The sequence below is a fragment of the Adiantum capillus-veneris genome, chromosome 3 (assembly GCF_014529385.1).
Source record: "Adiantum capillus-veneris isolate H3 chromosome 3, ASM1452938v2, whole genome shotgun sequence".
NCBI classification, from domain to species: Eukaryota; Viridiplantae; Streptophyta; class Polypodiopsida; order Polypodiales; family Pteridaceae; genus Adiantum; species Adiantum capillus-veneris.
In genome coordinates, this window is record NC_140933.1 from 2,185,678 (window position 1) to 2,329,856 (window position 144,179).

At 42.1% G+C, this 144,179-nt stretch overlaps 2 protein-coding genes across 4 annotated transcripts; both read left to right on the plus strand.

Annotated features, from left to right (window-relative positions):
• The first annotated feature begins 20,073 nt into the window (after nt 1-20,073).
• On the plus strand, nt 20,074-113,251 carry LOC147460422 (taxadien-5-alpha-ol O-acetyltransferase-like). Of its 3 annotated transcripts, none has more exons than XM_086507530.1 (2): nt 20,074-20,941; nt 21,020-21,139. In XM_086507530.1, exons 1-2 carry the CDS (start codon nt 20,357-20,359, stop codon nt 21,083-21,085), a joined length of 651 nt encoding a protein of 216 aa, XP_086363656.1. In that variant the 5' UTR covers nt 20,074-20,356; the 3' UTR covers nt 21,086-21,139. The 3 variants fall into 3 exon arrangements, with proteins under 3 accessions (XP_086363656.1, XP_086363663.1, XP_086363647.1); XM_086507537.1 differs by lacking the exon at nt 21,020-21,139 and adding an exon at nt 113,023-113,251 and having other exon boundaries at nt 20,075-20,941; XM_086507521.1 differs by having other exon boundaries at nt 20,079-20,941; nt 21,086-21,222.
• LOC147460423 (rosmarinate synthase-like) lies at nt 21,277-22,137 on the plus strand. The gene has a single exon (XM_086507550.1). The coding sequence runs from the start codon at nt 21,277-21,279 to the stop codon at nt 21,880-21,882; it is 606 nt and encodes a 201-aa protein (XP_086363676.1). The 3' UTR covers nt 21,883-22,137.
• Nucleotides 113,252-144,179: the final 30,928 nt, after the last annotated feature.

Genomic DNA, 144,179 nt, shown 5'->3' on the forward strand with positions numbered 1-144,179 from the left:
TGTAAGAAGAGCTCAGTACATTGTATTCTTCAAGAAGTAGATGTCTCCTGACACTCGACTGTCATCCTCTGTAACAGTGTTTGTCACATTTATTTCTTGAATCTTCACTGAGGACTTGTTCTTCTCATCATGGTCTTCTGCTTTCTCTTTGCCTTTTTCTGCTTTCCATTCTCTGCAGTCTCTTTTCATGTGACCCTTCTTGCCACAATGGTAGCATTCTATGTCACTCTTGCCTTAAGCACTGCGGGACTTGCTACGAGACTGATTCCTCTTTCCACCTTTGTACTTTTCTTTGGTCCTTCCCCTGACAACTAAGGCTGTTCCTTTGCCTTTGTCCATTGTCTTTCTGTTGGTTTCTTCAGTAAGAAAACGGCCTTCAACACCTGCTATGGTCAAACCATCTGGAGGTGCAGAATTTCTCAAAGCTGTGCGAAAAGTGTCCCAACTTTCCGGAAATGTGATCAACAGGAACATAGCTCTAACAGGTTCATCAAACTTGACACCTTGAGCTGACAACTGACTGTAGATGGTGTTGAATTCATTCAGATGATTGGACATAGGTGTCCCTTCTTGCATCTTCAAGTCAACAAGCTTCTTAAGCCAGTATACCTGTGAAGCTGCACTCTGCTTCTAATAAAGATCACTCAGCTTTAACCATGCTTGAAAAGCCGACATCTCGTCTGCTACATTGAAGTAAACGCTTTCTGCCAAAGTCAGCATAATGGTAGAAAGTGCCAATTCATCCATTTCGCTCCATTCATCTTCGTCCATATCTTCTGGTTTTATGCCCTTGAGCTTTATAGGTTTTATCTTCTTTTGTACCAACACGTGCCAAATCTGCTTCTTCCACAATGGGAAATTGGTTCCATTAGCTTCTTGATATTGTAAAGAGCAGTGTCCTGTGATCCAGCCATAGCTACGCTTCACAGTAGTTTACTTTCCTGGGAAACATTCGGCAGAGTTTTCCCTGTAAACTGACCTCTGAACCAATATCAACCTGTCAAATGAACCAAGAAAGCTTCAGATTCTGCAAAAATTTTGGCAGAGTCTCCTTTGTAAAATGGCTCTGGTGTACTCAAAAACAGACCAAAAACAGCTCAAAAAACCATTGTCTCTCTAACACTGTAAGCTGTGGGTAAACCTGTCCTGCACCTGTACTGTCTCTAACTGTCATGTCACTGTCCTGTAAGCATAGACTGCGACAATGCCTCAACGGCAGTAAACCAAAGATGCAATCCCAATTGTCTAACTCACAGTCAATACATCCTAGCTGCCTATCTAAGGGTGCTCGAGGGATCGCTCCAAGACCTGTATCACCGAAAGGATCTCAACATTCGAGAATCCCCCACCTCAATAATGGTCACTCGAACCTCAACAAAGGCTGCAGTAAATCTGACAGTACATAGACTTCCCACAAAGTCATACATCCACAAATTTCCCACTGTATGCTGTAACCGCTGCGGCGGTTGTTTGCTGCGTGACTCACAGCCAGCAAACCCTCAACAGACATACATCATCTCTGACAATACATCCCATGTGGAAGTACCTGCAATGTCAGGATGAAATCTGGAATATCAAGCAGCAAACACAAGCTACCTGATGAACTAGTGGATGTCGCCTACAATCTGTGTGTAGGTGCGCCCGTGTCGTATGTGACACGCCTCCAAGAACTGTGAGCCGTCCTTCGATGTGTAGGCAGCCACAAATCAACACTCTGGGAGTGCCGATATCCTCAGCACCTGCAGTCGTAGGCCGAAACCCCAAATTTGCAGAGTCAGATCTGCACCCGCCGAGACCACGTAGTCGAAAATGGCTTGCGCAAAACTTTGTCGAAGCCGAACGGTGGCCGAGATGACCTCAGAATGAAATTCAAGATTTGGGGCCGTGTCTTCGCCTGTGGAATCTCACTCCAATCTGAGCAGGTGACTCTGGCTACCTGTAAATGCTGTCCCAAGCCTTGATCTGAGCTCTGATACCAGTTGAAGGAGTACGAGCGGAAGTGCGACGCGAGAGAGAGTGCGAGAAGAAGAGCACGACGATATGGTGAACTCGCTCTGTTGTAATGTACAGAGCATAGTGAGTTCTTATTAGGTTTTTACAAAAGAATATGTGTACATATCTGGCGGCCCGCCCACTTACCTGGGCGACCACATTGGGCTTTATACCCCAACAATATCATCTCGTGCTCTAGGAATTTTTGTTTTCTGGCAATCGTCACATCGTTTCAAAAACTCTTCAGCGTCCATGAATAGTGTAGGCCACCATATGCCTGCAATAAGAATTGCTTTGGCCGTTTTGTTAGCTGAGAAATGTCCACCAGCTTGTCCGCCGTGTGCTTGCTCTAAGATAGGAATGTATTCCTCTTCGGTTGTGCACATTCTCAATTGATTGTCTTTTCCCTCTTGTAAAGAGTGTCCTCAATCAGTACATAGTTTTCTGCCTCTTTCATGATCGTTTTGATATGTGATTTACTCATCCCTTCAGGCAGTATCCTGGTGGTGAGGTATTCAACAATGTAGTTACTCCATCGGGGTGCTACAGATAATCTGAATAGAGTCGCGTGCTCTATTGGCTTTTGAAGCGTGCATCTAACGCAAGATTTGACATGCATATGAACACTATGTTGCATTTTAGGCCAATACACACCCATTCTCATTAATCTTTGATACATCTATGCATGCCCATTGTGAATCCCCATTGTTTGTACATGAGCTTGGTTTAGGTACAATTCCCGTTCACTCGATTCAACACAAAGCCTAAGGATTTGATCCGATCGCTGTTTGTATAGCCTGCCCGCCAACATTACTAATGATCTGGATGCTGCAGTGGTAGATGGTTGTCTTGTCACATTCAATGACCCGATAGTCAGCAAAGGAATTACATCCTCGCTCCATCTTGGAACCATTTCTATGTTGAAAAGATATGCATCTGGAAAATCATCATCAATTCCTACAGGGTTTTCTCCATGCATCATTCTAGATAAATGATCCGCTCTTTGGTGTGTAGTTCCTTTCTTGACTACTACCGTGAAGTCAAACTCAAGCAGTATGATGAACCATCGAACAATTATCCCCGTACTGCAAGGTTTGTTTACTAAGTACAACAGTGCTTGGTGATCAACGAAGAATAAAAATTTATTGGAAAGTAAGTAGTGTCTAAAATTTTTCACCGCATAGACCATACCCAATCCCTCCCTCTCAGTTGTTGCGTAATTCTTCTCTGCATTGTTCAGTTGTCTACTGGAGTAACTTATTGGAAAATCCATGTTGTTCTCTCCAGGTTGTGCAAGTATGCATCCTATTGCATACGCTGATGCATCTACGTGGATGTGAAATATCTTCTCCCAATCCGGAGCCTTCAAAATTGGAGCGGAAATTAATCTCTACTTCAAAATTTGAAAAGCTTTCTCGCACTCATCCGTCCACTCAAATTTAGTTATCATCGCGTAAAGTGGTTTTGCAATTATAGCGTATGAGTAGATAAATCTGCGATAATATCCACAATGGCCCATAAATTCCTGTACCTCGTTCACCTTGACTGGTCATTGTAGATCAACAATGACGCTGATCTTCTCCATGTCTGTCGAAATATCGTTTTTGGACACTATATGTCCCAATATTTTGCCCTGTCTTACCATGAAGACACATTTCTCTGGATTCAGGCAAATCCGATACAGTCTGCATTTTTCGAACACCTTGGTCAAGTGCTCTATGTGTTCCAATCTTACAAGAGAGTGAATGCACAGGTCATCCATGTAAATTTCTAAGAACTGTCTTAGATATTCTTTAAAAGCATGACCCATCAGCCTTTGAAATGTGGTTGGTGCATTTGTTAAGCCAAAAGCCATTACCCGAAATGCAAAGATACCCCATTCAGTTGCGAAATCCGTTTTGTGCTAATCCTCTGGCTTTTTTGTGAGTTGGTTGTAACCCGAAAAGCCATCTAAGAAACTATATGCCTCTTTTCCTGCCACCCTTTCTATTACATGATTAGTAATGGGTAGGGGATAGTTGTCCCAAATTGTAGCAGCGTTTACTTTCTTGAGATTGACGCACACTCTTAACTTTCCATTTTTCTTCGGGACCACTACAATCGGTGAAACCCAATCGGTGTACTCAATTTCGTAAATAAACTTTGTCTCCTTAAGTTTATCTATCTCCTCCTTGATCTTTTTTGCAAACGTTTCATTGTAAGTATAGGGACGTTGTCTGCTGGGTTTGGTGTCATTCTTAAGGGGTATTGTGTGTTGACAGATACTTGGATCCACCCCCTTAAGATCTTTGTATGACCATGCAAACACATCTCTATATTGTTTCAGAGTAGCTACCAAAAGCTTTTCCTATTCTTCAGTAAGATCCGTGGCAATATATGCAGGTTTTGGATCTTCTCCTGGCTCTGCTAGATCTATTCGTTTGGCTTTTTTAGGACCGTCGTACGATGTACCCGGTTCCTTCAATTCCCTCATAGGTTGTTGCACTATTATTTTCCTATCTTGTATGGTATACTTCTTATAATGTGACGGTGCATCCATCTTGTCAGAACTCGTGTCCTCATTTGTTTCAAAGTCAGTCGTCCATATGTCTCTGAGGGTTTGCTTGAGCTTATTGTACTCTGTTTTCCTCTCTGTTTTGGTCATTCCAGACCCTGTTTCCCCCCCTTTTTGCGACTTGGTTGTTTGCTTTTCGTGTCTGTTCTTCTTGTTGTTTTTCCATGGTTTAGTTTTGATAAACCGGCCAATGACCTCGTCTTTGACACAATCATCAGCTTTGACAAGCTTTAGATATCCCGTTCTGTCATTGACAAGAGGCATTGGATTATGCTTATTCGCCCTTGATTTTCTTGTTCTCTTGGATTTATACTGCTCCTGTCAACTAGGTTTTTGGTTAGGAAACTCGTAAAACCTGTCCTGCCTCGACCTATATTTCCTATTTGTCTGTGATGCACTTGATCGTTCATCATCAGCCTCTATCAGTTGGATTTCATCGTCAGTGATGGAAGGTCACCGCTTAGTGAATCCGTGAATTCCTCCTCCGTTCGATTCCTATTGTTCACTACAGATATCTCATCAATTATTCTTTTACACTCGGTCTCACGTGGTGGTTCTTCTTGTTCCTCGCTCTCCGATCCTGACTCAAGGATGACGCTAGTCATTTGCAACGTTACTAGGTCATATCTTTCTTCGTCACAAAATTTTGTAGGTGTGCATTTGTTAACACATACGTCCAAGGTTGAAAATATTTGAGTCTACCCGAATGGCTCAAATAAATGTTTCGGGAAAGGTTCTGGGAAATAAGCCTCGTCTTCCACGGATCTTTCCAAAACGCTGTTGGAAAACAAGCAAACTGAAACACCTCTATAGCAATGTCACCCAAGAGCGTTGAAAGAGAACTAAAAGACAACAAAAGCTTTGCAAAATACTTTTGAAACACCACAAGTCCAATAGGAGTAGTCCCCTTGGGAATTTACTAGCCGTTGCCCACCCAAGAGACTATGTCACATAGGAGCAAAACCCTGTCAAAGCACGGATTTACAGCACACGCCGACCAATGCATATGAAGACAAGAGCCTCTCCTTCCACAATCAAACATCACAAACCCACAACTTCAACATCAATTCCACAATTCATAGATACATGCCCTCCGAATCTTTCTACACACAATTTGCCACTAGGCTGCCATAGCCATAACCCTGCAGAGAACTAGTCGTAACCTGAAGAGCACAACTCCAATTGGGGCACTTTAAAGCTTGAGATAAAGCTTGAAAAATGACTGACGAGAAAGCTGAAGATGACCAAAATTGATTCCATACGCCGCCATGAGAAAAATTGACGCGAACAGAAAGCTGTCCCAGCACGACTACACATAGAGAAGGCTAGTCGGGGCCAAAAACTGCATCCAAAAGCACCAAGAAGCCACAACGACCCAAAACCTGAAAATTTCTGAACTTTGGATGAACTTTTTTAAGTTTGTACATGAGTTTTAGTTATATACAAGGCTCACTTCAAAAAACTCACTCACGGGCACTTACAGTAGCCCGACAGCTGTCACTAGACTAGCGACTTGCAGTGCATGCACATGTTCTTGCTAAATCAAGCTAAAAACCCCACAAAAAGAAAGCCCACACGCCCTTTTGACATCGGGCTTCATGTTCGTATGTACAAATTTACAAAAAAACGGGGTGTCAGAAATGCGCCCAACATAGTTTGCCAACCCCCCAGTCTGCTAGAGCATTCATGCTCAGCAGTAGCATAAGCATATTGTCCACCCGGATCAAAGAGCCATACAACATAAGCACAAAATGCATGAAGAAACACAAACCATATCAATTGCGTCACTCCCAATATCAAAGCATAAACCATATGTAGAATCAAAATCTTGTTTAGGCATAAAGTACTCTCAACAAATACAACAGAGAAAGACCCTTTCATTATTATAGCATGCAAATAAGCCTTTAACATCTCATCCAAAATTCCTTCAATATTCATCTCAGCCATTTGCATATCCTTATGCATATCCATCTCATTCTCCCCACACTCCATTAAGCTTCTATTCGATTCAACCATACCATGCTTGATAGGTAGGACATCTTCTACACATAGCTTCCTATCCTTAACATAAGGATCAAGCAAGGAAGCATCAACCATTTCATCATTAGGCATCCATATTACATTTTTATGGCTTTCCACATGCTCAAAAACCTCCAAATTCTCGTTCTTGATCAAGGCATGGCTACATACATCATCATAGATGCAAACACGAGAGTCCTCATGGAAAATCTCCTCATGAGAAAGGTCCACAACATGCTCAACAACATCATCATTTAGTGGAAAAGACTCAACAATAGCATGCATTTGAGAGATCTCTTCATTCACTTCTACATAAGTATCTTCATTGACTTGCAAATCATTCTCAACTACTTCACATAAAGGAGAGGGATACCTGACATCCACTTTCACATCACCCACATGCTCATCTTTCACATTGGACACATCAAAAATGTCATCTACAACTTGATTCTCATCATGATCATTCTTTAAGACTTCACTCATTGCATCCTTTTCCTTCTCATTAACTTTCACATTGGTAGAAACATCACCTTTGGCATGTAAAGCACCATTAAGTGGCCTAAAGAACAAGGATGGCATAATGAGAGCATTCTTCTTAGCCTCTTTCTCCTTAGTACATGCTTGATTCTTTTTCTGAAGAGAACCATCATGATATAATACGTCACTAGAGGCACTCTTTTTACCTACATCAATGCATAGAGAAACATTTGGCTCCACATCAGCTTGCAATCCAAGCTCTTGCATTCTCTCTAACTTCCATTCATTACGCTTTGCAATCTGTACTGCATCCTCAAATGTAAGTGGCCTTTTAAGCTCAACCTTTAACTTCAAATCAGCCCTCAAACTTTGCATAAACATACACTTCTTAAGCATAAGAGGAGGAAGATCACTTCCCAAAGTAACACACCATCTCTTCCACAAGGCATTGAACTCCTTGACAAAGGCGTCTACACTTTGACCATCACATTGCACAAGTCCTTCAATGGAGTGCCATACATCCGTTGGGTCCCCTACCTTCTTGAACTTCTCAAGAAAATCCTTCTTTAATGCATCATAAGTCATCACCAATGGAGGTTCAGATGATTTCAGCCAAAACTCATACTCATCATACCATATTCTTGCATCCTCTTTCAACAAGCAAAAGAACAAAATCTTGAGCATGATCATTGGATCTTCCTTATTTGCGATCAAACAAGCAAACTCAATTTCTCAATGAAGTCCTTAATATCTTCATCTACATGACCATAAAAATTTGGAAAATCTGCCATCACGCCAATCAAACCTGTAAATTGAAGGTCACTTGAAGCGATTCCTCGGTAGGGGGCACCAAACACTGTTGGGAAACAAGCAAACTGAAACACCTCTATAGCGATGTCACCCAAGAGCTTTGAAAGAGAACTAAAAGACAACAAAAGCTTTGCAAAATACTTTTGAAACGCCACAAGTCCAATAGGAGTAGTCCCCTTGGGAATTTACTAGCCGTCGCCCACCCAAGAGACTATGTCACATAGGAGCAAAACCTTGTCAAAGCACGGATTTACAGCACACGTCGACCAATGCATATGAAGACAAGAGCCTCTCCTTACACAATCAAACATCACAAACCCACAACTTCAACATCAATTCCACAATTCATAGATACATGCCCTCCGAATCTGTCTACACACAATTTGCCACTAGGCTGCCATGGCCATAACCCTGCAGAGAACTAGTCGTAACCTGAAGAGCACAACTCCAATTGGGGCACTTTAAATCTTGAGATAAAGCTTGAAACATGACTGACGAGAAAGCTGAAGATGACCAAAATTGATTCCATACGCCGCCATGAGCAAAATTGACGTGAACGGAAAGCTGTCCCAGCACGACTACACGTAGAGAAGGCTAGTCGGGGCAAAAAACTGCATCCAAAAGCACCAAGAAGCCACAACGATCCAAAACCTGCAAATTTCTGAACTTTGGCTGAACGTTTTTTAATTTGTACATGAGCTTTAGTTATATACAAGGCTCACTTCAAAAAACTCACTCACGGGCACTTACAGTAGCCCGACAACTGTCACTAGACTAGCGACTTGCAGTGCATGTACATGTTCTTGCTAAAGCAAACTAAAAACCCCACAAAAAGAAAGCCCACACGCCCTTTTGACATCGGGCTTCATGTCTGTATGTACAAATTTACAAAAAAACGGGGTGTCAGAAATGCGCCCAACAACGTGTTCCTCTTTGATTATGTCTCCACAATCAGATGCTCCACACATCTAGACATGCGCTTTTGTTTGCATCCATGCAGGTATTTCTTTTTCATTTACAGTGGTTGAATTAAATTCTTGCACTGATGTTTTTGCAACGTCTCTATAGCTGTGATCCTTCGTGTTGACTTTCGTTATTAGCTCTTCGTGCCTTAGGTAGATTTGGTCGTACCCCCAATGTTGTATCATTTTGAATTGACGCATAAATGGTCGTCCCAAAATAATGTCGAAGTTGTTCGTTTTTCCCAAATCCACCACAGCAAAGGTGTGCTCATAGTTAATTCCACACGAAGTTACAACTATTTGGTCCAGGATTCCCCATGGTCTCTCTACATACCCATCTGTGAGTTGCAGTTTCATTTTTGTTTTCCTGAGAGCTGGACGGCCCCATTTCTCCCAGATTTGTTGGGGTATATGTGCCTGTGCCTTGCCCTTCCGCCCAGAGTCTGGGCGCCCACTGACTTGTATACCTTATACATAGCATAAGTGTATAGGGGGCTGCTCACTCTTTTGAGTCTCCCCTCCCACATCGTGTGTGTGTCTCCTTCTCTCTCTCTCACTCTCCGTCTGTGGTGCTCCCCGATCCCCTTCAATTGGTATTAGAGCTATGGTGACCGCAGAGAGCACACGGCTTTGAGAGCTTCGAGGCGATGGCTCGCTCGCTCTCGACGGTAGAGAGATTAAGAAAGCTTGGAAGCTTTGTGAGAATGCAATGGGAGCTTGTGAGCTCAGTTGAGAGTGATGTATGCTCTTGTGGAAGCTCAGAAAGGAGTGTGGAAGATCGTGTGTAAGTGAAGGTGCTGCCCTAAAAATTGTGTGCGCAGCAGCACTGTTTTCAGATTCGTTTTTCTCCTTGTAGAATTCAGATCTGAGAATTCTGTCCTTCGAGCCCATCAGTTTCGACGTGGTCTACAACTTTGCAGAAGAAACTTTTTGCAAATTCCTCACCGTTTTGCTGATATTCAGCTCAGAATGACTGTATACAGAAATTCCAGATTTTCTTTTGTCTCATTGTGTGCGAGTTTGATGCACTTTTGGAAGCACCGGAGATGCTTGAAGTTGAGTGCATAAATTCTGAGCTGAAGATGCAATTGCAGCTTGTGTTAAGCTTGTGGTTTGAGGGTTTTTTGGTAGACTTGGGCAACGAAGTACGGAGGCGTTAACACACCACCGAAGCGGTCTCTTGAGAGACAGTTTTTTGGAGCACACAGGTGGAGCTTCTTTCACAGGCTTTCACAGGATACTTTGGCAATGATTTTGTGCTTGGATTCATGGTCTTTGCGGATGGTTTGTATATGGTTATGGCGCATGGTTAATGCCCATTATACATGCATTTTGGCGAGCACTTTCAAGTGCCGGTGAGCTCTCTTGAGAGCATTGTTTATCAAGTTTCCGGATTGCAAATCTTTTGGCGCTTACTTATGCGCGGTCACTCCGTTGATGTACATTGAGTGCGGATTGCCATTGTATGTGAAAATGTGGAGCCATTTTGGCATTTCTACTCATTGGCATTGGGTTAAAAGAATGCTTTGGTGGTACAAAAAGGACTGTCCTTGACAGCACCTTTGACAAATCTTCAAGCTACAATTTCTACATGTCACATGAAAAAATACCTATCATACTATATATCAATGGATAGATCCTCAAAAGGAGAATCTAAAAACACAAGGTCCGAAAAGTTTTGACCTAAACTACAAAAATTTTACCAGTCTCATTGGTAGAAGTAAAATAGGTCCTTTTTTTGTACCACCAAACCACGCTTTCACCCATTGAGTAGTGTTATGGTTTATGGTAGAGATTGTACTTGAGTGTTTTGCTCAGTTTTCAGGGGAAATTCTGTCGGATTTTTCCCATATTCTCGCCATAGTTTGTGATCGAGTGTTTACTCTCACTTTGACAGGTTTTGTCAGTTTGGACACAGTTTTGTGTTTTTTGTATCGACTCTCGCAAGAGTGAGGAGTTGTGTATCTTTCTTTGCTTGAGACAGTGGTTTGCTCTCGGGTGGGAGAGTCTTGTGATCTCGAGCATTGTTTGCCATAGTTTTGCAGAGCTTATGCATGTATGTTGAGTGTAGTTTGATGCGCATTGATTGCTCATTGTATTGAGCTTGCAGAACAATGGTTATTTTGTGTTGATAGCCATTGTGCGTTGAAACTCTGGCGAAATTTTCCCAGGAGTTTTATGCGTATCATTTATGCGATCTAGGTAGAGATTGCAGGTTGCACTCAGCATTTGCGTGCGGTGTTCTCTGCAGGTGGGAGATTTGTGCATGTGTATGCATCGATACCGCACAGTGTGGGCTTGGTGATTAGCTCACAGATTGCAATGTCATACTAGAGCATTGGAGGCTTGTATTGACATTACGGGAGCTCTATTTTGGAGTGTGTCTCACAGGTTTTATATTGTGTTTCTGGCCATATTTGTAGACAATTTCCAGGTTTTGTTGGTGAGGTGGTTTTGCTTTCTAGTTTGCTACATTGTGCTCATGGCAGAGACAGGTGGTCGCTCATATTATGATCTCTCCCAAATGTGCATGTTTGATGGGTCAGACTTTGCAGCATGGAGAAAGTGTATGCTTGATGCATTGACACAGCGAGGGTTGCATCAACCATTGAGTGGTGATGCAGGTAGACCTTCAAACATGTCTGACGATCAGTGGCAGGAGCTAGAGGAGATGGCACTATCTACGCTCTCTTTGCACCTTGTGGAATCTATATATGCTCTTGTTATGTATGAGACTACTTCGAGAGCACTTTGGCGCAGATTACATGATATGTATGATAAATCTGAGTCATCAAGGACTCGTGTGAGACATGTACATTCACGAGTACACCGATAGGTGATATGTTGGTATTGTGGTCATTCTGGACACGTTAGACGGCGCTGTTTTCGTCGTATGCGACATCGTAAGAGACATGGCAGTCTCAGAGATGTATGTAGTGATGACATGGACTCAGTTGCTTTGACAGTTGAGGCAGATGTAGTGTCGGAGTATACTAGTGATGGGGATGTCACTTTTACCTCGAGCTATGCACGAGATGTTATACATGTGGATAGTGCACTCCCTTCGTAGTGGTTGCTAGACGCAGATGCTATGTTTCATGTCACGCCCCATCGTGAATGGTTTTGTAGCTATTCTAGCGGGATGCTTGGCAGTGTATGTTTGACCGATGGATCGGTGCATGCGATAGCAGGTGCAGGAGATGTGAGACTGTCATTACCGAGTGGTGCATCTTACTTGTTACGACATGTGCACTATGTACCAGATTTGACAGTGAGTTTGATCTCGATTGGTCAGCTTAGAGATTGTGGATGTCAGATTTTGCTGCGAGAGCGAGATTTTGTGATGCATTTGGGTTCGCTAGTGATTGCGAGAGGTGCCAGGAGTGGTACAGGTTACCCATTGCATGTGGATCACGGGAGAGACGGTGTTGTCTCTGTGATCATGCAGCCAGGTAGAGAGTGAGAGAGCAGGCGAGTCTCTTTTGCTTGTGGGTTGCAGGATGATTTGCATGGAGTGAAAAGCAGTGACCTTGTTGTGCAGGTTGCGTCTACGGATGCACAGGTAGAGCGGGACAGCTCTAGTGAGTCACAACAGGATGAGTCATCAGAGGTGATGACAGAGATGACTCACATGGATGCTGAGATGTCGGCTATTGTGGAGTCATTTCTTGATATGCTTATGCCAGAGCTTGATGCAGATTCAGGACAGATGGATACTCTTGGTACACATGTGATCTGTGGTGGGCACGAGGAGTCACTCCAGAGCTCGGAGTCAGAGTGCCATGGTCTCTATGATAGGGGACAAGATTGCCATGAGTTGAGTTCTGAGTTGGAGGTGGTAGAGGTTGCCAAGGTTGCATCAACGTTCGGTGTCTTCATGTACGAGATGCTAATGTCGAGGCCCGACATAGCAGCTACAGTGGGAGCATTTGCAGCAGGGTTGATTAGTTGTTCGATGGCTGATCTCGGCATAGAGCATAGGGGAGATTTGCAGGTATTGGACCGATACTTGCAGGAGTGCATGAGCTCTTGTAGACTCTTTGCAGAGCTTGGAGCTAGCTCTGTGTGGCTTTTGCAGCGGGATGTTTCTCTATCAGTAGAGCCGGATGCACTAGCTCATCAAGAGTCAGTGGACATAGGTTGAGAGAATATCTCACCTTCTATTAGTTGTACACTAGTAGATCTTGCTTAAAGGCACATTGGCCTTTAAGTGGGAGGTTGTTGGGGTATAGGCGCCTGTGCCTTGCCCTTCTGCCCAGAGTCTCGGCGCCCACCGACTTGTAGACCTTATACATAGCATAAGTGTATAGGGGGCTGCTCACTCTTTTGAGTCTCCCCACCCACATCGTGTGTGTGTCTCCTTCTCTCTCTCTCACTCTCCGTCTGTGGTGCTCCCCGATCCCCTTCAAGATTTGCTTTGTAGCAATCGCCACTCTCGCTCCACTGTCTAGAATAGCTATCGTTTTTATATCCTGATATTCAACAGGTAAGGTTGTATTACCCTCCTCGCCTTCACAATAATCTCCGACATTGTTTATTGGCACTGGTTGGGCTTTGGGTTGACTTTCTCGTTTGTTTTCTTCTCCCATAGGGTTTGTTGGAAGAGGAATCTTTACTCCTTTGTGCTCTAAATGTTTCCCCATGTCTTCCCATAAGTGTGGTCTGACTCTCAAGAGTTTGGACAGTGTGATTGTGCATGTTATAGGTGTCGACAGCATCTCTTGAAGACTTTTTGAGTCAACCATATGTGGAATAGTTCTCATCTAGGATGGAACTAACTTTATCTCCGATTGTGCCTCATGTTCACCTATAAATGAAGGCAGGGTTTTCAAGGATTGGGCTTTGCTTTCCACCGAAACCTCCGTTATCGCATCCCCATACGGCGATTGTATATCGGCGGCTCGATAAAATCCGTTATCCAGGTTAATCTCAGGAATTGGAGCAGATTGTAACGTTGCGCTTCCGTTCTTTCTGTTTTTAATGGTTTCCCATAAGTGTTGTGGCCATTGTTCTTCAACTTCTGGAATTGGCATTATCGTGATTGACTTAGCGTCATCAGCCGTGCTCGGCACCACCCGATGATCCAATGACAAAATCGTTTCAGCCATGGGTCCGTTTACTAGTTTTGGTTCATCGATTTTTAGTTTTTCTCGCTCTTTGTGAATCAACACTTCTTGTTCTGGGGTTCTAACCTCCTTAGGTTCCATCAATGCCTGGGTTGTTTCAATGAGGTGTTTACACATTTCCAAACGCTTCGTTTCCACTTCTGGTTGAGGATAAGTTAACCATCTCTGCTCTAAAGTTTGGTTTGTTTTTAGCCTTGCTTTGTACGCTTGTAATAGAGCATCTAACGGCTCTAGCAATTTCTCAACCAATACTGATCCCCCTGAGGACGCTTTCCTCGGCTTGTTGTTAACCTCAGCAGTTTTACTCTCTCTCTCTCTCTCTCTCTCTTGTTTGAGTTGCTCCTTCGTTTCATGCAATTCGTTTTGCATGGCAATTTGGGTGTTCAATCTTCTTGTTTTAATCCTGTCTCGTTTCGCCTTCCAGGATTTTCGCTGAGTTCTCACGGATAAACTCTCATTTTCTGTGGGTATTGGCAACTCGACCTTTTCCTCCAAGGGCTCGTTTTTCCTTAAGTCCTTGGCTTGGGCTCTGGTTATCACATTGATTTGGATCATGGGATCGGTTTCTGATCCGCTGCTTGCACTTGGTATCACGCCCACAATATTCATAGTTGCTTTTCCCTCGTTGTCCGGATTCTTTGGGCAATCTGGAAATATGTGACTCACACCATATCCGTCACAAAACCCAAAAATTTTCACTATTTCACCTTTGAAAGGGCAGTTACGCTCTCAATGATCCGTACTGCCACAGCTATAGCACTGTCCAATTGGTGGTTGATTTTGAGGAGGTGGTCCCATAGGTTGTCCTGCTCTATTAGGATATCCTCTTGGTTTGTAATTCTGGTTTGCAATGAACATTAACGTTCTTTAGTCTACCAAATATTGATCTCTCAAAGATTGTGCTACATATGTTGGTGGTGCCATACCCTCGCTATTTCCCCACGGTTGATAGGCTTCGTCTGCGTACATTTGTGATTCAAGTTCTGTTGCGTAAGGCTCATTTGGTTCCTCATAATAAGAAACTTGAAGTGTACTATTTGTTCCTGGTGATGCTTCACAAGGTTGAGCATACCTAATCATGGCCCTATTTTCCTGTGGTAATGGAGGTTATTGACCCAACACAGGTTGAGGTTTGTCTGCTCTTGCTACCAAATTCATATTTGGTCCAACTTGATATCTTGGAGGAGACAGTTGGGATGGTCCTGCTGGAGGTCCATACGGTCTTTCCCTCACATACCGCAGCATTGTGAGCAAGTTGTGTTCATACACGACCCACTATGGATAGAAAATGATGAGAATGATCTGTCTAAACCCTGCTAGATCTATGTTGTTCAAGTTGCTCCAGGTAGCAAGCAAGTGTGTGAAGGATTGGATGTTGAGCTCAAAGAGGTGATTCATGAACAAAGCGCAGGACCGACTCCAACTTTAAGCTTGGATTTTGAGGTGGATGTCAGCATTGAGTGATTGTCTGAACCTAGAGATGAGGTGTCAAATAGTGAAGCTGATACGGAGAGCGACGAAGAAGTAGAGTTCGATGACGAAGATGCAAAAGTACAGACTAAGATAGACATCTTTAGTGCATTAGATCTCATAGAGGATGAGAGATTAACTAATGAGTTTTGCTAGGAGACCTTTTGTAAAGCTCTTTTTATTAGTCTACAATACACTTCAAATGTTGTCATTTGTATAGCAGTTTAGTTGATTTGTTATTTGTATTGATTAAGCATTTCTTACGTAAACTAATGTATTTTGTGGGTTTTGTTTGTGTATGATTAGCCATGGCCGATGACAATGAGCCATACTCTCTTAGTTTTAGTTTTCCTGTCACTCCGGCCGGCATGTCACCCGAGCAGATGGGCTCATTTTTGTCTCAGTTCACACCAGAGCAGATCGCTATGGCATAGCACCTTTGGGGTGCAAGTCCCTCTAGACCTACTATGGCCGACCCTACTCCCGGGACTATTGTGGTCCCTACATCAAGCGGCCCCACAGCTCAGTCTAGTGTGCCCCCTACACCTAGGACTCGTGTACCCCCTACACCGACGAGTGGTTCATCCTCGAGATGACGTAGCGGTCGTTTTGGAGGCGGTAGTTGCTGTGGTAGCGGTTCTACCAATGCGTCCACACCAAGAGAGCATCCACCATTTTCTTCAGTAGGTAGTTCACCGATGGGCACACCACATACACCTTGGGGATCACACGAGCATGATCCTAGCAAGGTGTACAAGAGCAGGGATGGGGCTGTTGTGGCAGATAGGGTTGAAAAGGAAATGTGATAGAGGATTCGACAGCTCTGTATGATTCAGTTTGGTCACTTTGTGATGGAGATTTGTGAAAATATCGATGCTGAGAGAAAGAATTACATCATCCATGCGATTCAAAGAGAGTAAAGGCCGGAAAAGGGGTACGATCAAGTCTCGAACTCCTGGATTTTGAGCGTGATGAGGTCCACAATGTCATACCGTTGGTCAGAGGCGAGAGACATGTACAATGACGGCAGTCCCAAGCCGGCATGGTTGGACGCAGAGGAGTGGACGGGGATTGCACGAGAGACGCAAGACAATCCCGATATATTTCAGCAGCAGCAGAGAGATATAGCTAGAGCACGTTTGGAGTCTGCTGGAGCCTCACATCTTGGGAGTGGAGGCTACAATACACTTTGACATGAGTTTGTAAGTATTATACGTATGCTTTAAATTATTGATAATATATATGTTATTTGAAGATTTATCTAATGATTAAATCATAATTTTGTAGGAAGTTGCCGTGAAGTGCCTTCCAACACGCCAAGAGGAGAACTATGGGTACAACATGAACTTGTGGCCCTTTTGACCCAACTGCTGCAGGAGGAGGGAGAGGATGTCGATTGGGAGGCATTACCATGAGGGTCTTCTCACTCAGTGATTGCTTGCATATGTACAATTCTGTAGTGCTTATGTTTATGGTTTATGGTTATGTTTATGGTATGGCACAGATGTTATGGTTAAGGTTTGATAGTCAACTTAAGATTATGGTTTTGCTATGATGGTATGACAATCATCTGATGGTTATGGTATGGTTATGGTTGTGCAATGATGGTATGGCAATCAGGTGATGGTTATGGTTTTGCTATGATGGTTTAGCAATCGTGTGATGGTTATGGTTACGGTTATGGTTGTGCAATGATGGTATGGCTGTTATGGTTATGGTATGACAAGCAAGTTATGGTAATGGTTATGGTATGGAAAACAGGTTATGTTTTTGGTTTTACAGTTTTCGACTCATGTTTTAATTATGTTAACAAGTTATGTTATTCTTACAATTTTGCTAATTGCCATACACTCGCTCTTTAGCGTCAGCTTGTAGGTGGAGTGCGGTTGCTTGTGCACTCTGCCTTTGGGTAGAGAGGGTTGTTTTCTTTTGCTGCAGTACATGCAGCATTAGTTCCCAGCCCTCTCTGCCCAAAAAAAAATTGCAAGTTTTGGTCGTCGGTACAGGTGACGATATCAGCGTCAGTAGGGGCAACGGAATGAGCGTCGGAATTTAGTATATAAATATCGATGCTTATTACGTTGCATATTCCGACGCCTATTTGAAGATGTATTTCAACGGCCGCTATACCGATGGTCATACAGACGCTACGATACCGGCGTCTCTTACGAGGCTTGTTTCAACGCTTTTTAGTTTTCGCCGGTACTTGGGCCGACTTCTGTGCGACGTCTTGTAGTGAATTGAAACAAATGATACTTGACTTTATTCAAGAAGGAATTGAAGAGGTCACTATTTGCAATGCAGTAATCATGATTTTGTTGTATGCGGACAATGTAGTGCTTCTAGCACACACACTTTAGAGAATACACAAAAGCTTGTGGTTGTCCTCGAGAACTTTTTCTTGCATAGTGGGATGATTGTGAATGAATCCAAAGCAAAGGTTATGCTTGTGAAAACCAACCATATCTAGGAGAGGCCATGCATTGTGTAAAACAATGAAGCACTTGAAGTTGTTGAGAGCTTTCGGTACCTTGGCCTTGAGGTTCTAGCGAATCACAAGTGACATGAATGTGCTATGTGTTGTTTGGAAGCTGGAATGAGAGCGTACTATGCATTTGAGAACATGTGTAATGTGGGAAACATCAAGTGTTGGGTTCTAAAGAAGTACCTTTTTAACACATTGATGACACCGGTTCTTATTTATGGAGTTGAAGTGTAGGTGGGAGCATCTCAAGGTCAACTTGGAAAGAGTTTGAGAATGTCCAAAAGCATTTTCTTACAAACTTTCTGCAAGTTAAGACACAAACACCGGATATGCTCCTACTTCTTGACTCGGGATCTCTTCCTATTGAGATTACGGCCATGGAAAGTGTTGTGGAGCACATGAGAAAGATGCGTCAAAACCCCTCACATAGACTTCCTACAATTGCATTGTAAGCAAACAAAAAAGTTCAAAAGACGCATAAACGAAAGATCTTGAGCATGGGATGGATGCAAGACATAAAGAAGTGGTTTGCGCGATGGGATGCCATACATGTTGGGTGCAGCGGCTAGGGTGGATGCCACCTGCAATTAGGAGAAGCCATGACAAAGGCGTGCACACACACACACACACACAGAGAGAGAGAGAGAGAGAGAGAGAGAGAGAGAGAGAGAGAGAGAGAGAGAGCTTCAACACCATGAAAAAAAGCACGCTATTGTGTTTCTTGTATTAACTCAAAAGCCTTTTACACACACACATATATATATATGAAACCTTCCATGCACACTGAGTGTGTTAATTGCATGCTTCATAAGAGGATGTTTCCACAGGCTGACACCACTAACTGAACCTGGCTTGAATGCCCAACAATGCACTTTCTACATGATGCCTCAATTGATGCCCAAGTGAATGAAGCTTTTCTACAACATCAATGTATTACGGCTTGGGAGGAATCGAGTGGGTCATGCTTCATACATTACACCACATATATTGCCCCCAACTACAAAACCATGTTCTTCATTGAAAGAGGTAACCATACACACCCTTACATGCTTGAGCCAATCCCCTTGTCAGCGATACACACTATCACAACCATTCAGCTTAGCTTCCCACCCCCTTTGATGTAAGACACGGCATTGGGGCAATGGAGAAGAGTCAAATCAATTGTGCACATTTTGCTCACTGCAAGTTCGAGATTCTGAGTACCACACACTACTAGAGTGCTCAGATTTTGGTCACATCCGAACTTGCTTCCCTCACATTTTTATCCATGACTTAGACCTACACACTTTCCTCTGCCAGCCATAGTCTCTCCATTGCAACTGTCATCACCAAAATTTCGGAGCATCGAGAGTCACTCATCAGCACACACCTATAAATCACATGTAACTTTGGTCCCATAGGTCATATTTGACCTCCAAGGATGATAATAAAATCTCTCTCTCTCTCTCTCTCTCTCTCTCTCTCTCTCTCTCTCTGTGCTTCGTAGGCCATCCTTGCTTGCTAGCCATCCTTCTTGAATCCCCATAATACGGTATACCACAAGCAGTTGCAGCTCGAGGGGTCACTATATGTAAAACCTATATATCGCGTTCATTCAAGAATTATTTCTAAACCCCTTAGTTGTGAATTTCTCACCAATAGAAGAAACCCTTTTCCTACTCAATCTCGGAGATATTTTTCAAGGTCATTCTTTGAACACCCTTCTATATATAAAAATGTGAAACAATATAGAATAAAATAATCCCTACATGATAGACAACTTTTTATTGTAGTGACCCCCTTTAGAGTTGCAGAGGGACCTTGTAGTGGTTCCTATATATCATGAGTACTTTAACCTTAGTAATTCGTTGTCCCTCTCTTTGTAATGCCATTTCCCTCTTGAATAACAGGTCTTGAGTTCCACTCCTTGTCAACTAGATCTATAAGGTCTCTTGGGATAGTTTACTACGACGTTAAAACTCTCTTCTTCTTCTTCTCTCTTCTCTCTCTCTCTCTCTCTCTCTCACCCACCCACCCACACACACACACACAAGTTTCAATGTCAACACCTCTCTCTCTCTCTCTCTCTCTCTCTCTCTCTCTCTTTGTATGCTTGATTGGAAGCCACTAATTAGGATGCATTTCTATCTTCTAGGTAGCCTTTGCTTGTTAGACTAATTCCTTTCTTCATGTTGTTTTCACAGAAAACCTTGTCCTTCCTTTATGTTGTTACAAAAAGATATTGTCCTTCACAATCATGGCATACGTTTACGTGACTCAAGTAATAAGGGTGTTGCACCCAAGAAGCGTGGCTCAATTGGTGATACATTTGTGATGTAACTTCAAGGTTGAGGCATTTGTCTCTCTCTCTCTCTCTCTCTCTCTCTCTCTCTCTCTCTGCGTTTGGCTCTAAGGCTGACCGAGCCATTAAATATATTTAGGAGGTGTTTCTGCCTCGTTGCAGCTGCGCCTATATTATATCATGAGTACAGCTAACCCCATCTTCAGCAAGGACTTGCTTTCATGGGAGCCTGTCAAGGTGCTTACCGCCAAGAAACAGCTGTGTCAATGCAACGTCGGCCCCACAGCTAGTATATTAAGTAGTCGTCATGTCGATGATCTGCATATTGCCACTCTAGAGCTCTCCATGGTAGACATACTCCACGACTACCACAACTCAGTTCTTCTCTTCTATGAAATGCCGCCTGCAATACAGGATACAGATGCCTCAGTGGAGCCCTCTAGGCGGTTGCAACAGGCTTTGGAGGAAATGCTTACTCATTATCCATGTGCAGCAGGTTTGCTGGTTTACAATGAGACGGCTGATTGCCCGGAGGTGAGATATCCTGTGTGTGGCCACACCCACTCAGCTTGCAGCTGCGATAAATCCCAGATTCCTGCACATTATGGAGTGCACTTCTATGTTGCTCATGCCAGTGTCACCCTCTCTGAGCTTGGTGACGTGTCGAACCCGCAGCCGCCCTTGGATCTTCTGTACCCTAGCAAGCCCATCCAGCACCTCGATGACAAAGGGCATCCCTTCCCTCGCTTCGTCATGGCATTTCAGGTAGCCTGCTCTCCTGCTTCCATTTTTTTTTCTTAAGCTTTTGTCGTGTGGAAAACAGATATTTTGTAATGGTATCAGAATGAGATCAGATGCAGATACATCGCTGCAAAGCGACTGACTGCGGTGATTATGCTCCACATATAGGTAACTACCTTTGTCTGTGGTGGCTTTACTCTCGGACATACTTGTAGCCATGCCTACGCAGATGGCTACACGGGCGCCGCATTCCTACAGAATCTGTGCGCCATCGCCCATACATTCTAGCTCGAAAGCCAACAGAGCCCCTGGGAGCAAGGCACCTTCATTATGGGACCGCAACTCGATTTAGGTTCTCCATGGACTCTCTTGAGGCTTTGAGGGCATGTATTTCCACACCGAGCCAATTGAAGGTCTGCTCACGCAACCAAGCGTTAGCTGCCCTTCTCTGTATGGCTTTTGCAAGAGTAAGCCTCAATGTGCATGGGCTGCCAGGGAGCCAGAAGTTTGATTTTCGCATGCCCGTGAATATGAGGAGGAGAGGATCACTCTCTATGGGATACATGGGGAATGGGTTGTGTCAATTGAATGTGTCTGCAACATTGCAAGAGCTATGCGAGAACCCTTTGGCCCATGTGGTGGACAAGATCAAGAGGACTTTAGAAAGCTTGGATTTGGGTGAGAAGTTCCAATCGATGGTCGACTACGTAGAACTACAACGTAGAGAGGGGCTAAACCCTTTCATAGGATTGCTGTCCATGCCTTCTCTGGTAGGCTTGCCTTTCTATGAAACAGATTGTGGGTGGGGTGCCCCAAAGTATGTTGGCAATCCGAGCCAACAGCTTAGCAACCGGTGCATCATTTTGGACCATCCGGAAGCCCAAGCTTGGAACGTTCTAGTGACGTTTGCATCTTCAGAAGAGCATGCTTGTTTCAGAGATGGCATTGCAAATTACATAAGCTAGGTAATACACTCCTTCCAATATTATTAATATTGCTGTCAGCTTGTTTGCAAAAATAATATTCTAAAAGATAATACACAGTACACTACAGTACTAGCGACAGTACAGTACTCTAGTACCAAGTACATTGCAACTATGTCATCCACACTCTAGTCCAAGTGAAAGACTCTAGTACTACCAAGTACATTGAAAAGTACAAATGATACAATGTTCCATCCCATATCTACTACTAATTCATCCACGCATTTCTTTTTGTTACAACCTCTTCTCACATTCTTGGTCCAAATTGAAAGGTGTTCCTAATGGCTCAAAAAATTTAAAAGGTATTCTTAATTCAAATATTCCCTCAATAACAACAAAAATGGTGTTAGTCATAACACGCAGCACTGGACAATGACGAAGCACGTAGATTTACAACAGTATCAACTCATGTAAGAAGGATGGAGAGAGAGAGAGAGAGGATGGACACTTTAAAGACGCTAAAAGAAAAACAAATTTACCATGTGAAGTCTAACACCTCTTTATAAGGACACAAAAGGTCTTTTGACTTTCCTCCTTCATATATCTTTTTATTTCTTAAACTCACCCTTCACTTGCGCACTTAATATGTTTTGAAAGACGTTTTATGTTTCCAAGATTAAAGAGACGTAATTGGTTTGTAAACATGAGTGCTTTTTGCTTATTGTGTAATCGTATGTGTATGTGTTTTCCACAGTATGCCTAATTTCATGATGGCCTGCAATGAGGAATTTAAGATCCACTTTTAGTAGCGTTTGAGGTTGAAAATAAAAAGCCACTACTACCCAATAGCGTGTTGAAGTGGCAAGAAGACAATTTTGACACAATCAAATAATAGGGGTTCTTACGATCAAAATGTTATGCTTGATTGTAACATAATATTTTTTTGGAGTCCGTCTTAATTCATGTTCTCTACTAGTCATACAAACTTGTAACTCTTACAAAGAAAATACAATACATCAAAATATTCTCTCTTCTCTCACTTTCCCATTCCTCAACGGCTTAACCTACCTGCGTTTCGTCCCTCTACCCCCCCCCCCCCCCCCCCCCCCCCCCCTCTCTCTCTCTCTTGCCCCTGCCTTGTGCAGATGAAAACAAAAATGTGACCACCTCTGTTCCGTTCCCTTCTGGTCATACCCTTGCGTCACGTACATCGAGACACAGGTGCCCTACGAGGCTGCAACACTACCTTGCCTTGCCTTGCACAGATTGAGACAACCAACACCTTGAGGGGTTGAGGCCTCCTTGTGCAAATTGAGAGAGAGAGAGAGAGAGAGAGAGAGAGAGAGAGAGAGAGAGAGAGAGAGAGAGAGAGAGAGAGAGAGAGAGAGGTCGCCCGCTTCGCTAGGCTGAGAAAGGAGAGAAAGAGAGAGAGATCAAAAGGGAAAACCCACCCCCGAGTCTTCCATTTTCCTTTTCCTCTTAAGTTTTAATTAACCTTTCCCTTCCATCTTCCACCTTCCACCTTCCACTAATGAGCCATTTTTACAGCCCGGTACCCCCTACTGCTAGATTCATCATGGCATATCTATAAATTCAAGACTCATGTCATTAATGTTTGGAAGGTTTTCTGCGATTTAATTTGGATTTTGTTTTGAATGTAATCTCTTTGCAATGTAAGGTGCACCAAACCATTCCATAAACCACATGAGCTTTATATGAAACTTTCTATAAAAAATGAATCAACATTTAGAAATTCTTCTCCACAAGATGGCAAGAAATGTAAGAGTTCATTTTTTTTCTAGGAGATGGCAGGATTTCATTGATCACAAAATTTTGAGCAAATTGAGAGTCTTTGAACTCTCGTATACATGGAAACATAGTGAATGCTTTGTCACAAAATATAATTAATCGAAGAGCAAAAACATATAATCCAAACGAAAATAGCTTGCTCTTTGCGAATTCCGTTGATATAACTAAAGAAATTGCATTGCTAAGAGCATAACAAGGTGGGTTTAAGTCGCATGATTTGTTGAATGTTCCATTATGCATATGATTGGACATCTCCTTTGTCGTTAGGAAAAGTTTAGATTCAAATTTGAGCCTTGTAAGAAATGCCATGGCATCATAGATAGAGATAGTAGAAAATTCATTTTCTCCTTTTTCATACATGTTTTCCAAAAAAAACTCCGATTCATTAAAAAATCTCCCATTCTTTGATCCAACAAATACTTTACTAGCACATCCGCATTCACCTTGTGTCTAGTAAAAGTATGGCAACCCTCTCTATCCTCTTTGCATGAGACAAGTGGTAAAAACTCAAGTTGAAAACATGACCTAGGGAATAGGGCTTTTTTTCTTATTAGAGTGGGAGTGGGATTTCTCATGCGTTTTTGTACTCCCAAGCTCCCCATGACCTGCGGGGCCAGGCCTTCCTCCCACACCACCATTATCAACACTCAATGCTGCTTTCTTTTCTTCTCTAGTCAAAGCTCATCGTAGCAACTATGGCCTCATTAGTGCAAGTTATTGCACTTGCAAGTCCTACATGTGCATCTCTCTACCAGAGCATCAAGACAGGCAAGTTTCAGGAGAGGTTTTTCCACTCTTGATCACATTTTGACACTCAGAGCTATTATTGAGGAGGGCAAATCATATGGTAGGAGGATTTACTATCTTTTGTGGACTTTCGCAAAGCATTTGACAGAATCCCTAGAGCTCAGTTGATGTGCAGTTACAGGAAATGGATGTATCCACATAGCTAATTTGGGGGATCATGGCCCTGTAAAAGACAATTGTGGGTCAGGTCTGCACTCCCAAGGGGGTATCTGCACTTTTTCACTCCACTATTGGGGTGAATAGGGTTTTCCACTCTCCCCTAATTTATTTGGTATTTAGGTGGATGAGGTTTTTGAATACATTGAGAGGAGAGGCGAGAGAGGAGCACAATTAGCAGGGACTTGGATCTCATTGCTACTATATGCATATGATATTGTGTTGATCTCAGATTCAGGTAATCGAGGCACTCTCTAAATCCGTTTCTTTCATGCAAGATATATGGGGTCTTCCTAGAGATAATGACCCTAGCCGAGGGTGCAAACAGTGATGTGTATGCTTACAGGTGTAGGCATGGGTGATTAAGCATACGAAGGCTCATTACAAGCAAGGAGATCTGAAAAGTGTATGTTTTATGTGGTCATGAAGGCCGAAGCATAGAGATTCCATGCTTGAAGAAAAGGTTTTTCACATGTGAAAAGGCTCTTAGGACATGCAAGGAAACTTGGGTAGAGGAAGACATGTGGTCACTGGTAAAAAGGAAAGTTTGTGAGAGACTTCACACCTCTGCATGAGGGAGGCTGAAAAGTCTTAGCCTGTAACATTTTTGCAAAACTAGTTTTTTGTAAAAACAGGTCATCGAGGACAAGGAAAAGGGCATTTTGAGCATTTTTGCGTCTCACGCACATAGGCAAATTCTGGACCGATTAGGAAATATTTAAGTTTTCATACTCTACTATGTTAAGGAGGGTGGCAGACAGAACAGAGAGGAAGAGAGCTTTGTTTTTTGTATGCTCCACCATAGCCCATCAATTGAAGAAGAAACAAGCTCTAGTTGTGTTGCTTTCGGTGTCGTTCCCCCTCCTCTTTCTTCTCTTCTTCTCTGTTGCACGGTGTTTCCGAGTGTGTGTATGTAGGTGTGTCCCCCCGAGGGTGTGATGTGCACACACACAGACACACACACACACACACATAGAGGTGATTGTGTGCAAAATGGAAACAAGAAATTGATGTGTTTATGGGTGTGAGGTAGATTGTGGCTCGCCCGAGTATGTGGGCATTGATTTGGGTGTACTTGCAAGCTAGTTTGAGGAAAGTGTGTGTCTGTGTGTATGATTTTGTGTGGATTGGGGTGCAACGGAATCCCTGGACTATAGAGAGGCAAACATTGTGTGTGCTGGGTGTGTTCCCCCTTCCCGCTTTCTATCATTGGTGCCCCCACTGAGGAGCTATTTGATGCTTTGATTTGAAGGTGAAGCGGTGATTTTGCCAGTGTCAAAGATGCAGGATTTGAAGAGCAGGCGTTGAAAGATATGGCATCGGCAGGATTTTCCATCTTCACTGGGGTGGAGGATGCGGAAACCTGGTTGCAAGATTATGGGTTATTTTTATTGGAAAGTAGGTTGTCAAGAATTGAAGGTGTGGTGCAGGTATTTCCACTCTTGGTTCGGGGAAAAGCAAAGCGGTGGCTCGATGGTCTAACTAACGAAGAAAAGGCCAATTTTGAAGCATTGGAAGCAGTTTTTTGACGCCAATTTGTGTCACATGTGTGGCTGGATGAGATAACAAGAAAGTTCGATGAGTTGAAGCAAAGTCTGGAAGGAGATTTCCAAGCATTCACATGGGAGTTTGAAGCTGCTAAAAATGTGGATTATCTTAAAATGAGAAAATTTCTGGATTGCTTGCATGAAGGAGTGCAAGACAAGGTGTAGTTGGATGACCCGAGGTCATATAACAAATTTGTGGCTCTAGCAAAAGGGCGGACCAAGAAGATATTGAAGAAACGGTAGGCAAGGCAGGGTTTGCCGACTGTGGTGGTGCCAAGGCGGATTGAAGCGGTGATAGTCGAGCCAAAAGTGATGCAAAGGCAGATGCATGTGGGAGAGGAGCTAAGCGTTTTATGGTTGCAGAGAGATAGAACCTTGTCGATGCCAAGGATGCCAGAGAGGGAAACTCCAATTATGGAAGAAGGGAAGGTGGCTCCAGCTCAATCAAGGTGCTATCAAACCAAGGTATGGATGGTCAAGTTCCTTTGAAGTGTGTGAGCAGTTTAAGAGTACGGTTTGCAGAGGAGGTCAAAGTGGTAGAGCTTGAAGAGATTCCTGATCTCGAGATGGAAGAGTAAGTGGAGATATGCAAAAGTAGCTCCATGGATGCATATGCAAGCTGGGAAAGCGAATCCTCTCAGTCAAGGTATGACGAGTTTGATCTCTTGCAAGTTCATAGAGATATTGTGCATGCGTGTGAAGAGCAGTATGGGATGCAAGTTGTGATGCTTGGTAGAGAGAAATTGGAGGATCCGATATCTACCAGTGATAGTATGCAGAGCCGTGCCAAGAGAGACAAAGTAGCCTTGTCTATGGAGGTAGACCATGAAGGTGGGGTGTGGAGATAGTTTCTCTCTTCCTTGTCGGAACTTGATGCAACAATAAGAGGTGATTGAAGAGTAGGCAATTGGAGTAGATGAGCAAGTGGAGTGGGTAGATCTTGAAGGGCTGATTGACAAAGAAGTGCTTGTAGATGCTGACGGTACAAGTTCCTTTGACCAGGTATGCATTAAAGACGAAGATGATTGGGGCTTTGATGATCCTATGATTGAAGGGGTTAAAGAGACACATGTACTGATGGAAAAATATTTGTTGAGGATACAGGTGCTGCGAGGGCTTTCGCGTCCAAAAGGGGAGATTTCTAGCATGGAGAGTCTCACGTTATATGGTTGGGAGGGAGGGTAAAGTATGATGTCATGTATGTATATTTTGAATGATGATTTGCTTGATGATTCTTGGATGGAAGTGGATTGCTTGCTGAAAGGTGCTCTGAGTAAAGGTAGGCCATGGTCGGCCTATGAGTATGATGGTCTATGTGCTGAGGAAAGACAAAAAGGCATGCATTTATAGGTGGATGGAAAATCTCAAAGATAGGTTTTTGATCCAGATGCAGACTAGGTTTGACGCAAGGGGTTGGGCAACCTACATGAGAGTTGAATGAATAAAACTCTACCTATGGTTTTTATGTTTGCATAGTGTTCTCTAGATGTTACAGTACTAGCAAAGGTCTGGTAAGAATTTGGTAAGGCATCAAGAACAGTCTGCACAAGGGGACTGTCTGAAATGACTTTACAAACATCACTCCATCTTTGCTAGACGTATAACCCAAGGAAATCCTGAAGTTGTCAAGTTTGATGCATTATGCACATTGCTATTACAAGAGTCACTTTCCAAAAAAAATAGGACTAGACAGCGTGCAGTTGAACATGCTTTTATTGATTCTCAAAGAATGGGTGGTAACAACAATGTAGCCACTTCTTATGGTTCTGCTATGAGTGGCAAAACTTCTATTCCTAATGCTTCTACTGGCAGAAATTCGTTTGGAAATTTTGGTGATAAGGAAAAAAAGAAGATGTGTTGCCATTATTGTAAAGCTAATGGTCACTTGATCAAGCATTGTCCTAAGTTGAAGGCCAAAGAGGCTAAGAAGAAAAAGGGTGGTTCTACTGCAAATGTTGGTTCCACTACAAATGAAGCCATTGTTGAGTCTTCTGTAAAAGGAGATTGTGATGCTGATGTTGATGCAGAATGGGCTTTTAGTGCAGAGTGCACTTACAATCCTGATGTCCATGATGCATGCATGTCAATTGCTGCAGATTCACATGTGAGGTATTTTGATAGTGGTGCTACAAAGCACATTACCTCATATCGTGAATTGTTCCTCTCTCTCGAGTCTGCCAACAGTGCCTCTTATCCGGTTCAGGGAGTTGGAAAGATTGTGCTTACTGATGCAAATGCGAACAGAACCAAAGGATGGTTCAATTCGGGCCACATGCCGGTTGCATCTTGTGCATAGTGATATTTGTGGGCCCATGCAAACTCCGTCCTTGGGAAATTACCTTTACTTTGTGACTTTCATTGATGATTACTCCAGGTATGCATAGGTATTTCCGCTTAAAGCAAAGTCCGAAGTTCTTACGTGCTTCAAAAAATTTCAGGCTATGGCTGAAAATGTCTCGAAAAGTACTATGGGCACCCTCCGTTCCGATCGAGGGAGGGAGTATATGTCTCATGAATTTAATGCATTTCTGGCTAGTCGTGGGATAAAACACCAATGTACGGTGCCTTATACACCTCAGCAAAATGGTGTTGCTGAGCGGAAAAACAAGTCACTTACGGAAATGGCAAGATGTATGGTCAAAAGTCAAGCTTTTCCGCATTCTTTTTGGCTTGAGGCCATCATGTGTGCCACTTATGTACTAAACAGATGTCCTACAAAAGGTCTGTAGTTCTATTACTCCATACGAAACATGGCATGATAGAAAGCCTTGTATTGAGCACATGCGTGTTTTTGGTTGTTTGGCATATGCTTTGGTGCCACAAACATGTATGATAAGGCTATCAAATGTTTTTTTTTGTTATAGTACTAAAAGAAAAGGTTACAAGTTGTATCATCCGCAAACAAAGCGTATTCTGGTTTCGCGCGATGTAGTGTTTGTGGAAGATTCTGTTTACCTTGCTGTCATGTACTACAGACACTAATGTAAGCTCGTAGAACATTTATGACACTTTGTTTCATCTTTTTAGTGGTGAAAATATGAATGTAAATTCCCATGAGGCAAATGTACAACCTATGGGGGTTTCTAAAATTTTTACAGATCAGCCTATTAGTGATGCAGATGTACACGATGTACTTGATGAGGAAAGGGCTGAAAATGAGTAGGCTAGAGGTATGCCAAAATGGCTGGTGCATACATTGCGTGATAGTAAAGTGGATCCACCTATGTCTAGTCGTACTCGTTCAGGCTCTCACCATGCATCTTATGCATCAAATTGTTATGCTTTGGTTGTGTCTAGCTTACATGATGTTGAGGAGCCTCTGTCTTTTAATGAAGCACAAAATTCAAAAAATTGGATGGCTGCCATGCAATCAAAATATGATGCACTTGTAGAAAATGACACATGGACTTTATGTGATTTTCCTCCTGGCAAAAAGGCCATTGGTACGAAGTGGGTTTACAAAGTTGAAACACAAGCCGGATGGTGAGATCGATCGCCATAAGGCTCGACTTGTTGCAAAGGGTTATGCACAGCAAATAGGCATAGATTATGAAGAGACTTTTTCTCCTACTTGTCGTATGACTACTGTGCATTTTCTATGTGCATTGGCAGCTCAGTTTGGTTGGGATATACATCAATCAAACATTGTTTTTGCTTTCTTGAATGGTGACATATTTGAGGAAGTTTATGTAATGCAGCCTCGCAGTTTTGTCAAGAAAGGACAAGAGGACAAAGTGTGTAGATGTAAGAAGGCTTTGTATGGGTTGAATCAATCTCCTCGTGCTTGGTATGAGAAAGATGACATTTATTTGGTCAAACAAGGCTTTCGTAGCAGTCCAACGAAAAGCACATTGTATGTAAAGCATGAGGGTGATTTACTTCTCATTGTGGTTCTTTATGTAGATGATTTGCTGATCACTGGACCAAATGAGAGACATATTGTTGAATTGAAGGTTGATTTGAATGCTACTTTCAAAATGAAAGATTTGGGACTATTGCATCATTACTTGGGTATACATTTTAAGCAATGTGATGGTGGTATTGCCTTATGTCAAAAAAGTTTGGACTTGATGATTGCAAACCGATTGCCACTCCTATGGAAACAGGTTTGAAGTTGAGTCAACATGATGCTGGAGATCTTGTTGATGTCACTCTTTACCAAATTGTTGTTGGATGCCTCATTTATGTATGCAACATGAGGCCGGATATTCAGTTTCCAGTCCCACAGATTAGCAGATTTATGCATAGCCCAGGGTCTAAGCATTGGCAAGCTGTCAAGTGGATTTTTTCGTACCTTAGTGGCACTTTACATCTTGGCTTGTTTTATCCCAATGGGGGATCATTGCGGCAAGACTTACATGCTTTTTGGGACTCAGATTGGGCTAGTTGTTTTGACATGTGAGTGTCCACAAGTGGTTTTTGTTTCATGCTTGGCAGTTCATGTATATCATGGTTGGGCAAGAAGCAACCTATTGTGGCCACTTCGATTTGTGAGGCTGAGTACAGAGCAATCTTCATAGCTAAGCTTGAGTGTGTATGGCTCATACACCATATGGCTGATTTGGGTGTTGGTCAAGACACTGCCAACACTATCTACATTGATAGTCAGAGCGCATTGGCAGTTGCGAGAAACCCAGTTTTTAATGCTTGCACAAAGCACATTGAGGTGCATTACCACTATGTCAGAGAGAGGCTCTCAACAGGTGAGATCAGCTTGGCTTATGTGCCAACGCATGATAACCTTGTATATCTTTTCACAAAGGCATTGTCTCGTGAGAAACTTGAAGCTTTCCGCAAAGCTTTGGGCTTCTTCCCCTTTGTGGACTGATCATGTCCTCAGGGCATGGCACTTCCCTTTACTCATGTGCCAGCTCTCGTTCACCGCATCACTCCAGGGGGGTTTGTTACCATATACATGTGGTAGTGATACACACTAGGACCGGCGGGGCATTTTTTCCCTCTTTAGGAGTCTTTTCCCCCGTGCATTGTATATACGCCCATCACTCTAGGGCTATCTATCTTTCCATTGCACATTAAGTAACACACTCTCTATTGTGTGCCTTGTCGCCCCTGTCCCCGACCCAAGGGTGTTTTGGTGATTGGATGACCTGGATTCTCTATGTACTATTAAGAGGTTAAGAGGCTTTGTGTTAGAGAATATAAATCCTGCTCTCAGTGAATCGGAGCTTCCCACACAAGCCAAAGCCCCATAACACAGAAATACCACACTCTTAACATCTTAACCCTCCACACAAGCTCAATGAGCCTCTTAACAGAGAAATACCACAACCTTTTGGCTCGACTCTTTGTGAATCGGTGCCTGCAGGTTTTAAGCTCTCCTTAGGAAAGATGACTACCCGGAAGGCCCTTGCAAAAACACGACCAAGTTTTGCCACCATTTTAGCAGGCCCGAACAAATCCGATCGAATCGAGTGCCTCCAAGCAGCCCTTGACAGGGTCACGGAAGAGAACCGTGACCTCAAAGCTCGCCTTAGCAAGCTCGAGGCACGATTTGACTCCATGGTCGATCTCGCCACCAACAAAGTGAAAGAAGTCGAAGCGAAGGCCATCGAAACCCCTCGGCAACAATTGCAAAGGTGAAGACGTGTGTGACAGTAAAGCTTCAAAAACAACGACTCCAAGAAGAAAATGCCCTCAAGGTCCGCATTGGTAGGCTACCTCAAGCATGGGATACAATCGAGAAAGACTTCTCAACGCGCATTAGGAAACTCTCCAACCGATCAAGCTTGAGTACAACGCAATAGAGTGTATCACTTCGGGAGGCCCTAACAAACCTATACCAAGTGGACACGCCATCCTTGAATTTGAAAGTCGAGAGGGTCAGCTCAAGCTTCTTCAACAATCACGTCTTCTCAAAGATACCAAGTTTTGGATTGCAGAAGAACTCACTCCGACACAACTCAAACACAAAAGTGAAGAGCTCAAGAAGGTACATGAAGCTCCCAAACAAGGGAAATGGGCAGTCTATCGAGGCGGTAAATCCATCCTCCAGGAGTTTCAAAATCCCAAACCGGCCCTCCCCAGAATTGACCCCCCCTAGGTTTCTATTTTCCTCTCTCATCTTCCTAACGGACCCTCAGTTCTTAACTGATATGTATCGTCATCTTTCACTTCATGCGCAACCGTTGTAATGTCTGATCTTGGTCCCATAGGTCATATCTGACCTCCGTGGACGATAATTCAATCAGCAAGGGATATTAGAGAATGCAGGTATGGCTTATCTGTGTAGCTAATCTATATATTTTTATGCTTTGAATACGATACCCTAATTGACAAGGTCAAGTATCAACAGTGTCGTGCCATGGCACATTAATAATGTGAACAAAAATATTTACCTCACTCTCAATGCTTTTGTTATGTGGGACAGAATGTTATAATGTACATACTATGATTTATGTGAAAATAGATGCCAGTGTTGTAGTCGTGTACATACCTTGCAGGGCGAGCGAGGCCCTAGATGTGGCACTACGGCATGCTTTTTCACATGACGAAGAATCGAAGTGTAAATTTAGGGTTTCTAACAGGTCGAATGAGCACTACATCTGTGAAATTGTGAGCGAGGCTACACCTAATCTTCACACACACAAGAGTTTTGAGTTAATCTTGGTTCCTTTTCAAAGTGGAGCTTTCATGGATGGAGTTTTGTTCTTTTTAGGTGTATTTTTAGCTTCAAATCATCTACTCCTTGCTTGAATTTGCTACGAATCCTCACAGTCAGAGACCCGGCGCTTGCCTAGTCGCATTGAGCACTTCTTGACTCGAAGTAGGCTAGGGTGAGGGTTCAAAATATTCATTCAAGGTATCAAAACAAGGGTTTAAAGCTATGGAGAAACAAGAGCAACAGAGGGTTCGTTTTGATCCAATCACAATGCAAATTTTTCAAGCTTTTGCAGTGTTTATGCAACAGTAGCAAGCTGCAGAAAGGAGGGAGCTTTCCTCAACCAAAGCGCTTCAATCTGTGGTGAAAAAAAGGGACCAATTTAAAGGTAAATATGTAACAAAGTATCTTTGTGGATATGTAAAGGACATGGAGCTTCATCGACTGCTCGAAGGAGAGATGGTGCAAATTTTTGAACTTGTTGTGGTTCTTGAGATCAGAGAGCATGTAAGGGGAATTAGAAATGAGCATCGAGCAACTTGGGAAGCATTCAAATTATACTTAAAAGAAGTGTATTTCATGGAAGACTCCCAAAGGGTGACAAAGAAGACGTTTTTAGAGTGGGTAGTTAGGCCAAAAGAGGGTCTTTTGCCTATGGAATTGCTAAGGGAATTTGAATGCCGATATGATGAATTGTCAAGGACTAAAAAGTCTACGCTAAACTTGGAGAAGGCCGAGCTCTTTTTGCAGGCCGCAGGTAAAGAGATTCAAGAGAAGTTAGAGCTGTTACTTGATGATAAGGATTCAGAACAGGGTTTGAAGACTGATTGGAATGAGGTTGAAGATGCAATTTCACTGCTAGCTAAGCGACAACGATGGAGAGACAAGATGATAGTTAACCCTACTCAATCCCCAACCGTTCTTGAGAGTCCCATAAAGCCTATTAGTGTGGTTCCAAAGAGTGACAAGTCCATTCTAGATGATATTGTCAAGGGGATGCAAGAGCTAAAGTTAAAGCTTACAAGGCTAGAAGAAAAGGGACAACCATCAGCACCATCTACATGGCAAAGACCTCAAAACAGAAAAGGCTTTGTAAATCGATGCATATGGTGTGATAGTACTGACCATGGAAGGAGGGATTGTGAAAGTTTTGAGACACTTTGACAAAGGAGCTTGTTTTCTTTAAAGATGGAAAAATTCACTTAAGTGAAACAAATAAGCTCTTGGGAACAAACTTTGGCAAAGGTGGGATGAAGAAGCTAGTTGAGGACATGGCTACTAGCCATGCCATGTCAATGGTTGAGGCAACTACCTATGGGTTGAAGATGGAGCCTGTAAATCAAAAGGAGTCAAGGTTGGAGAAGAAGAATCTAATGGTATTGGAGAGCTATGGCCATGTGCTATAGAATCTGCTATGAAGGGTAAAATGACTACATAGGTTTTACATGAAGCTGGAGACTACATTCGGCTAGAAACAGGTTGGAATGACCCTGTGGACTCGTTTTCAGTGCATGCATACATTTCCAAATGTCAAAACAATGAGGCCATTGTTGAAGAGAAATGTAGGCATGAGAATGGGGATGAAGGGCCTTCAAAACGGGCGACAAGGAGTGGAGGCAAAAATGACACAGTGCCTCCTAGATCACCTTCCCCGCAATAGATGCATGTCCCCAAAGTGCCTATCCAAGAAGCCTCTAAAGAAAAGAAGAAGAAAGCAACGAAATCCAAAGCAAAGGGTCCGGCCTACAAACTCCAATCCAATATAGAGGCAGCAACAGATCTCAAAAAAGTTTTGGAAGAGAGGATTTTGAACAATAACGTGGAATTTACCTTGGGTGAAGTCCTGCAAATAGGGAGTTCCATGAAGAGATAATTGATATCATCAAGAGGAACTAGCAGTCTCTTACTGAATCTATCCATGTACAAATTGAAGAAGAGACTTTAAATGCACAGGGTGTACAGGTCTATGGCGAGCAAGGTAAAGAAACTATTGTTGGATGCTACAAGTCTAGTGGAGGAGTTAAACATGTTCGCTTCTTGGATGATGAAGATGAAGTGGAGATCACTCACAAAAGTTACTACTTGAAGAGTCACTAGACAAGAGAAACTACTGAGACCCTAGTAAAAGTGGGAGATTTGGAAGAGCCATACATTGCGTTGATAGATCATGGGTCAGAAATTAACCTTATGTCAAAGAGTCTTCATCAAAAAGGAAAATGGCCAATTGATATAAATCATGGATGGATGATTTGTGCAACACAAACAACTGATCAAGGGAGCTGTACAGAGCTTGTCCAAATGTAAAGGTGACTACATGGGATGTGAAAGATGACTAGAATTTCTTTGTGCAAGAGATGTCTACATACCCTCTTATCACTGCTACTCGCGTGGAAACCAAGGTAATTGACGATGGGTCAGTTTATGTGTTGACCGCCGGGTCAACAACACAATATAACTCAAGTTTCGTACCAAAGTCTTATCTTTTGCGAGTTATGAAATGCTGCGGATTATGGCTATAAACGTCATTTGTAATGAGTAGTTATTCTAGTTTTAGAAGCCGGGGTGCAATGGCACTTCCAGATTGTAAATACAAAGCCATTTGACCTTTTCAACCCCATTTTTTGTTAAACCTAAGGTAGCCTTAGTATATAAGGTACCTAGGTCATTTTGTAAGAAGACTTTTATCATAATCAAAACTTAGCGCTACCGTCTACTGTGTGTGAGAGAGAAAGAGAGTGAGTGTGAGCTTCATCCTCTCGCTACGCCCGGCTCGCTCAACACATTGGAGATCCGACTGCACCATTGATGTAGGCTCGAGGAGAGCTACGCGACGACGCCAAGCATTCCACGCGAGACGAAGCGCACGTGCCGACGCATCTACGAGCTATTTGTGGCCGTAAGTGTATCAACGATGTCTGTTTTCTGCGTGCTAGTAGTCTATAGAATCGTGGCGACATAAGCTACGCATAGGGAATCATAAATTTCAGTTTCGGGCACTTTCAAAATTCGGCTCTGTCATCCTACGCGTTTTCCGCAGATGGGTTTAGAGTGAGGGTTTTGAGTGTAGAAGCGTAGGGACAGGTGTATCCTAGTGAGGGGATGGTGTTCCTTAAGTTTCGTATGAATCTGTCATGATTAGGTGAGTTACCTTCCGTATGTGTGTATGTGGCTAGGTGGTGTAGTTGAGAGCAGTGAGGTTCTTGATTGTGGTTTAGTTGGCCTTCCTGAGTGTTCTATGTGTAGGATGGTCTCAGCCTGACAAGCTTAAGAGATTTCCTTCGTGTGCCTATCGTGTCATCTGTGTCCTCGATTGACATTATGTTGATCTAGGTAGTGTTTGCATGCACTTCATGGGTGTGTGAGTCTCTCCCGTCCAACATTGGCGCCGCTGCCGGGGACACAAGGACCTAAGTAGGTTTCCTACTAACACTCGTGTGATGGTTGCTTGATTTATTTTTGGCTAAAGAAAGCGTTTTTCTCAAGTGGATTCGGAAGAGGATATTCCGTGATCAAGTGGATAGCCAGGAAGCGTGTGTCTTGCCGAGGGTCTGCGACTAGATAGGTTTAGCTAGGATCTGGGGACTAGAGTAGTTGTTGGTGGTCGAGTGATTTGTGAGGTGATAAAAGCGTTTACTAGTCCGTGTGTGGCAGTGAAGCGTTTTTCTACTCATAGATGCAAAACCCCATATGATTTGTAGGAGTAGCTTTAGGTAAGTGATCCGATTTTAATCTAGAGCTATTCAACACTGAATTATTTGCTAAAGTGCTTGATTGCATTTGAAATCACAAAAAAGTGTGCTTTTGAGGGTAAAAATGCATTAAACAAGCTTTTGTGGATATTTTTGTATGACTGACTGATGTTGTGCATATAAAAGAGCATTTGCAAGGGTTCTGTGAAGAAAACCTGCAATTTTGTAAACATAGACATCCTACGCGTAGGATGTCTCAAGGGGGTTCTGGAGACCAAATTTGAAAATTATGACTGCACCAGTGAGTTCAGAGGGTAGGTTTTACCATAGTAACATATTGACTTGGGTGTTTTTCCCTATTCTTGTTGACTAAAAGCCAAAAGGCGGAGTCAGAAAAAGTAAAATTTCAGCAAAGGCTTAAATTGAGTGATTTTTGCATGTTTTTGCAATTGTGAAGCATACTTGCACTTGCTGAGAACAAGGGGAAGCATCAGGGACACTTCAATCTCAAAAAATTAGCAGTAGACATCCTACGCGTAGGATGTCTACAGGGTGATCTCGTGGAAATTTTGAAAATCTGAGGTTACCAGTGTGTTTAGAAGGTAGGTTTTACCCTATTTTCACCTGGAAAGTGGAAATTTGACCAAATTTTGACAGATCAAAGACAAAAGACAAGAATTGCTAGACATCCTACCCAAATTGTGTCCAAGGCCTAATTTTGAGACCAAACCATAGGATGACTCCATAGGCATGTTCTAAATGTTGTATTGAGTGCATGTGATAAATTTCATCTCATTTGGGTCAGTGAAAGGGAAGATTGAGCGGACTTTTGCACTTTTGACTGAAAAAGGAAAGGATAGCTACTTTTGGTGTCTTTTGACATCCAAACCAAATTCTAAGCATACCACTGGGTTACTGACATCAAGGGGAAGCTGTGGGACAAGTCTGGGGTCAATCAGGCCAAAAAGACATCCTACGCGTAGGATGTCTTCTGTGTGATTTAAGACTCTAAACACATTTTTGAGCATACCAGAGTGATCAGCACCTTAAGGAGAGTCTGTGGTTCAATTTTGGGGCAATTCTAAGCAAAAAGACATCCTACGCGTAGGATGTCTAATGCATAATTCTGAAACCAAAATCCTACTGTGACCATACCATGCTGTCATATAGCCTTAGATAAGCCTCCTCGGCAAATTTGGTCCAATTTGGAGTTGATTTGACTTGGGAATTCATCAGAACAGACATCAGGCTTTTGGAACAGATTCTTGAGCATTTGACCAACCTATAGGTGTCAGAATCAAAAGGTAAAAATAGCTGTGAATTTAGCACATCAAGGGGAAGCTACAGTGCAAGTTTGAGCTGAAATAGAACAAAAAGACATCCTACGCGTAGGATGTCTCAAGGCCATTTTTAGGTCCAAATGAAATTCTGAGCATACCATTGTGTTGCTAGACTTAAGGGGAGTATCTGGACCAAATTTTGTTAAATTCTGAGCATATAGACATACTACGCGTAGGATGTCTCTAGGCCAGTTTTAGGGTCCAACTGTACTTTTGACCATGCAGGAGTGTTCACAGTGTCACAGAGATCCCAAATCTTTTTTCAAAATTGAATTTGGACTCATTTTGACCATCCTAAACTGCATTTCATTGTTTTGGCCATAACTTTCACAAACGGTATCGGATTGGAAAAGTTTTTATATCAAAACGTAGCCTGAGAGCGGCTCTACAGATCTCAGAGCAGAACTTGAACTATCTGTATGCCAGCCATTATTTAGTTCAACTTTGAAAAAACATCGTTTGAGGCCTCAAAATTCATCCGCAAGCTAGGGGTGTCTGAAAGCGACAATTTGCGAGAATTGTGACGAAACGGTTGCAGTTTTGGACATAGTTTCGACTTTTCCCTAACCAAAGCACTTGAACACAGTGGACTAAGTCTACTTGAACCAAGCAAAAGCTCCTAAGCCCAGAAATCATGTCTACCCTAGATTCAAACGCAGCTTACACAAGCTTGGAGATCCCGACGATAGAGGAATATCCTCCCACAATGGATCTTCCAAACTTGCAATCGATAAAGACCCATCTTGTTGAGAGAGTTTGGATGATTGGTCATGAGAGTGAAGGACTATATAGACACATTGACGACAATGAGGTCAATCTTTATAGGTGCTCAGATCCATACCTAGAAGAGATCACGGATTACAAGCTCTTATATGTCTACACATATAAAGTCGACTGTCAATGGAGATCTATAGTTGTCGACAAGTATGGACGCGAATACACAGTTGTAGAAAGCACAAATCCACAGACTGTACTAGAAAGAGATGGATATTTGGTCAATGAAGGACCACAAATGCCTCCACCAAACACGAGAATTCCTATAGGAATTCCAAGAAGAGAGCCACCAGGGTTCCCTTCAAGAGCGATAACGGGAGACTGTCAATGGAGATCTATAGTTGTCGACTGTCAATGGAGATCTATAGTTGTCGACAAGTATGGACGAGAACACAGAGTTGTAGAAAGCACAAATCCACAGACTGTACTAGAAAGAGGTGGATATTTGGTCAATGAAGGACCACAAATGCCTCCACCAAACACGAGAATTCCTATAGGAATTCCAAGAAGAGAGCCATCAGGATTCCCTTCAAGAGCGATAATGAGAGAAGGATTGGGAGAGTCTCTGGTTAGACTTGTAGACAATCGACGAGTTAGACCATCCCAAGTCCAGAAATGGGTAAACAGAAAATACTCCGGAGATAAAGATCCGAGAGATCATGTAGCGGCTTTTAGAAGAGTGATTAGAGCAGAGGAAGTTTCAGATTTTGCGACACAGTTTGCGGGATTTGGATTGACTCTAGAAGATGATGCAGCTACATGGTTCGACTCGGTGGAAAAATGGGATTTTGAGACCCTAGATGAGCTGTTTGAGGAGTTTATTGAAGAATTCTCGCCAAAAGGCATTGCTCACAACACGGTCTCGCAAATCCATAGATTCAAACAGAAAGAGGATGAATCAGTACGCAAAGCATCATTACGGCTCAAGAGATATGTTAAGCTTTGTCCGAGAGCGGAATTACCTACGCAAGCACGATTGATGCTGATTTTTATCCAGGGAATGAGACATGCGGGCCTTCAGAAGGATCTGCATATGATAAGGAGGATGACGCTAAACGAGGTTGATCAAAGAAGCTCTTTATCTAGTGGATAACTGCGAGGCATACAAAGAAAAGGACTTAAAGAGTGAAGGAGATGACACATCCTCTCAGCACAGTGTTTCACAGATAAGTGAGTCCATTGCCAAGCCAACGGCACCTATTGATCAAGAAAAGCTTATCGACGACTTGGTCAAGAGGTTGATTCCTCTTGTGAGGTCTGATTCGGGAGAGCCGAAGTGGTGTGAAATTGAGAGAAAATGGACGAACCATACGGGGGAAGAGTGCTATTATAGCATGGAAAATGCTAGGGAGAGGTATGTACAACCTGTTCCAGAAGCACCTACTCCACCTAGATACATTACGGGGAATGCGCCAAGACCAGTAGGAGTTTTAAGGCCACAGCTTGTCTTAGGACAACAACCTCCGCTCCCAGGTGCTAGAATGCCGGTAGACATTAGATACATGCCATTGATAGAAGCATCAAATAAACCAACACCAATACCCGCTACAATGTGGTATAGCAACCAAAGTGAGTACTACCCTTTGGAGCAACAAAATGTGAGAGAAAGAAGGTATGAAATGGACGAAAGGACATTGCGATTCATTGCAAATAGTGGCTTATTTAGGTCAAAGCTTGCTTATAGCCAAGAGGAAATGCTAAAAGAATCTCCTCAATCAGAGACAGATTGTCACTAAAGTAGTGACAACCACTTGGTCAAACAATGTCCTTATACGGAGTTCACTGAAGTAAATGCCTATTGTCTTGAGTGTGGCATCACTCACTTGATCCCCGATTGCCCGAAAAAACCAAACCAAATCAAGAAAATCACGACAAATGTATCAGGGATTGTTCAGCTACCTAGTAGCTCAGAAAATGAAAATGTTGTACCAGTTCAAGTGGTTACGAGAGCACAAGCGCAAAAGAAAGCTGATGAGAATCCAGAGACAAAGAACACGGAAAGTGACATGAGTCCTAAGACAAATGATGGACCAAAGACAGACGCATCTAGTAAGAAAACCAAGAGCAAACGAAATAGTTGGAAAACTAGAAAGACTAGGATGAAAGCACGCAGGGACGAGAGCAAAAATCCCTAGCTGAGAAGCTTACCGAAGTTGAAAAGAAGATAAAACAACATGAGGAAAAGGAGGCACCTTCTCTTACACAGATGGTTAAACCTCTAGAAGAACCATCCACGGATGAGAAACCGAGAAGTGCTAGTTCAGGAGGATCTTTGTTGGCAGAGAGGGTTAATGAGACATTAGATGCCCTCTTGAAAGCCTATGATGCAAGGCTCAAAAACAACCAAACCCAAGAGCACAGGTGGATGACATATCCCTTTACGGAACTAGAAAAGCAATGGTTTGAAATGTGCCATAAAATGATTCAAACAGCCCAAGCTTTACTAGAACCACCAAGTGCAAAACCTGAGGATGTGATCTGTGTCATGCCTACACAAGTAATCCCACCAAACCAGGAACTAAAAGAGCCAAATTCTAGTCATAAGCACAGACCAAACCTCAAAGAACCAGCATTAGAACCAAGGATAGTACTGAATACCACGGATAACTCTTTCGAGGGATTTCACCAAGCTATACCTGAGGATTGTAAAGAGATAGATGGTCTTGATGAATTGTGGAAACAAGTTAGAGAGGCCAATGAAGCCGATGACCTAAGAAGACAAGTAGACAAGACTAGTGATGAACGAGGAGTGTTTCTACCACCAATAGAGGAATTTGACACTGGATCTCAAATGAATCTAGACGTGTGATCGTATTGGGGAGACAAAGGATCTGTACAATCTATGGATAGTCAACCCCATTCGCTAAGAACACTACCGTCCTACATGGGAGAGTACGAGACCAAGTCAGATGTGGTTGTAGTCCCATCACAGAGACTGTCTCCCAACAAGGCCATCGATTCAAAGGGGCTAGTAGATATTCTATCTACCCCAATCACCTGTACAATAATGTTAGTCGAGTTGCTTAGAATAAGACCAAACATGTGGGCTAATGTGGGTAAATGTCTAGAGAAATTTGGTGTAAAAACCCAAATGACGCAAATCGAGGAAGGCATCAAAGAGCTTGAAATACCTCAACTAAATACTAGGCCAGTGCCATTAAACAAGGTAGGCAAGTATTACGAGGGAGAAGATGGAAACACCACCCTTCCTATGGAATTCAATGGTGTAAAAACCATGGCAATCCTTGACAGTGGAGCTGGTGTGGCCATTGCAACCAAAGAGGTTTGGAAAAAATGGGGACAACCTGCCTTGATATCCACACGAATGACCCTGCAGCTTGCATATGGACACAAGGAAAAGCCCCTAGGACTGCTAGAAAAAGTACTTGTTACTTCTTGTGGCATTGAATATGAACACACTTTTGAGTTGTCGACTTTGGCAAGAAGAACAACTATGACATCATTCTGGGAAGACCATTCATGCGACAATTGAAAATGGTCCAAGATTGGGGTTATGACCATATATACCTGAGACATATGGAAACCATAACAAAGGTAAACTTGAGAGACCATAGCTATAGGGATGTGACGAGAACACCAGTTGAGGAGTTTGATTCCGCCATAGTAGTAGGATCAGAACTTCCAGCTTGGTTGGGTAAGCCTAAAGAACTGTGGATGTGTGGAGCTTCACAATGTGGTAGCTTGAAACGTAAGGAATGTATCCTAGAGCGAGTTATAGAGGATATGGACTATATCCCAGAACCATTTCTTGAAGAAGAGTTAGAGCCTTTTGGATGGGAACACATCTTGGCTACTCTGGACGTGTGCGCCGTGGAGGATGCTCCCACAACAAAGTTTTGTGATGAAAATGGCTATGATGTCGTTCCTTATTTTGCAGTGAGTGTAATCCAGGAAAACGAAGAGATCCAGACATCAGCAAGCTCTCTAAATAAGGAGCAAACAAAGAAATGTGGAGAATCAAAAGATGAAGAAGATGACGAGTTCTATGACTCTGTAGAACACTTCGAGATTCAAGAAGATCAACGACCCGGGAATCAATGTCATCGCTACACGAATAAAGTGCATCAAAAGTGGATTCCAAAGTCCTTGGTGAAGACACAGACACCACAAGCATCCTCATACATGGCTCCTAATAAGGATGCAAAGACTCAGCTAGAAGGAATACGACCAGAGCAACGAGCTAACAATGCTCTAATCAATGGGCTAGAAAAGTCCTCCAAGAAACTACCACCCACAAGCAAACAGACAGTAACTTTCCACTACCAGCCAAAAAATCAAGGGAAAGTACAAGAAGTCAACCTTGCTGAGGATAGTAGCGATAGTGATGAATCTTACGACATCCCCTATCATCAACTCAGGCCATCATGACAGGTCAACAGAACAGGACAACAAGTCAAAGCCAAAAAGCTCGACAAATCTGGATACCAAAAAGCCAGATCGGCCAAAAACAGATATGGATCAAGAAGACAAAGATATCTAATGACAAATCACAAGATCCAACACCAAAACAAAAGCAAGGAAAGAGTGCACGAACCGGTAAGAATATCACAAAGTAGCAAGCTTTCACAACTCAGGTTTGGGCTCCAAAGAATTTGATTCAAGAACAAAAAAGTCAGGAATTCATTTGGATTCCAAAACAACCACAGTATCAATTTTCAAAGCCTAAATCCCGTCACCAACCAAGCGTACAAGGGCTGAAGCAAAGACCGCTGTCGACTCACACAACAAAATGGTGGATCCCAAAGAAGTCTCTTCAAACACAAACGAAGCACGGGCAAGTATGGGTTCCCAAACGAGCGTCAGCAACAAAACAGCCAATCATCGCAAAGAAATGGGTCCCAAAGAAGATCAACAAAACTGTTGTCAGTGCATCGCCGCTTGAATTCTTATAATTCTTCCTACGATTATAGTACAGTTAGAAGAGAGCAAGTCGATTCAATCAAGCAACGATACAGAAGCTTCAAAGACCATTACACTGCTTAGAATAGGAAGCCTCGCCAACAAATGCCAATAAGCAAATTGCTTATACCCACATCTTGCACAACATAAATCTTTTCCATGCATTGACTATGTATCATAATAGGGCTACATTACAAGGCCTGCATAGGCACAACTTTTAATTGCCCAAGCACAACACATACCCTTTGTGATACCCTATCGTAAAGGATGACTCCAAATAGGAAGGGGGGAGGCATTCTGAATGCGGACCTAACATTATGACTATTAGAGGGCAATGTTTTGTGAGATGCATTGAATTTTTGCGTTTTATTGTGATAATTTTGTATATGCCCTCATAGTAGTGTTACAGAGGAGTATGGGGACAAAATCCATATATGAGCCCCTAGGGACATGTGTATAGTGTACATAGCATTTAAATTTCTATTTGAATGATTTTTCTTTTGTTGAGTTGTTTTAAGATTTTCTTTGTTTATTATTAAGAAAAAATAAAAAAATCCATAATCCACATGAAGAAAAGACTGACGAGAGGCCTGAGCACTACAAAGAGAAGAAGGTACAGGGAAACGATGAAACTTCACGAAGTATGTCTCAGCAGCCACTACAACAGCCGAAGAACTTGTCACAAAGCAGTGTCAACATGCAACCGACAAGTCATAAAAGTCAGAGTCGAGTAGCTAAGCCACAAAATGAGTGAGGTGTTAATCCCAAAGCTTCAAGTAATATTCTCTGTGGTCTAAGCGTCTTAGCTATTCTAGGTACTACTCAAGATGGAAGAGTTGAGCATATTTAAGTTATGTCGCCCATGCTGGTATAGGTGAGCAAAAGAGTCGAAGTCTAAGTACTTAAGTCTAGTGAAGTGAAGGAGAAGGTCCAAAAGACACTCACGTACTGAGCACAGTGAGATACGAGTGGAGAAACTTCTACATCGAAAACCCTTCTTGGAAAGGTGGAAGCTATTGAGACATCTTTTGATGTCACATGTGCTACATTTATTCCTCGAAACACCCATCATCTCCTTCTTTCACATTGCATGCTTTTGTTGACAAATTTCTCATATGCATATAGAGTGTCCCGTAATTGGCACTTGCATCAGGCACTCTTTCCGTGTTTCACCCAAGCACTCACCTTTCATGAACATGTACTTCACGTTCAACTGCTCAACTCCAATAAGAGCGTATACCAAAGGCATTTTTTTCCCACTGGGTTTTTTCCCTTTGGTCATCTAGGTTTTAGACCCTAATCTAAGGACACCTATCACCATCCTCTTGTACATATTCCTTCTACATCAAAAATAAGGAAATGCTACTCAAATCAATTGACAAATGAATTGGAGCACCAATTTCAGATCATAGCATACTTCTCCTCAATTGCGAGTCGAAGAATGGCCTACAATGACAAAGCTGCAGACAACACTAACAACATGATTGCACAGGAACAACGAAGTCCCCAATGAAGAAGAGCAGACATAAAAGTAATCAGAGGATCTCAAAAGATGAATGGTTATGATGATAGATGTCCGCTCTAATGGATCATAGTTCTTGTTGTGGTTCGACAAAGATACAAGCAGTGCAACAGATGAAGCCAAAACAACAGCAAAGTGTTGACCACTGGGTCAACTACACAACATAACTCCTTACAAAGTTGTCATTGGCTCACAAGATCAGAAAGCCAATCACTCAATTCTACAGATTGTAGAAGTTTTTTTTGAGAATCACAAATACTTTGAATTGACAGATTTGCTGGAGCAAGTGATGGATGGAGCTTTCTCTATCCATGATGATAAGAGTCAAGTTAAACGACATTGGTTTCTTTTTGAATTTAGATCTGTCAGTAGACCTATAATGACAGAAACAGATGCTACAGTTTGGAGTGCGGATGTGAAAGACATAAAGTTCGTCATCAATTATGATTTTCCTGAATCATGTGAAGACTATGTACATCGGATTGGACGAACAAGACAAGCGACTGCAAAGGCTATAGCCTATACTTTCTTTACAACAAAGACCACATTGCCATCGACAATCAGGTCATGTCGGGGACGACATGAACGCGGAAGGGGAAAATGTTGACCGTCGGGTCAACAACACAACATAACTCAAGTTTCGTACCAACGTCTTATCTTTTGCGAGTTATGAAATGCTGCGGATTATGGCTATAAACGCCATTTGTAATGAGTAGTTATTCCAGTTTCAGAAGCCGGGGTGCAATGGCACTTCCAGATTGTAAATACAAAGCCATTTGACCCTTTCAACCCCATTTTTGGTAAAACCTAAGGTAGCCTTAGTATATAAGGTACCTAGGTCATTTTGTAAGAAGACTTTTATCATAATCAAAACTTAGCGCTGCCGTCTACTGTGTGTGAGAGAGAAAGAGAGTGAGCGTGAGTTTCATCCTCACGCTACGCCCGGCTCGCTCAACACATTGGAGATCCGACTGCACCATTGCTGTAGGCTCGAGGAGAGCTACGCGACGACGCCAAGCATTCCACGCAAGACGAAGCGCACACGTTGACGCATCTACGAGCTATTTGTGGCCGTAAGTGTATCAAACGATGTTTTTTTTCTGCGTGCTAGTAGTCTATAGAATCATGGCGACATAAGCTACGCATAGTGTTAAGTATGGAGCCTGATTTACCCTTGTAATTTTCTGTGGTAAAAGCGCACATTTGTAAGGCCCCCATTATGAGGAGAAGCCATCGTGCGTGAACGAAAATCACTCACCGGAAACCAAAATTTTCACGGACAAGAATCAAGGGCCGGACGGAATATTATGGCCGGAATATTATCGCCGGACGGCAGCCGGAAAGTGGTCAGAAAACAACCGGTCGGTTGGCCGGTGGCTAGTAGTCAATGGCCGGTGGCCGGTGGTCGGAAGTCAATGGCCGGTAGCCGGTGGCCGAATTCAAAAGCGGACTTGTTTTCTCAAGGGCGGCCACACATGGGCGGATTGGAGGGTCCGATTTGAACTTATTCGCACAAGGGCGGCTACACATGGCTGTCTCTCATAAGAGAGGGAAACCCTTTTGGCCTATAAAAGGAGGCCATTTCTACACACATTTCATAGTGTGAAGTTGATGCAACAAGGTGAGTGTGAGGTGGTGAGAGTGAAGCAAGGCGGGAGCTCCATTAAGGGTATAATCCCTTTGTAAACTACTTCTTGTTTTGAAGTATTTAAGTCATTGAGTGGCTGCTTTCCCGTGGATGTAGCCCACATTGGGTGGACCACGTATATCGTGTGTACTCTCTCTCTCTCTCTACTCTATAATCTCGTGTATATAAATCTGTCTCTCTCCATTAAGTAATCTACTCAATTATCTATTTAGCTACATCTTATTTCCTAACAACTGGTATCAGAGCAAGGTTTGCTCGTAGCTAAATTATCTCAAGGAAAGGATTCCTTGAATTGAGTGGGAGTTATGGCGGAGGAACGGAAGCTCAAGATTGAGAAGTTCAACGACAAAAACTACCAACATTGGAAGATGCAGATTGAAGACTATCTCTACCATAAGGACCTCTATTTGCCACTAGGCGGTCTTGCGAAGAAGCCCGCAACAATGGCAGATGAAGCATGGATTGTCCTTGATCGAAAGGCACTGGGAACAATCCGGTTAAGCTTGGCGTCAACGGTGGCCTTCAATGTTTCGGAGATGAAGACCACGGAGGACTTGATGAAGTCACTTGACGACTTCTATGAGAAACCATCGGCATCCAATAAGGTATTTCTTATGAAGCTCTTGTTCAATCTAAAGATGGCAGAGAATGGTTCAGTTGCAGAACACCTAAATGACTTTAACACAAACATAAGTCAACTTCGATCAGTGAAAATCAATTTCGATGACGAAGTGCGATCTCTCCTTATACTATCATCTCTACCGGATAGTTGGGACAGCCTTGTGATGGTTGTAAGTAATTCTATCTCTGGCACAAATACTCTTAAGTTTGATGATGTTGTGGGTGTTCTCCTAAGCAAGGAAATGCGAAGGAGAAGCACAGGAGAATCATCAAGTGTTGCACTATCAGTGGAAACAAGAGGAAGGCTTAAGGAGAGGTTCAAAAACCAAAAGGGTCGTGATCGCTCAAGGTGGAGCAAGTCACGCCAAAGTCAGTTCTTGAATGTTGGAACTGCGGCAAGAAGGGCCACGTCAAGAAGGATTGCTGGTCCAAGAAGAAGAAGGAGACAGAGTCTCAAGACAACAAGCCAACATCGGAGGCCAATGTGGTAGGTAAAGTAGAGCAAGATGCTCTAATTCTCTCATTAGACAATGTGTCTAATTCCTGGATAGTAGATTTCGGGGCTTCATTCCATGCGACACCACACAAGCAACATTTCCAAGACTACACCAAAGGTAATTTTGGGTATGTATACTTGGGAGATGATGAAGCTTGTGAGATTGTCGACAAAGGTACAGTTTCTGTCAAAACTGCTAACGGAAATGAATGGAAGCTTAAAGATGTTATGCATGTTCCTTCTCTTCGCAAAAATTTGATCTCTACAGGACAACTGGACGATGAAGGTCACAACATTGCATTCGGAAACAAACGGTGGAAGATTTCAAAGGGATCTTTGGTGGTTGCCAAGGGTGAAAAAGTTGGTACACTTTACTTGTGTACTGTTAGCACGCAACCTTCAGCTTGTGCAGCAACTACAGAAGTTGACAGTGCGGTGTGGCACTACCGACTTGGGCATATGAGTGCCAAAGGAATGCAAATCCTTCAAACAAAGAAGCTTCTACCAGGTTTGAAAGAAGTGGGCTTAGAGTTCTGTGAAGATTGTGTTTATGGTAAACAAAAGAGGGTAAAATTTCAAAAATCTGGAAATGAAAGAAAAAATAAAAAACTTGAGTTGGTTCATTCTGATGTTTAGGGTCCTGCAAGTACACTATCACGTGGTGGCTCATTGTACTATGTAACATTCATAGACGATGCGACTAGAAAAACATGGGTTTATGTCATGAAGAATAAATCCGATGTATTTTCCATATTTCAAAGGTGGAAAGCCTTTGTGGAGAATGAAACAGGTACCAAGGTTAAATGCCTCAGATCCGACAATGGAGGCGAATATTGCAGCCAAGCTTTTGAAAGCTTTTGTGCTAGCAATGGCATTCGGAGGCAAAGGACAAACCCAAGGACACCTCAAAAAAATGGGATTTCGGAAAGGATGAACAGGACAATCATGGAACGAGCACGAAGCATGCGGCTACATGCAGGCCTACCGCTTGAGCTTTGGGCGGAAGCTGTAAGTACGTCTGTGTACTTAATCAATTGGTCACCCTCAACGGCATTGGATCGGGGAGTTCCAGAAGAGGCATGGACAGGTAAACCAGTAAATTATGCATTTCTCAAAGTGTTTGGGTGTGAGGCTTTCATGCACATAGATAGAAGCCTAAGATCAAAGTTAGATGCAAAGTCCAAAAAGTGTTTCTTCATTGGCTATGGAGAAGGAGACTTTGGGTATCGCCTATGGAATCCTGAAGATGGTAAAATCTTAAGGAGTAGGGATGTAATTTTTAACGAACAAAATATGTACAAAGATTACTTGGAAAGAAAAAAAACAAAAGAAACAGGTGATGAGTACATGGAGCTTGACGATGGTGAAGACTCAAGGACTGCAAACGGTGACAATGTGCAACAACGCCAACCAAATGAGGAGCCTCAACCTATTCCCCGAAGATCTACAAGAGCAAGTAGACCTCCAGAAAGGTTTGTTCCTTCCTTCAACCATCTCTTGATCTCAGATTCTGGAGAGCCGGAATCATATGAAGAAGCTATGCAACATGAATCCAAAGAAGAATGGACGAAGAGCATGCAAGTGGAGATGGACTCACTACATCGCAACCAAACATGGGAGTTGGTTGAGTTGCCTAAAGGTAAGCGGGCACTTCAAGACAAATGGGTGTACAAGCTAAAGGAAGAAGAAGGTGGGAAGAAAAGGTACAAGTCTAGGCTTGTGGTATAAGGTTTTTCTCAAAAGAAAGGTATTGACTTCAATGAAATATTTTCTCCTGTTGTAAAAATGAACTCAATTAGGCATGTCTTAAGCCTTGTGGCTGCTCATGATCTAAATCTCGAGCAAATGGATGTAAATACGGAATCCCCTCACGGTGACTTAGAGGAGGAAATCTACATACTTCAACCAAAGGGGTATGAAGTAAAAGGTAAGGAGAAAATGGTTTGGAGATTAAAGAAGAGCTTGTATGGTTTAAAGCAAGCATCAAGACAATGGTACTTGATCGATGGATGTTGGATCATGGATTCACAAGATGCAACTCGGATCACTGCGTCTACACGGAGAATTTGGGAGATGGGAAATTCATCATCCTAATGTTGTATGTTGATGACATGTTGATTGCAAGTGCTAACATGCAGGACATCAAAGACCTAAAAGAGGAGCTGTCCAAATCTTTTTCAATGAAAGATTTAGGTGCTGCAAAGAGGATACTTGGTATGAAAATATCAAGGGACAGGACGAAGAAGACAATAAATCTATTTCAAGAAGATTACATCAAGAAGGTACTAGAAAGGTTTGCAATGCAAAATGCAAAACCAATTTCTACACCTTTGGCTGGTCATTTTAAACTAACGAAGGATATGTGTCCAAAGACACAAGAGGAGATAGCCTATATGTCTAAAGTTCCATATGCTGCAGCGGTAGGTTCTCTAATGTATGCTATGGTCTGGACAAGGCCAGACATTGCACATGCAGTGGGAGTTGTGAGTAGGTTCATGGACATCCTTCACGTTTTCCGCAGATGGGTTTAGAGTGAGGGTTTTGAGTGTAGAAGAGTAGGGACAGGTGTATCCTAGTGAGGGGATGGTGTTCCTTAAGTTTTGTACGAATCTGGCATGATTAGGTGAGTTACCTTCCGTATGTGTGTATGTGGCTAGGTGGTGTAGTTGAGAGCAGTGAGGTTCTTGATTGTGGTTTAGTTGGCCTTCCTGAGTGTTGTATGTGTAGGATGGTCTTAGCCTGACAAGCTTAAGAGATTTCCTCTGTGTGCCTATCGTGTCATCTGTGTCCTCGATTGACATTATGTTGATCTAGGTAGTGTTTGCATGCACTTCATGGGTGTGTGAGTCTCTCCCGTCCAACATTATGCTAGGATAAGGACCAAGGATGGGTAGCATGAAATACAATTCCTTACTATTTGTGTGGACCATGAAAGGAACCATGAAAGTCTTAGAGAGAAACCCTTGCCAAAGACAAACAAAGAATTCAAGGACTACAGGGATATGAGGGGTTTTGTCCATGTACCACTGTAGAGCGGGATTGCAATGGTACAAGAAGTAAAAAGTTCTCGCATGATGTATATGCAAAGGAAACATTATCTACAGGTTTTGTAGGATTAATAGACTATGGATCTATTGCTTTTACAAAATGTGAGTACTTAAAGCGGGGTGAACGACAACATGTTAATAGTGTACAAAAAGGTTTGAAGATGAATAGTTTGCTCAAAGATGATGATGCATTGCAGGTGTGTTTGATGAGTGTTCGTTTGTGGATACTATGCAAGACGTGGAGTCTTTAGTGGATTGCAATTTGCATATGGGAAGTGAGGTTGTGAAAGTATGCTCAATAGAAATGTACAAATTCATTGAGGATTTAAAAAATGCTCAAGGTGTTGATGTACGAGTGGAGACCAAGTACAAGTTTGTGGAAAAGAAAGTGAAACTAGTGGCATTACCTCTACCAAAAGATTGTACGGATTAGATGGGTCAAGCTGCTTTGTAGCCTAGTCTTCATGACCCAATCAGGATTGTCCATAAGTTTACACGGGACTCTTTGAATGAGTTAAAGATTGGTTGCAAGGAAAGTTTGATAGATATTGAAAGATTATGCTTTGAAGAAATGCTTACCAAATATGGGAAGACTTTTTCATTTGAGCCGCATGAGATAGGGTGTGTTGATCCATCCATTGTTGCTCCTATGGTGATCTTCACTATCCCTCATGTACCTTGGAACTTGAGGCCTATTCTGGTTCCAAAGGCCCATTTGCCAAAACTCATTGAGTTGCCTAATGAAAAGATCAAGATGGGTATTTTGGAGCCTTCTTGTGCTCCATATTCAAACAGGTGGTTCACAGTTCCAAAGAAAAATGGTTCTTTATGCTTTATCCATGATATGCAACCTATCACAACAAGATTACTATTAGTAATGTGGGTACAGGGCCAATTGTAGATGAGTTTGCAGAGGCATTTGCAAGAAGGGTAATATATTCTATGGGGGATTTGTACTCAGGGTATGATCAATTCCAACTAGAATGGAAAGCAGGAACTTGAATACCATGAGGATACCTTTGGGTCTAGAAAAGATGTGCACCTTGCACATATGATGAATGGTATGAACAAAGTCCTACGTGAATTCATACCGCAAACTACAATGCCCTTTCTTGATGATGTGCCAATTAAATGATGTGATGTAAGTAATATAAATGTGGCTCTAGACTTGAGGGGGTGCCGCAATATTAAATGATGTGATGTAAGTAATATAAATGTGGCTCTAGACTTGAGGGGGTGCCGCAAGTATGTGGAAAATCATATCAATGATTGTGATGAGATCTTGTCAAGATTGGAAGAAGTGAACCTTACCTTGTTTGGGCAAAAGTAGGTGTTTGGTGGGAGCAAAGTTCTTATTGTGGGACATATGTGCGGGCCATATGGTAGAAGACCTTGTTCTGCAAAGATTGATGTGATTCAAAGAAAAAAAGAGACATGTATTAATGTTACTGAGGTTTGAAGGTTCTTGGGTACATGTGTGTTCTACGTTATCTGGATTCCACATTATGCGCATGTGGTAGAACCTTTGTATCAACTTTTGAGAAAGAACCAAAAGTTTCAATGGGAAGAAATGCCTACACATGCCATGAGGAAATTAAAGAAGTTGTTGCTTATGTCACCAACTTTGAGGAAAGTAAACTATGATTGTGGAAGACATGTGGTTGCGACAGTAGATACTAGCCACACAGGAATTGGATGGGCGATTGGACAAGATGATAATGATGGCAAGCAATATGTGGCAAGTTTTGGAGCAAAAGTCCTCAGCGCTCATCAACGCAACCATAGGTAAAAAGAGAGTTATGGGGAGTAGTCACATCATTGAAATGTGACAAAGAGTGTTTGATTGGAGCAAATGTAATTGTGGAGACTGATTTTCTACACCTTCTTGGAATGATAACAAGCTGCTCAACTCCCGACATTGATATGTTGAGATGGATTGCCTACATAAAGTCCATGAATCCAAAATTTAAGCATATTGTAGGGAAAGATAATCTAGTTGCGGACATGCTTTCAAGAGAAAGGTATGAAAATGAAAAGATATGATTGTTGAGGGTGATGATGTAGGCACACTATAGTATCTATCATGCCAAGGGTGATCATGTTTGCGTGTCAAATGCACTTGAGTTATTTACAAAGGACCTATATCAAGGTGACTGGTTGCTCATTAGACGCTATCTGTGCACTTTGACAAGACAAGAAGGGTGGATTGATCAAGAGTTCAAAAGAATACAGAAAAAGGCCTACGAATACTTTTTGAAAGATGGGTACTCATGGAAGCGTCCAAAACAAAGAAATGGAATGCCCTTGAGAGTCATGAATGATAAGGACGCTCAAAATGAGCTTATGAAAAAGTTTAAGCATGAGACTCTTTATGCTGGACATAGAGGTGTATGGGCCACCTTTACTAAAATGAAAGAAAGGTATTGGTGGAAGGTATGTATAAAGATGTATCTCACTTTGTGGAGTCTTGTGAAACCTGTCAAATGTAATCATATGTACGTCATCGTGATGGATTGCACCCTACTTACCCGTTGGCCATGCACTATAAGTGGGTAGTAGATCTTGTTACAATGCCATTGGGCTTATGGATAATGAGATACATAGTGCTTGCATGAGAAGACTTAACCAACCAAGTTGACGGTCGTGCTCTAAGAATGAAAAGCACAAAAGGGATATGTAAGTTCCTCTTGGATGATGTAATTAGCCATTAGGGCTGTGTTGGGAAAATAACAGCGGACAGGGATGAGTTGGTTGCTGACAAAGCAAGGGAGTTTTAATCTAGGTTGGACATTAAAATTACTCTCACTACTGCATATAATCCTGAGGGCAATGGTAAATCGGAGCGAGGGCATCCTCCTATCATTAAAGCTTTGGCTAAGGCGTGCAAAGGTAAAATGGGAGTGTGGACTAGGTTATTTCCTTATGTTTTATGGGCTAATCGTACAACCCATAGCTCAATTATTGGTTATATGCCTTTTGAGTTGATGTATGGTCAGAAACCTATAATGCCAATTGAGGATGTAATTCCCACATGGAATGTATTACCTTGGGAAGATGGAATGAGTAGGGATGACCTTCTTGCTTTGCACATACAAAAGTTAGAAAGAAGACCTCAAGATATTGAGAATGCAGTAGCACGATTGAAAGATGCAAGGTTAAAGGATAAAGACAGATTTGATAAGAGGCATGGGCTCATACCTAAAGCTATTAAGGAAGGTGATTGGGTGTTGGTGTATGATAGTAGTCTTGACAACCAGCATTAACCAATAAGAAATATTTCAAAGAGATGGTTTGGTCCTTATGTGGTTCATGGCAATGCGACTTACACCTTGCATGAATTAGATGGGACAAAAATGAAGATTCCCATCGCAAGGAAAAGAATCAAGTTATTCAAAAGAAGCGGTGATACAGAGCCCTTTGATTCACAGGAAATTCAGAATGAAGGCTCTGATGAAAATGTTATGGATGTGGATGATGAACGAGAGGATGATGCGTTAATTTTGTTGCAAACGATGATGACATTGATATGTAGTTGACTTATATGAAGACTGAACCTGCAAAAGATACATGTGGCACATGCCCAAGGATGTGCATGTTTAGAGGGGGTGGATGTCATGCCATGACACGTTAATAATTGGAAACTAAAATTTTTACCTCACTCTCAATGCTTTTGTTATGTGGGACCGAATGCTATATTAATGCACATAGTGTGATATATGTGAAAATAGATGCCACGGTTGCAGTTGTGTACATACCTTGTTGGGTGGGCGAGGCCCTAGATGTGGCACTATGGCATGCTTTTTCACATAAATATATGCCTATTTTTCTTTAGAAATGTACAAATGTCAATTTTATCAAAGTGGCACGCTTGTTTTTCCTAGAAAGTTCAATGTGGTCAATCCCGACAAAAATAGCAGGTTCGTGGGCGTAAAAGACATGTCCAAAGTGATTACCAAGTGTAAAAATGAGTTTCAACATGAAATTTGAACCCAATGGGATTTTTCCACTAATTTAGGGATTTTTTCCATGTCGTTTGGGCATTTTACGGACAAAAAGGGGCATTTTTGGACTAAAAATGGCTAAAAATGGCCATAAAATCGTCAAAAATAGCCTACAAATAGCTCAAAATTCCAAATCAATGATGGTGCTATCTTTGCCCAAGAATGAGCTCATTTGGGCATATGAGCAAGGAGATATAGCCATTCCTTTACAGGGTGCTAGTGCAGTCACGTGCTGCTTCCACTACATGGTTGAGGTTGTGAGGCCTCCAATTAGGATTTTCCCTCCTTAAATAACTACTTGGCCTTCTCCAATGAAGTACTAAAGCTTCCATGAAATGGTCACGACAAAGAATCAAAGAGTAAATTTAGGGTTCTTAATAGGTCGAATGAGCATTGCACTCGGGGGGTTCACTATATGTAAACCATGTATACAACGTGCATTCAAAGGGTATTTAAAAAACCCCTTATATGTGAATCTTGAACTAATAAAACAACCCCTCTTTCTTTATGAACTTATGGGTTTTTCTCCAAAGTGCAATAAAAAAAACCCTTATTAAATATATTTATGTAAATTCACCCAAAATTTTTGAATTAAAAAACCCCTCTTGTTGAACTCTCATGGTATACTTACATACATAGAGGTGGACCCCCCGAGGCACTGCATCTCTGCAATTGGGAGCGAGGATACACCTAATCTTCACACACACAAGATTTTTGAGTTAATCTTGGTTCCTATTCAAAGTTTTGTTCTTTTTAGGTGTGTTTTTAGCTTTCATGGCTGGAGTTTTGTTCTTTTTAGGTGTGCTTTTAGCTTCAAATCATCTATGCCTTGCTTGAATTTTCTACAAATCCTCACAATCACAGGCCCGCGCTTGCCTAGTGGCACTGTGCACTTCTTGACAACGCGGTATTGACTTTGAATCTGGACACAAGAAGTTAACATATAGGTGTCTCGATAATGCACGGGTCATCGGTTGGGAGTACAACTTTGTATGAATATGGAGTATGACTCCGTATGAGACTAACCATGATGATTATGGAGTATGATTCCGTATGATGGTGCCATGAGCAAGGCTTGTGTAGATTTTTGGTGTAGACCAAGACTCTAGAACAAGGTTCTACTACATGCAAGGAATGTCATTATGTCCCAATTAAGGAGCAAAGCTCCATATATATGTATGCATTGGATACATAATCACTTCAAAGCCAATTTACCTTGCCAATCTGCACTCCAATAGGTATGAGAAATACATTGAACACACAATCATGCCACAAGATGTTCCGACTTCCAATGCCAAGGATAGTAGTTACACAAATTGATAAATATGTTAACTTTAAGTTTTAATTTTCAACTTATTCGCTTTTGCAGGATTTTCTACAATGCCAACTTGACAAGAAAATGTAGCTTTGGTCGAGTAGATATTGGCCAGAAGATGAAATTTGATAGCTAAGCTTCCTGGGCTATCTATTTCAAGATTGGGCAATCTGAGGATTCTCAAGATGTATGCTTTGGCAAGGCTAATTTTCTTTACAAAATCTCGATAAGGTCGACTATCTTTTTTGTTTCGACATATGTGTGTCACCAGGGGCACCTGTTAGTTATGAGCACTCAGGTTGTGTTCTGTCTCATCTTTTGATGGGCTTATGAAAAGCAAGGCTTCACTTCCAAGGATTTTGTATATACGTTTTTAGAGTTTGGAGTATACTATTAGCATATGGACTTTAAAAAAACTTGGCACAATGTCTATATGATTTTCTCTTGGAGGTCAGTATGATTCAAACAACAATGACTTGTTGGGTACGTCCGATAGCTCTAAATTTCTCAACATACATGGCTACGAGCCAGATTCAAGTGAAGATAACCGCTCTCAAAGAGGCAACAAGGTCAGTACATTTGAGTTATACTTGTGTTCTATGTAATTTCAGTAAACCAAAGTGTTGTGCAAGCTTTCATGCAAAGCAAGGCTTCTATCCTATACCATAGTACTATCCCTTGACTTCAAATCAAGGATAATAATACACACATTCTACACTAAGTGGATATAAGCCTTGCTTTCATGCAAAGCAAGGCATCTATCCTATACCACAGTACTATCCCTTGACTTCAAATCAAGGATAATAATACACACATTCTACACTAAGTGGATATAAGCCCCGAGGAGTTCATTAAAGTATATGTAACATAGCACGTGCGTTCAACATAAGGGATTTTAATTTCTTGTAAATTTACAGATTCATGTATACGGGAGGGGTATAAGGGGTAATTAAAACCCATTTGGTGAATGCACATGATATAAGAAAATTTTACTTAGTGAATGCCTTGGGATATAAGCTCAAAGTTTGCGTTTGCTTGCAAGGCACTGTGATATATCCATGCCAGTGTAATCGTGCAAGGCACATATAGCAATAGCTAACAAGGTTGAGACTATCACTGAAACCAATGGCTTATCAATATACTTTTCTAAGAAGCATGCAAGGCATGCAAATAGGATGGTAGTACATCTACTCCATCGTTGTTTACGCTTTTTCAATAACATCAACTACTTTGTCCAAGAAGATTTGAGAATGGTAGATGGGCTTTTGATTGTTGTGTATGTATACAATGGTGAGCACTTCACATCACTAGATATCTGGACAAGGTGCAGTTAATCCCCATGACAATTTCTATTGGTAGCAAGTAGGCATGGCCTAGCTATCAATATCCGATTCATGAGAAGACATAAATAGATTAAGAGAGCCTCCACATAGGTAATCTCTTGTGTAAACATCGAGAAAATTTAGTATGATTATTTTCTCCTCTACTCATGAAGGAAGAAGATTCTCACATGACTTTGTTGTGATTAAGATTCCAACTGCAGAAGATATGTTGCTTAGTTGCAACATTTCTTATGTCTCTAGGAGTGGTATTTTCAAGGGTATGACCCACCAATACACACTCACTCCATAGGCGTTGCGAGTCATGAGTTGTGCTTAACACAATTGTACTTTCAAGGAAAGCAGTCCACAATCTACCGATGTTTAGTGGACAAATTCAATTTCTCAATTGATTCCACACACTTTTGACCATGGTGGACACTGTGTTCATCACCATTGGCTGCAATTTTCTTGCAAAGTCTAACCAAGTGGTTTGACATTGAAATAGATAACCAAAGGGTTTGGATTTCAAATAATAAGCTTGAATGATTTTATCCATTTTGCACTTTAGAGACATGACAAGGTCATGTAAGAGCAAACAATTTTGGGCCGCACTATCCCAAATACATTTTTGCATTATGTAGTTATAGAACTATATGTAGGGTTTTCTTTGGCACATGTTGTCACATGGAATACAACATGATCTAGGAACTCAAGGAGTTTGGTTTAGCCAGTGTGGAGCATGGTTAATGAGGGTCCCTCTGACTCCCGTCATAGAATGTTTGCAGTTACCTCCACACACAAGTACATCTTGTACTTGAAGGATATTCTTTTTTTTAAACATCCTTCATTGAGAAATATTCCACATGTGGAGAATATGAGTCTCTGGGACTGACATAGCTCCCGATATTTCAATTATGTGTCACAACAAGTCCTTAGGTACTGGTCATAGACCATTTTCAGCACGTTGTATCAAGAACAATTTTAGTGGCTAGGTAGCTTGTTAAGGCTACAAGTGTTGCTAAACAACATTAATGTATGGTTGTTTATGCATAAAGGAAGGGTATGTGTTGTTATTGAAAATGTTTCAATATTTATACCTAGAAGTGACTTATGTTTCACAATCTATTATGGTTCAAACGTTTTAGCAAGGCTTGCAAATGATTACACACAAGGATTTTCTTGGTAGCTATCGGGATATCTTTGGTAGCCACCAAGATATCATTGGTAGCTCATAGTCTGCATGTAGATACCCTTGTATGCATGGTTTTCATACCCTTGAGTCCATGTATTGAGTGGTAGCTTCCAGAGTATTTATTGGTAGCCACCAATATATCTGGTAACACCCCTTGTATTGACTCTATTATTAGGAAGCAACAACAACTATCAATGTATAATAGTGGTAGCTACTAGTATTTATTTCACTGGTAGCTACCATTCTACATAGTGTGGCTACCATTATGTGCATAGTAGCTTCATAGTCTTGCTGGTAGTAGTGGTAGTTATTAGTGTCATCCTGGTAGCTCTCAGTCAGCCAGCTAGCTGGATAATACTGGCAGCTACCAGGATACACTTAGTAGCTATAAGGATATATTTGGTAAATACCATGATATCTTTGGTAGCCACTAGGATATCTCTGGTAGCCATTGGGATATCATTGGTAGATCCCTATCTACATTGTAGTTACCCTTGTCTTACTTGCATCTACTATCCAAAAGTTGCAAAAAACATCTTAATTTTAGTATACAAGCAACATAGATAGAATCCTTTACCAAATATGCTTTGAAAAACCTTACATTCAAGGACAAGAAAGGTGTTGAGGGGGTGATATACATCAAAAGGGGTTCTATTGTAAATAGCCTCATACACTTTTAAGGAAATTACAACTTTTCTTTGACATCCCACTTTTTGCATTGGGAACTTAATAGCTCGTACAAGGTGGGACTCCAAGGTAGCTTCAGGCTTACAATTTAATAGCTTGAACTCGTAGGGACTTCCTTTTGCTTGTTCATACAAAAACCCCTGACAACAAATGAAGCAACATTGCAAACATTCCCCCATGCATATTTCAACAAACTTTTAGTCTGATTCTTTTCTATTGTACATTTCAAGACATAGAAATCCACAAGCTCCACACTGTCATGAAGAGCTATGATAGCAATATTGTCACCAAACAGGAAGTGCATCACTCAATGCATCATGGCGTCCTTCATATGAAAACTCTTCAATCTCATCAGCATCTTCAACATCATCTGTAGTTCAAGGTTGACATAATCCCATGCGAGAACATGTGCGTTATTAGAATACCTCCTCCAGATACCTTGCATACAAGCAGACAAAAGCATGCGAATTACCTACATATGAGATCTTTTTCATTTGTTTTGGAGTACCCGCTGATACAATGTAGCCCACATGCATTAGGCACATGTTTACAATCCAATGCTGGCTTCTATCTACTTGACCTTCCTTGACCTCCCAAAACACTCAAGTAAGTGGTTGTACTTGAAAAGAATAATTGGATGTAGCCCCATTGGACATGGTTTCTCTCAAAAATAGCACCACATCTGCTGCACATTGTAATTTTTAACAGTTTGAATTTAGCTTCTCCTGCGTGAGAAGCCTCTTAATACATCATTTGCACCATCATGTGTGCCCGTACAGCTTTGGAGTCTGCTCGACGGCTTGCCTCACAGGGCAACACCTCTTGTTGGTATCCATAGATGACAGCTTGGTTCAAGTTGCATGGTTAAGCAAGAATTTCCTCTTCAGAGACGGAGGTTGCAACTCTTCAACAACAAATGTAGGAAAAGAATGTACACATTACAAATCTTGAAAATGCCATCACACACTTCAATGGAACACCCCTTGGTACAAGAGAACACAAGCATGCATTTTCATCCATTGAAACACTTAACATATGGGTGGAGCACGCAAATGACGAGTGACGGCCACAAGGTGATTTTTTCTTCACTTGCAGGAGAAATTTCTACTTCACTCTAGTCGCTATTATTTATCTTGTTGGTTGCTAGAAAATTTCTTTAGGAGGCATGTGGTGGAACAAAACAAGATGATTGAGTCAACCTTCTCACTAGTTATCTCAATATTCATATGTGATTTCTATCTTACATTTACCTGGGGGAGGTGCATTACTGATGCAATCACCAAGAAGCGTATGTACAAATTGGAGAATGTGGTTAGTGAAGATGACATGCAACAAGCTTGTGATGAGGCTCGGATCAACACTAAAGCCTACAAGGCCATTTTTCAACTCCTAAAGGATGCCCTGCGGGAGCATGGCATTGTGGAGAACTTGTTCCCTGTTTTGAACAAGGTCAACGTTGCAAAGAATTTCACAAACAAAGATATGTTCTCCCGCATTGGAGCTACACATTGAGGGCACAATGTTTCTTTACTTTATGCTTCATGCATGCAAAAGACAAGGACACAAGCTAGGAGATCTTCAAAGAAGGGCTTCTCTTACACAATGTGGAACACTATATTTGTGGACCTCGAAAGACTTCAACAAGCTAAACTTAGATTCTACGAGTAACCTCAAGAAGGTGACACAATATACTTATTTCTTTTGGTTGTATTCTTGTTATCATAGACGGTAATGTCTAAGATCTTGCCTCTACTTGTTTTGTAGTGCTTGTCACAAAGGTTGGTTTTGTCCTAAAACTTGATGAGTGTCAACAAATAGTGAAAGTTCAAAAGTTAGAGAGGTTAAGTGTCACTCTAATGAGTGAAGCCATGTTGCAAAAAAAGGGAAGGGATTCGATAGATCTATATTCCACCCCATCTTTTAGTTGGCAATTAGAGAAAGATAGTTGGTATTTGGGTGCTATTGAGGTGCCCAAAGAGACCAATTAAGTACTTTCATGGAATTTTGACAGAACTCTATGGATTACAAAAGTAATACATTCCCAACTTGAAGGTGAGAAGTTGAAGCTTGAGGGTTTAGGTAGCTCTAATGTGGAGTGGCACGTGGGTGGAGACTTAAATACCATAAAGTGTTTGCTTGTTGATTGCAAACAAGGGGCTTATTCACTCAATCCTTATCCATTTTTCACTTGGGGGTACAAACCTAACAAAAAAAAAGCACAAAATAACTCTACAAAGCGCGGTTCAATGCTTCCATGGCAAGAGGATCGAGACATGTCAGAGATGAAGATAAGGAATGGGAAGCGTCTGTTTTGAGATGCACCATGCTCAATGTCCTAGATCATGCACTAAAGCACAAGGCTTGGAATGCCATCTTTCCATTTCTCTATTTGATGAACATTTTTCTACATTATACGCATTCATACACATTTTCAATAGGCTATTGAAGCTCCACACTGACTATGCTTTTGCAATGAAGCCATTGCAAAAGTCTTAGGAGGCAATCAGGGTGGAGACACTTCTCAATTTCATTGGTTTTCATGGTAAAAATGTGTCATAAAAACTAACATCTAATACTCCTAAATGATTTTCTCATGTTAAATTGATCATCTAATATGGGGAAGTACCAGGAGTGTAAAAGCTAGAATATTGGTAAGGCTATATACCCCTGTCTCTGTCAGGGATCCAAAGGAGAAAAAATAGGGATCCACATGGGGATAGCCTACAAAAGAGTGGGGCTTAAAAGACCTAAGGTTCAGCTCCCTTAAGACTTCCATAGGCTAAGGTTCCAAAAATTAAATCTTTTATCGAATGGCCAAAGCATAGGGGAATTGGATGGTCATGAGAAGACAAAAAGTCTTCCCACATCCCTAGGAAGGAGTGGGCAAGCCCATTTTGTAGGGGATAAGAGAGAAACACACACACACACACACACACACACACACACACACACACACACACACACACACACACTCCAAGGCTTCCCCTTTAGACAAAGGGAATATCGGACACATGTGAAGCTCCTAGGCCAGTTGCCCCCAACCTCCCCTCAAATCCTATTAAATGGCCATGGAGGTGGACCAATGAGAATAAGGCTAGAGTGAATTTAGTCTAATCAATTTAAAAATTCTTGATAAAAGAACCAATAGAAATCAAGCTCCCTAGAAGATTATTGGACAATCTACCAAGGGGTCCAATGAGCATCCAGCAGCCCAATGGCTTGCCTGATTTATATTGTCTAGAAGACAAAAAGGTCCAATGAGAGTTTAGATGAATTATTTAAATACTTAAATCTCTCACAAAAGGGGAAAGAGGGACACTTGTCAAAAGGCTCTCAACTATGCTTCTAATTTGTGATTGGCTAAGCTTTACAAGAGCAAATGGGAGGCCATCATGAGCATTTAGCAAGAGGGGTCGACCAAGATGAGAGAAGTGGATGCATTTTACTCATGCACAATGCTACACACATACACATAACTCATGTGTGCAAGAAGAACGCCATCTCCTTCTCCAAGCATTGAGATGTAGAGGCCCACACCAACAACTCTTGGGTTTGGAATGCAAATCCAACCAAGAGCCAAGCTTCAATGGCATGCTCATCTCCTCTACCATGCTAATTACTAAGCTAAGCTATGCTATTAGAGTGATTATGTGAGGATAATAATTCTTTCCTGTAAGATAATACCTCTTCTTCCTCTCAATCTATCCTCATTCCCTGCTAGCGCTCACCATTTTTGAAGGTGTGTGAGTTCTTGGGACTGAGGCTGTTAAGGCGGTTACGCCGCTAGCGGAAGCTAAATAGCGAGAACTCAACCAACAACAGAATTTGTCAGACGAGGACGGAGCTTGACCCGCAGGCGCATGGAAACAACTAGGTGGGTGTCAAATCACCTACTCGACCTTCTAATGACAATCACTACTAAGGAAATCAAATTTAAGTTCTAAAATACGCAAGTGACTGAAATCCGTACTACGAACGAATGCTATACGAAACAAGATCTAGAATCATTGAATCGATCTCAAACTCAAGGGGAAGTCTATACACTAGGTAAGAACAACACCCTAAAGACTTGAACTGCAAACTCAACCTATAACCACTCCGTGCGGTAAATGCGTATGAAGACAGGCCGAAATATACAGGTGACTGAAACTTGACCCCGATGGTAATAATGTGTAGCTCTACTCGTTGTGGTTCTATAGATATGCTGCACGCTCAATTCCGACACACGAGTTGGAAGAAAACTCACACCGAAGCTCGTAGGAACTTACCACACATAGAAGCCAATAACGCACACTCTTGGTATCTGTGCGTAGCTCTCGCCGTTGCTAACACAATGGCGGTGTCGCTTCTCCAATGGCAGCTCCGTAGCTCACGTAGCAAGTAGATAAGACTCTCTCTCTCTCTCTCTCTCTCTCTCTCTCTCTCTCTCTCTCTCTCTCTCTCTCTCTCTTAGACACAGTCACGGCGCTCAAAAACTCACTTTGATTAATAATATCCCTTAGGTTACAAAAACTTTGGCTTATATACCTCAGCCTTGGAGGTGCGAACATCTCTAACTAATTACATCAGCAAGTGAAATTACTTCGGGATTACAAGCTGGAAACTCAATTGAGTCCCGTTACTTAATGAATGACTCAAATCAAAATTAATGTCGGAAAGACATTTATTACAATCAATGGTTACAAAATGATGAGTGTGAGCAAAAATGTGGGTGTGATCCTCTGTTGGCTCAACACCCCCCCCCCGCGTTCATGTCGTCCCTGACATGACTTTTATGCTTGGTCAATAAAGTCCTGTCGTCTTGAGCATCTGCAAATGTGATTCGTATCGTAGGTTGCCGATGGTCAAGGTTGGGCCGAATATTTTTCTTTCGTGGGTGAAAAAGCCGGTGTAGAAAGCTTCTTCGAATGTTTGCATGTGGAAGCTAGGCAAAAACATAATCCTTTGGTATAGGAGGTGTAACACTTTTGGAGAAGGCTGCAATGAAAGATCGTACATCATATCAGACACCGTGTCGGTCGTTGATAGTAGACTCGAGGTCGTGGCTTTATCTGGCGCGAACACTTCAATGCAAGCTAAGAGAGTCCTGCAGATTTTCTTGAGCATCTGACATGAAAGGTCAGGAGAGCCAGTAAAGAGCTTGATGGTGCCCGTTAGGGTTTTCACCATGTAGGCTTTACCTATTCTCTCTCCTGCCTTTGGTCCTGGTATCCTGGGATAATTAAGCCAATTTGGCTTCTTTTCTGCAATCCTGCCATGCACTTTCCAGTTTCTGACTCTTGGCACTCTCCTCTGCTAACTTTTCTATTTAGTCATGGAGCCTTTGTTCTTCTTCTTCAGAGATTCTTGAAGTCGAGGCCACCTCTTGAGCTGGGGCTGGATCTTCAATTGTGGTTGCCTCTCCAGTTTCTGGTAGCTCTATGGCTGCTCCACCTGATTCTTCGTGTGGTGTCTCTGTCTCTCTTCTTTGTTGCTCTTGTAGATCTTGGAGCTATTTGCGGAGGGCCTCATTCTCTGTCCGTAGTGTTTGATTTTCTAATGTGAGCCTCTCCTCTGCGGCCAATGATCCCTCCACAATGTGCAACCTTTGCACTTGCTATAATCTTAGCTCTCTTTGTAAGCTTCGGACCTGGTCTTCCAAAACTGGTACGATAGCTCCCTCTTGTTCGGTTCCTGCTCTGCTAGCTCTAGGGGTAGACCTGAGTCTAGTGATTGTTCTTTCTTGGAGCTCGACTCTTTCCCTTAGCTCAATGAGCTCATCCTTAGCCGCCTCCAACTCATCCTCTATCCGCTCCCTTGCTTCCTATGCACTTGTTACTTCTCTTGAAGCCTCGGCTAGTTGGAGTATCAAGCCGTCTCTCTCGTTTTCCGCGTCATAGAGTGATGCTTTATGACTTTCATATTCAGTCATAGCATTCTCTAAATTTCTCTGCAACTCCGCTTCCCTTTGTTGTGCAGCTTCAATGCGTCTGCAATTAGCTGTGGAGTGATCTGTACTTCTACCTTCTCTCCATCCATGGCTGTCAATGTGGCTTTTCCATCCTTCTGAATGGATGTTGCCAACTCGTACACTCTTCTTGTATCCACACCTAATGGTCTCGAGGTGAAGAAATTGTGCAAGTATTCCCTTTCCAGGTACCTGCTGATGTCTTCTGACCTGCTATAATCTACCAATTCCTGTGGGATCATCGGTACATCCACCGCTTGCCCTTGAGGATCTCTGAAAGTCCCCTGGTAGATCTTTATTCCCTCTTTCTCCAATACTGCTTCCTCCACCCAAGTTTTGGTTGGCTTGAGGGTTTCTGCTGGAATGTCAAATGGTTCCGCTTCTGCAATAACATCTTTGATTGTCGGTCTTTTTCTCTTCGTTGCCGATGACTTGGTGGAATCCATGGATCCTGTAACTCCAATTTCACAAGTTAGCGTCTTTTTAGTACTGAAAGCCGAAATGAAGCTTTTAACTATCCAAATGACTTGAAAATTGAAACATGAGCTATTCAGGGCCTAAGGATGCAAGGTAGGTGAAAAAATATGCAAAATGGGCTCAAAATCATGCTGGAGACATCATACGCGTATGATGTTTTTTGTGTCAAAATGACTTCATATTGGTTGTGCTTGTAGCTGATAGTGTATACATGATTATCATATGCTTGGATTTGAGTTTGGATCCCATTTGGTCAAGTTTTGGCCAATTTAGTTCAGTTCCGGCTCTTGGAAAAATTTTGAAAGGGAATTGGATTTTATGATCCAAATTGGATAAAACTTGGTGGTTCACTTTCAAATGGCATGTAGATCACTTCTGTTTGGTGGTTGAAGCCCTAAGGTGCCAAAATCACATAGTGAGACGTCATACGTGTATGATGTCTTTTAGTGTATTTTTGGACCAATTTTCTCTATAAGCTTGGATTTGGCTTTAGATAGGCTTATTCAGTGGATTTATGAAGTTTGGATAGATTTTGGGCTAAAAATGGCTCTGGAGACATCATACGCGTATGATGTCTTTTTCATCAATTTTGCATGGGATTGGTTCTGTGGACTCCCCATGTACTAGTGAAGGACTGTTCCTACTCAAATCTTGGTTTGGACTTGAGTATGTTGGATTTGGGCCAAAAATAGGCTTTAGGTGAAGGATTTTCCCTCAATTGGGCTAATGGGGTGATCCTCTTGACCAAATGGTTCCAAATTTCATATGTAGCATGTATTAGATATATATAATGGATGTATGATGACAAATGAGCAGTTTTGGCTCTGTAAGTGCAAATAGACATCATACGCGTATGATGTCTTTTGTGTCAAAATGGTGCTTTTTGGTTCCAGATAGCTTGTAGATGTGTTTAACAACAATCCTACAAAGTTTCAATGAGTTTGGAGTTATTTTGACAAAATTAGGACCAAAAATCAATTTTATGGCCTACTTTGCGTCTTTTTGGTTTTCCTTGGGTTTTCTAACTCCAATTCTCATGATACTTGGTTCATAGGATGTGATTAACATGTGGAATGAGGCTATGCACTCAAATGTTGAAATGGATGTGAAATTCATGCTGTGAGACATCATACGCGTATGATGTCTTTTCTTGAAATGTTGGTCTTTTTGTGCAAAGAATGCTTTGTGCTAGTGCCCTAAGCCCTGCTAACTAGTTTTCAACTTAAAAAGTCATCAGTTTAGCTAAAAAGCCCCCTTATAGGCATTTCAGTCTCTGAAGTCGTCTTTTTGCCTTGGAGTTGAATTTCTTCAACTTTTCTTCTCGAGAGTTGCATTTCCAACTCATTGGATATGTTGTGAAGCCATCTATTTGGTTGAACTTGACTTTGGCTCCCCGTTCTCCATCTTTCTCCCTTTGGTTGCCTGAAAGCGTCTTTTTCACCATCGGTAAGTGAATCAGCTTTCTTTTGGGTTTTGCTTGCAAACATAAGTCATCGATAGTTACTTGAAGTTGCTTGTGAAGTTTCATTTCATTCGGTCGTCAATTTCAGTCGTTATGCCAAAATGACGCTTTGTGTGTCCGCAGCCAAATTGGTTGTTCCGACCTACTTTTTGTGATTCAAACTTGGAGATATTCTATGGTTGCATTGTCCTTGATGTGGTTGAACTTCCTGTGAAGTTTCGTGTTGCTTCGACAACTTTTTCCTGTTTGCCTCTTGCAGGCTCTGTTGACCTAGGGTTTTTCCAGTCGTTCTTTCTCGAGCTTTGAGTGTTAGAAACCCATCTTCTATACTAGGGTAACCCACCTATAAGTTCTTGCAAGGTTTGGTTAGGCGGTTGTGCCACTACCTACCATTCTACCCCATTCCCCGTCTGCTCTTGTTTTTTGGTTTTGGTCAGTTTTTGCGACAAAAGTTAATGATAAGCATCAAAAGCTTATGGCAACGAGTCTACCTCTCATGTCTGGTGTCCTCTGAGCTTTTGTGGAAGTCGTAGAAGGTCGTAGAAGATCTGTGCTCTTGTGGCTCTCTGCTCTTCTCCAAGAAGGTAATAGTGTGAATGAGCTTGAAAGTGATGTGAAAAATACTTGACTTCGGACTTCCCGGTTCACTTGCCACCAAATTTGTCATGTGCTCCTATCTCGTTGTGAGATGCGCTTTAGGATCTGAAATTTCCAAAATCGGACTCCGTTTGACCTGTTTTCTTAGAATTCCGTCCACTTGCCAAAATTCTGCCGTTTCGGACTTTCCGCAACTTTTTCAGAATTGTACCCAATTTTTACCATGGGTTGCCCTTGTCATTAGGACCATCACCGTCTATTCTTTTCTTTTTTCCGATCTCATTTCACCTACTTTTTTCTTATTTTTCTTTTACTTTTATTAAGAAAATCATAAAAAAATAAAGGAAAATAGAAAATTGAAGCCAAAAAATTCCAAACATACACAATAAATAGTTGGTAACCCTGTGTATATGAATATACACTTATTTGTGATTTCTGGACTTGGATTACCACTTTTTTCCACTTTTTAGCTCCAAAAACACTCTTATTTAGTGATATTTACACGTCTAGAGACCCAAATTCATCATTTGATCTCTTCTTGTTGCAAAACAAGGTATATAAGGGCATAAATATTATCAATATCCGCAATCAAACATAAAAATTGGACCCACTTTGTTAGATAGTCTGTAGCCACAACGATGTATTGTGCATGAGTCTTATATGTAGGAGGTAATGTCGAATACTCTGCTGGTGGTTTTGATGAACATACAATACATACAGTGACATATTCATGTACGCTTTCTTTCATTCCTGGCCAATAGACTCCCAATTGTAACAAATTCCTATATGTGTTCCTTCTTGAACAATGAAATGCACATTCCTGAACATGTGCTTCGCGCAGATATATATTATATTCCTCAGGATTGATGCATAGTCGTAAAACATGATCATTTCCCAATTGATACAACCTTCCTGCAACCAATTGAAGATTCTTGGATTGCTGAATAGCAATATGTTTCTGGTTGTATTCTCTTCTATCAAACTCTCCTCCATAGGTTAATAGACTAACGACATTTTGAGACCACTTCGGTATCATTTCTATGTTGAACAAGTACGCGTCTGGCATGTCGTCATCTACTCCTATAGGGTCTTCTCCATTCGTCAATCGCGAAAGATGATCAGCTCTAAGATGTGTTTCTCCTTTCTTTACTACTATCGTGAAGTTGAATTCCAGTAAGATAATGAACCATCTCACTATTCTCCCGGTATTGTATGGTTTATTCACTAGGTAGAGCAAGGCTTGGTGATCCGTAAAAAACACAAACTTGTTGGCTAGAAGATAATGCCGATATTTCTTCACAGCATATATCATTCCTAATCCCTCTCGCTCTATTGTGGTGTAATTCTTCTCTGCATTGTTGAGCTGTCGACTGGCGTAACAGATAGGAAAATCCATGTTTCCTTCTTCTGGCTGAGCCAGAATGCATCCTATTGCATATGCCGAAGCATCTATATTCACATGGAATATCTTCTCCCAATCTGGTGATTTCAAGACTGGAGCAGTAATGAGTGCCTCTTTCAATTTCTTGAATGATTCCTCACACTCCTCTGTCCATTCAAAGTTCACTATTAGCCTGTAAAGTGGTTGGCCTATTATAGCGTACATGTAAATGAATCGTCTATAATATCCGCAATGTCCCATAAAGCTCTGTACTTGTTTCGCATTGGTTGGTCTAGGCATATCCACTATAACTTCTATCTTCTCTAGATCCGTGGATATTCCGTTTTGTGAGACAATATGTCCCAGAATTCTGCCCTGTCGGACCATAAACACACATTTCTCAGGATTGAGACAAATGCGATATGTCCTACATTTCTCAAATACTTTTCTTAGGTGTTCTAGATGCTCATCTCTCAGAAGAGAATGTACACATAAGTCATCCATGTATATTTCTAGAAACAACCTTAAGTATTCTTTGAAAGCATGCGTAATCAGCCTCTGGAAGGTTGCGGGAGCATTGGTTAGGCCAAAAGGCATAACCCGATAAGCATAAATTTCCTACTCCGTTGCAAAAGCTGTTTTATGTTGATCTTCCGGTGCTATGGCTAGCTGGTTATATCCTGAAAAACCATCAAGAAAGGAGTATGTTGTTTTCCCTGATACACGCTCTAGAACATGATCAGTTATCGGTAGGGGATAATTGTCCCTGATTGTTGCAGCATTCACTTTCTTTAAGTTGACACACACTCGGAGTTTTCCGTTCTTCTTGGGTACCACCACAATCGGAGATACCCAATCGGTGTGTTCAATCTCGTATATGAATTCAGCTTCCATTAGCTTATCTATCTCTTCTTTCATTCGCTTAGCAAACGTATCATTATATGTGTATGGTCTCTGTCTGCTAGGCTTTGCGTCTTGTTTTAGTGGGATTGTGTGTTGGCATATTGATGGGTCAACTCCCTTTAAGTCCTTATAAGACCATGCAAACACATCCCTGTACTCTCTGAGAAGACTCAAAAGTCTCTCTTCCTCGCCTGGAGACAAATCTGTGGCTATGTACACCGGTCTAGGTGTCTCACCTAGAGCTGCTAAATCAACTTTTTTTGCATCCTCCGGTCCGTCATAAGATTCGTTCTCCCCTCTCTCTCGAATAGGTTGGGTTAATACCACCTTCCTATCCTCTATTGTGAATTTCCTGTAGTGAGAGGGAACATCCATGTTTTCCTTGATTTTGGCGTTTTCGTCCTCTCCACTCTCAATTTCTGTCGTCTAAACTTCTTTCAGAGTTTTCTTGAGCTCTCTGTACTTGTTTCTACGTTCTAACCTGGACTCCGTGCGTTCTCTGTTGCGCTTATTCTTTTCTGATTTTTCTGTTTCAGTTTTCGTTTCATTCCTTTGAACTTGATTTCTTGAGCTTCTTTTGTCTTTTCGTAAGCTCTTTTGCTTATTGCCTCTCATTCTTCCAGAAATCTTGTCCTTAACACAATCTTCCGCCTTTACTAGCATTAGGAATTGATTTTTTCCTCTTATTCTAGGCATCGGATTGGTTCTAACCCCCTTTGTTTTTCTCTTTGCTCTATAGCGTTTCTGGCGTTGTTTAGTTTGGTTCGGAAAATCATAAAATCGGACATCCGTTATAGTTTCTTCGTTTTCGCTTGAATTTTTCGTTGACTCGTTGTCTGCTTCATTTCCCCACTCTGGATGATCGAGAATGTCGTGAAACACCTCTTCTTCATCTTCCTTTTCCAGTGTATCGTTCTTTTCAGTTTCTTTTTCGAGTTTAGTTCTCAGCATGAAGTACGGAACCACGTCGTCCCGTCCTTGTCGCAAAATTTCGTTGTGGGACCATCCGGAATTTCACAAACATCTAGGGTTGCTAGAATGTGTGTCCATTCTAATGGTTCAAGCGTGTCCTCTGGAAAGGGTTCTCCTATATAAGTTTCGTCTTCGATAGCCCTTTCTAAAACATATTCTTCTCGCCTCAGACTTCCACATTTCGAGGCTCCACACATCCATAACTCCTTGGGCTTACCTAACCAAGCTGGAAATTCGGATCCCGCCAAAGTAGCTGAATCAAACTCCTCTACCGGTGTTCGGTTCACATCTTTGTAGCTATGGTCTCTCAGGTTCACACGTGTAGTGGTTTCCATATTTCTCAGGTATATGTGATCGTAGCCCCAATCCTGGACCATTTTCAACTGTCTCATGAATGGTCTTCCCAGTATGATATCATAGTTATTCTCCTTGCCAAAATCGACAATAGCAAAAGCATGTTCGTATTCAATGCCACAAGAAGTTACTACGACTTTCTCTAATAACCCCATAGGTTTCTCCATGTGTCCATCTGCTAATTGGAGTTTCAACCTAGTCTTCCTTATTGCTGGTTTCCCCCATTTTTTCCAGATTTCTTTTGTAGCAATGGCTACCCCAGCTCCGCTGTCTAGTATTGCCATCGTGTTTACTCCTTGGAATTCAACTGGTAAGGTTGTATTCCCCTCTTCACCTTCGCAATACTCTCCGACCTTGTTTAAGGGTACAGGCTTAGCGTTCTTTTGTGGTTTTCTCAGCTCTTGTATACCCTCTTGCAGTCTCGATGTTGGGTCTTTTATCCCAAATTTCTCCAAGCATTTTCCTACAGTGGTCCACATATGTGGTCTTAGCCTCAAAAGCTCAGCTAGAGTGATAGTGCATGTCACTGGTGTTGACAAGATCTCTATCAATCCTTGCGAGTCCATGACTTTTTCTGATGAGATTCTTCGTGAGGGAAGTGCTCTCGTCTCGGATTTTGCTTCATACTCTCCTAAGTATGAAGGTAAGGTATTCAGTGAATGAGGTTTGCTCTCCATTGTTCTAACAGAGCCCCCATCTCCCCAGTAAGATTGCAGATCCAAGTCCACTTGAGATCCTGCCTCAAATTCCACTATGGGAGGATTCCTAATGTCCTTTTCCCAATTTGTCTGATTAGCTTGGCAACTTAGCTCGTTTGCAAAGTTTGCCTCTCTCACTTGTTTCCAAAATTCATTGTAATCCTCATCTCTTCCGTAAATCCTCTGTATGACTGAATGAAAACTCTCTATCTCCTGATCGGTTGTGTTCAATACTATGCGGTCATCCTTGTGTGTATTTTCAGGCTTTTGTGCACTGGGAGTCTTTTCAGCTACCCGTGAAATGATAGTCTCTTGCTGAATTGGGTTTTCCGTTCCACAATTCATTGTTTCTCTTGGTGGTTCTAATAAGGCTTGTGCAGTCTCGATCATTCTCTGGCACATTTCAAGTCTCTGCTTTTCCAATTCCGCGTTTGGGTATGTCATCCACCTCTGTTCTTGTGTTTGGTTGTTCTTTAACCTAGCTTCGTAAGCTCTCATCAGTGCGTCCAATGGTTCGTGTACTTTGTCGACTAGCACTGATCCCCTTGAGCTTAAGCTCGTTGTTTCTTTGATACTCTTTTGTTTCATTCTTTCCGGGCTCATCTCTCGTTTCCCGTTTTGACTCTCAAGTTTTTCTAATCTATCTTTAGTTCGCTTTAGTTCCTCAGCTAGAATAGCATCTTCACGTTCTTTTCTCAACTTCATGCGTGCTTTTCTAGCTTTCCATGTGTTTCTCTGACTCCGCGGTCCTTGACTAACCACTTCAGTCGCTAACTTTCCATTCTCAGGTTCTCTAGTGGTTTTCTTAGCTTGAGCTCTAGTAACAACTTGCGTTGGTATCAGAGTTTCATTTTCGGACCCACTGCTGGTAGGAATAGTTTCTAGCATATTCAATGTCGTCTTTTGCACTTTGTTTGGATTCTTTGAACAATCCTCAATGAAGTGAGTAACCCCACACTCAGTGCAATAAGCGTTAATTCTAATTATTTTCGTATGTGGACAAACATTCATCAGATGGTCACCTCCACACTTGTAACAGGGTCCTAGTGCTGGTCTTGGTCCCACCTTATTCGTCCTTTGTGGATAGGATGGTCTTTGTCCTGTTAACCCTCCATGAGCTATGAACATCAATGTTCTTGCGTCCAAATTGTATCTCTCTTCATCAGAAGCACTTGTAACTGTTGGTGTTCCAACATTCCCAATCATGCCCCATGGTTCTGGTTGTTTGGGTTCTTCTGGTGGGTAATACACAGCTGGAGACATGTGTGCACCAGATTCTTCATAATAGGCTTGAACAGGCACTAAGGCTTGTTCTTCCTGATTCTCTAAGGTTGGTGCATATCTAATGCCCACTGGTCTTGATCCTGGTAAAGGTGGTTAGTGTCCCAATACCGGTTGCGGTCTTTCTATCCCCATAGGTCCTGGTACATTTCCCCTTGGGTATCGAGGTACTGGATGTACCTGAGGTGGTGCTAATTGAGCAGGAGGTGCATACTGACGCTCCCTTACATACCCTTTGTTGTAATAGCACTCCTCTGTTGGGTGGTTTGTCCATTTTTGTTCAATAGCACACCATTTCAGTGGTTTTGGCAATGGTTTTTGGTATGGTGCCATCCTTTTTAGAGCATCTTCTATCATTTGCTCTACATTTGGCATGGTTGTTGTTTGAACATTCTTTTTAGTGGTAGTCTCGCTCGCTATGGAGGAAGAGCTACTGGATGCAAAATCTGTATCCGCTGACACCTCTCCATAAACCGTACAGTTATCCACTAAGTACAATGCTTCTCTCGTTACTTGCTCGAAACTTGTACAAGCTTTCAAGTGCAAGTCCTTCTTGAGAGTGTCGTTTCTCAATCCTTCAATAAAGAGAACAGATAGTTTGTCATCTTGTGGTCGTTCACGTACACTACAAGAGGTTGTGTGCTCTTGTGACGCTGTTAGCGACGGAAATACACTGGGTTTTTATAACCCCCGGCGTCGCTAAAACCGTCGCTACGAGCGTCGCTACAAGAGCGTCGCTATAAGCATCGCTATATGCGTCGCTATGAGCGTCTCTATATAGAGACGCTCATAGCGACGCTCATAGCGACGGTTATAGCGACGTTTACACTGAAGACTATAGCGACGCTACAGAGCCATAAATAGCGACGCTCATAGCGACGCCCGAGAGATTTTTTTTTTGGTGGCAGGGCATTGAATGCCCTGCCACCCATCAACCATATTGTACTTGATTCACTTTTTAAAAAAAGTGCAAGGGTAGATAATAGACCCAAAATAGTCACCCACAAGACGCATTGTTTGCAAAATTGACAATTGTACACATCATAGGCAAAATGAATTGATTGGCAAATGTAATAATGACAATTGTACAACATCATAGGCATAAAGAATTGATTGGCAAAAGGAACTGCGGTGACAAATGTAATAATATACATGGTTCAAAAAGACGTATAAAATCCGTCTCATGATACATAAGCTATGAGAAACCCTAAACTAATGCTATCTAGCTACGGCTAAACTGACGTCGTCTAGTCAGACGTCTCATCGCGTCCAAGCGGCGTATCTGTCGGATTCTGCAAAAAAAGACAATAAGACAGCTTTCAGGAAGTATAAACATACAACGACATTTATAAAACAATACAAAAATAAAAAAGAGTAAACCCTAATACTAACCATGCCGCCGCGAGAACTGAGAATGTCCATCAGGGCGTTTAAGCCCTTCCTGCCTGCGTACTCGCGCTCGTACGGTGTGGGATCATGTCCTGTCATCGACCACTGTCAAAACATACAAAGATTTCATTATGTTAGAATTAAAAAACTCATAAACCCTAAACTATCGAACATAAAGAGCAATGCGAAAACACTTACAAAATCGGCCTCAAATGATGCCCATCCACCGCTCCCCAAGTGGTGCGAGCTCCCTGCCTCTACTCGCGCTCTGGCTGCATCCTTTTGTTGCTTCCACTTGTCGGGATTCTCGCGTGCTGCTTTCTTCGCATTCTTCCAATCTTCTTTGGCCAGCCAATCTAGCCTGTTCCACCCATTCTTGATTGCTTTTTGCACTTCGGAACGCTTGTGTTTGCAGTATTCGCGCATTCGAATCTTCATCAGGTCTTCATTGAAGCGATGATCCCGTGTTGGAACGGGAAACTCATCATGAAGTATGCTGATGACTCTGTTTTTTAAATCACTTGGTACTTCACTCCATTTGTTTAGTATGTAGTGTCTAAAGAGCTGAGAGCAAAGACCACGCATGCGTGAGATCACCTTCTTGCCGTCATCATCCATGATGATGCCGCCGCTGAAGTCGATGGAGTAAGACAAGCCCTCTGGCCGGTGACGCGTGAACCAGGGTGTCCCGGCAGGGGTCTCTAGCGGCGTGTCGATGGGGGTACGGACGTCAATTGTCTCCACCGGCGTCTGGGCCCCGAAGCGAGGAGTGTCGAGTGGGGTGGCTCCTGGCGGAGTAGGTAGAGGTGTGTAGCTTCTAGGAACAGTCAGCCGTGCAAAACCTGGCATAGATGGTGATGCTGTGGCTGGTGTGGGGGCGGGCAAAGAAGGGGAGGGTAAAGAGCCTCATCAAAGACGAGGCGGTGTGGAGGCATCGGTGGCGGAATCCCCACAACAACCGCCACCGCCACCACTAGAGCGCCGGTGTCTAGACGAGTGTGAAGCTCGTCTTGTCGACGGCGAAGCTTCGGAGCGCGCCGAATGCTCCAAAAGAGAGGGAGATGCGGATGGAGTAGGAACGCGCGATGATGCGCCAGAGCGATGACACTCCACGTACCACTGTCTCTGCTGCGGTGACAAAGAAGAAAGAAACTCCTCATCGTCCATACCTGCATTAAACACACGAATATTTAAACTTAATATTGAATGAATAGAGTAGACAATGACGCAAAGACCATTAAATACAATGACGTAATGACGCATATAAATACAATGACGCAATGAATTGAGTGATAGAAGAGGCAAGTCGAAAACTCAGAAGTTTCAATCAAAATATGTGAGCGCGAGTAGAAAAGAGCGTTATACACCATGGAAGGTACTTAGAGAGCCAGAGCTTTTACAACACGGAGCAAAATTGTTCAAATACAATATTTGTGGCTTTAAGAGATCTCTCTCTCATCCTCGCATAACTCAGCATAACTTCCTATATCTATATAGAGCTCTCCATTTAAACACATATCCTCTGTTTCATTTTGTAGCTCCTCTGCATGCACCCCATATAGAGTAGTAGCATCTTGATGCTCGTCTGGCACCACCACAGCGGCTTCTGATTGAGCATCTCAGAACCGCTGGATAGTGCATCGGTGGTCGTCTTCCCCGTCTCCACTCGATTCGTGCCCTTTGTCGCTCTTGCTTTGCATCCTCATATTGTGAAATCCACTTTTGCATCACTGGATTGTGAAGCATGCAAAATCGGTTGATTTTAGCCTCTAGATCTTCCGTCATCTTCTTCTGCACACCGAGATTGCACATGACAATCCCAGATATGCGCTCATCATCTATGGTTCGCCATAGCGTGTCCCGAGCTTTATCAAATCCGTCTAGCCACTCTCCAATGTACACTAGGGACTCTGATACCAACCAACCTTCTGCCATGCTACCCTCCGGACGTGCCTTTTGACGCACATATCCCTTAAGCGTTTTCATGAAACGTTCTAAGAAGAACATCCATCTGGAATGAACTGTGCCAGCTATTTCCTCCTCATCAACTATGTGAACAAGAAGATGCACCTGAATGGTTAGCATTGTAGTAGGAAAATGTTTCTCAAACATGCACACAAGCTCCACAGCATTTAGTTTGGCGAATGGTATGGAGTCTACGTTGATCTCCTTTTGTGAGATCCATTGCACCAGCTTTGCAAGTTTGTAGATTGTGTTACGGATGTCGAGAGACAAACATCCCTCAATGGCAACCGGTAAAATAAACTGTAAAGTATGTGCAGCAATGATATTAAACTCCACATTTTATGCAATGATATTAAAGTCCACTATGAACGTACCTGACACATTTTATGCCAATCGTGTGACTTCAAACCGGTAAGCTTTCCTTCTTTAGTAAAACACGTTCGGAGCGAGTGCATTACGCCAGTGGGGGTCCGCAAAGATCGAATGGTCTCTTTTACTTTGCGTTCTTGGGCTCCTGTGAAAATCCATGGTGCTTTAGGGAGTTTTATCGATCCATCAGACGCTGTTTGCGACCAATATTGCTCCATACGATCCACATTTCTAAGGTCAACTCTGGCTCCCAAAGTATCTTTCTTGCCGGTCAGATGGTCCCATAGTAGATTACCCACATTCTTGAATATGTGCATTGGATCGAGCAAGTGATTGATCATGAGTCGGGGCCAGTATGGTAACTCGTACCATAGAGATAGTCTCTTCATCCCTGGAGGCAATCCGTCATCACACATCTCCTTCTGCTCTAACCATGCTTGTGCAGACATCCTTGGTGGCTCTCTTCCCAAAAAGCCGTCGCGTAACACATGATTCTCTGGAAGATACGCTTGATGAACTTCGTAGATTTGCTTCTTCAGTGAGGGTGCCCTACGTGCATTCAGTCTAGGTCCACATGTGACACATGCTCTGTATCCGCTTGTTTGAAGCCCTGCATGTATACACATGATAATAGATCAACTATGGGAAAAAACAAGATTTACAGTGTCTGAGTGAGGAGTGTCAATAGATCACCTGAGCATTCTGTTAGCCCGGGATAGTCATGCACTGTAAGATGTTGATCTTTGACCAAATGGATTTACGCCATCCATAGCCAGCCCTAAGCGCAAATTTCGAGCTTCCCTGGCAAAATCCGACCATGTTCCATCTATATGTTTCCAGGCTACGTAATCTGCAGGAATTCGTAGCACACCATCCGAAGATTTATTCTCCTCATGCCATGATGCTAGGGCGGCCATGGACTTACATTCGAAGAAATGCTTGAGGAAGCAGAGGGAAATGTCGCAAAACCTTTTGTGGAATTTTTGTCCCGTGGAGATCTACTCGATATCTTTCGGAATCACATTTCGGACACTTCTCCATGTCTATGTATTCCCCTCTGAAAAGAATGCAGTCATTAGGACAAGCGTGGATAGAATTGTAATCCATCCCCAAGTTTCGCAAAATCTTTCTTGCTTCATCTCGGGAATCTGGCATCACATTGTCAGCTGGTAGTATGTGCTCTTTCAGCAATCTACACAACATAAAAATATGATACAGTCGTGTAAAAATCTATCAGATCATTATACATTTAGAGTTTTATTAAAGTAAACTAATTGTAATAGATCACCTGAAAAGCGTTGTGACGCTAGTGTCACTCCATCCAAACTTTGCCTGCATGTTGAGAAGAACCAGGAGTGCTTTCAATCTAGACATACGTGCTCCATTATAGAATGGCGTATCGGCTTCACTTTTCATATCATCATAGATAAGCCTTTCTGAATCCATGATCGTCTCGATCATTTCATCAATCTCGGGCTCAAACATTGCCTCGTTGGGAATGTGCTCTACATGATCATCCCCCGAGCTGTCAAAGGCTACATCTTGTGGCCTCACATATGCTGCTTGACCAAAGCGCCTGCGAACACGTCTATTGGGTTGCAAGATTGCTGCTTGTTGGCCAGCGTCAGAGTCCGACGAGTTATAATTGGCAACAACTCGATCTATAATAGATGGATAGAACTCGCCAAATTTGCGAACGTGCTGCAAAGAAACACGTCTTGTCCGTCCAACAGCATGCTTGCATTGATTACAAGGACATAAGACCCTCGTTGAGAGATAGGTGTTTCGGTTGGACGGTCCCACATCCTCGTCACTACTCATAATGAGGATAAAAAACTTATAACCTGGACAACAAATTTAATATTCTATTGGCATTCTTCGTCTTATCTCTCTCTCTCTCTCTCTCTCTCTCTCTCTCTCTCTCTCTCTCTCTCTCTCTCTCTCTCTCTCTCTCTCTCTCTCTCTCTCTCTCTCTCTCTCTCTCTCTCTTTACCTCACATTCTCTAGTCATGTCCAATCCCCGCACACCTCGGTCTAGAGGTGCACGGAGATCAGAACCACCGGGTTATAATCTCGTCTTTATTAGTCAATACCTATATTTGTGGGTACAAGAAATCTACACACCCACGTCTACATGATACTGCATGTAGTGGACAAAACCCCTTTGCCTCTTCTCTAGCTGTAGCACTTCACAGCATCTTAACATCTTTTCACAGTAGATATTTTCACTGTTCGTCTAACTCTAAACCCTAAACCGTAAGTAATTCTTGCGTGGACTCGATCTAACGTAAATAAGCGTAAATCTAAATAAACGTAAATCTAACTAAAAATAAACCTAAATCTAATTTAACGTAAGTCTACATCTAACCTAATCTTTAACGTCTTTTGGGATAGTTTCCTACGACGTTAAAACTCTCTTCTTCTTGTGTGTGTGTGTGTGTGTGGGTAAACCTAAATAAACCTAAGTCTAATCTAATATAACATAAATCTAAATCTAACGTAAATTATGTTATATTAAAAACAAAGAACTAAACTAACAGGGATTATAAGAACCTTAAAACTGATTTAACACATAATTTTTCACATAACTCGGCAAGAGTTGGCATTCTCATCACTAAAGATGTGAGAGTTAACTTCCGGCAGTGACGCTGCCTCATCTCTATCCACATCTGACGACAGCAATTGGCCCTTTAGACCGTTCTTGCTCTTGTTACTAACTTTGAAGTTGTTGTTGAATGACTAGAGGTTGTCTAGATGGTCATTGTGTCGGGGATGTAGTGACTCTTGCTGCCCTGAAGATCCACCTTCTTCCCTATCTTCTGAAGACATTTCACCGGTACTTTTGGATCGACGGAGCCCACCATGAGTGAAGGCAGCAATACCCTATATTCCATTGAGGGCTTTCTTCACCCGCTTCATGCAGGCATCGCAGTCTATGGAGACCTAAATCTAATCTAATATAACGTAAATCTAAATCTAGCGTAAATAAACGTAAATCTAGTTAAAAATAAACCTAAATCTAATTTAATGTAAGTCTACATATTAGCTAATCTTTAACGTCTTTTAAGATAGTTTCCTACGACGTTATAACTCTCTTCTTCTTGTGTGTGTGCACGTGTGTGGATGTGTGTGCCAATAAAAAGAGATAAATGGTATAACCTTTCTATCACCCATGCCAAATATGATAGATTGATTATGCCATTTCCCTCTTGAATAATAGGTCTTGAGTTCAACTCCTCGTCGGCTAGATCTTTAGGTCTTTTAATTTTAATTAGTTTCCTACGACGTTAAATTAGTTTCTCTCTCTTTCTCTCTCAATGTGTGTGCGTTTTTTTGGATCGTATGCATGTTTTCTCTCTCTTTTCCTCTCTCAATGTGTGCGTTTTTTGTTTATGCATGTTCTCTCTCTCTTTTCCTCTCTCAATGCGTGCGTTTTTTGTTTATGCATGCTCTCTCTCTCTTTTCCTCTCTCAATGTGTGTGTGCATTCTTTGTTTATGTATGTGTGTGTGCGTTTTTGTTTTTGTTTGTACTCTCTCTCTCTCTCTCTCTCTCTCTCTCTCTCTCTCTCTCTCTCTCTCTCTCTCTCAAAAACACTATGTGTGTGTGTGTATGTGTGTGTGTGAGAGAGAGAGAGAGGGAGAGAGAAAGAGGGGAAGGGAACATGAGAATGAGGAGAGGGAAGGAGCATACCTGGCTCTCCTTCCTCTCCTCGTGTGTGTGTGTGTGTGTGTGTGTGTGTGTGTGTGTGTGTGTGTGTGTGTGTGTGTGTGTGTGTGTGTGTGTGTGTGTGTGTGTGTGGAGAAGAAAAAGAGAGAGAGAGAGAGAGAGAGAGAGAGAGAGAGGGAGAGCGTTACCTGCTCCTTGCTTGAGAGCGCCGAAAAACTCAGATCTGAGATCTGAGTTTTTGGGCGCGCTCGGTTATTTTTTTAGCCCAGCCGGCGTCGCTATGAGCGTCGCAAATTCACAAAGAAATTTGCGACGGTCATAAGGACGCTCATAGCGACGCCGGGAAAAAAAAAATTGAGCGTCGCTGTGTGAGCGTCGCTAATATGAATAGCCTCTTGTAGTGGTACTGGACATCTCTCAATGTATTGTTTGAAGCGAAGTGAAGCTTCCTTCACTTTTTCGTGTTCTCTCTGTTTAAAAGCATATATTTGTGAGACCGTATTGTGCTTAATCCCTCGTTTTGAGAATTCCTCAGCAAACTCTCTTAGCAAATGGTCAATGTCATGGAATCCCCCTCTGTTCAGTGGTTGAAACCATGTCAATGCCGTACCTTCTAGAGTAAGACCAAATCCCTCGTATTGTGTATGGAAATCTGTTATCTGCTCAGCTCTTAAGACTTGCTTAAAGAGTGACATATGTGCATACGGATCTCCTGAACCACCATACTTCTTTGGCATACACTTGGCTACTTGAGATGGTCTCATACGTCTATGGTCTGCTATCAATCTCATTGCTCCTGTGTCCCGGCTAAAGCTTTCTCTAGCATCATGGACTTCATGGGTTACCCTTGTCGGTTCCCCTGCCCTGAGTCTACTACTAGGAGGTAAATGTGATGGTTCCTCTTCGAACCTTGGACCTGGAGTGGTATATGTGGGGATTGGAACTGCACTACCTCGATTCGTATCCATTGACTCTCTGGAATGTAATGATCCCATTGGTCCGGGCTTCGAGTACTGAGGTTGACTGAAAGAGTCAGCAGCCTGAATTCTTTGTCCTCCTGTTGTCACTGGGTTTTGCACTCCATTTGTTGGTGCTGGTCTTTGTGAGCTAGAAGTAACATAATACCGATGTAGTGGTCCCCCAAAGTATGTATATCCTTCTAATTCTTTCTTGCCCATTGTTGAGTATTGCCTCCCATACTTGTCGTAAGCGGCAATTTTCACTTCCGATCCCTCTGTGTAGGTAAAGACATAAAGTCTTTTTTGGTCTGTCAACTCTCCAGTGTAGGGTTCTTTACATCTATAATAGAGATCTTGCTCCCCATTATTATATTTGTATAGCCCCACATAGATGTTATCAGTGTTGATCCTTGTAGTTTCATTCTCTCTTCTTAACCTCGCATCAGGGAAGTTCATTATTGGTGCTTTCTCCTCAAGTTCTTCATCTACTTTGGCTTTGGTGCCCATCAATCCCCACTTGTCCACAATGTTAGGGTTTAGGACTACCAAATACATGGTACCCTCGTCATCTAGATATCTATCTCCGCTATAGCTCACAGGCACTAAGTCCTTGAACTCACTAGGTCTATCTTCTATCTTTACACAATAGCGGTCCATTCCATCTTTGTAGATCTTGGCACCTTGCTCATTGTCGTACTGGTATTTTATGAACAATAGCTTCATTGTGGCAGAAGGGTTTGATGGTCCTGCTGCCATATTTTCTATGTTGTTCATGTTCAAGTGTTCCAAGTGTTCGGTGAAAATCTCGTAAGATCTCTCCGAAGAAGTATCAGAAACACTTCCTTCAAAGATCGGCTCTAATGGTTGCACCCAACTTTGGTTTACACTTCCCTCGGTTGATATGACACTTGCTTGTTCCCCTTGTTTTGGTTGGTTATTCTCGAGATTCCTGCCCGATCTCAAATTCATCAATTCCCCTAAAGGACCTTAACAGTTCCATCTCGGCAATTTGTTTTCCCAAGTTTTTGTGGTCAGAATTGATCCAAACTGATTGATACTTGGTCAATTGTTTAATCTTGTCAGTTGGACAACTTCTGTTTCATCAAGTGAGAATTTTATTGCAGTTATGCTGAAAAAGACATTATACACGTATAATGTCTTTTTTCACAGATTTGGACTATTTTGGTTATGCTCACTCTCAGTAGCCCCCTTATGCTCTGTCCACTCACAAAATTCAGTTTGAACTCTGTTTGAGCAAGTTATGGCTAATTTAGGCTTTCTTGGCAATTTTCCGCTTTTGACTTGTTTTGGGTCAATTGTGATCCAAATGGGATGAAACTTGAAATATAACCTCTAGACAGCTATTACAATGGATCTGTGTTGGCAAAGTATCAAAATATGTCCAAAATTAGGTCAAAGACATCATACGCGTATGATGTCTTTTTCATCAATTTGGGTCAAGACTTGATATTTATGCTTTCTACAGTGTTTGCAACAATCTTGTCAGGTCAGATATCAAAAATAAGCAGTGGATGTGCTAAAAGACATTATACGCGTATGATGTCTTTTGTCCGAGATTTTGATTATTCTTGGTTTTAAGCCTTCTCCAATGTTTATAATTGAGTTTCAAGTGTTTTTGTTAGGTTTGAATGTAAAAACAAGATCTGAATCCAAAATTTCCTATTCTTTGCGTTTTTTGGACAACGACTTGTCTTTTTGGGTTTCTTTGAGTGTTAATGCTCTTGTTTTAAGTTGAAATTAGGGTATAACCCCCCTTTTGAACACTCTGGTAAAGTCAAAATTTCTGTTTTGGTCTCTATTTGGTCATTTAGACATCATACGCGTATGATGTCTAAAGTTGCAGATTTCCAGTTTTTTGGCATAGAATCCTTCCTAAAGCTTTCTCAAGTGCTAAGCAACTCCCAGATACACAAAAAATTTCTCTGACTTTTGTTTATTGCAAGTTTCACTACTAACTCGACAGTTTAGTGATCTAACATGCAATCAACCATATCAAGCAAATACTCCAATGATTACTAGCTCTAGATCAGGATCAAATGAAGTCCTACCTAAGCTATTCCTAATCATAAAATGGGTTTGGTAATTGTGATTTTAAAGAGATCCACTACCACTCACGGACTAGAAAATTCTTCTTCTATCAACAACTACTCAACACCAACAAAACAACAAACAAATCTAAGCTAAACTAAAAATACTGTCAACACAGAAGACCCAGGAATACCCCATTTCCTAGTATCTCTCTAGATCTTCGGAGTCCACCACTCCTAGATCTTTTCTAACTAAAGTATACAAAGTAGTTTATACGACTCACCTCGTAGGATTAGTCTAAGGTCACCTACTTAGGGCTCTCGTCCCCGGCAACGGCGCCAAATGTTAAGGCGGTTACGCCGCTAGCGGAAGCTAAATAGCGAGAACTCAACCAACAACAGAATTTGTCAGACGAGGACAGAGCTTGACCCGCGGGCGCATGGAAACAACTAGGTGGGTGTCAAATCACCTACTCGACCTTCTAATGACAATCACTACTAAGGAAATCAAATCTAAGTTCTAAAATACGCAAGTGACTGAAATCCGTACTACAAACGAATGCTATACGAAACAAGATCTAGAATCATTGAATCGATCTCAAACTCAAGGGGAAGTCTATACACTAGGTAAGAACAACACCCTAAAGACTTGAACTGCAAACTCAACCTATAACCACTCCGTGCGGTAAACGCGTATGAAAACAGGCCAAAATATACAGGTGACCGAAACTTGACCCCGATGGTACTAATGTGTAGCTCTACTCGTTGTGGTTCTATAGATATGTTGCACGCTCAATTCCGACACACGAGTTGGAAGAAAACTCACACCGAAGCTCGTAGGAACTTACCACACATAGAAGCCGATAGCGCGCACTCTTGGTATCTGTGTGTAGCTCTCGCCGTTGCTAACACAATGGCGGTGTCGCTTCTCCAATGGCGGCTCCGTAGCTCGCGTAGCAAGTAGATAAGACTCTCTCTCTCTCTCTCTCTCTCTCTCTCTCTCTCTCTCTCTCTCTCTCTCACACACACACACACACACACAGCCGTTTTTTGACCTAGTAGGCAGCAGTTCACTCTTTTGACCATAACTTGCTCATCCGAACTCCGATTTAGGTGATCTATAGCCTCAATCGAAGAGCACGAAGCCCTCTACGCATTGATGTAAAGACAGAATTTTTCTGTGTAATGAAAGGCTTTGCTGTAACAGCATCTCAGAACTGAAAAAACTGTCAAAACTTTGCGTTTTTGTTGCCGACTTGAAGGCAATGTCAGACAAAACTCGCAAGGGTGGAAAAGCCACACTCGCCATGGAGAATGATGCAAAATCTCCAAGGAATTTGGATGATAATCCAACCACATCGTCTACAACAACGGAAGCAATGATCATGGCTTACTTGATCTCGTTACAAGAAACCGTCAACAAGCAAGGTGAAGAGTTGCGCGCACTTGCAATGGAGAATGGTACTTTAAGAGTTCTCGTTGTGGAGAATGAGCACCTCAAGAAGGTTCTTGAAATGCAAACAACACGCTTGATGCATCTTGAGAATGAAGTTCAAGAATGTAAACGCTCTCTTGTGGACATGAATTTAGTGAAAGAGCGCTTGAGCAAAGTTGAGAGTGATCATGTATTGAAAGAGGAAACGATAGATACAATACGACATGATGTATGTGAGATGAGAAATGCATCCAAATCATGGGCTGATATATGTAAGGATAATGTGGTTTCTACATCTCCTATCACGCAAGCCGTTGTCCAAGCAAAGAATGTAGAGAATGTGGACACTCAAGAATTACAAGAACGACAAAAACGCTCAAAGAACATCATCATTCGTGGAATCAAGGAGGAAAGCATGGAAACACCCCAATCTCTTGCGGTTGCTATTGAAGAATTTTTTGCTACACACTTTGGCATGTCAGGAATCATGGCTTATGGTGCACATCGAGTTGGAAAACAAGGAGTCCCTCGCTCGGGAGAAAGACCTATTGTATGTACCATGGCTGATGAGGTAAAGAGAAAGATCATCCTTGACAATGGTTGGATCTACCTCAAAGGAACGGGTTGTAATGTATATGAGGATCGCACTCTTATGCAACAAAATGTACGTCGCAAAGCATACGAGGAAAGAAGCAAGAAGGTTAAGGTATCATCTCAAGAAGAAAAGTCACTTGAGGAGGATGCAAGTCCACCCAACAAATAGGGACACATGATCTATGAGACCAACTCACGCTTGCGAATAAGCTTTTGGAATTGTAACGGGTATCCATGGAATGCGGGAATTGGCATTGATGAGCTTACCAATGACTCCCATGTGATACTTCTTGTCGAAACATGGGAGCATGATGCGCAACGAATTCTTGGATTTGACAAATACGATGTACATTCTTTGATGTGGGCCAAAAATGCAAAGCAACGAAGAGGCCAAGGAGGCGTAGCATGTATGACCAAAAAGGGTTTGAAAGATGTTTCCATTGTCAAAGAAGATAAGTATAAACGCTACTTATGGCTGAAAATCAGCCCACCAAATGGTCAAGTCATGTTTGTGGCCGGCTGCTACATTCCTCACTATGACTCCAACTTTTATGCTCGCTTGAATATGGATAGAGATCAGCCCTTTGTTGAACTAGAGGAAGACATTGCTCATTACAAGGATCAAGGTGAAGTCATTGTTTTTGGAGACATGAATGCTCGCACAAATATGTTACAACACGACACACAACAAGTCGACATGCCGCATGTATCAAGAAGAGTGGATGACTCATACATGTATAATCGAAGTTCTAATGATGCAAAAGAAGTGGATCACTATGGAAAGTCACTTCTACATATGTGCAATAGTACTGGAATGCTCATTGCAAATGGTGTATCTCTATGGCAAGGCACCAATGACTTTACATGTAGAAAGCACAATGGTGCTAGCGTGATTGACTATATGTTGTTCTCAGAAGCCACTCTAGAATGCATACAAAGCTTTACACTCGGTGAATGGAATCCGGAATCGGATCATAGGATGTTATGTATTGACCTCAACTGTGGTAAACGGCCCGAGCATGTAGCCTCCAATTATGATGTGAATCATTTGTACCTACGTCTAGACTTCAAACGAGCACTTATATATGCTGATATGGTGGACCAAATGTTAAGCATGATAGAGCATCAAGGGAGCCCAACATTAGAATGCAAGTGGAAAGTTTTCAAAGAAGTAATTTTCTCTTGTGCGAAGGAATGCTTTTCGGTGAAACACATGTCTTGCAAAAGGTCTAAGAAGGGTAGCACCAAGAAGAAATGGTTTGACATGGAATGTAGTCAAGCCCGAAAACACTTGCTAAGATTGGATGCAATCAAAGACAAGGAAGTTTACTTGGAATGTTCACACACATACAAAGCACTTGTTCAAAAGAAGAGGAGAAGGTGGGAAGTCGAAAAACAACTTCTTTTAGCACAAGAGAAAGCACATGCATGTGGCAAGTTTTGGCAAAATCTAAAAGGCAAGCGCGTTGAGAGCTTTGGTGACTTGACTCTTGAGGATATGTATATGCATTGTAAGAACCTCTATGAGCAACCCAATGTTGATAAGATGGAGGGTTGTAGCTCCCTTCCATTTATGTCTCCCTTCTTTACCATTGAAGATGTATGCCGCGCGCTTGAGAAACTTGCTACTCGCAAGGCAGGTGACCTTCAAGGTGTCAAGGCTGAAATGATTAAATGGACAAGCAAGAAAACACGATATTGGATATGCGATATGTTTAACCTTGCACTTCAGTATGGCATGCCTCATGATTGGAGTGCAAATTGGATCAAACCTTTGCACAAAGGAGGAGATGTAAACAATGTGAACAACTATCGCACTATAATGGTTGGTTCTTTGATGGCAAAGTTATTTGGATGTATCATGGAGATGAAGATAAGTGAATGGGCTGAAAAGAATGGCAAACGTGCGCTTGGCCAAGCAGGTTTTCGAAAGCATCATAGCACTATTGATCACCTTGTCACTCTTCGAGTTCTTATGGAAGCGTCTCGATTGAAAGGAAAAAAGTTGTATTGTTGCTTTGTGGATTTCAAGAAAGCTTTTGACATGGTACCGCGAGGAAATCTTTGGAGACGTATGCAAAGCCTTCAAGTGCCGAGAGAATTTATGCATGCAGTCTTTCGCATCTACCAAAAAGTGATATGTCGATTACGTATGGGAGATGGAATTTCAGAATTTTTTGCAAGCACTATTGGTGTCAAACAAGGATGCCCACTTTCCCCAACCCTCTTTGGGCTACTCATTGATGAATTGGAATACATGGTTCTTGATTTTATGCAGCAAGAAGGCATAGAAGAGGTTAAGATTGGAAATGCGGTGATCATGCTTTTGCTTTATGCCGATGATGTAGTGCTCTTGGCACATACCTTAGAAGATGCACAAAAGCTTATGAGTGTCTTGGAACGCTTTTGCCTACATAGCGGGCTGATCATGAATGGGGATCCAAAACCAAGGTTATGCTTGTAAAGACCCTCAATGCCAAAAATCCATGCATTGTATACAACAATGAGAAACTTGAAGTGGTAGATCACTTCAAGTACCTTGGCCTTGAGGTTCCATCCAATCATAAATGGAAGGATTGTGCAATGCGTCGCTTGGAAGTCGGAAAGAGGGCTTATTATGCATTTGAGAACATGTGCAATGCAGGAGAGATCAAGTGTTGGGCTCTCAAAAAGTACCTCTTTGACACATTGGTGACACCGGTGCTTCTTTATGGAGTGGAGGTGTGGGGTGGAAGCATCGGGAAGTCTACTTGGAAAGAGTTTGAGAATGTCCAAAAGCGTTTTCTCACCAACTTTCTCCAAGTCAAAACACAAACACCCTACATGCTCTTACTTCTTGAGTCCGGATCGCTTCCCATTGAGGTCTTGGGCATGGAAAGGGTTGTGGAGTACATGCGTAAGACACAACGTAGCCCTTTGCATCGACTTCCTAGAATCGCATATGAAGCAAGTCAAAAGGTTCAAAAGACATGCAAGAGCAAAATACTAAGTTCGGGGTGGATGCTTGATATCAAGAAATGGTTTGGAAGATGGGATGCATGTCACTTGGTCAAGGATGCGTCGATCGACTCCCAAGTTAATGAGGCCTTCTTACAACGTCAATGTATCATGGCTTGGGAGAAATCTGGAGGTTCTCGCTTCAGCCATTACACCACACACGTTGCCCCAAACTACAAATCTCTCTTCTTCTCGGAACGAGGTAACCGAACCCATTCCTACATCCTTGAGCCCATCCCGTTGAGTGCGATCCGCACCATTGCCTCCATTCGTCTTAGCTCCCATTCTCTACGCTGCGAGACAGGACGTTGGGGCACTGGCGAGGAGTGTCATCGACTTTGCACCTTATGCCCTCGTCAAGTGCGAGAGAGTGAGTACCACACACTACTTGAGTGCTCAGCTTTTGACCACATTAGGTCCTCTTTTCCCCATATATTCAGCCATGAGCTCTCCCTACATACCTTCCTCTCCCAACCACGATGTGGACTCTCTATTGCTACGCTCATTTCAGCCATTTTTGAGCATCGAGAGTCACTTATGAACTCCACTCACACCACGTGACATGTTCATTTGGTCCCATAGGTCATATTTGACCTCCCAGGACGATAATAGAACTATCTCTCTCTCTCTCTCTCTCTCTCTCTCTCTCTCTCTCTCTCTCTCTCTCTCTCTCTCTCTCTCTCTCTCTCTCTCTCTCTCTCTCTCTCTCTCAGACACAGTCACGGCGCTCAAAAACTCACTTTGATTAATAATATCCCTTAGGTTACAAAAACTTTGGCTTATATACCTCAGCCTTGGAGGTGAGAACATCTCTAACTAATTACATCAGCAAGTGAAATTACTTCGGGATTACAAGCTGGAAACTCAATTGAGTCACGTTACTTAATGAATGGCTCAAATCAAAATTAATGTCGAAAAGACATTTATTACAATCAATGGTTACAAAATGATGAGTGTGAGCAAAAATATGGGTGTGATCCTCTGCTGGCTCAACAGAGGCTAAGGATACTAGGTGCGTTTTACAATTATAATTTGGTGTATGAAGCTTCCATCTTTATTACACCAACTAGTTTTATCAAGGAACACAAAGATTGTATTGTACAAAAGTCTTCTTTGATGGGAGAAGCTATAATACAAAGCCTTTATGGATGGGGGACCGGCTCCATGTAAATCCAGTCCTCAAATGTTGTCAATTGTTCTATTTCTTTCTCTTTTAAAGTATTGTCAATGCTAAATTAGCTAGGTGTAAATTGATATACCTCTCTAGCTTTGATACCAGTATATTGCCCTGGAAACTACCCAGATGAATCCTCTACCCAGTATCCCTTTATATAACCACCTAGCTTGGGATTCCCTTATCACTGGTAGCCAGCCGGTCCTTGACCTCCAAAGTTTCCCTTGGCATGACAAAATTTGTCCATATTCTGTGGTAGCATTGGTCCACCTAGGAAGAGTGAGAGTGTCTTCAAGGCAAACATTGTGATAGTCTCCTCTTACAACATCCTATTGTGAAAAACTAGGATAAGTTCCTCCCAAAGTTTGGCAAGATATTGTGCTAGAGCTGCATCCCTTCCATGATACCTTTGGTTTGACAACAAAGAAATTCATTCTTTTCACCAATCTAGGATTGCAGCAAGAAAAACAAGCTAGAAAAAGTATTGGGTTTACCACGAAGCTGTCATCTTAACTTAAAGTTCTTGCTCCATAGGTCCACCGATTTGCTTGAACCCTATTCTGGGCACTTATACCAATCCTCTACATCTTGATTGTTGGTTGAAGACCCAAGGTTATTTTGAATTTCCTGAAAGATGGCCTCATGTATAAGTATCTCTTTATACATTGTGGCCCGCATTTTGAGAACCCCAATTTTTGTAAATTTGTACATATGGACATGGCACCCAGTGTCCAAAGTGTTTTTGTATTTCTTTTTGTGGGATTTTTAGCTTTCTTTAGCAAGCATATGTGCATACACTGCAAGTCGCTAGTAGCACCAGCTGTCAGGTTACTATATGTGCCCGTTCGTGAGTTATTTGAAGTGAGACTTGTATATCACTAAGACTCATGTACAAACTTTAAAAAGCTTAGAAAAGTTTAAAAATTTTCAGGTTTTAGCTTGTTGTGCCTCCTTCAGGGTTTGTAATGCAGTTTTTGTCCTTGCCTTACCTTCTCTATATGTAGTCCAATCGGAATAGTTCTCTGTTCAGAAGGCCCTTGTCTTCATATGCATTGGTCGCCGTGTGCTATAAATCCGTGCTTTGTGATAGGGTTTTGCTCCTATGTGCTACGGTCCTTTGGATGGGTGTGCTTATAAACTCCCAAGAGAGCATAGGCCTTTTGGTTGGGGTTTACTAAGAGTGGTCTTGGTATACATTTTGGTGTTGAAATTGAAGTTTTAATGCTCTTGGGTTGTAAAGCTATAGAGGTGTCCCACTTTTTCTTTTGCCCAATAGTGTTTTGGTGCCCACCATCAAGAAATCACTTCAAGCTACCCTCAATTCACAGGTTTTGGAAGATATGGTGTTTAGTTTGCTGGATTTTAGTGGGAAATCAAATGAAAGTGCAAAAGGTTTCGTTGAGCAAATGGAGTTTGCTTGCCTTCTTGCTGACAAGCAAGACCCAGCGTTGGTGTTACAAATCTTCTACTTCTATTTGAAGGCAGATGCTAGGGAATGGTTGGAAGGCTACAAAAAGGAGCTACAATCAGCCCAACCTCCTCAAGTTATACTTATGGAATGGTAAGACATCATTTTCTTACACACTTTCAATAGGTGGAAGCAATGATTACACTGACGTGATCACGATCGTGTTATTATGTTAATAACACTAGTAATTACACTAGAAAAAGATGTGAGCACATTTATTGTTAACATGATCCTAATGATGACTTGCAAAAACCAATAGAGTTGATTAGCCCATTGGGTTTAATCATTTTTCCCACGGATTCGCAAGTGTTTTTAATTTTCTCAAAGGGCCCATTGGGTAATGAGGTTGCTCGGCGGGCCCGTTGTGAAGATTAAAAACATCAATGGGAATAATTATGTAAAGTAAAACCCCTTCTAATCATGACACTTTCACTAGGCCAATCTCTGGGGAGTGTATTCAAGCCCCAGGTACAGTCATCTCCTTGTGAATTGACCTAAGGTTATAGAGTCACATGTCCTTTTTTTAGGCCAAACATGATTCTTAATTCGGTAACCACTTATAAAAATATTCAAATCCTTCACCGAACATAAAGGTACGAGACAAAAACAATTGAGAATGAGATTCGTGCTCATTGCGATGTAGCCATTGGTCCATAAAAGGGTGGAAGTTGGTTTTAGAAGATGAACATATGTTAACCCTCACGCACATTCCTGTCACCTACGATAGACGCGTATTATTTATTTGGTAGAGTCAGTACCAGGCTTGTCAGTCCAATAGGAAAAGGGTAAGAGTGATCTCCGATGAGAGGCGCACTCTAACATGAACATTCAAGGGTTAGTTGGCTAAGTATGGGTGCCCAAGTGTGAATGGGGCGGGCTCATATAAAAGTCACCTAAACCTAAAAATCACTCATTCTTGCATTTGTGGAATTGAAGAGTGCTCTTGCTCCATCTCCATCTTCTTCTTCTTTATCTCCTTGTGTGTGTGTGTATGCGTGAGAGAGAGAGTGTGTGTGTGTGATCGAGCATTGCAACGACAGCACGACGATGGTGAGGCGGTTGAGTGCGGCACGGCGGTAGCTCCTTCTTCTTTGCGACGAAGAATCCTACACAAAGGTGAGCGTAGGGCAGTGAGTGACACACCCTTCCTCTCTTGAGCTTGCTAGATTAGACTAGTTGTGTCCTTGGAGCCATTTGTGGCTAGCACACAGTGTATTTTCAAGTCCCTTGCATTGACACGTGCGACAGACGCGCACATTTTTGGCACCGTTGCCGGGAAAATGCCTTACACTAAGCTCAAGTAGCACTCTATGCTGCTTTGTGGTGCATTTTGAAATGCAGGAAAGGTAGAGAAGGAAGGTGTGTGTGTTAAGAAGGAGTTTGTTTTGCTGTTGTATATTGTTTTGTTAACAAGGTATTGAAAGGTACTGTGTTTTTTTTGTTCATAAGGTGTTTACTCTGTGATAAGGTGTTAGAATCAAGGTAGTAGATCCATAATGTTAGTTCTCTGTAAAGTACAGTAAGTGGTTCTATTAGCTAATGAGTTGTTGTAGTAGTGTGTTAGTGTGTAACAGTAGCTCTATTAGTTGTTAGTAGGTAGGTTGGGTGTGTGTCTGCTTGCGCACACATCGCGGCCACGGCGACCTTATCCCACAAAAATATCCAAAAACAATTTAAAGGTAGGACCGGGCTTGGAAATATTTCCCAGGCCCAAGCCCAGACCCAAGCCCAAGCTCACACTCAGGCTCAGGCCTCAGTCCCCCTTTAAAATTACGTATTTTAGCCTCACGCGTAGGTAAAGTCAACCTTTTTTGAAGACCAACGGAGCTTCAGGTAACCAAACATTGTGCTGTAAAGTTTGGAGTTATCACACGCTCTAATCCAAAAACCGATCATTAAAAAACATGTAAAAACACTAAAAAACGAGTGAAAACGGACGCCTAAAAAAGTAAGCGGTTAACCTTCGAGGTTATTTGCCGACGCTTGTACGGTGCCCAAGGCACATGCATCTGTACTCTGGTATTGCTAGGGGTCTCAGTGCAATCTCAGCCTACAAGTGATAGCTTTACTTTTCCAATTCTAGATCATCTTTCCCTTGATGACACCACGGCTACCATACCTACCCCAATGATGGGCATGCCAAGAAACACACCATGGAGCTCATTTGTTAGTAAAGCACCACTACATGGTAGCTCAATGCCGACAACGGCCCCTACAAGTGTGTAGCAATCATATGCAATGATGGGCATGCCAAGAAACACACCATGGAGCTCATTTGTTAGTAAAGCACCACTACATGGTAGCTCAATGCCGACAACGGCCCCTACAAGTGTGTAGCAATCATATGCAACGGCCCCGACAACGGCACCTACCCCTTCCATTGTTTCAACAACCTATGCTCCACAACCACAACACCCAAGCTCTTATTTCCATGTGACCATATCGGCTAGCATTACCATGTCACATCCGACGTCTTCTATGCCTAGGGCCACACATATGAACTTTGGGCCACCACATGGCACAACACCGTACCAAACACAGAACCCAAGGGCTTCCTACGTGCCAAGCCCGATGCCAATACCTACTCCACATGTAGTCTCTGGAGCACCTCCACCCACGATTCCTGCTCACTTAGGTGACTTGGCAACGTTTGCTCAAGCTATCGATCGATCCATTGTTGAGAATATGCATAAGACGCCTGATAGAGAACTTAAAACTAAGGTAGTACAAACAGCCAAGCTCACACAAAAATTTAGTGGAGACTGGGATGTGAGAAAGAATATCGAAGTTTTTGAACAAATATGTGATTCTCTAGGGGAACGCAATGACCTGCATAAGAGTAATGCTTTAAGCCTAACCTTAAGTGGGAAGGCTAGGGATTGGTATAGAACCCTAAGGGTGGAAGAAAAAATGATTTACCCTACTCTTAGGAGACTGTTCTTAAAAGAATACATACGAGAGGGAGTGCTTTGGGGTGTAGCCTCTCAGCTTTAGAAGGCCCAACAAGAGGAAGGAGAGTTGGTGAGATATTTTATTAGTCGCTTGAAGCATTTGAATTCTCATTGTAATCAAAATGAGTGCTTCAATAATAATCAATTGTTTGATAGATTCAATACAATGGCCTAGTCATTAGAGGTCTCACCACTTGGGAAGCAGTCACCACCAATGCGACCCAATTGGAGGATAATTTAATGATTCAAGGAGAAAGAGTGTCTGCTGAGCCTAAATATATTAGCTCGCAAGCATCGGGGCATCATCCAATGACCCTAAAGCATATTGCTAAGGAGCCAAAGATATCTGAGATGACTTTAGCAGACCTCACCAAGGCCATTCAAGAGAGTCTTAGAGACAATCGTGCTCCGAAAACAATCATATGTATCCAAGAAGGGAGCAACAATGCTGCTCAGTATGCTATGGACCACATAGTACCAATGAATTCCCTACTTTTAGAGTAAAATTCAATAGGAACTGCAATGCATGTGGGAGGTATGGTCATCAAGCTAAGGATTGCATAGTATTTAAGTGCACGATGGCCAATAGATCAACCTTAGCATGGACAAACACATCTCAAGTGCCTGCATTAATGCCGGCCCCACCTCTTGAACACATGGTCCCTAGGGCCCAAAATGTTGTTCAAACAACACCCTTACCACCTCCAGTGCTAGGACCACAACCACCACATCCGAGAATCACTTCTGTGAATCAAGTGGGTTGTGAATCATCTATTGCTTGTTTGGAAGGGTGTGAGGAAGATATATACCCTAATATTGCCTATGGGATGGATGGGCTTGAAGAAAGTCCATAATACTGCGTGGAGGACTATTAGGGACAAGTCAAACCTGTCTATCAAGTAGCTGCTCTTGCTGCAAGAGGCAAAAATATCAATTACGCTGCTAACATACCACCTCTTCAATGCTATGAGTGTGGAGGTCCACATCGTGTGGCCGAGTGTCCTATTAGGCTACAAAAGAACTCCACACTAATGCAAACCAATCAAGCAAGCATGTCTACAATGCCAATACTCATGTGTAATTAATGTGGCATAGATCATTTGATTGCCCAATGTCCAAATAATCCAAACGCACCAAAGATCATGTCATTAAACTTGACTGAGGTTATCGAGGAGCCATCACAAAGTACACATGTGGTACCAGTAAACTTACTCACACGATCGATGCTCCAAAAACAAAATTATATTTTTGAGGAAAGAGACACGTAATTAATTGCCCAATCTCAAAAAAAAAAAACATGAAGGAAGAGATCACAAAAAGCAACGAAGTCAAACCACAGTTCAAAGACCAACATAGGGACTGTGACGACCCCGTATATATGAACAACGCTGAAGAGGATTCTGATTCAGGTGAAACCATGCAGATCAAAACGACCACTGGGGAAGAAACCAACAAGGAAGATCGTCATTAGCCACAATGGTCACGATCCAAGAATAAGATAAGAACTTATCCAAACCCTACAGAGGAGATCGAGCGAATCAAGCAATAAAGGAGTTTGGTAGAAGATACCCAAAGGGCTCTAGAACCAGGACCTAGGCAGATCCAAATTACAGACACAGTGTTCCCTACGCAACAACAACCTCACCAAGTCTATAGACCCTTGGCCATACCTAGTGTCATCCAAGAAGAAAGTGACTCAAAGTCATGGGAAAGTGGGCGTACTCACTTCTTGATGGAAAGAATGTTTACAGAGGGACTACCTGATCCTATCAAAGAAATGGAGATCCCATCTTCCCCACGTCAAGGGAATAAAGCCCAAAACGTGCCATTAAACATTGCCAAATTGATGGATTTCATGTCTTTAGAAGTTAGAACCACCATCATGTCCAAACTATATAAAGACCCTGAGCTAGTCTCAGCTCTGTGAGCTTTCCTCAATGGAGAACTAAAGTTTGGGCTACCACAATTTGCACAAATGGATGGACCTTGGGAGATTCCAATAGAGGAGGAACACTTAGATCCACAACCCAACCTAGATGAGAACCTTGTTATAGAAATACGTGTTAACAAGTTGGGACAATACTTTGAGGGTGATGAATCCAATGCGACCATACCAATCACTACTAAGGGATTAACTGTGAAGGGAATCCTTCATGGTGGCACTGGGTTAGCATTGTGACTAAAAATTTCTAGAAAGCTATGGGAAAACCTCACCTTGCGACCACAACTATAGTACTAAAGATGGCCAATGTGTCTATTGTTAAACCTATTGGGATGCTAGAAGATCTCAAGATCAAGGTCTTTGGACATAAAATAAGAATTACCTTCATTGTTATGGATTTCTCCAAGCACACACATAAGCCAAGATGATCTCTCCTGCTGAGAGCCTCTCCCTGACATAATGGTAATGCACCTCAATGTGCTTTGTGCGAGCATGAAAAATTGGGTTCCTTGCAACTACCAAAGCGCTCTTGCAACTGCCAAAACGCTCTTACTGTCAGTGTAGATAGTGTTGGCAGTGTCATGTCCAACACCCAAATCAGCCATAAGGCGTCTGAGCCATACACACTCAACCGTAGCTGTGAAGATTGCCATGTACTTGGCCTCACAATTGGAAGTGGCCACATTAGGTTTTTTCTTGCTCAACCATGATATGCATGAGCTGCTAAGCATGAAACAAAAACCACTTGTGGACACTCGTATGTCAAAACAACCACGCTAGTCTGAGTATGAAAAATCATGTAAGTCTGACGGCAATGGTCCTCCCTTGGGATAAAACAAGCCAAGATGTAAAGTGCCACTCAAGTAGAAAAAAATACTCTTGACAGCCTGCCAATGCTTAGACCCTGGGCTATGTATAAATTAATTGACATGTGAGACAGCAAACTGAATATATGGCCGCATGTTGCATACATAAACGAGGCATCCAACAACAGTTTGGTAAAGAGTAACATCTACAGATCATCAGCATCATGAAGACTCGATTTCAAACCTGTTTCCATGGGAGTGGCAATAGGTTTGCAATCCTCAAGTCCAAACTTACATAGCAATGTCTCTATGTAACTTTTCTGACACAAGGCAATACCACCATCACACTGCTTAAATAGTATACCCAAGTAATGATGCAACATCCCCAAATCTTTCATCTTAAAAGGAGCATTCAAATCAGCCTTAAATTCAACAATATGCCTCTCATTTGGTCTAGTGTGATCAACAAATCATCCACGTAGAGAACCACAATGAGGAGTACATCACCCTCACATGTTACATAATGTGCTTTTTGTTGGACTGTTACGAAAGCCTCTTTTGACCAAATGAGTGTCAACCTTCTCATACCAAGTACAAGGAGATTGCTTTAACCCATACAAAGCTTTGTTACACTTTCACACTTTATCCTCTTGTCCTTTCTTGACAAAACTTCGAGGCTGCGTTACATAAACTTTCTCAAATATATCACCATTCAAGAAATCAATAACAATGTCTAATTGATGTACATCCCAACCAAAATGAGCTGCCAATGCACATTGAAAATGCACAGTAGTCATACGACAAGTGGGAGAAAATTCTCTTCATAATCTATGCCTTTTTGTTGTGCATAACTCTTTGCAACAAGTCGAGCCTTGTAGCGATCAATCTCACCATCCGGCTTGCATTTCACCTTGTAAACCCACTTCGTACCAATGACCTCTTTTCTCGGAGGCAAATCACATAAAATCCATGTGTCATTTTCTATAAGTGCATCATATTCTGATTGCATGGCAGCCATCCAATTTTTTGAATTCTGTGCTTCAGAGTCCAATTTACTGTCACGCAATGTATGCACCATCATTTTGGCATACCTCTAGCTTGCTCATTTTCAGCCCTTTCCTAATCAAGTACATCGTGTACATCTGCATCAGTAATAGCCTGATCTATAACCTTTTCAGAAACCCCCATAGGCTATACATTTGCCTCATTGGAATTTACATTCGAACTTCCACCACTAAAAAGAGGCAATAAAGTGTCATAAATGTCTTGTGAGCTTACATTACTATCTCTAGTACATGACAACAAGGGCTGAACAAAATCTTCCACAAACACTACATCCCATGAAACCAAAATACACTTTTTTTGTGGATGATACAACATTTAACCTTTTCTTTCAGCACTATGACCAACAAAAATACATTTGATAGCCTTATCATCCAATTTTTTGCGATGTGTTTGTGGCACCAAAGCATATGCCAAACAACCAAAAACACGTATGTGCTCAATAGAAGGCTTTCTATCATGCCATGCTTTATATATTGGAGTCATAGACTGCAAAGCTTTCGTAGAACACCTATTAAGTACATAAGTGGAACACATGATTGTCTCAAGCCAAAACGAATGCGGCAAAGCTTGCCTTTTGACCATACATCGTGCCATTTCCGTAAGTGACTTTTTTTTTCTCTCAGCAACACCACTTTGCTAAGGTGTATAAGTCATTGTACATTTGTATATTATCCCATGACTAGCTAGAAATGTATTAAATTCATGAGACATATACTCCCCCCCTCGATTGGAACGGAGGGTGCCCATAGTACATTTCGAGACATTTTCAACCATAGCCAGAAATTTTTTGAAGCACATAAATACTTCTAACTTCGTTTTAAGCAGATATATCCATGCATGCCTGGAGTAATCATCAATAAAAGTCACGAAGTAAAGGTAATTGCCAAAGGATGGAGTTTTCATGGATCCACAAGCATCACTATGCACAAGCTGCAACCTGTATGTGGCCCCTAACTGAACCATCCTTTGGAAACTTAGAATGCTGCATCTTACCCAAAATACAACCTTCACAGACATGTGTTAACCCTCACGGCTCACGGGACACCCCATCACATACGACGGACGTGTATTATGTATTTGGTAGAGTCAGGTACCGGTCTTGTCGGACCAATAGGAAAAGGGTAAGAGTCATCGCCGATGAGAGGCGCACTCTAACTGGTACATTCAAGGGATTAGTTGGCTAAGCATGGGCGCCCAAGTGTGAATGGGGTGAGCTCATATAAAAGCCAACTAAACCTAAAATTCACTCATTCTCTCATTTGTGCAATAGAAGAGTGCTCTTGCTCCATCTCCATCTCCATCTTCTCCTTCTTCACCTCCTCGTGTGTGTGTGCATGTGAGAGAGAGAGAGAGAGAGAGAGAGAGAGGGAGGGAGAGTGTGTGTGCGATCGAGCATTACGAAGGCACGACGGCGGCGAAGTGATTGAGCGCGGCACGACTGCAGCTTCTTCTTCATCGCGGCGAGGAATCCTCCACGGCAGGAGCATAGAGTGGTGAGTGACACACCATTGCCCTCTTTTGAGCTTGCTAGATTAGTCTTGTTGTGTGCTTGGAGCCATTTGTGGCTCGCACACGGTGTATCGGCAAGTCCATTGCTTCGACAGTGCGGCAAGGAGCGCACATTTTTGGCGCCGTTGCCGGGGAAGGGGGGCATGTTAACCCTCACGGCTCACGGACACCCCATCACCTACGACGGACGTGTATTATGTATTTGGTAGAGTCAAGTACCGGGCTTGTCGGACCAATAGGAAAAGGGTAAGAGTGATCGCCGATGGGAGGCGCACTCTAACTGGGACATTCAAGGGATTAGTTGGCTAAGCATGGGCGCCCAAGTGTGAATGGGGTGAGCTCATATAAAAGCCAACTAAACCTAAAATTCACTCATTCTCTCATTTGTGCAATAGAAGAGTGCTCTTGCTCCATCTCCATCTCCATCTTCTTCTTCTTCACCTCCTTGTGTGTGTGTGTATGTGTGAGAGAGAGACAGGGAGAGTGTGTGTGCGATCGAGCATTACGAAGGCACGACGGCGACGAAGCGGTTGAGCGCGGCACGACTGCAGCTTCTTCTTCATCGCGGCGAGGAATCCTCCACGGCAGGAGCATAGAGCGGTGAGTGACACACCATTGCCCTCTTTTGAGCTTGCTAGATTAGTCTTGTTGTGTGCTTGGAGCCATTTGTGGCTCACACACGGTGTATCGGCAAGTCCCTTGCTTCGACAGTGCGGCAAGGAGCGCACATTTTTGGCGCCGTTGCCGGGGAATCCCCCTGCACTAAGCCCAAGAGGCACTTTGTGCTTCTCCTATGAGTTGTTTGTAGTAGGAAAGAAGAGGAAGAGGAAGAGGAATGAGTTGTTTTTCTGCAAGTTGTTAATTTCTGTGTTGTCTGCAAGTTCTGTGATTTCTACACAATGTTGTGTTTTCTGTTTGCACACAGGCTTTGCACAATTAGTAGTCGTTAGCCTGTTTGCAGTGAATGAATAAGTAGGAAGGCAGTTAGCAATTTTTGCTTGCACACAGTCTGTACACAGTTTTCTGTCAAGGTTTGCCTGCACACAGTCTTTGCACAGTAAGGTAGTGAGAGAGGAAGTAGGTGGACAGTTAGCTCACTGTCAGTAAGCAGTTAACTGATTAATTAGTGGTTAGCAGCACTGTTAGTAAGTAGATAAGGTAGTGAGCTGTCTATGAGCTGTGAGCTGTTGACTGGGAGGTTAGGTAGGTGACAGTGTGTGTGGCCAAGAAAGGGTCACCAAAACCGCGCGCGATCGTCGCCACCCAAAAAAAATAAAAATATAAAAAATAAAAATAAAAAACCGAAAATATTTAAGCGTGAGTGACACTAAAATTTTGATCGGGATCAGGGTATACTAGACTCACTCTTATATATATACCCTACTCCCTCAAGAGGGAATGAGAGCATGTGGGGCAAGTCCTCCACTCTCCTCCCTTCTCTTCCCACTTGCACCCTTAGACTTTCTAATTTGGGCCTAGTTCCCTACTAGAAATTGACGGTTTTAGGGATTCCGAGGGCATAAAGTGACCAAACGGAGGGCTGTAAAGCACGGCACGTCCCTCTGACCGAGACGATCGTTTTGAGCTATCATACGTTCTATTCTATAGCTGGGTCAGAAAAAAAGGACCAAAAAATCAAAAAATTAGAAAAGACTTGGGTTGCAAAACACCCAAAATTACTAGGTGAGCAGCCTTCACGGGCCCTCACTGACACTTCTAGGGGATCCAAGTCATATGAACCTATGCTCCGGACGAGTGTTAGAGCACGAGCATATTGGTAGTGCCTCCATTTATGCGGGCACCCATTATTCCTCCACCCTCGATTCTGGACCTTCGGCCGGGACTCAAGGTAGCGCGACCCAAGATCCTCATATCGCGTCTAGTGATTCTTCCTCTGACTACGAAGTCATGGAGGGGTATCCTACACCAAACCCTGATAGTTCAAGTCAAGACATGCATGCCATGGGCCCACGGCCCGGGTCCAGCGTGTTTAGCCGCTTAAAAGAGACCCTTAGTAGAGCTACTCGCTCCGAACATGCGGTTAATGAAATAAATGAAGGGAGTGGGGAAGTAAATTCGTCATTCATGCCTAAAATGGACCCTATGCTTCTTGAGAGTGTGCATGTGAATGTTCCATCCATTGCACCTCCTGATCCTTTAGGACTATCTCCCTCTGATGTTTTACTACCGGATGGTAGGAGTCTTGCCGAAGTGCAAGAGATTGAACGCTATATGCAAGCAACAAGGGAGAGGGAAATTGAGAACCTACGAGGGCTAGAACAAAGTCGAGCCCTGAAAGCAAAGGCTCCTATGACAACAATCATGCCAGCCGAGCAACCGAGTGCTCCCAAGGTCGTAGTCACGGAGGGGCAAGCTATGGGGAGCAATAATGCTTCCACTTCAAGGGAAACCTCCAGCACGCCGGGCCTAGATGGGATATTCCTAAACAAAAATTGGGAGTATGACCTACAAGCAGAAGCTTTAACTGATCGGTACACAGGACACACCTATCATGTGGGTTGGTTAGATGTTCTACAATCCACATTGGGTGCTACTAGCATAGATGAGCAACAACAGAAATTCTGTGATGTCCTCCATAGGATTGTTGAGTTAGAAAGACAGAACACAGGGAACAACATGGCTTCAACATGCCTAATGAGATTCTTGGATACGAGAAAGGCCAACCAACCAACCCTGTCACAAATGGAGACTCCCTCAGTGAGCCCCATTGATCCTCCATATGTTGTTTCGCCAGGAGCCTCAGTACAATCTGAGCCCACAAGTGGTAGCTTTACCTTTCCAGATCTAGCTCATCTTTCTCTTAATGACACTACGGCTACCATGCATATCCCAATGGTGAGCATGACAAGAAGTACACCATGGAGTTCATTTGTTAACACTGCGCCGATGCCTAGTAGCACAGTGCCCCCAACTATACCTACATGTATGTATCAATCATGTGCACCTGTCGTACCTCACCCTCATGTAGCTCCTACACCTGAGATTATTCCAAGAGCTTACAATCCACAATGGCATTATCCAAGCTCTTATACAAGTGGAGCCATGCCATTTAATAATAACATGCCATATCAGACACCCCATATGCCTAGGGCCACGCCTGTAAACTTTGGACCACCGTCTGGTACACCACCATACAAAATTTGGGACCCAAGAGCCGCGCGTATGCCAAGGCCAAGGCCAACTCCCATCTCACATGTGGTTCCAAGAGCACATACACCCATTAAACCTGCTCAAATAGGAGATTCGGCAGCATTTGCTCAAACTATCGGTCGCTCTATTGCGGAAAACATGCGTAGTGCACCTGATAGAGAGCCTAGGAGCAAGGCAGTTCAAGTAGCTAAGCTCACACAGAAATTCAATGGAGACGGAGATGCTAGAAAGCATATGGAAGTCTTTGAACATGTGTGCAATTCCTTGGAAGAGCACAATGAGCTACATAAGTGTAAGGCTTTGAGTTTGACCCTAAGCGGAAAGGCTGGAGATTGGTATAGAACCTTAAGAGTAGAAGAAAAAACGATCTACTCTACTCTTAGGAGACTGTTCTTAAAAGAATACATACGAGAGGGAGTACTTTGGGGTGTAGCCTCTCAGCTCCAGAAAGCCCAACAAGAAGAAGGTGAATCCGTGAGAGACTTCATTAGTCGCCTAAAGAATTTGAATTCTCGATGCAATCCAAATGAGCGATTCAACAACAACCAATTGCTCGATAGATTCATTAGGGGACTATGACATGAAAGTATCTATAATGGCCTAGTCATTAGAGGTATCACTACTTGGGAAGCAGTCACCATGAATGCAATCCAATTGGAGGATAATTTAATGATTGCAGGAGAAAAAGTGTCTGCCGAGCCGAAGTCAAGTAGCTCGCAAGCATCAGGGCATGAGCCAATGAAGATAAAGCCAATCGTGAAAGAGCAAACGATATCTGAGATGACTTTGGCAGATCTCACCAAGGTCATCCAAGAAAGCCTTAGGGGTAATCGTGCTCCACAAAACACTCACATGTATCCAAGAAGGGAGCAACAATGGTGCCAATTTGCTTGGGCCCACATACTACGAGTGAATGCCCTACTTTCAGAGTAAAGTTTAACGGGACTTGTAACGCGTGTGGTAGGTATGGCCATCAAGCAAAGGATTGCCTAATGCTTAAACGCATCATGGAAAATAGACCGCCTATAGCTTGGGCAGACTCACCTCGAGTTCCTGCATTGATGCCTACCCCACCCATGGAGCAACAGTTGCCATTACAGCACATGGTCCCTAGAACCCAAAATGTGGTCCAAACCACACCGTTGCCACCTCCAGTGCTAGGACCGCAACCCCCTCATCCAAGAGTTACACCTATGAACCAAATAGGTTGCGAGTCATCTAGTACTTATGTAGATTGCGAAGAGGACATAGACTCTAGTATCACCTATGGAGTCGACATGCTTGAGGAGTGTCCCATGTACTATATGGAAGACCATTGGGGACAAATCAAACCGGTATATCAAGCTACTGCGCTAGCAGCAAGAGGCCAAAACATTAATAGTTTTTCCAGGAGACCACCTCTTCAGTGCTACGAATGTGGTGGACCACATCGAGTAGCTGAGTGCCCCATTAGAATACAAAAGAATGCCGCACTAATGCAAACAAGTCAAGGGAGTGCATTGGCAATGCCAATACTCATTTGTAATCGTTGTGGCATAGATCATTTGATCGCACAGTGTCCTAACAATCCAAACGCACCGAAAATCACACCATTGAACATAATAGAGATTGTTGATGGGACACCACCAACTATAAACATAGCACCAGTGAATGCACTAACACGGTCGATGCTCCAAAAGCAAAATTACATCCTCGAAGAGAGAGATGGTGCATCCATTGGCTGAGCGAGAAAGAAGAAAACACGAAGAAAGAAATCCCTTAATGCTTCTAGCTCAAAACCTAGTTCAAAGACTAACATAGGGACAGGAGAGGATCCCGTGTATATGAATGACCCTGAGGATGACTCAGATTCGATAGAGACCACGGAGACCAAAACTATTACTACAAAGGAAAAAGCCAGTGAGGAGGATCACGAGAGGGAATTACGACGAACACCAAAAGAGTATTCAAAGTTAAACTACCCAGTTGCGAACCCCCAAGATAAGCCACGAGAGACGAAAAATGAGGATTGCAAGAGAAAGATTGGAACCTATCCAAACCCAACAGTGGAAATTGAATGAGTCCAACAATTGAGGGGTTTGGTGGAAGAAACTCACCGAACATTAGAACCTAAACCCAAACATATCCAGATGTCGGACACAGTGTTTCCCACACAAGTTCAACCTCACAAGAACTACAGGCCGTTAGCTATACCCAGTATCATTCGGGAAGAGAGTGAGGGTAGGACATCTGAAAGTGGACACACACCTTTCCTACTAGAGAGAATGTTTGGTGAGGGAATGCTCGACCCCCTTGAGGAAGTGGAGATTCCATCTTCACCATTCTCTTGTCAGGGTCCTACGTCCCACAAGATGCCATTAAATGTTGCCAAATTGATGGATTTCATGTCTTCAGAAGTTAGAACCACCATCATGTCCAAACTATATAAAGACCCCGAGCTAGTCTCAGCTCTTCGAGCCTTCCTCAATGGAGAATTACAGGCCGGATTACCACAGTTTGCACATATGAACAAACCTGACTCGGTAATGAATGATGAGGAACATTTAGCACCACCATCTGACCTAGCGGGATATGAATCTGTAATTGAAGTACCCGTTAACAAGTTGGGGCAATACTTTGAAGGTGATGAATCTAATGCTACTCTGCCAATCACTACTAAAGGATTAACTGTAAAGGCAGTCCTTGACGGTGGTGCGGGAGTCAGCATGGTGACAAAGAGTTGTTGGGAGTCTATGGGGCGACCTCACCTTGAAGCCACAAGCGTAGTGGTAAAAATGGCTAATGGATCTATTGTTATGCCTATTGGAATGCTTAAGGATCTCAGGATCAAGGTCTTGGGACACAAGGTAAGGCATACTTTCATTGTTATGGATTTTTCCAAGCATCCTATGTCATTTGAGATGATCTTAGGGCGTCCATTCATGAGGGAAGCAAAAATGGTGCATGATTGGTCCAAAAACCACGTCTACTTACAGTTCCAAGACTCTGTCATTCGTGTTGATCTTTTAAGTGGTCGAACGCATCCTCTAGGAAATAAATTCATCATTGATAATCGATCAGACACAACAATTCACTCAGCTCCATTACAGTATTGTTACACGTGTAACGAAGACACGGATATTGGGGAGAACTCTCCTTATATGGATATCCTACCCGGAATGGCTGAGTCAGACAATGTCGATTGGGTACACCTAGCGGCAACTATAGATACATGGGGAGCTAGAGAAACAACCTGGGCAACACCATATGGGGAAGAGATACCGCACATTGCAACAGTAAACATGTTAGGTGTAGCGCATGTAACATCCGATGATAAGAAAGAGGCACACCTACCTGAGAGTGAAACCGATGATTCCTCAAAGGCTTCAGGCCAATACACATCAGAAATGGAATCTCAGGGAGAAATGGATTCAGGACCTGAGGAAACATCGAGTGATCCAAGTATAGAAACTGAACACTCAAGGTCTAGTACGACCATCTATGGTAATTTATATGAGAGTGAAGAAGATACAAGCGAAGACCTATCAAGCGAGTCGAGTTCAAACATTTACCAAAATCAAAACCTTCACAAGAAACAAAGGTCATATAAGAGACGACGATATCGAGCAAATGTGAGAGCTAGGATAAACAAGGAAAGATCTACTGCAGAATGGCTTAGCTATCTAGGGGCATGTGATGCTCATTGAAAGCTAGTAGACAATTGGGGTGAACATCTCCAGAGTGTCATGTGGTGCAGCCCGCGACCCATTGACCTCGCTCAATTGGAGGTTACAGAGCCAAAATTGAGTCGAACTATAAGAAGACGTCAAAACCGAGAGTTAGCACAACAACAAAAGGAGGCAGAACTAAAAGAAAGGTCTCCGTCAGGACAAGAGCCTGCTGACTTACATACGGCTCCTGAACATTTTAAATCTTATACCACGGGGGAGCGAAAGGTTGTGTATGCCAAAGCCCAACGAATACCTGCCAATGGAAGCAGTGGAGTCTATGATGGTCCAGCGGTAGTTAAAGAGATAGAATTAGCAGAACCAGGTGAGGAGTCTAAACCAGTCTTTATTGCTCAAGACCTTACCGAAACTGACGAGGCTGTACTTAAGGAGCTCCTCAAGGAATACAAGGATATCTTTGCTTGGACATATCATCACATGAAGGGCGTTCCACCTTCTGTGGTGCAACATACAATTCCCATGATCAACACTGTTAAACCCGTCCAGCAATGACCCTATCCAATGAATCCCAAGTACGCCAAAATTGTACAAGAGGAGATTGAAAAACTTATCCAATGTGGATTCATATACCCTATTGAGCACTCAGAATGGGTTTCTCCAATAGTCATTGTGCCAAAAAAGAATGGGAAACTAAGAGTGTGCGTGGACCTCAAGAAAGTTAATGCAGCCACTAGGAGAGATCATTATCCCTTGCCATATTCAGAACATGTGCTTGAAAGAGTTGCGGGCAAGGAAGCTTATAGCTTTTTAGATGGGTACTCTGGTGACAATCAAATCGCAATTGCATTAGAGGACCAACCTAAAACTGCTTTTATCACAGAGTTTGGAGTGTTTGCATTTCGTGTTATGGCTTTTGGCTTAACGAATGCCCCTGCTACATTCCAACGATTAATAAACACTGCGTTTAAAGAATTTCTAAGGGAGTTTTGTGAAGCTTTCCTAGACGACCTTTGTGTTTATTCTTCTTCGGAGAAGCATTTGTTATATCTACGAAAAATATTTGAAAGGTGCAGATTTTATCGCATCTCATTGAACCCTTTCAAATGCCAATTTTGGGTTAAGCATGGAGTCATTCTAGGGCATATAGTGTCCTAGAACGGGATATCCACAGATGAGAGTAAGATTAAAGCCATTGCCGATTTGCCACCACCTACGAACTATAAAGAAGTTCAAAGATTTATGGGCCATGTTGGTTATTATCGAAGATTTATTTTAAACTTTGCCGAGATAGCGCGTCCATTGTACAAGCTTCTCATCGAGTTTCACTGGACGGAAGAATGTCATCAATCTTATGAGTTATTAAAGAAGGCCCTAACAAGTGCTCCAATCCTGCGAACACCTGATTGGAATGTACCTTTTCATGTGCATATTGATGCATCAAATTTTGCTATTGGGTGTGTTCTAACTCAACCAGGAGAACATAAATTGGACTACCCTATTAGCTTTGCAAGTCGCCGATTAAATGATGCCGAGATGAACTACACTACTACAAAGCGCGAAGGTCTAGCTATGATTTATGCAGTAAAGAAATTTCTCTATTACCTTCTTGCTACCAAGTTTGTGTTTTATGTTGATCATCAAGCATTGCTATATTTGGTAAACAAGCCGTGTTCCACAGGTCAAATTACACGATGGTTGTTAATTCTTCTTGAGTTTGACTTCACCGTTGTTGTGAGGCCTGGGAGGAAACATGTCATGGCGGATCATTTATCTCGTATCCCTAATGGCGAAGCTCCTACGGGGGTTGATGATGAATTGCCTGATACTCCTTTGTTCATTGTTGAGACAATGCCTGAATGGAGTGAAAAGATTGTTAACTTCTTAGTTAATGGTTTTCCACCCAAAGAACTGCGAAAAGATATAGCTCGAAAATTAATCAAGGAATGCGAACCCTATTGCTTACTAGCTGGAACTCTCTATAAGAGAGGAAAAGATGATGTTCTTAGACGCTGTGCCCGCGAGGATGAGTATTTATATATTCTACAAGAGGCACACATGGGCGTAGCTGGTGGTCACTTTTCAGGAAACTTGACTGCCCGAAAGATCTTACAGTCAGGCTATTGGTGGCCCACTCTGTTTAAGGATGCATCACTTTTTGCAAAGGGATGTGATGAATACCAACGCTTCCAGAAGCCACAAAGAAGTGATAGGATGCCTCTACATCCCATCAAGGTAACCCAACCATTTGAAAAGTGGGGCTTAGACTTTGTAGGACCGATTAGTCCGGCTGCACGTAACATGCAATCACGATATATCATTGTGGCTACCGACTAAGTAACCAAATGGGCTGAAGCAAAAGCAACACGAAAGGCGGATGCAAAAACAACAGCTAAGTTCCTCTTTGAGAACATTATCACACGTTTTGGATTCCCCTTTGAACTTGTGAGTGACAATGGAACTCATTTTATAAATGAAGTAATAAAAGAACTCACATCAAACTTCATGATATCTCACCACAAGTCTACACCCTATTATCCCCAAGCAAATGGCCAAGCTGAGAGTACCAACAAAACTCTCATCTCCATTTTCACAAAGACAGTCGAGGCTCATCGCACTGATTGGGACCTAAAGCTTACATCAGCTTTATGGGCTTATCGTACTGCGTATAAAGTTGCTATTAATTGCACACCGTTTAAGATGGTGTATGGCCAAGAAGCACTTATGCCATGGGAGTTTGTCATTCCTAGTCTTCGAGTAGCTTCTCAAGAAGGTTGGGATGGTAACCCCTTAGTGGAGCGATTATATATCCTGGAAAGGCTAGATGAAGAGAGGCAATTAGCTATGCGAAATGCTCTAGTGGAGAAGGATAGGAGAAAGAAGTGGTTTGATAGCCATTTAAAGGATAAAGACATCAAAGTTGGTGATAAAGTTCTTATGTACGGGGTACGTAATGAAAAGAAGAAATTGAAATACGCTGGTAAGGGACCATATCGAGTGTGTGAAATTACCCCACAAGGTACCATTCGTGTGGAGACTCTAGATGGAGTTGAAACCATTGGATTCCTTAATGGGAGTAAATTCAAAAGATATTATGATCCTCTAAGCCAGGAAGAGTTGCAAGCCATCCATCAAAAGAAGGCTGCCAAGGAACAAGCAGAGCTTAAAAAAATCCAAGCAAGAGTTGAGGCTCGAGAACGACAACAACGTCTTAGAATCCAACGAGAGGCTAATCTGGGAATCACGCAAGCATTTTTCGAGGACACAGATGACGACTCATTAGAATCTGAGCCACCCCTACGATACCCAATTGAGCTAAATAGCCCCTATGGGAAAGTACTATACAATGCCTTATTAGATACGGGAGCTAAACACAATTTGTTATCCTATGGAGTTTGGTGTCAATTAGGGAAACCGACCCTATCCCCGAGTACGATGCAAGTCAAGGGCATTAATAAAAAGAAAACTGCTATTCTTAGAGTCCTTCAGACCCCTATTGTCTATGACAATGGAAGCATAGTGCAGAGATTTCTAGTGATGCCCGCGGGAGCTATGGAAGGCATAGTAAACCTGGGACGCACGTGGATGTTGACAACCAAATGCACTATTGATTGGGATACTGTTAGTGTCACGACGCGACCACCAACTCTTACCCCTATCATTCAAGCAAAGTCACCTACGTTGCAAACTCTAGCAAAGTTGAAGGATAGCCAACATTCACAAGCCAAGGTGGTTAACTCGTCTTTGCCTGCTACCCATGAACCTAGCACTTCAACACTTGTAGTTGCAGCAAGCAGTAATATTGCAAGTACTCATCCACGACCTAAGAGTACATATCAATGGGTCCCCAAGGCCTTACTTCCAACTACCTCAACCCTCCCATCCATTCCAAGAAAAAATTTCCTGGGAAAACCAAGAGTGCGCCCTAGGAGAGTCAAGACCAAATCACGATGGATTCCAAAACAACTATTAGAAGCCCAAGGCTACTATGATGGAAATGAGCAAATTTGGGTACCTAAACGTAAACTGTGTCCTTCCCTATCGACAACAAACCCATATGAGTCGAACAGTGTAACGCTAAATCCAATGGCAGACCGTGGGAAGGGAAAGATCACAGAATGCTACACACCTAGTCCAGAGCTAGTTTGGGCTCCAAGGCAAAACCAATTTATTCCACCTAGCTCAGGAAGGGGGGAGTTCCATGAAGCTTCTAGCTCCTCATGTAATACATCCATAGAGGTAAAAGCTTCTACACAGCCTCCATCTATAGTAATGGACCTCCATGAAGCTACAAAAGAATCCACACCTCCCAGTGTTCAAGAATCACCTGATGAACCACTTCAAGTTCGATCCTGGGAGAGTACCTTACCACCCTTGCAACTTGACGAGGCACCTAGGGTAATAGAAAACTACTGGCAAAAATCCTCACCTATTACCAACTGGAACAATTGGTTTCAAAGGGTGACAACATCATTTCAAATGGTATGATCTACCCAAGGAAGGGGGGAGTGTTTGTGGACATCCATCATTCACTTGCTTCCCTCTCAACCTTTCTCCCTGACCTCTTAATCTCCGATCTTAGGGAATGTATATATAAAGCCTTATACTCACAAAAACAAGATAAAAAAGTAAACGAGCAAGAGCCATAACACAAATCATAAAAACAAATTATGCACAAGAACACGACCCTTGTAATATTTGCACTCTAACCATCATCTATTTGCGTGTACAGATATGGCTAGTACGCTAGAGTCATCCACTCCTGCCTTGGGTGAGAGGTACCCTCGTTACTTTTCACAAATATTTCACATGGTCTTTCCAGTGCTTGCATGTGAATGGGATTTGATAGGTACGCTAGCATGTGAGAGGAATTTTGAGGAGTTAGAATGGCTGATACGTCTCTTGACCACGTCTGATCCATACTTAGTAGAGACCGTTTCTCCCATTGCACAAGCCTACCCTTTTGACCAAGATGACTATAGGCGTCTAGTGACCTTCTTAGTAAACATGGGCACCTATGATGAAGAAGAAAATTTACACGACTACACGGATGGCACATATGGTCTCATGGATGATGACTCTGTTTATCTCGACGACGAGGGTAGGGGTTTAGCCTTAGGGTTTCCCCCCAACCTCTACAATATCCTATTCCCTTGACTCTCTAGGGGGAGTGCAAATAATTAGGTTAGGGTTCCTTATGTTTTTTGTTGTGTTCAATAAGTGTTGGTACCTTTTTCCACTAATGTGCCTCCTGGAGGTATTCCTTTTGTTTCCTAGTGTGTACAGGAGCGTGTTGCTATTGGTAGGATTTGGACCTTCATGGAATCTTTATCTCGACTCACTCTTCAAATCAAGCGCGACCATCGACACAAACAAGTGTTTCTTGTCCATTAGCATTGCCCCTTATCTTTTTTGCATCTATGATTGTCAGCTTTAATTGTGATTGGTAGCCTAATATTCACCGCATTTGCTTAGTAACAAACATTTAATTCAATGTAATTTTTTGTCATAATCACTTGTCTAAGTTTAAAAATCAAGCAGTCAGACTAAGCTAGTTTGACCAAGTTAGGTGTTAGAAATCTTCTCTTAATACCATGGGGAATGTCTTCCTAATAATCAACGGTTACTTAGGTTCTTAATCCGATTTAGGCAGCATTGTGTGAAATGTACTAGGGCTTTCTAGTGGGCTTGACCCTATTGACCTTTCGCTTAAGTATTATAAAGGGAGTTTACTAGTGTGATGAGCCTGGGGAGGTGTATCAGTGTTATATGACCCCCCAAAGTTACAAAATTAAAATGCTGAAAATGAACAAACAAAAAATCAAAGTGCCACACTGTAAAATCTTAAACTGGAAGAGAAATCTCAGCTGATTTGGTACTTCACTCATATGTATTGCCTATGGTACTATAGCCCTAGAGGTTCCCAGTGTGGGCGCTTTTCCTTGAAAAGCAAAAAACCCAAGGCATACAAAATAAGCAGACACATCAAAATTGAATCATTGTGAAAAGACTTTGGGGGGTCAAAGAAAAAGTAATCAGTCAGGTGATGATTTCATGAGAAATTCCTTTTATGGTAGCTTAAATACAAGGTCTTCTAGATATAGCCTCTAGTCAGCCCTCGAACATGAATACTTGGCTCTCGCGATTAAACAACTTAATTGACCACAAACAATTAAGAAGCTTACCCATGGTATTAATATTCGATCTCTAAAGCCTTTCGACCGTCAAATTAGCCACCCCAAACTTGTTTAATTTTTTACCTTTACATCTGTTTATGCATTTGATTACATTGCAATTTAATGTTCATTGCTGACAAATTGTTTGAAATTCTTTTACCAATCAAATTGTCTACCTAAAACTGCATATGCTTTTTAATCACTTATGAGAATGCAATTACTGTGCCAATGTTGTTTGATTTTGCAGTGATTGAAGAAGGCTAAGGACATTCATCTCAAATACTCTTCCACCTCGACGAACGAGCTTCAAATCAATAGCTTCCGAGGACGGAATCTACATCAGGAAGGGGGGCATTTTAACCCTCACGGCTCACGGACACCCCATCACCTACGACAGACGTGTATTATGTATTTGGTAGAGTCAGGTACCGGGCTTGTCGGACCAATAGGAAAAGGGTAAGAGTGATCACCGATGAGAGGCGCACTCTAACTGGGACATTCAAGGGATTAGTTGGCTAAGCATGGGCGCCCAAGTGTGAATGGGGTGAGCTCATATAAAAGCCAACTAAACCTAAAATTCACTCATTCTCTCATTTGTGCAATAGAAGAGTGCTCTTGCTCCATCTCCATCTCCATCTTCTTCTTCTTCACCTCCTCGTGTGTGTGTGTATGTGTGAGAGAGAGAGAGGGAGAGTGTGTGTGCGATCGAGCATTATGAAGGCACGACGGCGGCGAAGCGGTTGAGCGCGGCACGACTGCAGCTTCTTCTTCATCGCGGCGAGGAATCCTCCATGGGAGGAGCATAGAGCGGTGAGTGACACACCATTGCCCTCTTTTGAGCTTGCTAGATTAGTCTTGTTGTGTGCTTGGAGCCATTTGTGGCTCGCACACGGTGTATCGGCAAGTCCCTTGCTTCGACAGTGCGGCAAGGAGCGCACAACATGTTTGATAGGTGCTTCAAGAGGCGGAAAAGAAGCAACCGTATCAGATTTTGCAAATGCAACAAACTAGAAAAATTCAGATGATCAAAACGTGCATGCCAAAGTTTTGCATCTGAAATAGGCTTTGAATCCACAATTTCATTTGCAAAATTCTTTCCACATTTAGTTATACAAAGTGATCTTATACAGCCCGTGGCATAAAATTCCAGATACAATAATTTCATCATCAAAATTGAGATCATGTATTGTACATCTGTTATCCACAAATTTGACTACAAGACCAAGTCTAGCAAGTGCAGATACAGACAAAAGATTCTTCTTGATCCCAGGAACATAAATTGCATCAACAAGTGTGAAAGTACTGCCATTTGCAGCAATAAGGATAATCTTTCCAACTCCCTGAACCTGATAAGAGGCATTGTTGGTACAAGTAACTGAATTCCCATGAGGGAAAGACTCAAGAGAGGTGAACAAATCACGATGTGAGGTAATGTGCTTTGTAGCACCACTGTTAAAATACCAAAAATATGAATCTGCAACAATTGACATGCATGCATCATGGACAACAAGATTATAGGTACACTCTGCACTAAAAGCCCATTCTACATGAATATCAGCATTACAGTCTCCTTTCACTGAAGACTCAACAATAGCTACATTTGTAGTGGAACCACCCTCTTTCTTCTTAGCCTCTTTGGCCTTCAACTTAGGACACTGCTTGATCAAGTAATCATTAGCTTTACATTAATGGCCAAAATTTCTAGACTAATTGCTGCCAACAAAAGCATTAGAAACAGGTGATTTTCCACTCGCAGAAGAACCATGAGAAGTGGTTGTAAAGCTGTTACCACCTTTTCTTTGAGCATCAATAAAGGCATGTTCAATTGCACACTGTCTAGTTCTTTTTTTTTTTGGAAAGTGACATATATGCATCAAACTTGACAACTTCAGGATTTCCTTGGGTCATAAGTCTCCAAGTACTAGCAAAAGTCTAGTAAGAATCTGGCAAGGCATCAAGAACAGTCTACACAAGAGAACTGTCTGAACACTTTTCAAAGCTCACAAAAATCAAAGAAAGTGAGTAGGCGTGTATTGGAGCGGCTAGCGACTAAGTCTGGGAGGACGCAACCTGCTCTAATACCAATTGTTGGAATTAGGGTTGCAAGAAAATACACACAACTTGGAGAAGATGAAGGAAGATCAAGGCACACAATAGAGAGTGTATTACTTAGTGTGCAATGGAAAGGGCGTATATATACAATGCACGGGGGGAAAAAACTAGTGAGAGAAAAAATGTCCCGACAGTCCTAAGTGTGTTCACACACATCACTACAACATGTATATATTAGCAATTGTGACACCTTCAAACTCGACTAGAAGCATGGTATTTCAATCTTCTCCTTCATATGTCATCAAACACCTTTAATCCTCATCACTTGAGTGATGGAGGGTAGGTAGGATCAGTACAATAGGAGTGTTTCTGTTTTAGATTTTAGTGATTAGCAAAGTTCTTTTTTCCCACTGATGTGCCTCGTAGAGGTATTCTTCTGTTTCATAGTGCTTACAGGAACATGTTGATGTTTTTAGGATTTGGACCTTCATGGAATATTTCTCTTGTTCACTCTTCAAATCAAGCATGACACAAACAAGTGTTTCTTGTCCATTAGCATGGGTCCTTATCTTTTTTGCATCCATGTTTGTCTACTTTAATTGTGATTGGTAGCAAATATTCAGCGCATTTGCTTAGTATCAAACATTAAATCCATGTTTTTCTACTTTAATTGTGATTGGTAGCAAATATTCAGCGCATTTCCTTAGTATCAAACATTAAATTCAATGTAATTTTTTGTCATAATCACTTGTCTAGGTTTAAAAACAAGCAGTCCAACTAAGCTAGTTTAACCAAGCTAGGCATTAGAGATCGTCTCTTGATACCACGGGGAATGCCTTCCTGATAATCAATGGTTACTTAGGTTCTTAATCCAATTTAGGCAGCATTGTGTGCAATGTACTAGGGATTTCTAGTTGGCTTAGTCCCTATTGACCAGTAGCTTAAGTATTATAAAGGGAGTTTACTAATGTGATGAGCTTGGGGAGGGTAACAGTGTTATATGACCCCTCAAAGTTACAAAATTGAAATGTTGAAAATGAACCAACAAAAAAATCAAAGTGCCACAATGTAAAATATTAAGCTGGAAAGAAATCTCAGCTTGATTGGTACTCCACTCACATGTATCACCTATGGTACTAGAGCCCTAGAGGTTCCTAGTGTGGGCGCTTTTCCTTCAAAAGCAAAAAACCCAAGGCATACAAAATAAGCACACACATCAAAATTGAATCACTGTGAAAAGACTTTAGGGGGGTCAAAGAAAAGGAAATAAGTCAAGCGATGATTTCAGGAGCAATTCCTTTTATCGTATCTTAACTACAAGTTCCTCTAGGTATAGCCTCTAGTCAGCTCTCAGACATGAAATATTTGTCTCTCGTGATTAAACAACTTAATTGACCAGAGAAAATTGAGAAGCTTGACCATGGTATTAATAGTTGATCTTTAGTGTCTTTGACCGTTAAATTAGCGACCCCTGACTTGTTTAGTTTTTTACCTTTACAACTATTTATGCGTTGGATTATATTACAATTTAATGTTTATTACTGACGAATGGTTTAAAATTTTGTTACCAATCAATTTTTCTGCCTACAAGTTCATATGCTTTTTCATTGTATATGAGAATGCAATTATTGTGCTAATGTTGTTTGATTTTGTAGTGATTGAATAAGGCTAAGGACATTCATCTCAAATGCTATTCCACCTCGATGAATGCACTTCAACTCAATAGCTTCCGAGGACGGAATCTACATTAGGAAGGGGGCATGTTAACCCTCAAGCATATTCCTATCACCTACGATAGACGCTGTATTATTAATTTGGTAGATTCAGGTACCGGGCTTGTTGGTCCAATAGGAAAAGGGTAAGAGTGATGGCCGATGAGAGGCACACTCTAACAGGAACATTTGAGGGTTGGTTGGCTAAGTATGGGCGTCCAAGCGTAAATGGGGCAGGCTCATATAAAAGTCACCTAAACCTAAAAATCACTCATTCTTTTATTTGTGCAATTGAAGAGTGCTCTTGCTCCATCTCCATCTTCTTCTTCTTAATCTCCTTGTGTGCTTGTGTGTGTGTGTGTGTGTGTGCGTGCGCGTGCGTGCGTGAGAGAGAGAGAGAGAGAGAGAGAGAGAGAGAGAGAGAGTATGTGTGTGCAATCGAGCATTGTGATGACGTCGCAGTGGTGGCGAAGCGGTTGAGCGCGGCATGGTGGTAGCTCCTTCTTCTTTACTACAAGGAATCCTACACGAAGGCGAGCGTAGGGCAGTGAATGACACAGTCTTGCTCTCTTGAGCTTGCTAGATTAGTCTAGTTGAGTGCTTGGAGCCATTTGTGGATTGCACACAATGTATTGGCAAGTCCCTTGCATTGACACGTGCGACAGACGTGCACAACATATGTCAATGATGAGTCAATAGTAAAGGGTCAGATGCCATGCACTATTGTATTGAGTATATAAAGATCCTTAAAATCTAACATTTTTCACCATCATAGATTTGAGCTGATATACATTGTCAATACATAATATGAGAGCTATAATCCTTAATTGGGTGAAAATAGCTTTTATATATTAAATTGGATGCATAAAAGGGCTACAATCCTTGATTGGGTACAAGTAGCCCTCAATTGTGTGATTGTGTTGAAGATTTCATTGCCTTGTTTTATTCATTGGTTTATATAAGGAGTGCATTATGTATTATGAAATATTGTTAGTGCATGACATGACCAATCATAGATATTATTGCTTTTGTGTGTGCTTTACAAATAGCTCCTAACGTAGACAATGTCTATCTATTATTTTTTAATGGATCTTACAGGAAAGCGCATGGTGAAGCTTCAGGAGGTGTTTTAATTTATGATCCTCAAGGTGCTTTGGTAACTAAAAGGGGTTTGAAGCTTATGGCACAAAGCAACAATGAAGCTGAGTATGCTACTTTGGAAAAAGGTCTCAACCTTTACCTTGAGCTTGGCATCCATCATGTGAGGGTAAGAGGTGATGCTCTTTTGGTGGTTGAGCAAGTACTTGGGGTGTGGCAAAGTAAGAATCTAAGGCTGGAAAATATGTGTTTTCAAGTGAAGAATGTGCTTAAGTGTTTGGCGGATGAAGCGACAAGCGACCGTTTCCAGAGAAGGGTCATATTTTTATGAGAAACCTTTGTAAAATTCTTTTAAAAGAGAGCATCTCTAAGTCAAGAACTTGTCAAAGGATTTATGATTATTCTTCTGGGAGCAATTGAATATTAGAAAGTCAGTTAGAAGTTTAGGAGCTTTTGGCCAGACAAGCCATTTGTAAAGACCTAACTATAAAGGTCATTTTTTGTAAGTTTGAACATTATCTTTTTGATGGGAAACTGAGAAGACAGCGTACGTTTGAGAGCTCCTTCTTGCTCCAACTTGTAATCTTCGCCATTGTGGCTACGGTAATCCAAATTCAGATTTGTTTATTGCATTGTGTTCCTCTTACCTTGCTCTTCCATTCAAGTGTAATCATTCAAGATTCGGTGTAGGTTTTGAACTATGAGTTTGAGACATTAAATCGTTGTTTTGAGTGTCTATATGCGTACTTTATGTTGTTTTGACCCTAGGAGGGGCTTTAGGGACCCTAAAACGACCCATTAGGATCACCTGTTCGCTGTTTTTGTTGACTTTGGGACGAACGATCGCGATCTTTGTACCTTTCCAGAATGCTGTGACAGTGATAGGATACAATCCTGATAGTCCCTTGTATCTTCTCTTCAAGTTTCGTGCGATTCCGAATAGGTTTGCATGGTAAACGAGCGTGACTACTGTAGAGCTGTGTAGAAGGACATAGTCAGATTACTTGGCAATAGTGCGTTTGATTTGCTTGTAGAGTGAGTAGATGCATCTCATCGAGTTCACTTCATTAGGAGTGACACCCTAGTGAGTTTCCATGTCTCATCCTAGTCGCTTCCCTTGTATTGATAAATATGTTGATGCTTGAGAACTATGCTATGGACGTCCGTCGCGGTGACCCGCAAACATTGGCGCCGCTGCCGGGGAATGCACCTTAGGTGATGAGTGACCGAGTGCGCAGTTAGATTCTTTAAAAAGCATATCAATCCACAAATCCATTTTACACCTCAGTTAGGTTGCTAGACAAGGGTTTAGAGCTTAGTGGAGTCTAGAGCCAGTGGACCGGCTAGATCCTCTCTTAGGAGATTTAGGGAGTTGTGAGTGAGAGTGTTCAAAGCATTTTTGCTCTTCAATTTCTCTAATTCAATTGATACCTGAAATCTCACCCGAAATCCGTCGTGTTTGTTTTGTTTGATTCATTTCCTTATGTTTTTTCATTTCTGTACTTTAGGTAGGATAAGCAAATCACATTTCAATCAAATTTGGGGCAAAAGTTAGAGTCGAGAAACCAAAAAACCATAACTTTGGCAAAAAGGCCATAAGACTCTGAAAATTTGAAAATCTGACCAAACAAAGCTGAAATTGATTCAAATCACAAAGTGGTAGCACCCAACACTGGGAAATACTTGTCAGAGGGAGCAGACCAAATTTCATCAGATTTGGCCCAGGTACTACGATCGCGATCGATGTACCTAAGTGTCAGATTTTGACCAGATTTGTTGTGTGCATTCCTGATAAGATTCTAAACAAGTTTGTTAAAGCAACAACACCCAAAAACATCAAAAATCAAGGAAATCAGGCCACTTGGGTAAAACTATCCTGACAGACCCAGAAAGTGAAAAATCTTGGCTTTTAATGATCCAAATGCAAAAAGACTTGGGGGATAGCTCTAAAACATCAGTGTCTACAAGCATGTCAAATTTGGTCTAATTTGGGCTCAGAAGTACGATCGCGATCGGTGTACCTAAGTGCCAGATTTTGATCAGATTGCATATGTGGGATCCTTAGCTGTATACAAATATAAAATTCTAAAGGACCTAGAGCGAGAAACCTCAAAACACATGTTCTGAATATAGATCCAAGTCAAAAACTGCTAAACTGACATAGAAATTGACTTTCAGTAGACCAAAACACATCAAAACTGGGAAGAAATCATACAGAAGGATAGCTTGTACACAGGACAACCCCAGATAGCTTCCAAATCCCTAATCAAGCACTAAAGTCAGATCAAACTGACAGATTCTGGAAAACAGACACTTCCAACCAAGAACTGGTAAAAGTTTGACTTTTTAGAGTCTGATTGCAAAAGTATCAGAGAGGTAACCTTAAAATAGCCTAGTGAACAAGCTGATAAGGTTTGGTCAAATTTGGGCTCAGAAGTACGATCGCGATCGGTGTACCTCTGGCCTAGATCTAACTCATTTCTGACCTGTTCATAGACCTAGACTATTTAAGATATCAGGAGTTGTCAAAACTCAAATTGGACATACTGTCAATAATCTGCAAGCAAAATTGTGTTGAAGTCATTGTGAAAGTGTTGAATGTGCTGACAGTTGGGATGATACAGTGATCTCATAGCCATCAAGTGTATTCATTTGCAGAGACCGATCAAGTAACAATCTATGCAGTCGCAGGAGTTGGAAGATCACTCCATCTCCAGGTAAGAGTTTTGGATTCAGTCAGTAAATCCCACTTTCTTCATGTTTTTGAGATCGGGAAAACAAATCAACATTCAACACCGAAATTTCAAGCAAGTGTTGTATCAATGGAGGAGAGTGTAAACCATGGGGTAGTACAACCGTTAGAGCCGATCCTTGAAGAAGGCATCTCCGATACTTCTTCAAAGAGATCTTACGAGTATTTCACAGAACACTTGAGACAATTAAAACTAAACGGAAGACAAAACATGGTAGCAAGACCATAAGACCCCTTGGCCACAATGAAGCTATTGTTCATCAAGTATCAATATGACAACAAGCAAGGTGCCAAGATATACAAAGATGGTATGGACCGCTACTGTGTGAAAATAGAAGATAGACCAAGTGAGTTCAGGGACTTAGTGCCTGTGAGCTATAGCGGAGATAGGTACCTAGATGACAAAGGTATCATGTACTTGGTAGTCCTGAATCCTACATTGTGGACAAGTGGGGATTTATGGGCACGAAAGCCAAAATAGATGAGGAACATGAGGAAAAGGCACCAACAATGAGCTTATCTAATGCGAGGTTAAGGCGAGAAAACGAAACGTTGAGAGTCAACACGGATAATTTCTACTTGGGGTTATACAAGTATGATAATGGAGAGCAAGATCTCTATTATAGATGCGAGGAACCCTACGTCGTAGAGATGACGGAGCGGAAAAGAATTTATGTCTTCATCTACACAAAGGGAGCAGAAACGAAAATCACCGCATACGACAAGTATGGAAGACGATACGCGGTAATCAATAAAAAGGAGTTGGAAGGATATACGTACTTTGGGGGACCACTTCACCAATATTATGTCACTCCAAGCCCACTAAGACCAGCACCTACAACTGTCGTGCCAGACCCCATGACAACAGGTAGAGAGAGCAATCATGTAGCTGATTCTTTCAGTCGACCTCATTATTCTATACAAGCCCCATGGGAACGTTACATCCCAGAGAATCAATGGCTACAAATCGAGGTAGTGTGGTTCCTATCTCTACACATGCAGCAGTAGGTCCGACAATTGCAGCCACACCATCACATTTGTCTCCTAGTAGTAGATTCGGGGCAGAGGAGCCAACGAGAGCAACCCACGACATCCATGATGCCCAAGAACGATTAAGTCAAGACACGGGAACAATGAGACTGGTCGCAGACCATAGACGGATTAGGCCATCCCAAGTAGAGAAGTGCATGCCGAAGAAGTATAGCGGATCAGGAGATCCATATGCCCATGTATCACTCTTCAAGCAAGTCTTAAGAGCAGAGCAGATCACTGATTTCCATACTCAATACGAAGGATTCGGGCTGACCTTGGATGGGACGGCATTAACATGGTTTCAAACTTTGAACCCTAAAACTTGTCCGAATATTGAACATGTATTGCGCGAGTTCGCGGAAGAATTCTCAAAACGGGGTATAAAGCATAATACGATATCACAGACATATGTTTTTAAACAAAGGGAGAATGAAAAAGTGAAGGAAGCATCATTGAGATTCAAGCAATACATTGAGAGGTGCCCGAGGAGGAAATTATCGCAGGACGAGAGATTGTTTGTGCTCTTCATTGACGGACTTAGGAACGAAACCTTGAAAAAGGACCTTCACTTGAAGGCCTCTAGCACATTTGAACAGGTTACAAGGGAAGCGTTATATCTTGTTGATAACTGCAAAGCATATGGGGAAGTGTCAGAGGATACTGATTCAGTAACCAATGGCTCTTCATCTATTAAGAGCGAACCCTCTACCAAGAAAGATGCTCAGGCTTCCTTGATGCCAACAACTGACCAAATGATAAAGGAGGTAACGAAGAGAATGCAGCAACATATGAGATCAAATCCGGTGATGAGACAGCCTCAGACAAGGAAATGTGACATATGTGGGGAGGATCACCTGACGTCGTGGTCCACACAACAGCCGAAAGCACCAGTTGCGAATGGACGAGTACTAAAATGGTGCGCCATAGAGCAAAAATGGACAAATCATGGCACGGAAGAGTGTTTTTACAACAAAAACTATGTGAGGAAAAGACCGTATGGACCTCCAATAGGACCGCCCCAACCACCTCCTCTAAGATATCAAGTTAGACTAAATATGAATATGGTATCAGGAGCAGACAGACCTCAACCTGTGTTGGGTCAACAACCTCCATTACCACAGGAAAATAGAACCATGATTAGGTATGCTCAACCTTGTGAAGCATCAGCAGGAACAAATAGTACACTTCAAGTTTCTTATTATGAGGAACCGAAAGAGCCTTACATAACAGAACCTGAATCACAAATATACGCAGACGAAACCTATCAACCATGGGGAAATAGCGAGGGTATGGCACCACCAACGTATGTAGCACAACCTTCGAGAGATCAATATTTGGTGGACGAAAGAACGCTAATGTTCATTGCGAACCAGAACTACAAACAAAGAGGATATCCTAATAGGGCAGGACCACCTCCTCAAAATCAACCACCAAATGGATAGTGCTATAACTGTGGAAGTATAGATCATTGGGAGCGTAGCTCCCCTTTCAAAGGCGAAAGAGTGAAAATTTTTGGGTTTTGTGACGGATGTGGTGTGAATCACATATTGCCAGATTTCCCAAGGAATCCGGACAACAAGGGAAAAGCAACTATAAATATTGTGAGGGTGTTACCAAGTGCAAGCAGCGGATCAGAAACCGATCCCATGATCCAAATCAATGCAATAACCAGAGCCCAATCCAAGGACTTAGAGAAAAACAAGCATTTGGAGGAAAAAGTCGAGTTGCCAATACCCACAGAAAATGAGAGTTTATCTGTGAGAACCGAGCGAAAATCCTGGAAGGCGAAACAAGACAGGATGAAAACAAGAAGGTTGAAAACCCAAAATGCCATGCAAAACAAATTACATGAAACGAAGGAGCAACGAAAACAAGAGAGAGATAGTAAAATTGTTGAGGATAACAACAAGCCGAGGAAAGCATCCTCAGGAGGATCAGTCTTGGTTGAGAAAGTGCTAGAGCCTTTAGATGCTCTATTACAAGCGTACGAAGCAAGGCTAAAAACAAACCAAACCTTAGAGCAGAGATGGTTAACTTATCCTCACCAGAAGTGGAAACGAAGCGTTTGGAAATGTGTAAACACCAGCCCAGGCATTGATGGAACCTAAGGTGATTAGAACCCCAGAACAGGAAGTGCCGATTCACAAAGAGCGAGAAAAACTAAAAATCGATGAAACCAAACAAGTAAACAAACCCAGGCCTGCAACGATATTGTCATTGGATCACCGAGTGGTGTCGAACACCATGGATGACGCTAAGTCAATGACTATAACGCCAATTCCATAAGTTGAATGACTATGGCCACAACACTTAGGGGAAAACCATTAGAAATAGAAAGAACGGAATCGCGACGTTACAGTCTGCTCCAATTCCTGAGATTAACTTGGACAATGGATTTTATCCAAGAGATACACAATCGTTGTATGGGGATGCGGGAACGGAGGTTTCGATGGAAAGCAAAGCTCAATCCTTGAAAACCCTGCCTTCATTTATAGGTGAACATGAAGCACAATCGGAAATAAGGTTAGTTTCATCCCAGATGAGAACTATTCCACAAATGATTGACTCAAAAAGTCTTCAAGAGATACTGTCGACACATATAATATGCACAATCACACTGTTCGAACTCTTGAGAGTTAGACCACACTTATGGGAAGACATGGGGAAACATTTGGAGCACAAAGGAGTAAAGATTCCTCTTCAGACAAACCCTACGGGAGAAGAAAACAAATGAAAAGGTCAACCCAAAGCCCAACCAGTGTCCATAGACAAGGTCAGAGATTACTGTGAAGGCGAGGAAGGTAATACAACCTTACCTGTTGAATATCAGGATATAGAAACGATAGCTATCCTAGACAGTGGAGCGGGAGTCGTGATTGCTATAAAGCAAATCTGGGAGAAATGGGGCCATCCAGCTCTCAAAAAAAAGAGAATGAAACTGCAACTCGCAGATGGGTATGTAGCGAGACCATTGGAATCTTGGACCAAATAGTTGTAACTTCGTGTGGAATTAACTATGAGCACACCTTTGTTGTGGTGGATTTCGGGAAAACGAACAACTTCGACATTATTTTGGGACGACGATTTATGCGTCAACTCAAAATGATACAAGATTTGGGGTACGACCAAATCTACCTAAGGCACGAAGAGCTAATAACGAAAGTCAACATGAAGGATCACAACTATAGAGACGTTGCAAAAACACCAGTGCAAGAATTTAATTCAACCACTGTAAATGAAAAAGAAATACTTGCATGGATGCAAACAAAAGCGCATGTCTGGATGTGTGGAGCATCTGATTGTGGAGACATAATCAAACAGGAACACGTTTTAGAAAGGTCCATAGAAGACGAGGCTTATTTCCCATAACCTTTCCCGAAACATTTATTTGAGCCATTCGGGTGGACTCAAATATTGTCAACCTTGGACGTATGTGTTAACAAATGCACACCTATAAAATTTTGTGACGAAGAAGGATATGACCTAGTAACGTTGCAAATGACTAGCGTTATCCTTGAGTCAGAATCGGAGAGCGAGGAACAAGAAGAACCACCACGTGAGACCAAGTGTAAAAGAATAATTGATGAGATATCTGTAGTGAACGATAGGAATCGAACGGAGGAGGAATTCACAGATTCACTAAGCGGTGACCTTCCATCACTGGACGATGAAATCCAACTGATAGAGGCTGATGATGAACGATCAAGTGCATCAGAGACGAATAGGAAATACAGGGCGAGGCAGGACAGGTTTTACGAGTTTCCTAACCAAAAACCTAGTCGACAGAAGCGGTATAAATCCAAGAGAACAAGAAAATCAAGGGCGAATAAGCATAATCCAATGCCTCTTCTCAATGACAGAACGGGATATCTAAAGCTTGTCAAAGCTAATGATCGTGTCAAAGATAAGGTCACTGGCCGGTTTATCAAAACTAAACCATGGAAAAACAACAAGAAGAACAGGCACAAAAAGCGAATGACTAAGTCACATAAAGGGGAGAAAACAGGGTCTGGAATGACCAAAACAGAGAGGAAAACGGAGTACAATAAGCTCAACCGAACCCTAAGAGACATACGGACAACTGAATTGGAAACAAATGAGGACACGAATTCTGACAAGATGGATGCACCATCCCATTATAAGAAGTATACCATACAAGATAGAAAAATCATAGTGCAACAACCAATGAGGGAATTGAAGGAACCTGGTATATCGTACGACGGTCCTAAGAAAGCCAAATGAATAGATCTAGCGGAGCCGAGAGAAGATCCAAAACCTGCATATATTGCCACGGATCTTACTGAAGACGAGGAAAAGCTTTTGGTAGCTACTCTTAAACAGTATAGAGATGTGTTTGCATGGTCATACAAAGATCTTAAGGGGGTGGATCCAAGTATCTGTCAACACACAATACCCCTTAAGAATGACGCCAAACCCAGCAGACAACGTTCCTATACTTACAATGAGACGTTTGCAAAAAAGATCAAGGAGGAGATAGATAAACTTAAGGAGGCAGAGTTTATTTACGAAATTGAGCACACCGATTGGGTTTCACCGATTGTGGTGGTCCCAAAGAAAAATGGAAAGTTAAGAGTGTGAGTCAATCTCAAGAAAGTAACACTGCTACAATTCGGGACAACTATCCCCTACCCATTACTGATCATGTAATCGAAAGAGTGGCAGGTAAAGAAGCTTATAGTTTCTTAGATGGCTTTTTGGGTTACAACCAACTCGCAATAAAGCCATAGGATCAGCACAAGACGGATTTTGCAACTAAATGGGATATTTTTGCATTCCGGGTAATGGCTTTTGGCTTGACAAATGCACCAGCCACATTTCAGAGGCTGATGGGTCATCCTTTTAAAGAATATCTAAGACAGTTCCTAGAAATTTACATGGATGACTTGTGCGTTCACTCTCTTGTAAGATTGGAGCACATAGATCACTTGACCAAGGTGTTCGAAAAATGCAGACTGTATCGAATTTTCCTGAATCCAGAGAAATGTGTCTTCATGGTAAGACAGGGCAAAATATTGGGACATATAGTGTCCAAAAACAGTATTTCGACAGACAAGAATAAGATCAGTGTCATTGTTGATCTACCACGACCAGTAAAGGTAAAGGAGGTACAGGCATTTATGGGCCATTGTGGATATTATCGCAGCTTTATCTACTCCTACGCTATAATTGCAAAACCACTTTACGCGTTGATAACTAAATTTGAGTGGACAGATGAGTACGAGAAAGCCTTTCAAACTTTGAATCAAAGGTTGATTTCCACTCCAATTTTGAAGGCTCCGGATTGGGAAAAATTATTCTACATCCATGTAGATGCATCGGCATATGCTATAGGATTCATACTTGCACAACCTGGAGAGAACAACATGGATTTTCCAATCAGTTACTCCAGTAGACAACTGAACAATGCAGAGAAGAATTACACAACAACTTAGAGGGAGGGTTTGGGTATGATCTATGCGGTGAAAAAGTTTAGACACTACTTACTTTCCAAAAAAATTGTATTCTTCGTTGATCACCAAGCACTACTGTATTTAGTAAACAAACCTTGCAGTACAGGGAGAATTGTTCGATGGTTCATCATACTGCTTGAGTTTTGACTTCACGGTAGTAGTCAAAAAAGTAACTACACACCAAAGAGCGGATCATTTATCTAGAATGATGCATGGAGAAAACCCGGTAGGAGTTGATGATGATTTGCTAGATGCATATCTTTTCAACATAGAAATGGTTCCAAGATGGAGCGAGGATGTAATTCCTTTGCTGACTATCGGGTCATTGAATGTGACAAGACAAACGTCTACCATTGCAGCATCTAGATCATTGGTAATGTTGGCGGGAAGGCTATACAAACAGGGATTGGATCAAATCATTAGGCTTTGTGTTGAATCGAACGGGAATTGTATCTAAACCAAGCTCATGTACAAACAAAGGGGATTCACAATGGGTATGCACAAACGTATCAAAGATTGATGAGAATGGGTGTGTATTGGCCGAAAATGCAACATAGTGTTCATATGTATATCAAGTCATGCGTTAGATGCACACTTCAAAAGCCAATAGAACATGCGACTCTATTCAAATTATCTGTAGTACCCCGATGGAGTAACTACATTGTTGAATACCTCACCACCAGGATACTACCTGAAGGGATGAGTAGATCACGTATCAAAACAATCACGAAAGAGGCAGAAAACTATGTACTGATTGAGGACAATCTTTACAAGAGGGGAAGAGACAATCAATTGAGAATGTGCGCAACTGAAGAGGAATACATTCCTATCTTAGAGCAAGCACACGGCGGACAAGCTGGTGGACATTTCTCAGCTGACAAAACGGCCAAAGTAATTCTTATTGCAGGCATATGGTGGCCTACACTATTCATGGACGCTGAGGAGTTTGTGAAACGATGTGACAATTGCCAGAAGACTAAAATTACTAGAGCACGAGATGATATGCCCTTGAGGCCAATGATGGGGGCAAGAGCGTTTGCGAAATGGGGAATAGATTTTGTAGGACCGATAGCGCCTCCGGGATATAAAATGAACACTCAATACATTATTGTGGCAACAGATTATCTAACAAAATGGGTAGAAGCGAAAGCAACAACCAGGAACGATGAAAAAACGACAGCACAGTTTTTGTATGAGAACATTTTCACCAGATATGGCTTACCAATAGAGATAGTGAGCGATAGAGGAACTCACTTCATCAATGAAATGATCGAATTCCTATTGGATGAATTCATGGTAATTCACAGGAAGTCAGCTCCCTATCACCCACAAGCTAACGGCCAAGTAGAAAGTACAAACAAGATTTTGGTGACAATTCTCACCAAAATTGTTAGCGAATCGAGAGCTGACTGGGATCAAAGGCTGCATTCAGCTTTATGGGCATATAGAGTAGCTTACAAAACATCAATCGAAACGACTCCGTTCAACATGGTTTATGGAATTCAAGCGATTTTGCCACTTGAATTTCTTATCCCCACGCTTCGGGTCGCTAAAGAATTAGAATGGACGGGCCATGAATTATCCACTCAGGTAGATATCCTGAAAAAAGTGGATGAAACTAGATTGAGAGCCGTTGCATCAATCTACGCGCAAAAACGAAACATGAAATCATTCTTTGATCAACATGTTATCAACAAGGAATTTGCTACAGGGGATTACGTCTTAATGTATACCCTGAAACAACATTCCCGGAAACTCAAAAAGCGAGGCAATGGACCCTATGTGATTCATGACATATCATCTAGCAGCGCCATTAAACTTGCGACATTAGAGGGAGAGGAAATGCCTAACTGGATTAGTGGTTGCAGACTAAAGAAGTACAACCTACCACTAACCTCAGAGATGCTTGCCAACATACACGCTGTGAAGGAGCGTAAAAACAAATCAAATGAGACAAAAGCTCAAGCATAGGAGGAGGCCAAAATCAGGATTTTAAAACGAAAACAAAACTTAGAACAACAAAGACTTTCTCAAACCAGCAGATATGGCTCAAATTCCTCTTTCTATAATTCACACTGATGAGCAATGGGAAACAAGAATCGATGTTCGCATCAATGTAAGGCTTCCGCATGGCAGATATCAACGAGCATTGATTGACACAGGAGTAAGAGTCAATGTGGTCAACTTCTTAACTTACAAGATGCTTACAGATGAACTCCTAGTGCAATCCACACGTGATTTACAAGCCGCAATTGGAGCAACAATGCCAACATTGGGGATAGTAAACTTACCAATCAATATTGATGAAAATAGTTGCCCTCATCAATTTTTCATAATGAAAGACGGCGAAATCAGAGAATCACTATGTTTGGGAGTTCCATGGATGAGAACGTACAATGCAGTCTCTGAATGGTCAGAACATGCGTTGATGTACACACACGACTCTAACACGTACATGACTCCATTTGCTAAAACAGATCACTCGTGGCCGAGTATCCACATCGACAAAAAGCAACCAGCTCTTCAGCCAAAAACACCAAAAAAGGCTATTCGAAAAGTATGGATAAAGAAAAGAATTATGCCGAACAAACCGAGCCAGATATGGCTAAACTCCAGACGAAAGCAGCACCATATCAAAGACCTTCAAGAGTTACTCCAGAGTGGAAATGGCAACCAAAATTGGAGAAAACCAAATATTCAGCGACAAAGCTCGAAAGGAAACCTAAAACTCAAAATAGGAAGCCTGAACCTCCAAAATGGCACTGGAAACCTATGAAAATTCAGGAAACTCAAGTCGAATATGTAAAGATGCAACAAACCGCATACAAATGGGTTCCAAAAATAGTTACCATCACAACACCAACAATCAAGGAAAGAGCAATTCGACTACAAGCTCTTCTATTCCATACACAGCTACCCTCGCCATCAAAAGCCATTGAAGACTACATTCAGTCCCCGTATCTCGCACAGCACCTTGTTACCCAACGCATTGTCTCAAACATCAGAATAGGGCCACATTACACGACCATGCATAGACACAGATTTCAAAACCCATGCACATGCACCCAACCTTCATTCGGGACGACTCAGTCAAGGAAGGGGGGAGTAATTGACGAATCTAGCAGCAGTCAGGGCCATTAAGAGGTCCAACGTGTATATATGTACATCATGTGTGTGTTTTTTCATTATTTAGAGTTCAATTTCGAACATATTCGATCAAAACTGGCATTTTTTAGCGTTTTTATCATCTCACCAGCATAATAATGAGCTGTAATGACAAAATCCGGAGCATTGGGATGCTTCTAGTGAAAATATATGCTTAGGGGTGAGTATAATAATTTCGGCTAATTTTTGCCAGTTAATAAGTGTTTTCAATTTATTTTGTTTGATTTTCGTTAATAAAACATTAAAAATTAAAAAATATCGCTCACACATGTCGGAATCAAGTTCTAGAAGCAAACACCGAAGTATCATGATAAGGTTATCAAGCATGGAAGATATGAAGCTAATCTGAAGATGTCGAATTTCAGCCTTAATGATCGCGACTACATTTCGCCAAAATCGCATCAAATGGTCATACGCCACCAGAATGACAAGCGATTCGACCCATAGGTGGTATGCAGATTATATCGGGATCAAAGGTAAGGAAAATCAGCCCTATATCACGAAAACCTCGAGAAGATATAGGTCAGGTAGGCCAAATTCTAGCTCATTGTTCATTTTCATATTTTGAGAGAGAAGAAGAGAGCTTCTTGACCTAGAGCGAGCTGCCACATTTCTACCCCGTACGGACGGTCAGAGCCAGCATTTCATACCAGATGTCACAGGTCTGTTCCTTATCTAGTAAAGATCAAGTCTATTACGCATGCAAGCGCGAATCAATGCACAAACGGGCGAAGGGATCAAATCAAAGTCGGATTGGGTCAAATAGGTCAAGGGCCCTTAGAGGCATCCAAACAAAACTTTTTTCAAGCAAAGAACACATCAATGTGCTCCCCACAAGGTCAGGAACAAAGCCATATGATCAAATCTCAGTTTGGTGGTGGTACACCGATTGACGCCGGTGTACCTCACTGACAAAACTTGGGACAGAATCTGCAAAAAACCTCCCGTCAGCCTCGCCTACAATCTGTAGGTGTCAAAATTCATTTTGGCCTCAGAGGTACAATCGCGATCGGTGCCCCCAGATGTAGGTTTTGCAACTTTTGATTTGGCCCAGGCTTGGAACTCAATTAAAGATACACTCTCTTGAATTTTCAAGGAAAATGCACAAATTTTGCTCATGGAATGGGCCTAATTTGTCAAACACAACCGAAACGGGAAAATTTGACCTACAACTACCAAAATCCGGTTAAAAATAATGATGGATAGTTGGAAGGGCATACCTGTCTAACTGAGAGTCAGACAGGTACCAAAATCCGGTTAAAAATAATGATGGATATTTGGAAGGGCATACCTGTCTGACTAAGAGTCAGTTTAGTTGTAGAAAACCTCGAATGGATCTTAGAATCTCCTACAAGTACAGATATAATCATTTCAGTCTCAAATGATCACACAAAGGGAGAATTGTGGTCGAACCAATGCCAAAGACCACAAGGTGACTTAGGGATGCTTAAATATCACATGGGTATCCAAGGAATTCCTGAAAAATGCACAAGTCTGGAAAATCTCCCAAGACGGGGTATAAAGTGCCTGATCAAGTCAAAATCAGACAGTGGAGTAGGCTGATGGTAGCAGCACATCATGGAAGCAGTGAAAGCTCTAAAACTAACTTCAACTAACTCCAGGCTCCAACCAAATTTCATCAGGAAAACCCAATATGGTTAGACTTAGTAAAATAAGGTCAAACAGTGAAAATTGCTCTAATTTGTTCATTTTAAGTACAAACTTGGAAATAAATCATTAGTGGGCTAGGCAGGCATAGGGGTCCATGACCATCCAGTTTTCACCCAAAAAAGCTCAGGTACTACGATCGCGATCGGTGTACCTCAGCATCAGATTTTGACCAAAACCTAACAGATCCCTTGTATACATCTTGTTCAAGTCACCCACCAAGTTTCAAGCCATTTGGACATCAAAAACTCATGAAAAGTCAAAGTCTAGTCCAAAACTCCCTTGCAACCCAAAATTGGGACCTATAAACTCAAAAGTGGTTCAAATGAAACACAGAGTGGACCAAAATGACCCTCGAACTATCAGCAAACCACTCATGTGATCAAATCTAATTTTGGCATGTGTACTACGATCGCGATCGGTGTACCTCAGGCCCAGAATTGGCTCAGATTTTAATCAGTCATAGCTCTAGTCTTCCTAGTCCCACTAGTGAAATATGGACAAGAATGGATGAAATTTGTTCAAGTTATGATCAGTTTTATTTTTTGAACTATTTTTTACTAAAAGTCTAATTGCGACTGATTGTGAAAGGAAAATCCTGACAACTTGTTATTCTACTGAAACAGAATACCTCGCCAAAAGAAAGAAAGGCAGTGGACAGCAGCATCATATGAAGTGGAGGAGCTCGCTACAAATGAAAAGGCTCACATCTCGGATGAAATACTAGCTCAGATCCCTGCTCACATATTCATCTCGAAAGTTAAGGATGCTGATGGTGACATGGTAAAGACAACTATCATGCCACGGGAGATATGGAATCTCCACTGAAGGCCGGAGGTAATAGAGGCAGTGCTAGCTGTGCATTTGGAGCATTTTTTCAGATTACAGCCATGGGAAACAGATTACATGAGGGCCCACGAGCTCATGAGCTCGATACAATAGGATGGGCAGGCGATGCTCACGGACAAGGATGGATCGAAGGTGAAAGTAAATATCACGAAAGAAATCATCAACGAAGCTTTGCATTTCCTTCCAGGGCAACACGACCTGCTCGCAAAGACAAAGTCACTGGATAATGAGAAGGCATTCGTCAAAGCAAAAGGAAACAAATACAAATACAGAAACATGATATACGGAGAGCTGGAATTGCCGATGAAATTTATCTCTCAGTATTTCAGAGTACAAAAGCCTCCTCGCTACATCGAGCCAATCCTACACATTGCCGTGGTCATGGCTCTAGCAACAGCCGAAAATAGAACCATTTGCTGCGACTACGGTTCTTACATTTTAGAAAACTTGGTCGAAGCAAATTTGAAAAGCTCGGCAAAAAACAAAAGCTACATGAACGCAGGGCCAATGCTAACAAGAATAGCATACCAAACTTTGGGAATGATTGAAGATCTGCCAGCTACCAGTTCTCAAACGGCCCTGATTCAGAAAGCAAAGCTTGTTGCTCATTCAGTAAGGACAACCCATGGCGCAACATCATCACGCTCAGCAAAGGTATCCAACAAAAGCTCGAGTGATGAAGAAAAGACGGAGACTGATGAAGAAGGAAAATCTCAAGGGTCGAAAGACAAAGGGCCATCGGAGTTTGAAGAAAGCGAGGAGGAAGACTCCACAAAGCCGCTTGAGAGAAAAAGGAGGGAAAGAAGTGCAGTACCGCAGTCGAACCTTCAAAAAGCATATGCAGAAGCCCAACAAAGAGTCGAGGAAAGAAGAACCAAGTTACGGGCTGACAGACAGGCAAGAGCTACTGCAACACAAAAAACACAAAAAAGAAGATTTGAGAAGGAAAGGCAAGAAAGAATAGAAAATGCAGCTCGCATACGGGCTGAAAAGCAAAGGTTAGAAGCAGAACAAAAGGCTACAGAAGTGAACTTCCTCCTCATAGAAGGCCATTTCCATGCAGTTGGGTTCCTCCTAGGGAACGTTCTTTTCCACACTCCCAAGTAAAGACACTCCGGCTTCTTCCACTTCTTGAGATTGTGGCTGAGATAATTGAGCATAAGTCCATCCATCTTATCTTGGTTTTGAATTGTATTCCCTTTCTCATCATCAAGCACTTGCACGCGGCCTTGACTCTTCCTCACTTTTAGAGCCCTAAAAAAATGTGCTTGGTTAGAAGGCTCTGGTTGAAGGAAAGTTTCTCTAGAGAGCAATATCGCCTTCTTGATTTCCTCCAGCTGTTCGTTGGCCAGGTGAGATTTAGCTTCAAGCCATCGCTTGTGCTCATCCTCGGTAGCCAGTTCGGGAGCCTTCCTAAAGGCTAATTGCGCTACCTCCTCTGTGAGATGTTTGATATGTGCTTCATTGGCTTTTTTAACCCGAGGACCCGAAGTTTTGATAGCGTTTTGTACACTCCAAACAAATATATTCCAAGCACTAGGTTTATTCATCCCCACATTTTTTTTGAGCTTTCCCAATGCTTTCTTGGTGATGCTTCTGAAGAGAGGGTCTTTGAACAGATGTGTCCCTGTAACCAGAAGGAGTTTCTCCTCTCTCGGGGATTGCCCCGCCCCCCCCCCCCCCCCCCCCCCCCCCCCTCTTTTATCCTTTTTGAGTTGTAAGTGTAATGGCATGTGATTGGAGAGACTTTTTGTTGAGATTACCTTCATCTCTAACATCGATGAGATCCAGTCAGCTTGATGAGAGCAGTAGCATCTGTCCAACCGGGAGGTAGTGCAGGCATATTGAAGGCTTGTCTAGGTGAATCCACGCATGATGCTCCATGGGCCCACTTCCCACAAGTCAATCATAGCCTACTTCTCACATAAGCTCAGCCATTTAGACTTTTCTGAGCCATCCAGTATACTGGCAGAGCCTGTTCTGTCATTGCTTTTCTCGACCATTTTGAAATCTCCAACCATCAGCCACTCCCCTTCGATCGGAGTATCCCTGAGCTACATCCACAGTTTAGCTCTATCCTTTGCATTGCAAGGGCCATAGACATTTACTATGGTGATAGGTTGATTGTCCCATCTGATTCTAACACCAAGGACTCTTCTGGAGGGGTGGTTTAGAACCATCTTTGGCTCCAAATCTTTGTCAGCAATGAACAAGACACCACTGAAACCGTCACTTCCTTCCCCATAAAAGGTAACTTTTTTTCCTACAGCCTGTTTTCTCTTGCTACGAGCATCCAAATGGTGCTCTTGGATGGCCCAGCAATTGACTGCCTTCTCTTTCTTCACTTCTTCCCAGAAGAAAATTCCCTTCTTCTGGGTTTTTAATCCCAACATTGATTAGAGAGAGTATCCATCATTGGGAAAGGGGGACAAATTCCTCTACCTCCAGGAACTCTTCAACAGAGTTCCCATTCAGGTTGTCCTCTTCCATTGGCTCCTTTTTTGCTGCAACATGCATGGTATCCATCTTGGAAGTGAAAAGGTCCTCTTGATTCGTCTTCCCCAAAACTTCAAATAAGTTGTCATATAGGAAGGGAGGCTTTGGGAAATCTGGCATGAGACCTTTGATTTGTCCCAAGGCCCTAGCCTGCACTTTGAACTGTTTACATGAAATATGAGATATTTGTTGCCAGCCCTCATCTTTTGACCTAAGAGTTCGAGACATCATGATCTTTTGTATTACTAGGGTGGCCATTCTTTGTTGAGCGGTGAATGAAAAGCGGTAGCTTTGGGTGGTCTTGCCCTTACCCCGGTTGCCATGATCTTGTTTCTCCACATCTTTATCCGAGTTGAGTTTATTTTGACCACCCTTTGCCTTGCCAAGATTTTCAATAGGCTTCTTTGTTGGATCTATTGTATTCATGCCACCCTGTGGGATAGCCTGTAATTTGCATCTCTCCATCATCTGGTCTGTAGGCTTTAGCACCTCAACGGGACACGCCCTCACATAATGCCCGAATTTGTTGCATTTGAAGCAAGCCCCAAAGAAGGTTTTGAAGTTTAGAGGGGTGATCTTTAGTCCTGCTCCAACATTCACCACCAAGTTCTTTGGTTGTGTCTTCCGCACAGATCCCACCAGATATAGACCTTGTTTGTTGCTACACCCCAGGCTCTGGCAGATGGGACAAAAAGTGGATCACTAAGCAAAGCTACGAGGTCCTTCAAGTTCTTCCTAAGCCATATGGGGAGGTTGAAAAACTCCACCCATATTGGGCAAAGATCCTTGAATGCCTTGTTAGATTCAAACAGAGGGTCCCAAGGGAGCACTCACACCGGCGTGCGATTGAAGAACAGCGGCCTTTTTCACCAAACACTCTCAACCATTGCACTGTCATTGAACTGAACTGATACGAATCCTTTTGCTATATATTTGGTGAACATTACGAGCCGTACTGATTCAGAACTAGTGGGCTGCAGAGCCAATTACTGAGGTCAATTCTATTGGGAACTCTCCCCATAAACCCAAATACTAGAGTGGAATTTGCAACCTCCGCATGTTGTCTTTTCACAATGGCAGAGGGAACAACCACCATAACGGCATCTTCCACCTTGGCACATTGTAGGATCGCCTTCTTGAGTGCTTGGAAAGCTCTGTCTCCTTTGGCCACTTCAGCAACATCCTCCTTCGTCGTTGAATCTTCGCGCGACTTTTTGTTCAATGATAGTGCACAAAGGATTTCCACTAGGTCTTTTTCCACCTGCATCTTTCTTTCTTTCAATTCCTCCTTACTCAAATTAGTAAGGGATCTTTGACTGCTATCATCGGCGCCCGGTTTCGCAAAGTCTCATGTTGGATCGATATCCTTCAGAGCGTTGGGCTGCTCTTTGCCTGCGATTGCTTCGGTGTAGGACGGCCTAGAGGAGCTCGTCATGGCACGGTGAAAGGCAATAATACTCGCTTCCCTAGTCTACTAAAACCTTATGTTCCTAACCATGATCAACTTTTGGATATTGAGCAAATAGTTGCTCCAACCCAAGGAGTCCTTGAACTTCAACTTGACTATGTCCTAGAATCTCGGGAAAGGAAACTTAGGAACAAAAGCATCACCAAGTACCTAGTCAAGTGGAAAGACTTTCATGAGGAAGATGCAACATGGGAAGACGAATTATCTCTTCACAAAGGCTATCCCCACGTATTATTGAGATGAGGACATCTCAAATTTTTCATGTTGGGGAGGATGTAAGGTCTCCATCACCCTAGTAGAGGGGGTCTACATACAAAATTTAAAAAAACACAAATCTGACCATTTCAATCATAAATAGAAAGTTTCTATTTTTTGTAATTTTTTTCACCTCTGATGAGTTACTGGTGTATCTATAAATGTAAGCTTTTCAAAAATGAAACTTTTTATTTTTTATCACTTTCATTCAAAAATAGTAAGTTTTGAGGTGCTCGCACCTAGCTAAACGCGATCATCTCATCTAACTCTACCCCACCTTGAATTTTCATTAAAAAATAGTTGTCTGCTCCAAAAACTGCTAAATATAGCATGTGAGTGCATCTGACACCTTAACTTGTTTTCCTCAAGCTCGTCTTTAAAAGCATCTTTCAAAATTGATATTTGATAAGCTAAGCTTACTCTAGTCAATTATTCGTTATCCTAATGTTAATGGAATTAAGTCATAGTTCTTAGTAGGTATCTATGTGTATGTATGTGCATGGACATGTATGTGCATGTGTATGCATGTCCATGGATACCCATAGAATGTATGTCATGGACCCATCTCTAAAATATTGACTCTAAACATGGGGTTACATGATGTGTAACACCGAAAATTGGTATAGAAGACTTAGGGAGTGGTCAATTGACACCTTCTTTGGCAAGCAATGAGACTTGTGACACCTCTCCATCTTGTAATAGCAAGAGTGGGCGCCCTATGAATCTAGGGGCTTGCTTGGCAAGCAAGGGGCTAGCTTAAGCAGGGCCCCAGCTTACTAGAATCTATAAAAGGGACCTTCTCACAGTCATATTGGGGACACACTTGGGAGAAGGAAGCTCTCCTGCTATGGCTAATAACCTTGGTGATTACTCCATCAAAGCTTTGAGAGATCAATAACTCCAAAGCACAATTAGGTAATGGGCTTTATTTTTTCTATGCTTAATCAAGCTATCTTCACTCTCTTCTCTCATTCAATTGGAATCCTTTCTGATTGTTACAATAATATCAATGCTATACTCTTAATTACTTATACTTAGCTGGGAATCGATAATAATTACACCTATTCTTTGGTAAATTCTCTACACATACTCTACAAATTAATGATAATGATCTCTTTGCTTGATTACATAATCATTTGTGTTGACCATACGCTCAAATTTTTCATCCGTGTAATGTAGATGCTTGTAGAAATTAAGCCAATCTCGTTCAAAAAATTTATCCAATGAAAATGATAGATTGTGCTTGCAACAAGTAAATCTATGAAATTAATCATGTGATTAGTGCACAAAGGGATAATATGCATGCAAGATGGTATTAATTCAAAGCAAGAGTTTTACTTATGCGATCAAGGTTGTGCTGCTCTGTATGCACTTCTTTGTCTTGGTATGCACATGCATCTTGTTCATTTTTCATTGAAAAGTGAAGAGATGGATTTTAAAACAAAATAATCAAATATTTGTATAGGATATCGTGTAATTCATAACCTAAACTTCTGTATGCATCAAGCTTGGTGAAGATACGCCATGGTCGTCCATTTCCCATGAATATGGGAAAATGAGATTAGTGTATGAGTAATAGTTTACATTTATTATAAGTCTATGACAAGATTAAGTACATTGTATGTTTGAGTAATGTGTGACAAGACCATATCTTATTATTACTAGAACATTTGCATTCACTCACCTTACTTCCATTGGTTTCTTTACACAATTAGCTTACAATTTCTCAAGTCTATTAAGTAGCTATTAGTGAGAGTGGCACCCAAGTGAACTCGTTTTGGTGGTTCACACGATCATGAGGTTGAAACCAGTGATGGAAAATGCAAAGGGAAGGCCTCTATGAATGAAGAAGTGTGAATCATCTCCCGAAGCATTGATATCACTCATGAGAAGGTAGGAAAACTTTTCGGTTGTTCAATATTTGTTGCAACACAAGAAATTAGGAATGAAAAATTACCCTAAAAATATTGGGTCACTCCCAATTGGAGACTATGTCATTTGAACTTGTTATTTTCTTAAGTTTGAATTATTATGAAGGAATTGTTTGATGATATATTGTTTCAAGTAGGAAAGAATGTCTACTTAGGAAAGACACTCTCAAATTTCCTTCATTTTATTCCAATATGGATTTAGCCTCAACTCCTCTTGGATCACAAGGAGATAGCTCGTGTTTCTACGTAGGAGCTATATATTTCTATGTATAATGCTGATCTCATGGTGACCCATTTCTATGAGGCATCTTAGTTCATTTCTATGGACATACAATGTGACTCACTTGGAGGTTTACTCCAAGAGATGTAGTACTTATTGGTTGTATGGATAGCCAATGACAACGGGTGAAGTTTCTACGATTTCGGAGTATTGGAATAATTATAAAGTAGTGTTGTATGTTGAGTTTTTCTTGGGAAAGATTATCTTGGTGCCAATTTTTAATGTTTGAAGGGTTGCTTAAATGAACTTGTGTTGGGAACTCCCAATGAAGAACTATGTGTTATGAACAACCATGTGGTAGTAATTAGGAAACAAGATTAAAGTGTTGAGTGTGGGGGTAGAAAGTGGGGACTGGCTCAGGTTTCCATGTCAATGGATGGGTGGTTTTGATTAGTCGAGAAACTCTTCGCTCCCTATTTGTTTAGCAAAAGAGAAATTAGAGCCTCATTGCACCAAGAGTCAAGAAGTTTCAAATGATTAGTGCCTCTGAAAGCTATGGGAAAAAAGGAATTTGAGTTTCTCTCTTTTGGAAGATGAGATATACAAATGTTTAAATATTTATAAGAGATCATGCTTCCCCTAGGAGACAAAACTAGGAAACCTATAGAAAGGCTCAGGCTTGAGTTACCTTGTGACGATAGCCTATCCATTGGAATCAATACTATCTTGACTATGTGGTTTTTTTTTTAGATTAGGGCTTAGTGACATGTGAGGTACCCTTCAGTTGCCAAGCGGAATTGGTGATGGGAGGGGAACTCACAAAATGAGTCAATAAAAAAATGCCTTGGATGCTCTTTAATGTAGAGATAATAAAGTATAAGGGTGAATTTCAAACGACATTTTTATGTTCGGCAAGTAAGAGAGGCTAGAATATCTAGTGGATATGTATCTCGTGTCAAGGTTGTAATAATGTTAATCAATAACTCTTAGGATATGCTAAAATTTTGTCTCAAATTCTAGAGCTTAGCTTATGCAAACTACCACCCACTGGGTATTTGATGGTTCATTGCAAATCTTGCGGCTATTACCCTAGAGACAATGGGCAAGCCGATATAGCACGAACAAGGTTTTTATCACCCTTCTGTAGAAAGCATGTCATCTCTATTCAGCTTCATGGGTTCAATCTCTCCATGACACCCTCTAGGCATACAACGCTTCCTTCAAAGTGACAACCACTCACACCTCTTTTCAACTAGCCTTTGACTTGGAAGCCATAGCTCCTTTTGAATTCAACTCAGACTCCCCTCAAGTAGGCAGTCTTTGTGTTGATTCGGGTATGGGATCTACCTACATCTCTTCTCTCTCCCAATTGGAAGAGAGTAGATTGTTAGCTTCCAATACACTCCAAGCAGAACAGCTCCGTTGTAAGGCGTGGTGCATGATCGTCATTTTTGCCAAAAAAAATCCAAGCACGGACATTAGCGCTACTCTATCAGGCTCGCTACCAAAGGAATCCAAAAAGCTCATCCCTACTTGGCAAGGCCCTTATAGAGTGCAGGAGATTTTACCCCAAGGAGACATATAATTATCCATTCTCAAAGACGTTCCTCTCAAATATTTCTTATCAAAAGCTTATCCATTGTCAGCTATTGTCGTGCCAAATTTTGTATGGGTTATACACTGCCACACATACAAAGTGGTAAGACCTCCCTTTATTGTTTGGCCAAGTTCTTGTTGTCTCACACCGATAGTTGTTTGAGGGAAGCGCACACACTGACACCTTTATTGTTGTCAAGGGCGGGGGGGCTAGTTTCAGGTGATTGACTTTGCCATGGTTTGTCTCGAGCACATCAACTCTACTTCATTTAGAAGTTTGCATGGAAAGTCCAACTCTATATATGTAGCAAGTCTTTTAATCAATCAATAGCGCATTTTTTTTGGTGTCGTGCTTCCCTCTCTCTCTCTCTCTCTCTCTCTCTCTCTCTCTCTCTCTCTCTCTCTCTCGTTCATCCCCTTCTGCATTTGCACGCCCTTAAGGTCTCCATGGCCTGCCCTCGTTGGTACCCACCATAGGCCTTCAACCCTACAATGCTATCATTTGGTACATTGAGAATCTTACTAGCCCCCCCCCCCCCCTCTTCTTCAGGTCTGAACAGCTCTTAACTATTCATGCTCTCAATCCACTCTCTCATATCCCCTCTGTTGCTCTAGTAGCCCTACTTTGTGTGCTGAGTCTAGCTATTGTAGTAGTCTCTTTGTTCCCTGGTGTGGTTCCTACATAGTACTAAGTTGTATTATGTTGATTTATCACTTATCTCTACTAATTGAGTTAAAATTAATTATGTGACACCCTTATGATTGAGTACTCATCCATGTACTTTTCTCTAGAGCTATTTTGTAACCAATCCTAGAGCTAGTCGTCCTCAATGGTACTACGTCTCTCTTTGCTCTCAATGAGTTTGTGTAATTGATGGTTGTGCTTTTCAAAATGTCCTTCAAGGTCAAGATTACCAAAGTTATCAGATACGAAATGTATTTGGTGCCGCAGCTTACATGTGAGCAGCTTTTGTTGGGCAATCTGGATCCTCCTCTCGGGTGTGCTGCTTCCTCCTCCTTGATTATCTTATGCGTTGGGTAATTGTACTTGGTCCTCTCCTTTTTGCTTGTTGGTCCTTTGCCTTTCAAAATATCTCCTCATCGTTTGCACTTGCCTTGCTTCTTTGTTGCTCTTGCTCGTCAAGTAGGCTCGTATGCTTGCCTTGTTGTGGAGTCCCTGACCATTCGCCTTGCCCTTGTCCTCTCGTTAGACCTTCTCGTCTTTGCCCAACTGCTCACCCTCTCCTCTTGGCTTTTCCCTTGCCCTTGACCCTAGCCTCGCCCTTGCCCCTGACCTATCCTCGCCCTCGTCCGCTTTCCTCGCCATTCGGCGTTCACCCCCATCCACTTTTCCTCGCCATAGGCGTTCGCCTTTTGCCAAGCTAGCTTAGCATAAGTTTATCCTACGTGGATTTTACTTCTTTTTTTAAAAAAGCCAGCTGGCAGCGACTACCCCGTTTACCTTCAAACTTCACGTAATTTGTTTTAACAGCGACACTGCAAGTCAACACTGTCGCTAACGCCCAATCTCTCCTCCCATTGGTTTTCAACCCCTTCGCCAACCCATTACTGGTGACTTCCTGGCAAGGCGAATTGGCAAGCCCGCCCTACAGACAGGTCAGAATGACAAAGTGGCCAATCAACACTCAGATAGATCAATGCTCTAAAACTGGCAAGTTAGCGATACAGCCAAATCCCTCTTGTGCGTGTCTGCTTTGTTATATGCTCATTGTGGTAATGACTTCCATGTATCTCAATGTATCTAGTGTGGATTCAAGAAGTGGAGTCTCTTATGCTTTTGTGAGTCGATGTATGCTTTTTTGGACAGTCTCTTAGCTTGACTTTCTCTAAGACAGTCATTCCCTTTCCCTCGCAATTGTAATCACCAACAAAATGGTTCGCACTCAAAATAGGGAACAACACCTCTAGTCTGAGTAGGAGTCCTCGGCATCCTCCTCTAGGGAAAGCAATGAAAGCAAGTCACACTATGCACCGACTGAGAGCAATTGTCCACCGCTACAAAATCCTCCGATGAAGAGTCGCCCCAATCTACAGTTACTCCGGGCAAGGTGACCACTCTCCATGTGCCCCAATCTTTTGGTGTCATCTCCATGACACCATTGCTTATGATTTATCACTTATAGGCACCCAACCCATTACTCAAGCATGTTTTTTCTCAATAGCAGGTACTACACCTTGGTCTCCACAATCTTGCGGCAGATCTCTCTTGCACTATTTTCAATGCTTAATTGAGTGTTCTTTTAATCACTTTTCCAAAAATCAATGGGGTTACTCTTACAGTGAAGGATGTCGGGCGTGCTATGGGGATAATGACTGCACCTATACCTTTATTGACCACCAAAACCTTCTCCAATCTCTCCCCTGATGACATTGCTAGTGCATGCCAAGAGTTGTTGACACACTCGCATATGAAGTATTGTTGGGGTATAAAGCCCAATGTGGTCGTCCAGGTAAGTTGGCGGGCCGCCAGGTATGTACACATATTCTTTTGTAAAAACCTAATAAGAACTCACTATGCTCTGTACATTACAACAGAGCGAGTTCACCATATCGTCGTGCTCTTCTTCTCGCACTCTCTCTCGCATCACACTTCCGCTCGTACTCCTTCAAGATTGTCCTGTGTCTGAGGAAGAACAGGTTGAAATGGATAAGATTCCATATGCGTCTGCAGTGGGTAGTTTGATGTATGCAATGATTGCTACTTGCCCAGACATTGCATTTGCAGTGGGAGTAGTAAGTCGATACATGTCAAACCCAGGCAAGAAACACTCAATGCCTTTCCCTTCTCCATATTGAAACCTAGTCACAAGATAATTCACAAACATGGGAGCATCATCATTAGCACCTTCATGTGCAAAATCAAAGCTATCAATGTTCATTCTACTCTCTTGATTATTGTCAGCCATGATAACAAAATTTTATGTATGTACTTAGTGTATGCTTTGGCAATTCAAAACCTTAGTTGCCACTCCTCTTAGCCTTTGAAAATCGGCTCTTAAGTATCTACACCCACGGCTCAAAGTGGTTAATTATAGAGAATAGAGGAGTAGGTCTAACATAGCAGAGTTGCCAAGGGCTAGCTCCTTTCGGACTTCTTATGGCTCAATAATGGTAAAGCCGTAGGCAAGTCTAAAAAGACTCCATTATTCAGTCCAAAGCTCCCGAGGTGTGCACCATCCCCCACATAGTGGGCTTAACAAAACCGGTATTAGATCCCAATTCCACTTACTCTATTATAATTAACAACATCAACCATTTATAGGCTACTTAAGGGCCTCTCTTCTTAAGCAAGAAAAGAGAAACCAAATGCTCTGATACCAATGTAATGGAATTTGCCTATTCAATTTGAGAATAGCGGAATTTAATGAGAGTACTTTCAAGAAATGATTTTGTGAGCATAGCGGGTAGACATAATTGAAGATAGCAACATAATCATAGCAATTAGTTAACTTGGCATAGACAATACTTTTGCAAGAGAGAGAGTTTAGAGAACATGACAACAATTGAGGACCAGATTTATGTGGAGCCGGTCCCCCCTCCAATAGGCATTTGTATTATGATTTCTCCCATAAAGAGAGACTTGTTACAATACAGTCTTTGTGTTCCTTGTGACCTAGG

Coding starts and splice junctions, on each gene's coding strand:
- LOC147460422 (XM_086507521.1), top strand. CDS start 20,357: ATGAGTACAGCTAACCCCATCTTCAGCAAGGACTTGCTTTCATGGGAG. Junction 20,942..21,085: donor GCTTCGTCATGGCATTTCAG/GTAGCCTGCTCT, acceptor CTCCACATATAG/GTAACTACCTTTGTCTGTGG.
- LOC147460423 (XM_086507550.1), top strand. CDS start 21,277: ATGGACTCTCTTGAGGCTTTGAGGGCATGTATTTCCACACCGAGCCAA.